The sequence below is a fragment of the Amphiura filiformis genome, unplaced genomic scaffold, assembly GCF_039555335.1.
Source record: "Amphiura filiformis unplaced genomic scaffold, Afil_fr2py scaffold_32, whole genome shotgun sequence".
NCBI lineage: Eukaryota > Metazoa > Echinodermata > Ophiuroidea > Amphilepidida > Amphiuridae > Amphiura > Amphiura filiformis.
In genome coordinates, this window is record NW_027305496.1 from 6,512 (window position 1) to 118,364 (window position 111,853).

At 37.4% G+C, this 111,853-nt stretch overlaps 4 protein-coding genes across 4 annotated transcripts; 3 read left to right on the plus strand and 1 right to left on the minus strand.

Annotated features, from left to right (window-relative positions):
- The first annotated feature begins 17,030 nt into the window (after nt 1-17,030).
- Nucleotides 17,031-23,286, plus strand: LOC140143902 (uncharacterized). Its single transcript, XM_072165730.1, has 3 exons — nt 17,031-17,132; nt 19,254-20,032; nt 21,853-23,286. Exons 2-3 carry the CDS (start codon nt 19,262-19,264, stop codon nt 22,771-22,773), a joined length of 1,692 nt encoding a protein of 563 aa, XP_072021831.1. The 5' UTR covers nt 17,031-17,132; nt 19,254-19,261; the 3' UTR covers nt 22,774-23,286.
- Nucleotides 23,287-29,772: 6,486 nt separating this feature from the next.
- Nucleotides 29,773-38,650, plus strand: LOC140143901 (mitogen-activated protein kinase kinase kinase 21-like). The gene is made up of 3 exons (XM_072165729.1): nt 29,773-29,877; nt 36,538-37,316; nt 37,909-38,650. Exons 1-3 carry the CDS (start codon nt 29,826-29,828, stop codon nt 38,587-38,589), a joined length of 1,512 nt encoding a protein of 503 aa, XP_072021830.1. The 5' UTR covers nt 29,773-29,825; the 3' UTR covers nt 38,590-38,650.
- Nucleotides 38,651-41,808: 3,158 nt separating this feature from the next.
- On the minus strand, nt 41,809-86,318 carry LOC140143905 (uncharacterized). The gene is made up of 17 exons (XM_072165733.1): nt 86,112-86,318; nt 79,370-79,490; nt 77,598-77,741; nt 76,743-76,817; nt 75,046-75,198; nt 73,814-73,952; nt 69,830-69,888; nt 68,052-68,117; nt 66,996-67,061; nt 65,444-65,551; nt 61,589-61,680; nt 61,035-61,100; nt 57,626-57,713; nt 51,642-51,710; nt 49,669-49,783; nt 46,493-46,571; nt 41,809-44,269 (listed from the first exon to the last, which is right to left on the minus strand). The coding sequence occupies exons 1-17, from the start codon at nt 86,249-86,251 to the stop codon at nt 44,212-44,214; spliced, it is 1,638 nt and encodes a 545-aa protein (XP_072021834.1). The 5' UTR covers nt 86,252-86,318; the 3' UTR covers nt 41,809-44,211.
- Nucleotides 86,319-86,326: 8 nt separating this feature from the next.
- LOC140143906 (uncharacterized) lies at nt 86,327-98,621 on the plus strand. Its single transcript, XM_072165734.1, has 5 exons — nt 86,327-86,552; nt 93,529-93,909; nt 95,085-95,199; nt 96,618-96,685; nt 97,778-98,621. Exons 1-5 carry the CDS (start codon nt 86,454-86,456, stop codon nt 97,907-97,909), a joined length of 795 nt encoding a protein of 264 aa, XP_072021835.1. The 5' UTR covers nt 86,327-86,453; the 3' UTR covers nt 97,910-98,621.
- The last annotated feature ends 13,232 nt before the right edge of the window (nt 98,622-111,853 follow it).

Below are 111,853 nucleotides of genomic sequence, written 5' to 3' on the forward strand. Positions count from 1 at the left end.
GGTGGGTATGCTCACCCGGAATTTTGAGGTGGTGGGTCTTTGGGAGCTGATGGCGTACCGGTAAAAGGGGGTCTTTCGGAGCTGCGAACCGGGCTGTGAACAAGTAAAATGGGGTCTTTTAGGAGCTGCGAAAAGTCAAAATCAAGGGTCTTTCTTGGCTTTTTGTTTGAAAATCGCCTGAAAAAACAAGAAATATGAGGAATGAGCAATTTTTGGGTCTTTTAGAGCTGAAATTATCAAAATCAAGGGTCTTTCGGAGCTTTATTTTGGTCAACTATAGGGGGTCTTTCGGAGCTGCGAAACCCAAAAAGGGGGGTCTTTCCGGGGGAGCATACCTGTATGGTCATTTGTGTTGAGTGCCCCCGGGCCATTACTGGCCCGTCTGCACCAAACTGGTGTTGTTACTGCCCAATTGGGTGGATTAAATCCGCTTAAAAATCGATGTTGAATTGTATTGTGTTGTAAACTTTCATCATTCTTTTGTCTACGTATAACACGGGTGATGGAATGCAGTTTAATATCCCCACCAAGGCCACACCAGGTGGGATAGACCTAAGGGGGGACCCAGCTATGGCTGCCATGGAGGTATAGGAATGCGTGAAATTGGATTAGTCTATAGCAGGGAATAAGACAATAAGACGCAATCATATCCTATTAGTTAGGGGGAAAAGTTCACTTTGGTGACCACTCTCTGGCTAGTAAGGTTTGACGATTGATTCGACTTCTATGGACCATTTAGTAGGGATAACCATCAAAATTTCATGTTGACCCTATTGCTACAAAAGATTGTTTTCTGAGTAGAACTAATCAACAGAAGTATTTTGGTGGTTAAATGGTCAAAATCGGTCAAAAACTTTTCGAATTATGAATTATCAAAGTTTCCCATTCTGACCGGTCATTGGAACGAAATAAAATGACAAGGTCCAAAAATAGCAGTTGGGAGCAAAATTGGCATAAGCATATATTTACCTTTATATATTTCTTTATTTTAACATATTTGCAAACATGAAACAAGCATATTGTGAAAGTATCAAAGGGTTTCTTATGAAATGGCACTTAACTAGTCACTGGCATAACTGATTTTTTCAAACCAAGGCATTGAAATCATGCATTTAGAGGACATTTGCCAAAAATCATCCAAGTAATGGATATATTCTGTAGATTTAGGTTTTGTCTGTGACTGCTAATGTGAGGCCGCCGTAGGTCGTACGGGGCTCAAACTCGGTGGGTGGGTGTAGCTCTGTCCTGGCAAGAAGAAGTTTATGTTCGTTAAGTCATCCGACCCCGGGGCCCCTCCCAGGGGTCATTTGAGGTCAAATGACTAAAACTGTCATATGGGCATGAAACTAGGTCGTACAGGACTCAAACTCGGTGGGTGGGTGTAGTTCTGTCCTGGCAAGAAGATGTTTATGTTCGTTAAGTCGTCCGACCCCAGGGCTCCCTCCCAGGGGTCATTTGAGGTCAAATGACTAAAACAGTCATATGGGCATGAAACTAGGTCCTACAGGGCTCAAACTCGGTGGGTGGGTGTAGTTCTGTCCTGGCAAGAAGATGTCTATGTTCGTTAAGTCATCCGACCACGGGGTCCCCTCCCAGGTGTCATCTAAGGTCAAATTACTAAAAAGTGTCGTATGGGCATGAAACTTGGTAGGTACAGTCAACATTTAAAGCAGCATTTTTGAAGGTCATTTTGGGGTCATCCAAGGTCACCACGGGTCATCTGAGGTCAAATTAGTAAAAGCTCATATATGGGCATGAAACTTGGTAGGTACAGTCAACATTTAGAGTTATAAGTTTAGGTCATTTTGGGGTCATCCAATGTCACCCTGGGGTCATCTGAGGTCAAATTAGTAAAAATTGCCATCTGGGCATGTCACCATCAGCCTGGTAATCGCGCCCAGCCGAGAACCGCCAAATATGGGTAACCGCCTAGTCTATTTTAAAACTGATGCATCAATGACTATGTTCATCATGTCATATAGAGGCCTTGCATGCGACGTATCATCCCGTAAATATGGCGGACTACTCAAATGCATTCAACAAAAGCATGATTGCAATCTACCGTGACAGTTCGTCTCACACACATAATCCTGCACTACGATCAAATAGGTTGATGACAACATTTGATTGAATGGACTGCACTCCGCCATAACTACGGTGAAGGACACCGGTTGAAAACCTTTGTTTGGAGCCAATCAATAATTTCATGCAGGGCCTCTATTGTATCATTCTCACATAGATATAGAAATACTAAATTCGTTCACTATCTATATTTTTACTTCTAGTAGAGCTCCAATCTAAGGGTTAAAGTTATGTTTTAGGTTAGGTTAGGATTTTTTAAAAGTACCCAGTACAGTGCGCGAAAATTTTAGCATAGGCCGATTGAAACTAAACTGGTGAAATATGGGACAAAAGTGGAATAAATTCGCGCAAAGCGCTAAAAATGGCATTCTGTGGCTATAAAATGGCCAAATATGAGGTTAATTTCGACACAAACCAATACACAGGCGTCAATATTGGGGGTGATTATATTGACCATCCCCTGGCAAAATATTGTGGCATTTATCCCCCCGATCTACGCCTATGTAATTTTAATTTAGAGCCCTGTGACTCCATCGGTCTCCCTCTCCCTCTCTCCTCCCCCCCCCCTCCTTCCTTTTTTTCTTCCTCCCCTTGGCGGAAACTCTAATAGGCACAAAGGACCAATATGCGATACGTAATCTATTTCCTCTTCTTTCTATATCTAACCTCCTTGGGCTAGTCCATACAGGACCAACGCAATATTTAGTACTATAATCAACGCCGTCAGGCGTTGGTCCTTATAGATCCGACATATCCTCCCTTGGAAAGTCAAGGGAAATATCAAACTGACTAACCACGCCTACTGACAGCTACTGACGATATTTAGCCAATCAGATTAGACTTGCCTTCCACCTGCCAACTACCAACTTCCAGCTTTGGATCTAACACCACTATTGCGTAACATTATCGATAATCATGTCCATTCATTCATTCAATTTATCTATGTCCTCTTCAATCGCGATCAATGTTCATCATCCAGGTGAATGAGCATTGATCTGATTTTACTTCTTCACAGGGTTAATAAACCCGCGAGGTGGTAGGCAATTTTGGGCAACTATTGAAGATTTTCCCCGGGACTTTTGATAATAGAGGTTATCCACTTCACTCATGTGTGACTTCTAACAAAAGGCACTGGTTCCCGTAGTATACCTCATTTAAACTAATTCAATGCACGACCTCGGAGTTACCTGTATGACTTTGGCGGGCTATTTTGAAACAGTCATGGTTGCACATGCAGGTACTTCTTTAGAATGTCCTAAACAAGGTATAGCAGTCGTTGATAGGACATGCAGCTTATAGAACATGGATAACCTCTATTCCTGTCCCATATAAATCAATGGTTAAGAAGATACTTGGCGATTATTTGACCCGTGATTCGGGCTGAAATGTTCTTTTTCAAGTTCTTCACTTTGTAGGTTGCGCAAATTATACAGGGGTTTTTTTTTGGGGGGGCATCGTTTCATTTTATCATTAGGCCTCAGTTATTATTATTTGTTTTACAATAATATAAAAATGGATGACGCCGCTATTTTGCATGCTTCGAATAACCTAGGAATTCAAGAAGTTACCCGCCAACAGACGAAGGGAGTTACAAGTTTTTTACATGGACATGGTTTTCCGACAGGATATGGGAAGAGATTTATTTTCCAGTCAGCGCCAATTTGTGTTAATTTTCTTTAAAATGTCGACATCGCCATAAAATGTAGTCATCTACTTGATTAGTCCTATTCACTTTCTTTACTTACACAATATTTCAAGAATTTGTTTCCAAAAGGCATTAGTTCAATAGCTGTCTTGTGTAACATTTTGCTGGAATATTTTTACATTCTAAAGTTTAAATGACATTTAACGATTTGAATGGATATGTTTGCACATCTGGCTTATTCTCTTTCGATAATAGATTTGTCCCCTAAAATTGTCAAATCCAAGGTTTTAAAATGGCTGCCATTGCACTTGATGCCTTTTTCTTCTTCGCACGTGGGAAGTTAAAGGGATTTGCAATTATTTGCCAAAATTGTTATAACTATATATTCTACTACGCCAATGTTATTAGAGTGGCAAGGTTACTGCTACTCAATTTTTTCAAATAAAAAATCCCACAAAACAGTCTTTGGACTTAATGCCTTTTGGAGCCAAACTCTTCATTTAATGATGTTCAAATTTTCTCCATTATTTTAGGACCCTGGAATAAGCAAAAAAAGACCATCGCTTAATTTAATACATTTAATTTATGGGTAAAAATGGCATTTTTTTGGTGATTTTTGTTCAGTTTTGACCAAAAGAATTTTTATATGGGAAATTTTTTGAAAATTGACATATGCATCTTGCAAAGTGTATCAGTTTACTAAGATGGATGTTTGGATCAAAAACGTCAATCATAACATTTCTCTGCGACCTATGGTTTTTGACCTATGACCCCTTGAAATTCATAAGTAGGCCTAAAACGGGTGTTTTTTAAAAAAAGGGATCCAAAAATTTTGAATCTATAAAAAAAAAAGTGGTTCTAAAAGTTTAACATATGTAGGAGGGTCAAAAAAGTTTTGACATACCGAAATCAAAATTTTCCAGCCCCCAAGTATTTATGAACGTTCCCTTACTAGCTCTTTTTAATACTGTATCTCTACCAAATATGGCAAATTAGGCCTATAAACATTTAGATTTTGCAGTGTTCCTCTTTTGGAGGCCTCATACAAACAGACGGATGCCAAAAATTGAAAAACGATGAAAGCAGTGCACTTTTTAAAATTTTGTCTTGTCTTGTCTTTTCTTGTTTGTAACTTTGAAATAAAACAAAGACCAGAAAAGTATTACTATCAACGGAGCGGAGAGCCGTTGCCTCAGCTCCGTCCGTGAATGACGTAGTTAAAAGTGATGAATCCCATTCCCCTCGGTTAAAACGAGAAGACCATGTTTTTTTTAAAGATTTGATATTAAAATAGCTTAAATCAAAACCCTAAATTCAAATAGTAATCACAGGCCCTTTCATGCCTTCGGGATTAAAGAAATATGCTGTGATTTTTCCGTTCCTTTTTTTTCACATGCATTTGAAATATCAACACATTCAACAGTAGGCCTACTTGCGAGTTGTATCGCCTTTTATTTTATTTTACTCACTCGGTTATTTCCAGTTAGGTGTTAAAGGCTTAATGTACGATTTCTTCACATTTTAAATTTGTCATTATATATTCAAAATGCTGAAATAATACCAGTAATAGGCCCTAATTATCGGGAATGGTTTCTGTCCATTTTGAACTGAAATAATGAGGTAAACACTGCTTCTGGCCGTTTAACACGCAGTTCTATAGAAGGACATAAAGTCATAATTCTTGAATTATGACTTTATGTCGAACTTTGCTCTGTTTACCTACAAACACAACAAATTTGGCTGATTCCATTTAGATTTGTTGTTACATGTGTATACATTACAAATATGCCATAAAATCAGGTTTGAAAAAAATTAACCAAATTCATATTATAAGATCGTACAATATGACTTTAATAAATCAAAGTTCAGTTCCAAATAAACGGTGTGTAGAATTGATGTTCTTTTAGCTTTTTTAATGGTATCACGGTTAGGCCTATCGACAAATGTGACAATATTAAATAAAAAAAGAACACAAACCTAGAATCATACAAATGACTTTTTGTTAACACTGATTAGGCCTACATTATCTCTGCACTGATATAGCAACAAAAAACTTAAATCATTTAATTCATACCAGCCCGATTTAAGCGCGCTTCAGACTCCGTATTGTACGTACAATATTGTATGTACAATACTTTTCGTGACGTCAAAAAGTATTACACGTGCAATAAATAGTATGAGAGGCTAGTATGTACCGGGAAAATATATATTTTGCTACAATCATTCGCCACTTGCACGGTTCCGCCATTATGCACTATGTGCGGGGAGAGCCTCGAACTGGCAGCATACATGAATGGGAATTGAACCAGTCATATACATTCTGTGTAAGGTTACGTAATTCTTCCTTTCATGTATGCTGCCAGTTCGAGGCTCTCCCCGCATATAGTGCATAATGGCGGAACCGTGCAAGTTGCGAATAGGTTGCTTAATTGATACGGAGTTGCCAAATTTCTAAGAGTTCTAAATTTAGTGAGTGCACGGAATGATGAACATCTTTTAATGTCTTCTTGTATTCAACCATGGTAGGTATCATAATACCTACCATGATTCAACTGTACTTGAATTATTATATAATCAATGGGCACCTTTTTAAAGTTAATAATACGTCGTATTAATACTAATATTAATAATATTAAAATTGTAATAATAATATAAATGGCACATTCAGATCTTATTTATTTATTTATAGATTTATCTATTTAGGCCTATTTATTTATTTATTTATTTATTTATTTATTTATTTATTTATTTATTTATTTATTTATTTATTTATTTATTTATTGATAACTGATTGATTAATTGATTTAGAGATTCATTTATACTGATATTTAGTCATATATTGATTTAGAAAGTTTAAAAGTATTATTTGTAGGCCTTTGTATTTATTCTGGTTCTGATTTTATTGATACTGATATTTTTGTTAATTTTTTAATTTTTGGCAGCATTCGTTACATTATAACACGCTGTGTTATGAATTTGCAACACCTTTTTACATATTGATATCGTTGAGGCATGTTATGATAGGCCTACTTATGATCATCACAATACATCCATAAACGTGTTAATGCAGTAACCGTAGCGTTAGGGGCACGAAAGCCCCCCCCCCCCATTGATCTGAAATATTAGAAAATCCCATAGGAAAACTGCCGAAAACGGCTTGTGCCCCTCCCCCCTCATCAGAACCGGATGCAACGCCTTCTATACTTTTTCATTCAATTAATTAATAGTAATGCGTTGAGTTTTTAAAAAGTAATATCCGCCTTTTTTCTGTCTTTTTGAAATGACATACGGTACTTGTTACAAAAACAAATCAGCATGAAAAACATTTTTTTTTCGTCAGAGGCAGATATTTGGCCTATTCAGTGTCATAAAGCTACAAAATAGACGATCTTTTAAAATCATTTTTAAATGGCTATTTATTTTTCAACCTTATTGTTTGTATTTGTAATGTTCACACAATCTGAACATGTGCTTGTAGGACAACGATTTTGAATTAAACATGTTAATTGTGATATTTTAATTCCCTAGAACACCACAGTTAAGCGTCCAAAATTGTAAGTGGGTTTTCTTTTATTTAACCTCATTATTTCGCTAAAATTACTCGAAAACCGTCCTAAGAGTTGTTTTTACTAATAAACATTTCATAATTTTGGGCAAAGGATAGCCAAATAGTTGACCGAAATCGTATATTTGCACCAATATTGGACTGAAATCGTATATTAACATTACCGCCCCTTCGTGGCTTTATTGCAAGCCAAAGTGTGGTACGAGATTACTTGAAATATATATTTCAGAGTTGAAAGAGTTTCAACCCTACGAATATATTTCTGAAATATGTCTCTCTGATTGGTTGATGGTCAAGAGGATTACGGCATCCTCAAAGTCCTTGCTGTAATTCTCTAATCGATATCTATTATAGGACCGATCTTCTGAAATCCATACAACCGTGTCAAATGAAATAGTCTCGAATCATAATTCGTGCACGATACAACGTTGATACGTCAGATTTCGGAATTTTATTAAAAATCGGCATAAATCACATTGAACAGGTTGAATGCTGGCAAAAGTAGATAAAATAACTATGGGTCGAATTTACATTAATCAGTGTCCTGGGGCCAGGATAACATTTAGGACTCCTTCGAATTCTAAAACAATACTTCCCCAAATGTCCTTGCTTTCATTTTCTCATTTAATTTGTTTTAATTTTAATTAATTTCTTTATCCACTGGCTCTCTGGTAAATCCGGTATAGCCAAATATTTCTTGTCCATTACCCGTGTTAATCTATTTATTTATTAAAATGAACCATCTATTAAATTCCTATAATACAATGTATAGGCCTAGTGTATTTGATAACAAATTTGTTTTTATTTTTGATTGGAATTTGGGTTCCATTACACGATTTCATAATAAGATATGTTTGGGCATGGCGGAATTAGTGTATGATTAAAAATAGACATACTCTTAGGCCCCCTTTTTTAATGTTTGTAGGCCTACATTATTGATATCAATATTTATGTACAAAATGCAAAAGAATGTATATATATTTGATTGTTTTGTAAACATTAAATTTGATGTTTACTCATAATTATGTCTGGAAAGTCAGGGAAAAACTAAGGAGTATCGGTATTTAGTTTCCTGGGAAAGTGGATCAGATGAGCAGTGAGTAAAACATTTGCCCTAAATCTTTATTTGATTTTTATTGTTTTATGAATTTATTAGGGCTACTGGTAAAGTGCAGAAAAAACCTCCAAACGCAGTCATTTTTCATCAGCAGCAGTAGAAATTTCTCTTGCATAGGTTTTCAACTGATTCAACTCGTCGTGGCACGTATATTTATTGCACGTGTAATACTTTTTGACGTCACGAAAAGTATTGTACATACAATATTGTACGTACAATACGGAGTCTGAAGCTAGCCTTACACTGGTCATGGAAATAGTAGATCTACTATTTCCATGCACTGGTAAGCGACCTCAAAATTGCTTTGATTGCATTATCAAAATCAATCGATTGGGATACCAAGTACTTGAGATGACTTGAGAGTCCCAGTTATGTAATAGATGCGGTTGAATGATGGCCCGAATGATGGGCGGGGCTATTTTCCATATTTGGATTCATGACGTAACTTATCGACTGGTTTGGTTTTGGTCACTGTTTATTATAATGAGGGTGCACTGCTGGGGGTAGCGACCGGATATGTAAGGACCAACGCCTGACGGCGTTGATTATGGTGCTAAATATTGCGTTGGTCCTGTATGGACTACCTTGGGCCTACATATTAGTACTGATATATCATACGCTGGCGAAATTACGTAATTAATCGGATTAATTAACATACTGAGCAATAGGTGAAAACAATTTTGACAAAAGGAGTTGTCCTTGTCAATTTGTAGACATGTACTTTTGATTATTTACATAGCTTCTTCTCCAATCACTGTGTAAAACATCCATCCAAAAATCTGATTGCTATTATTATATGGATGAATGGACATATCACAAAAGGATTGCTTATCTCAATAGGGCATGTACTTAAGCATTTTTTTTAACTGACCGGCGTTATTGCATAAAGGCGCAGGATTGGTCATTGCACAAATAGCCTTCAATTGCAAGAAAGTGTGCAATTTGTATAAATAGCACAAATTGCACAAATAGCCAGTTGCTTAAGCAATTTTCACAAATTGCATAAATAGCCACAGATAGTTGCAATTGATGCAATCTATGTCGGACAAATTGCATAAATAGCGACAGGTGTTGCAATTTGTGGAATTTATGTCAGTAAATTGCACGAATAGCCTACAGTTGCAGGAAAGTGTGCAATTTGTACAAATAGCACAAATAGCAACGTATGTAAGCAATTTTTACAAATTGCATAAATAGCCACAGGTGTTGCAATTTGTGCCATTTATGCCAGTTAATTGCACAAATTGCCTACCGTTGCAATAAAGTGTGCAATTTGTATAAATAGCACAAATAGCCATGTACGTAAGCAATTTTTACAAATTGTAGAAATAGCCACAGGTGTTGCAATTTATGCAATTTATAAAAGCAATGAGGACAATATCTGAGTTGCTTCCAGTAAGCGCTATTTGTGCAATTGGTGGAAAGAAAATTTAAGGAAGAATGATACGTACGAGGATGCTTATAAGCAAAAAGAAAAATCCGTCAACCACCCTAACTACGGTTACACTCAACTTTTCCGGGCTCGCGCTGCGCCATTTCTTTCAAGAACCGCTTTCATATCATCATCATCATCATCATCATCATCATCATCATCATCATCATCATCATCATTATAGTAGGGATAACCATCAAAATTTCATGTTGACCCTATTGCTACAAAAGATTGTTTTCTGAGTAGAACTAATCAACAGAAGTATTTTGGTGGTTAAATGGTCAAAATCGGTCAAAACCTTTTCGAATTATGAATTATCAAAGTTTCCCATTCTGACCGGTCATTGGAACGAAATAAAATGACAAGGTCCAAAAATAGCAGTTGGGAGCAAAATTGGCATAAGCATATATTTACCTTTATATATTTCTTTATTTTAACATATTTGCAAACATGAAACAAGCATATTGTGAAAGTATCAAAGGGTTTCTTATGAAATGGCACTTAACTAGTCACTGGCATAACTTATTTTTTCAAACCAAGGCATTGAAATCATGCATTTAGAGGACATTTGCCAAAAATCATCCAAGATAGCCGATATGGCACAAAATCAAAATTGCAAAGTAGGTGAACTTTTTTTTCACAACCAAGAATTTCAATGTTATTGGGTTTAATATGACCAATTAGTAGGTGTATGTAAACAAAATCTTAAGTTTTGAAGGTCATTGACTCATTCACAACAATAGAGATTATCCTCATCATGCTCATGTGTATTCCTGTAGTATTCCTCATTCAAACCAAAGTAGCACTCAATACATTATGAGTATCTTTGTTCAAACCAATTCAATGCTTGACCTCGGAGTTACCTGCATGACTATCGCGGGCTATTTTGAAACAGTTATGGTTGCACATTCAGGTACTTCTTTTGAAAGTCCTAAACAAGGTATAGCCAGCAGCAAGTTGTAGATATTATAGGCCTAAATATAAGAAAACGTTTAGGGTTAAGATCAGGTGAACAATACATCGAATGAGCACGAAACTTCACATTTATGTTCAGAAAGGTGTCTTCTTAACATGATTTGAAAGGAATATAAAAATTCCAAAGGGAAGCTGGTGATTTAATTTGTAACTCGAGATCTACTTGTTCAATTTTTTAACCTTTTTACAGAGGGTATGATAGAGGTATTACTGGCAACTCTGCCAAATTACAGCTCAGTAGGCCACGTTTTTCACCTGATCTTACTGATTTGAATATTTTGTGCCATTCTTGAGCAGTACTAAACTCAGCCACTGGCAATTAAGCGCACTGTGGCGATGGACCAATTTTGACTCGCACTTACAGAAAAACAAAATCAGTTATGTTGCTGTAATTTGCAAGATAGTTACAAAATATAATTGGCAGTAACTTCCCCAAATTTTACAGAAAAATATTGAAAAATAAAAGAATGAGATCAATTTAGAAATGTATGTGCAAGCAGTGCACAGTTGAGCTCCCTGCATGTCTATGGGAGTGTTCTAATCAAGTTGATGGTTCATTGGTCATCCCTAATTATAGTCAAAAGCTGCGTCGGCAGTGTGATGATATTATAATTATCCAATTCATCATCCGAGTCATACTGAATCTGAGGCATCGCCGTAGCGTTGTCCCATTGCTTTCGAGAACCGCCTTATTACAAACCGAGAAAATTTAAGGAAGAATGATACGTACGAGGATGTTTAGAAAGAAAAACAAGTCCGAAAACTCCCTAACACTAACACTAAACTTTTCGGGGCTGCCTTAATCATCATCATCCTCATTATCATTATCATCATCATCGTCGTCAACATCATCATCATCATCATCATCATCATCATCATCATCATCATCATCATCATCATCATCATCATCATCATCATCATCATATTCATATTCATCATCATCATCATATTCATCATTATCGGAGTCATCATCATCCTAGGCATCATCATTATAGTCAAAAGCTGCGTCGGCAGTATGATGATATTATATCCAATTCATCATCCGAGTCATACTGAATCTGAGGCATCGCCTTAGCGCTGTCCCATTGCTTTCGAGAACCGCCTTATTACAAACCGAGAAAATTTAAGGAAGAATGATACGTACGAGGATGTTTAGAAAGAAAAAACAAGTCCGAAAACCGCCCTAACACTAACACTAAACTTTTCGGGGCTGCCTTAATCATCATCATCATCATCATCATCATCATCATCATCATCATCATCATGAATCTGAGGCATCGCCGTCTTGTCATCCTCATCATCATGGTCATCATGATCATCCAAGTCTTCATCATGCGAGGCATCGTCATCAACAAAATTTCACGGTTGATTTAGCTATTATTCATGGGTAATTAGACTCCCAAAATAGCGCTGTCCCATTGCTGTCGAGAACCGCCTTATTACAAACCGAGAAAATTTAAAGAAGAATGATACGTACGAGGATGTTTAGAAAGAAACAACAAGTCCGAAAACCGCCCTAACTATCCCAGCAAACACAAAAACGTTTAAAAAACGTTTTAAATTATTTATATTTTGGCTTTTGGTTTAGGTAAAAACGTTTTAATAACATTAAAATGTCAGGTTGTATAAAGGTCAAGATAACGTTTTAAAACGTTTTGTATGAAAACACACTACAACAATATTTTTGTAATGTTTTCACAAAATGTTATTGTAAACTATTTTTGCCAAATATTTTGTCAATACTTAAATAACATTATGTTCAAATATTTGAACCCAGCAAACACAGAAATGTTCTTAGAATGTTTTTTTCAAAACATTTTAATAACATTTAAATGTCGGGATATATAAAGTTTGTGAAAACATCTTTAAAACGTTATTGCAAATATTTTGGGCAAACATTTTTCGCAAAATATTTTTTCAACTCCAAAATAACATTCTGTTTAGAATGTTTTGTATCAAGTGTTCAAGAATGTTTTTGGAATGTTATTAAAACGTTTTTATACCCTTTATATAACCCGACATTTAAACGTTTTCTGTAAAACATTTTTGTTTGCTGAGCAGTAGATTATCAAACAATGTTTTTTAAGGTTCTGAAAACGTTTTATACTCTTAATATACCCTTTATATAACCCGACATGTAAACGTGTTCGGACAACCTTTTATAACCTTTTGCGAATGATGTCGAAAACGTTTTGTGTTTGCTGGGATGGTAACAGTCCGAAAACCGCCCTAACTACGGTAACACTCAACTTCTCGGGGCTCCCCTAATTTCAATAACGCTAATACACCTTCATTCATTTTGTCATTATGCTTAGGCTTGGTTAGGGGAATGCTAATACATAAAATTTCCCGGTTGATTTAGCCCTTATTCCCGCTAATAGCCTAATCATCGTCGTCATCATCATCATCATTATCATCATCGTCGTCGTCAACATCATCATCATCATTATCATCATCATCATCATCATCATATTCATCATTATCGGAGTCATCGTCATCTAGGCATCATAACAGTGGACTTTTTTGCAAGGGGGGGGTAATTGCATAAATTGCACAAATTGCTGACGGCTGGAATGGACTTGGTGATCAATGTCATAATTTCTCATATAGTCGGCACGTTAAAGCCCTTTCCACCAATTGCACAAATACAAAATAGCGATCATTGGAAGCAACTAGGATATGAGAAAAATAATCTAAGTTCAAAATTGCATAAATTGCACAAATTGCTGACGGCTAGAAGGGAATTGGCGATCAATGTCATAATTGCTTATATAGTCGGCACCTTAAAGCCCTTTCCACCAATTGCACAAATTGCACAAACAGCGATCATTGGAAGCAACTAGGATATGAGAAAAATAATCTAAGTTCAAAATTGCATAAATTGCACAAATTGCTGACGGCTAGAAGGGAATTGGCGATCAATGTCATAATTGCTTATATAGTCGGCACCTTAAAGCCCTTTCCACCAATTGCACAAATAGCGATCATTGGAAGCAACTAGGATATGAGAAAAATAATTTAAGTTCAAAATTGCATAAATTGCACAAATTGCTGACGGCTAGAAGGGAATTGGCGATCAATGTCATAATTGCTTATATAGTCGGCACCTTAAAGCCCTTTCCACCAATTGCACAAATTGCACAAATAGCGATCATTGGAAGCAACTAGGATATGAGAAAAATAATCTAAGTTCAAAATTGCATAAATTGCACAAATTGCTGACGGCTAGAAGGGAATTGGCGATCAATGTCATAATTGCTTATATAGTCGGCACCTTAAAGCCCTTTCCACCAATTGCACAAATTGCACAAATAGCGATCATTGGAAGCAACAAGGATATGAGAAAAATAATCTAAGTTCAAAATTGCATAAATTGCACAAATTGCTGACGGCTAGAAGGGAATTGGCGATCAATGTCATAATTGCTTATATAGTCGGCACCTTAAAGCCCTTTCCACCAATTGCACAAATTGCACAAATAGCGATCATTGGAAGCAACTAGGATATGAGAAAATAATCTAAGTTCAAAATTGCATAAATTGCACAAATTGCTGACGGCTAGAAGGGAATTGGCGATCAATGTCATAATTGCTTATATAGTCGGCACCTTAAAGCCCTTTCCACCAATTGCACAAATTGCACAAATAGCGATCATTGGAAGCAACTAGGATATGAGAAAAATAATCTAAGTTCAAAATTGCATAAATTGCACAAATTGCTGACGGCTAGAAGGAATTGGCGATCAATGTCATAATTGCTTATATAGTCGGCACCTTAAAGCCCTTTCCACCAATTGCACAAATTGCACAAATAGCGATCATTGGAAGCAACTAGGATATGAGAAAAATAATCTAAGTTCAAAATTGCATAAATTGCACAAATTGCTGACGGCTAGAAGGGAATTGGCGATCAATGTCATAATTGCTTATATAGTCGGCACATTAAAGCCCTTTCCACCAATTGCACAAATTGCACAAATAGCGATCATTGGAAGCAACTAGGATATGAGAAAAATAATCTAAGTTCAAAATTGCATAAATTGCACAAATTGCTGACGGCTAGAAGGGAATTGGCGATCAATGTCATAATTGCTTATATAGTCGGCACCTTAAAGCCCTTTCCACCAATTGCACAAATTGCACAAATAGCGATCATTGGAAGCAACTAGGATATGAGAAAAATAATCTAAGTTCAAAATTGCATAAATTGCACAAATTGCTGACGGCTAGAAGGAATTGGCGATCAATGTCATAATTGCTTATATAGTCGGCACCTTAAAGCCCTTTCCACCAATTGCACAAATTGCACAAATAGCGATCATTGGAAGCAACTAGGATATGAGAAAAATAATCTAAGTTCAAAATTGCTTATGGCCAGTACGTTAAAGCCCTTTGAACCCTTGTCTTTGCATTTACTTCTAGCTATTTGTGCTATTTGTACAATTTATATATGTGGCGAAATGTAAAATTTCCCTATACCTTAAGTATAGGAAATTTACTAAAACAACCAATCCTGCGCCTTTCTCCGTTATTGGGCGTTTTATCGGAGGTCACCGAGTAATGCCGAAGATCAAAATCGATTTTATGTATTGTGTATGTATCATAGGACGCTCGTATTAATTGTCTCTATGCGCTTGAGAATTCAACAATATAAATAATGGTAGCTCTATTATAATACACATTAATGTTTTAAGCAGATAAAATTCCAAAATATAATACGTTTTCTGCCTTTGCTTGTCACGTGGTAGGCCTATGTTGAAGTTGCGATTATATTTTTAAATAAGTTTCAGCTGAATAACAAGAAGACAAGTGGCCTAGTGGTCTAAGGCGCTAGGCTCATAGAGTACTAAGCGTTGCGCCGTGAGTTCGAACCCCGCCTCTGCCAAACTTTAAAAGAAGTAAATTAAAATTTGACTTTTTTTAATTTCATATTTGGGAAATGTGACTGGGAGAATTTATGTATGGTGTGGAGTGGTGTGATAGGGCATGTACTTTAACTGGCTCTTTATTGGGCGTTTTATCGGCAGTCAACGAGTAATGAAATTCATCAGTGGGGTTTAGATGCCTTATCTTAGGTTTATGTTCCTCATTTAGGGTTAAAGCGCCTTATTTGGGGGTTGGACTGCTTTATCGGCGGTCTACGTCCCTTATCTGGGGTTACGGCGCATTATCTGGGGTTTAGATGCCTTATCTGGGTTTAGACTGCGATATGCTAAGGTTAAGGCATCTTAGCCACAGGTAAGGAACGTAAACCCAGGATAAGGCCGTCTAAACCACAGGTAAGGCGCCTTATCCCTAGATAAGGGATGTAAACCCAAGATAAGGCAGTTTAAACCCCATAGGCCTATAAGCTAGGGACATGAGCCCCAGATAAGGCGGAAATGACACATTTATGCTTCTGCTTTCATTCAAAAATCACATTAATTTTACGCTCTACCAAATGGGGGCCATCTTGGATTTCTGGGCAAAAATTATTTTGTAACGTCAAATTAATGTCAGATTCGGATTTCTTGGGGTCGACTTACCGGAAAAAGTGTCTTTGTACACGATTTTAGGTAATCTGGTTCAAAACTTATTTTTTTCAAGATGGCGCCGGCAGCCACCATCTTGGATTTCTGTGTAAATATGAGTTCGTAATGTCAAAGTAATGTCAAATTTGAAATCCTTGTGGTCGACTTATCCAAAAGTTGTCTTTGTACACGATTTAAGGTCCTCTTGTTCAAAACTAAATTTTTCAAGATGGTGCCGGCCACCATCTTGGATTTCTGGGTGAAAATGATGCCGTAATGTCAAACTAATGTCAGAATCGGAATCCTTGTACTCGACATATCCGAAAAAGTGTCTTTGTGCATGATTATAGGTGCTCTGGTTCAAAACTTAAATTTTCAAAATGGTGGTGGCGGCCATTTTGGATTTTGGCCTCTAGCGAAAAATGCCGGGATTTTCGCGAGGGACATGGTGGCTATTTTTTTTTCTAAATGGTCCATAGAAGTCGAATCAATCGTCAAACCTTACTAGCCAGAGAGTGGCCACCAAAGTGAACTTTTTCCCCTAACTATGACATTCTTTTATCAACGGAAAAAACAGAAAATAAAAATAAATATTACTGAGATTTAGACCACATACACTGTGACCTTCACTTATTGTAATTATATATCCTATAGACTTTCTGGTTCAGTTTAGACTTTAGACTTTATACTTCCTTGTTCAGTTGGCGTCGAACGAGTCTAGAGGCAAGTTCACAGTCATGGTGATACTTCCAGTTTGACGACTCAACAATAATATGGCCATTTATGTAGTGTGATCATTATTATTAAGTAAGTTGAAATAATTCTTGTTTCCGAGTGAAGTTTAAGGCACATTCAGATATATTTTGTACAAACTTGTAAACCCATCAGCAAATGTTTTTAAACCGTACGTTTTTAAAAGCACTTTAACAGTGATGAAGCCTAAACGTTTCCATAATTCCCGGATTTATACCAACCTTAAGTTAAAGGGCATGTATATTACCGATTCTTAAACACTTTAGAATGTTCTTGCAATCTTATTGGTTCTTACCCGTATGATATGACACGATATCACACACTAGCGCGTGCGTGTCGACCCCGGTGTCGACGCGATACTCGTACGCGCTATTTGAACCAATCGGAGGTGCATACCAACAACCAGACTGATCGATTCTAAGCTCTACAAAATGCTCTAGGTAATTCCTTGTAAAATGTAGGATTTAATTTGATTAAAATTTGGTATATTTATGATTAATTTGTTTATTTGAATTGAAGTGTTTAAGAATGAGAATAAAGGTATTGTTTTTAGCCGCTGTCGTGCATCTATCGTCTCATATAACACGCGACATCATTATTTTCGGTGAAAGACAACTCGGCTTTGCCTCGTTGTTTGACTTAAAATAATGATGTCGCCAGTGGCGTGCGCAGCACATTGAAAGTTGGGGGGAGGGGGCAGGTTGTTCAGTTCCCCCGAATGGAGTCTGATTAGGAGTGTAAGGTGCTGGCGAAATCAGTCATTTGGGGGGGGGGGGGAAGGACAATCCCTTTTTCTCTAAATGAAGTTTAACTCCATTGAAAGAAAATAATTATTACATATTACAAGTTGACACTTGTTGCAATTTTTTATTCGTATTTTTCCTGAAAAAAGACCAATTGTGTTGGTAAAATTCTGGCCAGGGCCGGATGGGTCCCCACAATGAAGATATTCTGTTCTCTTTTTCATTGTTAATATTGGAATGCTTCGTTATTAACAAATCATATTTGCCAAAAATATGTTGTATTTAATTGTAATTCCTATCACAGTAGGCATATGGGTCAAATTTTGCAACATTTCTTCATCTCTGTGGTGGCAATTTCAAATACTAGTATTGTTATTTTATGCAGTGACCCATCAAACACAAAATGATCGTTTTTGTAGTCAAACCTTTTCATATGAAGGTCTTATGATGAGTGTCACCCCCGGTGTGGAAATAATTTATAAATATTCTTGACACCACTCGGGTGGGGCATACCTTCATTGGATTTCGAAATATGTCCATTTTGGCATTTCGAGATATGAAAAGGACCCAAAATATGAATACTGACCCAGGTCTCATGAGGAGTATCACCTCCATGGGAAAATAATTTTTAATAAAAAATCATAATTCTTTACTTTCATTTGAAACCACTCGGGGGTCATACCTTCTTGGCATTTTGAGATATGAAAAGGACCCATATGAATATTGACCTGGGTCTTATGAATTTTTATGATGAGTGTCACCCCGGGTGGGAAAATATTTTTATTAAATTCTTTACTTTTTCCTCTTTCATTTAACACCACTCAGGGGGTCATACCTCCGTGGCATTTCAGTAAGTAAGCTAGTAAGTAAGTAACATACACTTGTATGGGTCTACCGTCTATATCATTTCATGGTTCAGCAAAAAACACGGGAATTGGCATCAAGGTCTTTACTTTCTCAGTCATCCTATTATTGAAGACCGAATTAAAAAGACTAGTTTGCGTCTGACGTCAGGGCAAATGCGCGACGTGATTGGTTACTGACCTGCGCAGTACAGCATTCTTGGTCTGGTTGAATAGGACGTCATACGCAAACTAGTCTTTTTAATTCGGTCTTCAATCCTATATACTTCTTGTTTGTGACAACTTTACTTCGAGATCCTGGTTTCGCTGTGACATCATCACCCAATTGTTCCGCAACCAGGAAACAATATACAACTATTGAATGTTTATAAGTTCAATGGTAAGAATATTTTCAGTAGGTGAAATATGGACTCGGCCTCGTTGAATAGAACAGTTCATATTTCACCGAATGAAAATATTCTTTCCATTGAATTAATAAAAACATTCAATATTTTCTTATATAACTCATTTAATATTTATTTATTTAATTAATTAATTTATTTATTTATTTATTTATTTATCACACATAGATACATCGATGATGGCTTATTTGAAAGTGAAACGATCTGCTCTGACTTTCGGACGTGAACTTGGTGAAGGTGGTTTCAGCACTGTCTACCAAGCAACTTGGAGGCAGTCAATATTGAAACGACAAGAGGTTGCTGTAAAGAGACTTCTTAAAGTTAATCCAAGTGAGGTTGAAATCATGTCCAAACTTTACCATCCAAATATAGTGAAGCTGTTAGCGGTTGTTGAAGAGAGTCCCGATTACTTTTTGATCATGGTGCTCTGCACAGGAGGTTCGCTGAGGTCCTATCTAAATCAGCGTCATGGTAAGCGACTGCCATTAGATAAACTCTGTGATTTAGCAAAGCAGGCTGCGTTACCGCTAAAGTATCTGAGAGAGATGGGGATATTGCACAAAGATGTGAAATCGCCCAACTACTTGATCGCCGATGGAAACGTCTTAAAGTTGACTGATTTTGGGATAGCGAAGAACCTTAAAGAAACTATGAGTGATGCAACACAATCAGCTTCCTACCCCTGGATGGCCCCTGAACTGATGAAAGATCTGAAGCTATCGCCTACATATGATATCCACTCCTATGGTGTAGTTGTATGGGAACTTTTGACACTTGAGGTGCCCTTTCAGGGTTTGGAACCACAAGTTGTTGTGATGAGAATCTGCGGGGACAATGAGCGTCCACCAATCCCTCCGGACTGCCCTCGGCCAATTGCTGATTTGTTGAGGAAATGTTGGGAAGTAGACTGGCGCAAGAGACCCAGTATTGATGAGGTCCTCCTTGCGGTAAGTGAACACCTATGTTGTATGTATGTGTAAGTACTTTCGGTACCCAGCAATCACAAAACGGTTTTTTTTACAGGAAACGGTATATTGTTGAGTTATATAAAGGGTATAAAATGTTTTAATAACGTTCCAAAAACATGTTTGAAAACGTATTACAGATTTTGCAAAAATGATTGCCGAAATATATTTTAAATAACATTTTGACATTATTTTTAAAATGTTGTTGTAGTGTTTTTTCATATAAAATGTTTAAAAATGTTTTCATGACCTTTATATATCCCGACATTTAAATGTTTATATTGAAACGTTTTGAATAAAACCAAACACGTTTATATCGTTTTAAAAAACATTCTTGTGTTTATTGGGATATGGGGTACATGTGGGTGTTATGTGTATATGTGAGTTTGTTACCTTTATTTACCTATACTTATGCTGCTATTTTAATAGTTTTAAGTGGAAGATATACACGGTAGCGTGCTACTCGAGAATCTAATTTTAATCATGAAAAAAATTCTGAGCACAAATTGTCCTCAATAAAATTGCCAGCCAAAGTCAGTGCAGTGCATGTTATGATGTGCCCTGAGTAATTTAATTTGATTATTTAAATTCTATTTACAATTTAAAGATTTTCATGAGAGAGATGAGAGATGGGAAACCCCTTTGCAAGAGTTGGTGTGTAATGACATTTTGGGAATCCCCTCTCATGCAACAAAGTTTAACAGAAAAACAAATCTAATTTTGGATCTTTGGAAATCCACAGTTCTCCAGAATGTTCATTGTATTGCACCATTAAGAAAATCCCTGAGCTGTTAATAGCTAGATAGGGAAATTCCAGTTTACCGCTTTGGTATATAAGGGAGAAGGGATAGTTTCTCTCTATTATGTTTTATCAAAATTTACTCAATTTAGGTAACATTTACGCAATTTGGGTAAATTGTAACCATTTTTTACCCCAATAGGAGACTAAAACACCCCCAAAATAGGCTGAATTGACCGCGTGTACATATAGAAGGAAGCATAATACCATATATTAATCTTCTGCTTTCCAGAAGAGCTGAAAATATACTTTTAAATTTTTACCCAATTTGGGTAATTATTTACACTTTTTGACGAATAAAAAAATTGCTCCACTTTAGAATTCCACATCCACCCGGGTGATGATCCATAGGCCTATCACCTAAAAGCAATGGCTTTTTTTCTCCTTGACTATGTGCCCCTGACGGGCCATTTTAGGTCTTAGCACCCCTACTATTCCTTTTATAATAAATCTTCTCTGATCCAAGGCAAAGGCAGTTAGACACAATTCTCGCTATTCGCAATAAGGGCGCCGCCAGCGGTTTGCGATGTAATCGTGATGTATCATGGGAAAAGGTCGACATCCAAGTCCGCGCAATACGAATATTACCATGCTATTACATAGGAACACGTGACAATATTTTTTAGTTTGTCAAAATAAAGGTGTTACACGCGAATCGATACTCAATAATACTTAATAATGTGATTTGAAATGTGCACAATTATTTTTTCTCTATAGATTTGCGTGTAATACCGTTATATTGACAAACTAAAAATATTGTCACGTGTTCCTATGTAATAGCATGGTAATAATCGTCTTGCGCGGCCTTGGATGTCGACCTTTTCCCATGATACATCACGATTTTCCCATGATACATCACGATTACATCGCAAACCGCTGGCGGCGCCCTTATTGCGAATAGCGAGAATTAAAAAAAAAGATAACATTAAATATACTAAATTATGTAAATCACTATATTATGTGGAAATCTCAACAATAATTTGATCACTGTTTCTGCACACAGATATCTGATACACTAGCTGCAGCAGCATCAGCCAAGGCAGCTAGACAACGACATATACTTAATGGTCCCTGGATGCTTGAGAGGAAGATTGGTGGGGATGGACCTGGTAAGCTGCAAATGTCACGGGGTATTGCAGTCAACCATCAAGGAGATGTATGTGTAGCAGATGCGAATGCAGCCAAGGTACAGGTGTACAATCAACAAGGCATGTACAAACTCAGCCTAGATTCCAAGCACATGCATTGGACATACTCCTCTCCTAGAGAAGTCATTGTAAGCTCAGATGGTAGTTTGCATATTTCTGATGAGACACAGTTCATTCAAGTCTATAGTCCCGATGGAGTGTATAGAGAAAAGTGGCCTGCAGTGTCACCTCAACACAAATCATCAGCTCATGAGGACACGAGTCTATGTGGTCTAACCATGGATGCTGAGGGTCAGTTACTGGTAGGAGAAATCAAGAAGAGATACGTCAGCAAACACAAGGGCGATGGTTCACATATTTCAAGCATCAGGGTAGGCATTGAACCAAAGTCACTCGCTGTGACATCAGATGATGCAATTATCATAAGTGACTGGCGCGATTTAAGTTCAGTGCATATTGTAGATAGTGCAGGACAATTGTTGCACACTGTCAACCATGCAGCTCATGTCCAAAGATGGATGCCTGCAGGAATTGCCTGCATTGAGGACATCATCTGTGTTTGTAACTTTTATAATAAGTACATCCATTGTTTCTCTGTATCTGGTGAATACCTGGGAGATATCGCCATCAGTGTGCCAGGTAAAGCCAGATGTCTTGCCTTCACAGCAGATGGGAAGCAATTGATGATATCATATTCTGGTACCCACTCTTGTGTAGCTGTGTATAAGCTGCAATCATATCATTTTAAAGGGCTGGTTTTGTCATTCAAAATATAATCTGATATTTTGGAAATTTATTTGTAATGGTGAAATAACTCTTAAAATGATTTCAAATTGTTTTTTCAGCACATATTACTTTGTTGCTTGATAAAAATCCATTTGTAATGACAAACTAACCCCATGAGCACTACCTGCCGATCTAACATTGCCTCTGATTGGTCAATTATATGGTATCTTTACTTTATTAATCACCAATCAGAATGGAGCTTTGCAAATAATTCACCCCAATTTTTGGCGTGGTGAAATTATTCTAACAATGTTGCTGATTGGTCCAATTGATAATGAAAACTTCTTTTTGGCCAATCGGCAGGTAGTTCTCATTTTGACAAATATTAATGCGTCTTTTAATTTGACATTCATTAATTTGTCATTACATATGGAATTTGTATTAATCAAGAAAATAACAAAGCTAATGACAAATCAGAACAATTATGGCATGATCAATTATAGTCATTTGTCCAATTTTAAATTTTAAGAGCTTTTTTTACAACTTTTTATTATATCGTTGCCCATTTGTCTATGCTGAACCATCTAATTTGACTCATTCATGTTGTATAGAACAATGCAAATGAAAGAAGTTTAACAGTTCATATTATCTTATATATTTATCATTTATAAAACTCTTCTTACTTTTAATTGTATTGACGAACTTGCTCCAGTATATCTACAAGAACTTTTAAAACTATATTAACCAACTCGAAATTTACATTAATCTTCACAATATATTCTGGTTTGTACAATATATTTTATTTATTTATTTATTTATTTATTTATTTATTTATTTATTTATTTATTTATTTATTTATTTATTTATTTATGTATTTTAAATTAAAATAACCGCCCTAGTGTTCGAGAAGGGACTAATACAAATATGTTTTTGCACATTGTATCATGTGCGATCTTTTCAAAAAAGAAGCATTTAAGACCAAATTGCTACAGAGACTGAACACCTCATGAAAGAAATCAGCTCAACACAAGGGAACACGTGTAACAAGATAATGACGACCTTCAGTTAACATGATGCGAGTGAATGCACTATACCGTAAAGATTCGCCTAATGGCGCTATGGGCTCCATTGACATAAATGAAATTTTAGGTACAAACTAAAAGTACCCTCCCATAAAAATCCTACAAACAAATAAAGGCACGGACCCTTAATTCTTGTTCAGTGGAAAGAGCTCTCTATTTGTACATGAAATTTTCCCCAAGGCAAAGGAGCCCATGTGCGCCATTAGGCGAATCTTTACGGTATGTGTTCTCAGCAAACACAATACGTTTTAAACATAATATATTTAGGGTTTTGGTTTTGATAAAAACGTTTAAAGAACATTAAATGTCGGGTTTTATAAAGGTCATGAAAACGTTTAAACGATTTGTATGAAAAGACACTGTAGCAACATTTTTAAAATGTTGTCAAAAGATATTGTAAAATAAGTTTTGCAAACATTTCAACACTTACATGTAGCTAGCTAACATCATGTTAGAACATTTTGCAGTAGGGAGTAGTTTTCAAACAAATGTTTTTGAATGTTTTGTAATACCCTTTATATACCATCACCCGACATTTAAACATTTAAATTTAATTCATATATGAATATTCTATAGAATTACAATCCCGGTTTTTATCCCTGTTCTTTGATATCTATGGTTCAATACAGAGGTACCGCATGAACGTACTAGTGCAGTGCGGTATATTCAAACATTGTTTAAACCTATTGCTACATGATCACTTCTATGGCAAATCCGTGCACCTCACATATAAATGACACAATTTAAAATCAGCTTACCTTGCCCATTCAAGACCTCCTCAGGTAAATCCAAACGTGGAACAGGTACTCTTTGGCCCGGGGGGGGGCACTCAACACAAATGACCATACGGATATGCTCCCCCGGAAAGACCCCCCTTTTGGGTTTCGCAGCTCCGAAAGACCCCCTATATTTGACCAAAATACAGCTCCGAAAGACCCTTGATTTTGATAATTTCAGCTCTAAAAGACCCAAAAATTGCTCATTCCTCATATTTCTTGTTTTTTCAGGCGATTTTCAACCAAAAAGCCAAGAAAGACCCTTGATTTTGACTTTTCGCAGCTCCAAAAGACCCCATTTTACTTGTTCACAGCCCGGTTCGCAGCTCCGAAAGACCCTTTTACCGGTACGCCATCAGCTCCCAAAGACCCACCACCTCAAAATTCCGGGGGAGCATACCCACCAAAATTGTTTGATGTGCCCCCCCCCGGGCTCTTTGGTCAAATTGTGGACTCCTGAACAATTCATTGACAGCATTTATACTAAAGCCAAGAAATCGCGGAATTCGGAGATAAAGCGGAAAACGCATTTCTGAGAAAAAAATAAAAAAATAAGCAAAAATGACCTGGAAAAAGGAAAAAAATACAATTGAAAAGAAATAAATAAAATACTAAATGAAATGGGTCTTCAAAATTCATCAAAATAAAGTAAAATCCGTCATAGATTTACCGTACAACGCCCCATTGCAGCCATGATACCCAATTACCCATCCCAACTTTGCAAATCGCAATGATCGTCACAAGATTCTTGTGAAATTTTATTATGTCAGAAATGTGCTAAAATTACAAAGCGGAGAAAAGCGGAATTTAGCATTTGTAAAGCAGAAAATTCTTGGCTTTACATTATACCCACTGATGAGTACTACATCAACACCAAATGGCAATGGCATGTTACACTCAGGCCCATCGGGAGGCCCATACGTCTCACACAGATGCGATTTTATATGATCGATGCTTTTTGCCTTAAAACACATAAACAAAAGTTGTGGTAAGCAGCCAATAAGAGGCCAGGCCATGGGCCCTGGTGGGAGATTTCTGACTTGGTTTCGATACATACTTACAATCCATGACAAAACAAGAAAAACAATCAACCCAAGGAGTATTTTATAGATATCCAAGCCTCTAGCCATGTAACTGAACAGAGTTTGCAAGTTCGCCATTTTGGTGACTTTAAACTGGACGTACTTAACCTTGGCTTTGACATATAATCAGTGTCCGAAATAAGGAAAATATGGAGGTTGTCCCGAGGACAACTAAAGCATAATTTCTGCTTGTCCTCAAAACATTTTGGTTGTCCCCAAAATGTGTCATATTTAAGAGGTAAAATATAGTGGTTGTCCAGAGGATAAGTACATATCTCAATATGGTTGTCCCCAGTGATTTTTGGACAAGAGGACAAGAGGATAAGTGCTTATTTCGAACACTGCATATAATTATTTTCTTTGCTATTCATGGCCAGATTTACATCGTTCATTTATTAAACTGACCAAGCATGTTAGAATATTTTCGGTGTACAAATGCCACAGTTTAGCGCATTTCTGCCTTTACAGAAAACCGCTAACCACTGACGTTAGCCCAACACACACCTTTTTATTTAGCATCACTCAGTGCTATTGACAGAGCCCGGGAGAGAGGTATGTAAGGCGCAGTACCATAATCTCGTTCTGCAAACATAATAAACAATGTTTATTAAACATCGCAGCCAGAATCCGCTTCCCAAGTTTCATACGGAGTTTCATACGGAGACCAAGACTATTTTGCATTTCAAGCTCGAATCTCTTTAGCGCCTTGCCGATTGAGATAACTGGAATACTATTAAAGTAATTTTATAAACGTAAATATAAATAATGTTAAAACGTATGTTATTTTCCCATAATTATTACAAATTCCAAAATGATTCAAATCAATGATAAATTTTATGTGAGATTGTGCATTTTGGGATATTTTCCACACCACAAACTATAAACATGATTTCCCACAGTCGTAATTTCATAAAAGCCAGACAGGCCGCGACTTTGTTTCCTTTTACGTTCCCCGCATGCAATCACTGAGTGAATTGTGAATAATTAGAGGTTAATAACTGCGCATCGGTTATTTGGAGGGCATTGTGAAAAATCTAAACATTTTGCCTTTGGAACCGAGGAATATCCCGAGGGTGTAGCCCCGAGGATATTCCGAGGTCCAAAGCAAATGTTTAGATTTTTAATGCCCGATATATCGATGCAAAGTTAAACCTCATTCATAACCGTCACTTTAATCTCTTCACCCTACAAAATAACACAAAATTTTGCTCAAAAGTTTATAAAAATAGATGATTTTTACATCTTCCCTTTCAAAAAATCGATCAGGCTAAAACATGACGACCAATAACAAAAGTGCGTATCACAATCTGTGCAAATATGGTAGCGCGCAATCCAAATACGGCAGCCAGCGCGCGCGCAGTTTGTTCGACGCACAACAACACGCGAACGCCGGTCAATTGTGTGCGACATTGGAACAATTACGCACTTTGCGGTCAATTGTGAGATATTAATGACCTCAATTTGCGTTCGCGTTTTCAAAAATAACTAAATGTAATTGGATCGCACACATCGCGTTTATTAATGAGGTTATGAATAATAATTCATAACCTCATTAATAAACGCGATGCGTGCGATCCAATCATATTTTATTATTTGTGAAAACGCGAACGCAAATCGAGGTCATTAATATCTCACAATTGACCGCAAAATGCGTAATTGTTCCAATGTCGCACACAATTGACTTCTGCGTGCGCCGTATTGTGCGTCCAACGAACTGCGCGCGCGCTGGCTGCCGTATTTGGATTGCGCGCTACCATATTTGCACAGATTCTGATACGCACTTTTGTTATTGGTCGTTTTGTTTTAGCCTGATCGATTTTGGGAAAGGGAAGATGTAAAAATTGTTTATTTTCACAAACTTTTGAGGAAAATTTTGTGTTATTTTGTCAAGTTAAAAGATCAAAGTGACGGTTATGAATGAGGTTAATAACTTTGCATCGGTTATATGTCGGGCATTGTGAAAAATCTAAACATTTTGCTTTGGACCTCGGAATATCCCTCGGGGCTGTGCCCCTCGGGATATTCCTCGGTTCCAAAGGCAAATGTAAAACCTCTAAATATTAGCTATGACACACTGTAGAAATGACTTACATTTCATTGAATTTATAGTTTTGACTTTAATTAACCACATTTTAAAACCAACCTGATTGAGAAGTTTATTTATGATATTGTATGACCATGGGGGGAGGGTATCACGGATCGGAGTGGGGACAAAGTGGCTCTGCTACCAGAGATAGTTGACATCATATAGGGTACACACAAATGCATGATATCAGGAGTAACATTTGGCAGGAAAAGTTAATCGAAGTTTACACTGCAGGGATAAATTCCAAACTTAGCTCAAATAGCGTTCGAAACTATATACCAATGTATTTTTCTAGTCATACGGACTCAGAAAATGTATAGTTTGATCTATCTAGGATGTAACGTTCTAGAGTTATTTCTAAAAGGTCAAAGGTCAAATGTTTGCTAAGGTTCTATAGGGGTCAAAATATAAAAATGCTCCGATTTTGACAAAAGAGGTGTCAAAATGGTCATAATAATTTAACAATTCAAATTACTTTTATAGGAGTTTTATTTTGTGATATTGTCCACACCACAAACTATAAACATGATATTCTATAGCCGTAATTTCATAAAAGCACATGCAATCACTGAGTTAATTTTGAATAATAATTAGATGTGACACACTTTAAAAATGACTTACATTTCATTGAATTTATTGTTTTATTAACCACATTTTACAACCTACTTGATTGAGGTAAAATGTATTTATAATAATGTATGAGCACGTCTCCCTCACTAACGATAGCAACATTTTGTGTTTGCTGGGATACGAGTATTTATAGTGGCATAAAAGTATTTAATACTTAGCTATCTACTGAAGATAGCAACATAGCTGTATTTAATACTTAGCTATCTACTGAAGATAGCAATTAACATAACAGTATCTAATACTTAGATATCTACTGAAGATAGCAACATAGTAGTATTTACGAGCGTAATACCAGTTATCTACTGAAGATATCGCGGCTGTTACAATATATATATTGGACATTTTACATGAAAATTTCTCTATTTCATGAAAATTTCTCTACCTAAGTAGATGTATTTAAAGGCTTAATGTACGATTTCCTTCAAATTTTAAATTTGTCATTATATACTCAAAATGCTGAAATAATACTAGTAATAATTATCGGGAATGGTTTCTGTTAATTTAGAGCTGAAATAACGAGGTAAAGTGAAAGAAACACTGCTTGTTATTTTGGCCGTTTAACACACAGTTCTATGGGAGGACATAAAGTCATAATTCTAAATTATGACTTTATGTCGAACTTTGCTCTGTTTACCTGCAAACACAAGAAATTTGGCTGAATCCATTTAGGTGCAAGTTTTGACATGTGTAAACATTACAAATATGCCAAAAAATCAGGTTTGAAAAAAATTAACCAAATTCATATTATAAGATCGTACATTATGACTTTAAAAGGGGCTTCAATTTTGTTAATACTGCTGGTTTCTTCGTTGTTGTTTATTTTTTTATTTTTTTTTTGGCCAAATATTCATTTCAAAAACAGTTAATGATAATTTTAATGACTAAACCTTCATGTAATTTATACACAATTTCAATTTGTAACACTTTTGCTGGCATCGCTGAATATATGCCTTTTATTGAACACATAGTTGTCTGGATTTTCCCAGCTCATGTCCTATCTATTTTTATCCACATACACACCCCACACACCCCACCCCACACACATAACACAACACCCCCCCCACCACCACCACCACCGTCACCAAAGCTCATGGTTATAATAATGGTTACAATGACTTGATATAGTACCCATTTTATTATTTATTATTTTATTAATTTATTATTGATTTTTTTAAAGTAAATTTAATGAAATATTTAAAATACTACTTCTATATATAAATTCAATAAAAACAAAATATATACTAAATAAAAAAGGAAGTTCAATTTGAAATCACTGGAGCATAAAAAAACAACACAAATATTGCCCGTTAAAATTTCCCAGCTGACTATACCCAATATTATGGGCTATATATAATATAATAGACTTCCTGGTTCAGTTGCCGATGAACAAGTGTAGCGACAAGTTCACAGTCATCATGGTGATAGTTCTATTGTGACGACTCAACGATGAAACCACAAGAATATGGCCATTTATGCAGTGTGATTATAATATTATTAAGTAAGTTGAAACAATGGGCTATTTCGGTTGAAATCCATACACCCTGTATGGAAGATATGACTTCAATTTCCCACACAGGGAGTGTGAATATCAAATGGGGTTACCTGAATAAAAAAATAATCTGTAAAAGTTTCTGAAGTTGTTTAAAAATGGTTCATTAAACCATTTTCATTTCAGATATACCAACAAAATGTATAGAAAACTGAAAGCTTATGTCCATCTTTGAGATCATGTCCCCTTGGATTTGCATGGGATTCCTTATGTAGCTTTATGTATGGGTATAATTCCTGGATCTCTTGACATGAACACACAGTGTTTGGCTTATTCATTGTATGGTTAGTTACAGGTAGCAGAATAGTATTCAAATACAACATGTTTTGAGGGGAAGTAGTCAAAACTACTGGTCCCGAGGTGTTGGATGATTTGACTACTTCCCCGAAATGAAACATGTTGTATTTGTTTTACTATACCTCATAAATATTTTCACTATCACGGTAACTTGAAATCGTAAACAAAAGTCAAAACACACATCCGTCAACGTAACGTGCCGGCCGGCATGGTAAAAAAAAGTTTATTATTTTGCTTACCTGATTTTCTTGGAGGATTTCTGTTCAATCAATATTTACATTTTGACATAATTATATTATTCTCATTTTCTTTTTAACTTTCCATAAATAACATTTTGTTTCATAAAACGTCAAATTCGCGTGTTATTATCCATCGGTAATCTCGACAAAATAACTGCAGCAGACGCCATTTTCACGATAAACGCATTTGCAGAACCGCCGTTGTGTAGCATATAAATGCTACGTCTGAAGGAACGGTGCCGCGCGGGTCGATATACCGTGTGGTTGTAGGGGTGCGGAAGTTTTTACTACTTCCCCGCATGCGAGTAATTACGCAGGCGCGGGGAAGTAGTCAAAATACTGTACTCGGACGCTGGCGTTATTAACCAATAAGATGTATGGATTACCTAATATTTATGAGGTATAGTAATATTCAAATGCAACATGTTTTGAGGGGAAGTAGTCAAAACTACTGGTCCCAAGGTGTTGGATGATTTGATCTGACACGTCGGGAAGTGAAACATGTTGTATTTGTTTTACTATACCCCACAAATATTTTCATTATTGGAGGATTTCTGTTCAAAATTACATTTAGGTCTATATTATTCCAGTTTTATTTTTTAACACTCTGTAAATAACATTTTGTTTCATAAAACGTCAAATTCGTTTGTTATTATCCATCGCCCGGCAAAATAATTGCAGCATTTTCACAATAAACGCATCTGAAGAATCGCCGTTGTGTAGCATAATGCAACGTCTGAAGAAACAGTGACACGCGGGGTGGAGACACCGTGTGGTAACAGGGGCTACTTGTTTGTCTGGGAGCAGGGGTGCAGTTTTTACTACTTCCCCGCGTGCAAGTAATTGCACACGCGCGGGGAAGTAGCCAAAATACCGTACTCGGACGCTGGCGTTATTAACCAATAAGATGTATGGATTACCTAATAAATATTTATGAGGTATAATAATAATAAATGTCCCTATACTTTGTGTACAAAATGGACTCTATTGATTCAAATGGCTCTACCTACCTAATGAAGCGACACAATTTTTCAAAATAAAGTTGGAAAGGCAAACAAATTAGCAAGTAAACAAACAACAAGAAATATATTGTTGACCATTGAATTTTTCAGCTACTGGACCGTGAAGACTATAAAGTTTATGTTCACCCCATCATTTTCAGAATAGCACCAATCATGATTTTACAAATAAGCAGGTGGTTTGAATCTGAATAAAAACCCAGAATATTTCTCAATCTTTGCAGATGGTTGCCATATCGAAAAAACACAACTTTGCGGATACCTATCCGCTACTCACCGGGTAAGCACCGGCTGAAATGACATGCAAATTAGGTAGATACCGGGTAAGCACCTGATACCTTTTAGTGGATGCCTCCATGGTATCTGGTCACTTGTGAATAGCCATCGGGTAAGTACCAGATAAGTATCGGGTGCCTATCGGGTGCCTACATGGTATTGTGAATAGCCATCGGGTAAGTACCGGATAAGTATCGGGTGCCTATCGGGTGCCTCCACGGTATTGTGAATAGCAATGGGATAAGTACCGGGTGCCTTTCGGGTGCCTTTTGTGGAAAACTTTTGAGAACCGTTAGTGTACGCTTACCGGATAACTATCCGATGGCTTTTTTGGAGACCACCGGATAAGTACCCGATGTCATTTGGCACATTTCAATTGGCATCAATGGTTTTCAACAAACCGCACTTGGTCGGCATATATTTAGGGGCTGTGCAATAATTATGAGCCCCCGAACGGCTCGCCAAAATCGCTTGCCCCCCTCTCGGTCCACTAAAATTCAGTTGCTCCCCCGTGCATGCCAAATTTTTGTGATCCCAATTTACAAACCTTAAATGGTCTAGATACATGTTGCGAGCACTGCGAGCGCTTTTCCCCCTCCCGGATGGCAAAAATTGCTTGTCCCCCCTTTTCGGCTCGCCAAAATTTCTTGGCCCCCACAATTTTACCCTCCCCAGGGGCTGAGGGCTCATAATTATTGCACAGCCCCTTAGGCAACATTCTTGTGGAAGTTCATGTAAATGAGGCAATACATTGATTGAGTATCACATGGATACAACAAACCGGCGAACATGTGAGCTTTATTATCGCGGTGCAGTTTTTACTGTAATACGTACGGTACATTGAAATTTAACACAAAATCTGTAAAACACAATGAATTCCTGAACACTAAATGATTTTGAGTCCCAAGCATAAATTGTAGGCCTACATAATGACATGATAACACAAAGTAAAATGCAAAACTAAAATCTAATTAGGCCTGGACAATTTTGTTTTAAAGGTTTCAGACTCCTATAAGTGCCAACCCGGGCCCAGAGCACACCGACACCGCCTGGCTAATAATTATTTGGTGCAGAAGGGACACTAAAATGAATACACGGGATCGATACACGTGAATTGCTATGCACGATTTTGATATCAGACGAAAATCTTCTGATACCGGGTTAGAAAATGATGAATATCTCCCGTCATGATTTTTTCTCAAGAAACCAGATTTGGTCTCATAAACTTGGAAATACGTGTTGAACAGATATGATAGTCGCTAGAATGCGCTTTGAAAATTGGCCGTGCGCTTTGAACTCAAAATTTGACCATTTTATATTGCGTTGGTCCTGTTATGGACTACAGCGTGCAGCGTGTAGTACAGCTGCACTCACTGTAGGCAGTATAAAAGTCGATGACCATTGACCTCAATGGGGTATACAAGCTTAATCACGCACAACCAAGATCGATTACCCGGCTTTTGTGAGTAGCCTTAGTTATGTCCCTCGACTAATTATTAGTTTAAAAGAGCTTTAAAGGTTTGAACCAAATGGCTAATCGTGGCTGTGGATTTAACCTACCATGGCGATTCCTGCCATGAAGATATAGGGTCGAAGACACTGTGCAGAGGTACACCACCCGGGGGGGGCACTCAACACAAATGACCATATGGGTATGCTCCCCCGGAAAGACCCCCCTTTTTGGGTTTCGCAGCTCCGAAAGACCCCCTATTATTTGACCAAAATAAAGCTCTGAAAGACCCTTGATTTTGATAATTTCAGCTCTAAAAGACCCAAAAATTGCTTATTCCTCATATTTCTTGTTTTTTCAAGCGATTTGCAACCAATAAGCCAAGAAATACCCTTGATTTTGACCTTTCGCAGCTCCAAAAGACCCCATTTTACTTGTTCACAGCCCGGTTCGCAGCTCCGAAAGACCCCCTTTTACAGGTACGCCGTCAGCTCCCAAAGACCCACCACCTCAAAATTCCGGGGGAGCATACCCACCAAAATTTTTGATGTGCCCCCCCGGTACACCACATGCTATACTCCGATCTCCAACCTTTTAGACAAGTATCAGTAATTGCCAATGATATGAATCCAATTTGCAGTGGCTACTGAAGCACAGAAAACTAATTTTGGATACTTGCAAGTGCATACTGCAAAATTCAGCAGCCTTTGCACACATTATGTACAAGCAGTTGATAAGCTTATAACATTTACTGCTTGAAATGCAACTCTGCAAATCTTTAATTTACCTGTGCATCTACATGTGCATATATATAGTCATTGTAGTCATCTGTAGTATAAAATTCTCCATAAAGAATGAATGATTTGTGTGAAGAGACCAAAACACCACCATCAAAGAACAGCTTGTTGCATGAATCCAACAGCAAATTTGAAATGGCAGTTGGTGATCATGTGACCTTAGTGGATACCTTTTGGATGCCTCCTTTTATTGACTAAGTTAGTGGATACCTTTTGGATGCCTCCTTTTATTGACTAAGTTAGTGGATACCTTTCGGATGCCTCCTTTTTCTTGACTAAGTTAGCGGGTGCCCTTTCGGATGCCTCCCTTTTATTGACTAAGTTAGCGGGTGCCTTTTTGGATAACTTGTTAAGGCACCGGATACCTACCCGGTAGCTCCCACCTCTGACTTTGAGGCATCCGAAAACTAATCCGCTAGCGGGTGCCATTGGATGTCTTTAAAATGACATCCACAAGGTATCGGATACCTTGTGGATCAGCACCGGGTAGGCACCCGCTACCTTATTTTTTTGAATTAGATTCAAGCCTACATTTAATACCAGGCACAAATGGTTTGTTTTGTTTTTAATATTGATTTATTGGCCTCAAGACATATTACTTGGTGATGTGAAATCTACTACAGCAGCAAATATTGTATGTGCAGTAAAATGACATATGAGGGGAATAGAACAAGTGTAGTTTGGGATAAATCACAGAATTAAAATTAAAAGGTTTTAATTCTGTGGGATAAACAGATCTCTGAGAATGTCACTTTAATTAATATTAAAAAATACTACACTTGGTAACAACAATTCATGTGTTAACATATCGGCTCTCTGCTATGTGTTTCTGGTTAATAAAAAGTGGTGACAGTATTGGTTTTAGATCGGAAGTGACCCCTTAATGCCCTCTGACCTCAAATGAAAAATGCCCTATATAGGACTTACTAACAATAATTTAGACCTATGTGAACATACTATGACTGTGATTTGTTTTTCTTGTTTGCAAAAAATATTTTACAATAACATTTTCATATTTTAAAAATGTTGTTGTAGTGTTGTAGTGTTCATATAAAACATTTTTCAAATGTTTTCATACATGTTATTAAAACGTCTTGATCCAAAACATTGTCAAAGAGATCATTTTGCAAAAGCAAGTGAGGCTGGTTATAGAAGTTCCTTCTTTGTCAAAATTCTCTTTTTTGTGTGCTTTTATTTATTAATACACTTCTAGTGCCCGTTTCTATTCATCGTTATGTATTCTTCTCCCGTGCATTATTTTCGCGAACTACCCTTCACAGCCCAAATTATATAAACCTGCACGCTAAACAATGCATTATCTAAAACCTGCACGCTAAACAATAGATTCTAGATAATACGTGCACGCTCAAATACTAGAAATACTACTTTCACATAACCATAAAGTAGAGTTAGGTGGCGCTTTAGACACAGAGATCACATAACTATATAATTGTCTGTTCGATATATATACCAACAAAAAAGTACGAATATACATTCTGTGGTGTTAAAATGGTATAGTTACAAACGGTGTTCTATAATAGTGTACAATTACCGAATAAGGTACAACTCGCTAGACTTGAGTCCAGTCCTCGTTTACGGAGTTTAGGATTAGGGTTTAGGGTTGGGATAGGGCAGTCTTGTAATAAGACTAGTAGAGTTGCACCCTTGCAAATATCATTGTCATAAATTATGATTAATAAAATAAACATCAAATGAGAATAATCGAGCTTCTATTAATTAAAAAGGGCCAAAAACAGGTGGATCATAATTATACAAGATGACACCATTGCAAAATGTTCAGCATTTTACAAATGAAATACATGTAGGCCTATATCTAAAATAACATAGCCGGGCCCTGGAAACACACACTAGCGCATAATATCATGATCATGCTTTATAATACCATAGGCCTTCAAACACATGTGTTTGAAGGCCTATGATAATACTGAACAAATTGTTAAATCCCAATGTCGTGTGTTTTAATATAAGTAGTTCAAATTATAGAGCTATAAAGTCCAGTTGATATTCACCGTAGTACTAGTCTGACATCTAAATCGATCGTTTCCAACTGGTTCAGTGCTCTCTGTGTTCGAAACCACGATATTAAATGGTCACAACATAAAGTCAAGTCAATTAAACCATGCGTGAATAAGTTACCTAAGTATGACGTATGGCGCAATCGATACCATTGATTACAGGGATTGATTTTCTTTACCAGTTAAATGCTACGTAGCTGGTCAATGTCCTGACGGTGTTTTTAAAATGTAAGATATTTTCCTAATATTAAAACTAATATAATGAATGCAGCAATTAATATTGCCTATTGTTTTAATAGGCCTACACTCAAAGTGTAGGACGGATAATGTACTCGTGCAAATGCATTCGTCAAGATAATTGCACTTGCCATGGAGTTATTGCATTTAGCTTTCGAGCCTATCGGCTCTCAAGCTAAATGCAATAACTCCACGGCGCGTGCGATTATCTTGACGAATGCATTGCACTCAGTTCATTATCCTTATCATAACTCACAGATACCTCGATGATGGCTTATTTGAAAGTGAAACGATCTGCTTTGACTTTTGGACGTGAACTTGGTGAAGGTGGTTTCAGCACTGTCTACCAAGCAACTTGGAAGCAGTCGCTATTGAAACGACAAGAGGTTGCTGTAAAGAGACTTCATAAAGTTAATCCAAGTGAGGTTGAAATCATGTCCAAACTTGACCATCCAAATATAGTGAAGCTGTTAGCAGTTCTTGACGAGAGTCCTGATTACTTTTTGATCATGGAGCTCTGCACAGGTGGTTCACTGAGGTCCTATCTAGATCAACGTCATGGTAACAGACTACCATTAGATCAACTCTGTCATTTGGCAAAGCAGGCTGCGCTACCGCTAAAATATCTTAGAGAGATGGAGATATTGCATAAAGATGTGAAATCGCCCAACTACTTGATCGCCAAGGGAAAGATCTTAAAGTTGACTGATTTTGGGATAGCAAAGAACCTTAAAGAAACAATGAGTAACGCAACACAGTCAGCTTCCTACCCCTGGATGGCCCCTGAACTGATGAAAGATCTGAAGCTATCGCCTACATATGATATCCACTCCTATGGTGTAGTTGTTTGGGAACTGTTGACACTTGAGGTGCCCTTTCAGGGTTTGGAACCACAAGTCATTGTAATGCGAATCTGCGGTGACAACGAGCGTCCACCAATCCCTCCAGACTGCCCTCGGCCAATTGCTGATTTGTTGAGGAAATGTTGGGAAGCAGACTGGCACAAGAGGCCCAGTATTGATGAAGTCCTCTCTGTGGTAAGTGAACATCTAGTCAAGGGACATAGAACCTGTTGTTCAAATACCGGTACCCTTGATAATAACATTTCTATTTTAGAGTGTAGAGATTTATATGTGTTGGTACTAGACATCAAAGAAAAGTTTAAAACTAGTCAACAACACTCACATTTTTTCAGAGTAACCATACTCTGTCATCAGCGGTGTGATACTGCTGAATGACTGCAAATTGCAATTGGAGAGCACCACAAGTGCACAGGACATGATGCTGACACTGACAACGTCGAAGTGCTCTGCAGACATGAAAAACTACTGCCAAAAGTGAGAGAAGCAATTTTCATCACGAAAGAGACCAGCCCCACCCTTAATAGAGATGGGGGTCGAGAACTTTCCAAAATCTATGACACTTTGCTTCCAGAAACACCTGACAGAAGGTCAAAAAAGGACATTGTCAACAGGAAGTAAAAGTCATACATCAGTTATTCACTAGTATAACACCGGCGTACACCGCTGATGACGGAGTATGGTTACCCTGAAATTATTCGGACAAAAATGTGAGTGTTAAACTTTTCTTTGATGAAATATATTTATTTTTTTAAATTTCTGCACACAGATATCTGACAGACAAGCAGTAGCTGTAGCAGCCAAGACAGATAGACAACGTCAGATTCTTGATGGTTCCTGGATGCTTGAGAGGAAAATTTGTGGATCTGCAGCATGTTTGCTGACAAAGCCATATGGCATTGCAGTCAACCATCAAGGAGATGTATGTGTAGCAAATTGGGATGCAGCAAAGGTACAGGTATACAGTCAACAAGGTATGCACAAATCCAGCATAGATACCAAGCTAGGACTGAAACCTGGGACACGCTCATGGCCTAGAGAAGTCCGAATAAGCTCAGATGGCAGTTTGTGTATTACCGATTATACGCAGTTCGTTAAAGTCTATAGTCCTGCTGGTTGGTATAGGGAAAAGTGGCCTGCAGTATCACCTCAAAACAAATCCTCAGCTGATGAAGACACTTGTCTAGTAGGTCTAACCATGGATGCCAAGGGTCAATTACTGGTAGGAGAAATCAAGAAGAGATATATCAGCAAACACAAGGGCGATGGTTCACATGTTGCAAGCATGAAGATAGGCATTGAACCTTGGTCACTGGCTGTGACATCAGAAGATACAATCATAATAAGTGACTGGGACATGTCAATGCATATTGTAGACAGTACAGGACAATCGGCCGCATCACATACTGACGAATTTGCAAAATACGCATTTCAAGAAAATCGAAGTTGAAAATTTAGAGATTTTCATTTGCTTCATAATCTTGATTAAAACATTATTGTCGATTAAAACCAGGTTAGCAGTAACGCTTGAATATACTATATTTTCAATATAATTCACTTATTTCTATCAGAGCATAATTTATTCTGCAAAAAACAATATTAAATAAAATACGTCACTATGTGAAAAGGACTACTGACAATTTCGCTGTTCAAATGACAAATACGTCGCGCCGTACGTCAGTATGTGAAACAGTTGCGCAAATCGTCAGTATGTGAAAAGGACAAAACAGCGATTTTATCGTGTAATGACAAAGTCGCGCAAATACGTCGCGCAAATACGACAGTATGTGAAACGGCAAATCCTTCAAATTGCAGATACGACATACTGGGCTTGCGCAGTATAGGTGATCGGCAAATACGTCGTTATGTGATACAGACATTTCAAGGTTTTGTAAATACGTCAAAATTAAATTAATTAATATCTTACTAATTACGCCACTTTGAGGCATGGTTTTTGGTGAATATATAGAGTAGAACATAACAAACTAATATACCAATTTTCTCAAAAATGTTAAAAATGTCGAATACGTCAGTATGTGATACGGCCGACGAATTGTTGCATATCAACCATCCAACTCATCTACAAAGTTGGGTGCCTGCATTGAGGACATCATCTGTATTTGCAACTACGATATTAACAGCATCCATTGCTTCTCTGCATCTGGACAATATCTGCAGGATATTTACATCATTGGCATCCCAGGTAAACCCAGATGTCTTACATTCACAGCAGATGGCAAGCAACTGATGATTTCATGTGACACTGGTCATGGTCTCAATGGTGTTGTGGCTATATACAAGCTGCAATCATAAAAATAAATGTAGATATTTATATAGCGCTTTATGCCGTAAACAGCCTCAAAACGCTTTACATTTATTCCGCCGTCATTAGAATATCCATCAGTACAACGCCTGTGACTACCCCTAACAGCTTCCCATTGCACCTGGATGGGGTGAGGCAAAGTGCCTTGCCCAAGGGCGCAACACGGTGGTGGGACAGGAAATCGAACCCACGCTCATCGAGCAAGCTCTCAGATTATGAGTCAAAGGCCATAACCACTGAGCCACCGTGCCCTCAAATATATAAGATATTCAATAAAATCATAACCAGCAAGGCTAAGCAAAACTTGCAATGGACCACATTTTTATCCAGCTAATGACAAATCTGAACAATTGTGACTTTTTTGATTTTAGAAAGCCTCTAATGATCCAAGCTTATTTCAACTGGTTGGAACAGATAACACCCTACTAATTTTGAAACTGAATGCAAGCTACAGGTATGTCTCTTCTGTACATGGGACCGACGGCTTAACATCACCTCCGACATACCGATTTCGGTTATGGATCATTTACCAAACTTTAAATGCACGTACTATGGGGAGCGGAAATTCGGAATTAATCTACAGAATGATGTTTCCAATTAAATCCAGAATTGTGCGTGTATTTGAAATTGGGAGAATGTATCTGGGTAAACTAATTACTTTTGATGGGCGGTAGTGTTTACAAAATATATACAAGTGACCATTTGCATTTAAATTTATATATTTTTATAAAATTTTATTTACACCTCTTCATATATCAAGGACGGAGTCAAATAATATATATTAATTACAAACATGTATATTATAATAAAGTGCATAAAAAAAAAACCCAAAATTAAAAACAGTATGTATGCTTGGTAACCATGCAAAATAATGATGATAATAACCAAATGTCCACAAATGCCTCACTCTTGTTTGTGCTGGTTGGAACAGATCACATATGTGACCATCCATCACAACTGAGCCCCGATGTTGCCAGTGCCACTATTGAGATATGCTCCATTGAACTTAACAATAAACAATAGGAAACAAAGGATTTATTGACTGTTTCATTGATTTTTTACTATTTAAATGTCAAGTACTATAGACATGATATACATCATTTTAAAGCTAATTTCAAGCAGAATATTTTGGTTGAATATCTCAAAAATGTGATGCGATCAAGCCAAATCAGTCGGAACTCGGAAATATTGATTTTGAGATATAGCCAAGCAAAGGAAATTTTTTCTTTTGTTTCCTGTTGTTTTGGAAACTCTTTAATTGCTCATATCTTTGGAACTGGTTGTTCAATTTCAATGGGGTTTTCTGCAAAATCCAGCTTTGTAAATGCTTTTTACAATCGCAAATTTCCAATTTGCGAGTGTTCTGTTTTTGGTCAGTTCTTCTTTCTTTCTTTCTTTCTTTCTTCTGTCAAACTTTTAACGAGCCATCGTAGCCATATGCTTTAAGCCAATGTGACCATATTTGGTCACAAGGACCATTGGGTGGGGGCACAAATGTTACATGACCAACTCGGGGTCAAAGGTCATCCAAAGGTCATTATGACCAAAATGTGATTTTCACTAAAAATGCTTCTTCTTCCACAAATTACATAACACAATGTCGTCACTTGCATACCTGCATCGCCTTTAGCCAGTGTCTAAAAGTTGTACAAAGAATTGGGGTCAAAGGTCATTAAGGGGGCAAAATCTTACAATTGCATTATCTCAACATCCGTAAGGGGTATGGGGCTCAAACTCAGTGACAACAAATCTCATGACCAGGGGAACATTTTGCAGGGGTCAGGTCAAAGGTCATGCAGAGGTCAAATTTAAGAAATGCATTTTCTGTACATCTGTAATGGGTACGGGACTCAAACTGTGACAACAAACTTAATGACCAGGGGAATATTTTGGAACACTTTGCAGGGGTCAGGTCAAAGGTTATCTTGGGTCAAATCTTACAATTTCCTTTTCTGGACATCTGTAAGGGATATGGGGCTCAAACTCAGTGACAACAAATCTCATGACCAGGGGAACATTTTGTAGGGGTCAGGTCAAAGGTCATATTTTAGAAATGCATTTTTTGGACATCTGTAAGGGGTACGAGGCTCAAACTCGGTGACAACAAACTTAATGACCAGGGGAATATGTTGGAACACTTTGCAGGGTCAGGTCAAAGGTTATCTGGGGTCAAATCTTATACCGTAATTTCATTGTCTGTAAGGGGTATGGGGGCTTAATTTCGGTGACAACAAACCTCGTGACCCGGGAAACATTAAGGTCAAAGGTCAGGTCAAACGGCCATTAAAGGGTTACATGCCTTGCGATTGGCTGCGCTCTGTGAGCGCAAATTATCTCTAGTTACTATTCTATAGAAAACTGAAAATTTATTATTGCCGAGTTCTGACTGATTTTGCTTGATCGCATCACAAATGATGATTGGTGGCTTCAGGGCTCAGTTGTGCTGGATGGTCACATATTGTTAAGGTTACAGTTAATAAAATAATACAAATCATACATCCTTGTCCAAGAATTCTTTCGAATTCTTTTACCTAGTGTGCTGTTACACAATTGGTGACTGCGCAGGGCTAACCATGTGCACAACACAGTGCAGAAATCACTTGGGGAAAAGTATGCGATGATGCCATTATATGCACTGCACACTTAAAATAGTATACTGGGCTATGAAAGACCTTATACACAGAGAGTGTAGATTTCAAATGGAGTCACCCATTCAGGTAACCCCATTTGAAATTCACACTCCTGTGTGGAAGATTAGATGCAGATAGGGTGTATACAGCGATCGAATTCGACGGTATCGCATCGCAAAATGCAATGAAATTTCCATCAACTGCTATTCACTTTTCCAAAATGCATAGCTAAAAGTGCTATACTGCTATGCAAACATGTGTTTTGCATAGCACAAACTGCGATGCAAAAAAATTGACTGAATTCGAACCCTGGGTGTATACTCTCATTTCACTCAGTCAGTGGCACTAGCTTTAAAGTTCAGCGTGTGCTGTATTATTTCTTGTGTGTACATATGCACACATGTAAAAGTATATAAATGCACCAAGTAACGCTAAGCAAACGAAGAACATGTTGAACTTCAAAGCTAGTGCCCCTGACTGGAGGTGAAATAGAGTGTAGCCAACTGCATCCCCAGGTGGCCACGGTCATGGCCAATGTTTTACAATGCGGCAAAAGCCACTCATTATCAGGAGAATGATACACTATATCTTAAGATATATCTTGGGATGTATTGATGAATCTAACCCCTGAAGTGCATCATCAGCAAGTGTGCAGTCCTATGGCACAATGTATTCATGACATACCGTATTGTTTGCAATAAATGCCCCGGAGCGTTGCATGTTTCCAAAGGGGGGCGTTTAATAGAAGTGAATTTTCAATGAAAAAAGCTTCAAAATGGGTGGTGATATGGCATGGAAATTTTTGTCAATTTTTCAATGGAGGGGGTATTTATTACAAACAATACAGTATTTCATACTTGCAGACTAGTATTCAAGATTGGTAATAACCTTCTGGCCTACCTAAGCACCAACAGGCACAACTATAGTGGGAATTCCAATTGAATGGGCGCAGCTTTCAATAGCGTGACAAACTTTTGCGTACACTGCGCAATGTACGCCAGCGTGTGCGACTGTGCGTGAGTAACGCGGAAGTGAATCTAACCATGCCAACGCACTCGTGATTGGTTAGCATTGTATCCAAGGTCGTGCGTTCGCGTTGTAGTTTCAAATACGCGATATGCGATCGCGGTTGGATCGAGTACAGCTGTTGAAAGCTACGTTCATTCAATTGGAATTCCCACTATAGGGTATTTATGTTGGTATATATAAACAACCCCGGGAACACAAAAACGTTTAGTGGATGTAGAATATTCGATGTAACATGTCTTTGTCCTCTAATCTACAATGTATTCCCATTCAATTTCCAGTAATGTTTAACTTCTAATGAATGTTTTGATAGCGTAAAATTGGTAATCTTCTTCTTAGTGTGTCCACGGCACAAGATTAAATGTGTTTCAGCCAGTGCTGCACACATTTTCAGCATTCTCATTGTAAACTGCTAAGTCAGCAGTTGTGCATGTTTGCTCCAGTTGAGGGCAACACAGTAGGTGATCCATTGTTTGTGGTTCTGTTCCACAATCGCAGGTTACATCTGTATTCTTTCGATATTGGTAATATATTTCCACTAGACATTCTACATACCATATCACTGATTTTACATCATCAAACATTCGTTAGATCTTAAACTTGATTAAATAACAAAGACATGTTAAATCGTACTGTATATATTCTATGTTGAGTGTGTAACCGTCATAGGCCTTAGTATTACTTTTTACATTTTTATCAAGTGATGTGATGAGTCCAGAATGACGACCTTGACTTGTATACTTGATGGTTTGCTCTCCTGGAATCAGTGCAAGACGTTGTGGGTAACTTTTGGTATGAGATGATTACGCTGCAGAGAAGATACCTTACCCTTCCCAGAATCCTTTGCAACATGATGCACCACTTTGTACATTACTTTATACAGATTCCCTTTGTTTTCATTTTGAGAATACACTGGGTCAATAGTCAAGAAATAAACATATTTTGCAAGATCTGTATGTGCTTTGTTTGTTGAGGTACATTTTGCCACTATCAACCCATATTGCACTGGATCATGTACATGTAGATAGCAAATCAGTACAGAAAATTGAAATGGGAGAAATGCATTATGGGAAGTGTAAGATATCTTCTCTGATTATGCCGTAGGGAGTACAATGACTTGACTTGTACTGGACGGTCTGCTATCCTGGAATCTGTGTGAGACGATAAATAAATAAAATAAAATGAACTGTTAGATAATGGTACATATCCCTTGATAAATTATAAAATGGGGCACTTCATAATCCACAGCCTCATCCTCCCAAGTTACTCCAAAAATTTGATCTTTTTATACCATGAGAAACCTATAGTATGACTACACAATGTTTGTGTACATAAACTTTCTTGCTGATTCCGTCGTTTGACAGACATCGTCCTATATGTATTTTCCGGTTGTCAACAGCCCATAATTATAACACAGTGCCCTGTGGGACACCATAATAATTATACGCAAATCACAACTTTAATGTCTGAATTAATTTTGGGAATGAGCTTTTTTCGTGGTTGTTTATTGAACCATACCCTAAAAAGAGGATGCTAGAATCATGAAATTACCCCTTTAAATATCATAACATAATTTGAAACATACACACATACACAAAAAACAACAATTTTTTGTTATGATTCACCAGAGCTCATCATTCACTATCACCCAACCAAGTTTTGAAGCTTATGACGACAGATCGTCAGACAGCCAACCATCAAGTACACCACACCAAAGCATTGTTGTGGGTAACAAATATTTACTAGAAACTTAATTAAAACTGGTTTTAAGATAGGAAACTCGGTTCCCACACGTCGACAAGGAAAAAATAATAAAAAATATTCTGCCTCCTAGTGTACACCTCTTGATTTTTATGAGCAAACTACACACCTCAATGCTTGAAACCACAAAATATTTGAGTTGCTAATTTGCATTAATTAATGAATATCAATTAATTAGTTCAATCTTAATTTTACGACTAATAATTATTGCTAGCAAAAACTTCAACTCTGATTCCAACTTTTACTATCGGAAAAATTGTAAATAAATATTATCTAAAATCTCTCGCCAGCTTTTTCGCCTAAGTCCATTAATTACGTAATAGCACATGTTTCTAGTCTGTGAAAATATTGATGTCAAAAATTTATTTTTGCTTATAGAAGCTGAAAAGTAACAAAAGCTGGTGAGAGAATTTAGGTAATCTTGTTGTGTTTAACTTTCAATTTAAAAAAAATGTCTACATTATGTCAATTTTTGTGAGAATCATTCTGAAAATCCCCTATTTTAGGCATTTTTTACAGAAAACACTTTTGCGTGTTGTGTAAGTGTCCAAATATTATGTAGCAGGTGGCAAATTTCATTCATTAAGAAAGATCTATTTACAACAATTAATCTTTGCTACTTCAAAAGTCTCTGACCAAACACTAATACTTTCACTGGGTGGGAAAACACTATTCAGATAAATCCTTCAAAGGTAAACAAAACTTTTTTCAACTAAACAGGGAGTCTTATTAAATATTGTCGTAATTTTGCTCGCTGCCGTCTTCTTTTTTGATTGCTCGCGAAAAAGCCACCATCATCTCTCAGACCACCCTCTAACTGGTCTATTTACCTGTTTACAAACTGCATTTTTAATGTATGACATACCGTCGTGTACTGTGTGCATCACAAGTTTTAATGAGCATGGAAGCTGGCATTTTTTCAAACAGTTAAGGAATCTGGAATGAACGTTTTGACAGTATTTTTTGTGGGACATGAGAGCACATCAGACATATCGAATTGCATTAAGGATTTTCTGATATCAAATAATTTTCATTTTTTGAAATTCACGATATAATACAAATTTTATGACAAATTATTAAAATTTGATATTTTCACATTTTTGATATATAACAGTCCTCAAGTAAAATATAATGATATATTCTTAAAGTGTATGTAGCTGGGAGGAAAAGCCGACGATCAATTGAAAATTTTGACATTTCATATTGAAGATATGGATTTTGTTCCCAAAAAGACCTAATTTTTTTTGGTGTTTTGGGAAAAAAATCCATATCTTTAATACGAAAGGTCAAAATTTTCAATTGATCGTCTGCTTTTCGTCCCACCTACATACACTCTAAGTATAAATCATCAGATTTATAAAGTTACAGAAATATTTAATCATTTGCCATAAAATGTGTATTACATTGCGAATTTAAAAAAATCAAATTTATTTGATATCAGAAGGACATTCTTCGTATTCAGAATGCAATTCGATATGTCTGATGTGCTCTAATGTCCCACAATAAATACTGTCCGAACGTTCATACCCCATCCCTTAAAACGGCATATGCTATATTCTCCTGGGTCCTATATATATCGCATCTACATTGTACTCATTTATTACATGACATACCTTGGTGGTGGTGGGGTTGGAAGTGGTAATATTTCTGTATCGGCATCAAAGTCTTCTGATGGATCAACAATTTGAGAAGCTATCAAAAGAAAAACACGCAATACAGAATTTTTAGAATAAGTTCATCACAACTGTTACTAGTGATAGGTATCAAACTTATTGGTAAGTTTGTTTACAAGTTCAATAATTTGCCATAACTGTAGAAAACCATACGTTGGGGAAACTCATCAGAATGAGGGTGAACATGTTATCAACCAGCGCCTTGATAGTTCTCCTGCAACATACTTCGTGGATGATCTCGCTGTTCCTTGCTCAACTTCTTTTAAGTCGTTCAGTGAAGTATCTGAAGATGACTTGTTAAAAGTCATCCGTTAAATCAACTGTTACATCTTGCAATCTAGATCCACTCCCGTGTGCATCTTCAAAGATTGTGTTGATACTTTATTACCTGTGCTGACACAGATTGTGAATAAGTCCATAACATCTGGTGACTTTCCGTCTGCTCTCAAGCATGCTAATGTGATTCCTCTTCTGAAGAAAGCGAAACTTGACCCTGAAACTCTTGCAAATTATCGCCCGATTTCCAACTTGCCTTATCTCGGTAAACTCATTGAGCGTGTGGTCATTAACCAAGTGCAGTCTTATCTGACCACCAACGGACTTCATACCAGAGCTCAGAGTGTGTATCGTCCCCACCACAGTACAGAAACCGCGTTGCTTTCTGTCATAAACGAAGTGTTATGTGCGTTAGACGAACGCAAAGAAGCTCTTCTGGTGTTGCTGGATTTTTCTAGTGCATTTGACACTATTGACCATGCTATTTTACATCGCCGCTTTGTCGCCTAGATATGGAATTACGGGCAAAGCCTTAGAGTGGTTTAAGTCAGTATTAACGGAACGCACTCAGTCTGTCGTCATCGGCGATTCTCCTTCAAATAGAGCCAATCTCAAGTGGGGAGTCCCCAGGGCTCTGTAGCCGGACCCATGTTGTTCTCACTCTACGGTGCCCCACTTCAGGATGTCATCACTAGTCATGGAGTTTGCACAATTGTGTATGCTGACGACACCCAGCTGTTCCTTACTTTTGATCCTAAAGATAGGGATGAAGCCTTACATCGTATTGAGAAATGCATCGAGGATGTTAAACGCTGGGCAGTGGAAAATAAACTTGTTCTTAATGACGCTAAAACAGAGCTTGTCCACTTTACCTCGCGTTTCTCTCGTCCTCCCTTCCACCTCCAGCGTATCACCATTGGTGACTCAGAGATTGTCGCTTCTTCATCCGCTAGGAATCTCGGTGTCAAAGTTGATCACAATCTGTCCATGAGTGACCACATCTCCAGCGTATGCCAGAGTGCTCATGCTGCTCTCCGCCCGAATTGGACAAATTCGCCTTTCTTGAACTCTGCAACTTGTGCTAGGCTTGTGCACGCCCTCGTAACGTCTCGCCTTGATTCTTGCAACTCCATCCTGTTTGGCTTACCATTGCACGAGATCAACAGGCTCCAGCGAGTGCAAAACACTGCCGCTAGACTTGTTGCCAGGATATCGCGTCATGAACACATCACTCCTGTTCTCAAAACACTCCATTGGCTCCCTATACATGAAAGAACAATATACAAACTGCTTCTCCTCACCTATAAGGCTGTTCACGGCATGTCGCCTGTTTACATCGCTGAAAACATCTTGCTTTACAAGCCTAGTTACAATACCCGGTCGTCATCCACACTGCTTCTTGATTATACTCGCAAGTCATCCACCAAATACTATGGTGATAGAGCCTTCGCTACTGCTGCTCCCACCCTTTGGAACAATCTGCCTTTCACTGTTCGCGGTTCACCAACTGTGACAGTCTTCAAGACGCGGCTAAAAACTCATTTATTTTCTGTGAAATACCTGCAAGTTTAATTCATGTGTTTTTTTGGGTGAAATTGTGTCGATGCTGGCCATCTTGACTCTGACTTTTTATCTGTTTTTAGCTTGTTTTTATTATGTTCTTACTTGCATGACTTATGTATATATTGGTCTTGCGTATTTTATCACTTTTGTCTAGGATAAATTTCTGTAGTGTAAGATTTTAAAATGCTCTCTGTGTATTTTATATATCTATTTTGCTGTTGTAGAGTAAGAGTTTACTGTAAAGCGCACTGAGACCTTGTTACTTGCGCTCTATAAATGCCTTTTTATTATTATTATTATTATTATCAACCGCAATGAAGGAACATATTCGCTAAATCATGTATACGATCAGCTACTGCAATGAACATAACACTCTGGGGATGAGAGTTAGAGTGTTGCTAGATATAATTAAAGACAGAGATAAAAAGAATTTATCGCAACTGACGTCATCTGTCAATCAAAATCGAGCACGGTTTGTTTACAAGTGTCCTGATGATGACTTGCTGAACGCGGCGTTACAACCGGCGCCTTATTGTTAATTTTACACCATTAAACATGCAAACCATCTCAAAAGTTAGGTCTTGATAGTAGGAAACTTTCTTTGGCGAAGGCACCATGTCAACAACGCCTAGAAAAGCTGCTTTTTGCCTTGTGAAAGTACGGAATTTTTCGCCATTTGCTGCTGTTCCTTTTCTCCGATCAGCACCAGATAGATCGGTCTTCCTTTTACGCGCTTATTAACCTGTGTTAACCAATTAAGGATCGTAATTGACAGTGACATCAGATGCGATAAATTCTTTTTATCTCTGTCTTTAATTATAGATAGGGGAATTACTAATGAAGTCTAATGAATCGTCTAAAATGGTATCTACCATGTCATTAGGCGATAGATACTGGGGGCTGGGTGTCAAAACAATACTTTTTATTCTCTAAATATTATCCATTCATTGGATGAAACAGAAATGGCCTATTCCAGTTGAAATCCATACACCCCTATAAAAGATGTAGCCTTAATCTCCCACATAAGGGGTGTGAATTTCAAATGGGGTTATCTGAATGGGTGACTCCATTTGAAATCTACACCCCATGTGTGGGAGAACATGTCTTCCATAGGGGGTGTACCAATTTCAACTGCACTAGTCCAATATGGTACCATTCAAGAAATTTCAGATGATACATGAAGCTGCAATGCAGGGTTTGTAGTGCCCTTGATATTTGAATCAAACAAAGCATAAATTACAAGAGGTCCAAGGATTGACCCTTGAGGTACAACTTACGTTCTGTGGAGAAGAGCTCCACACCCCTTCCAGGTGGGGGTGACATTGTAAATGGTGATATGAGGTCCCTTGGATCACGACCTGTTTTCATCATTGGTGCATGACCTATACCAGGCTGTACAATAAAAATAAATAGAATTTATATGCTAAGGAGTATTGTAATTTTAATGGGGACAAATTCTACACTGTTGCAGGTCTGGTTTTGTGGCACAAACTTCCTCATTATATAAGAGAGGCCTCATCTGTGGCGGTTTTTCAAACACATTCTAAAATCTCATTATTATCCACCTTAAGGGATCCAAAATGAGCGTTTATTGCGTTTCGACAGAATTTTTTGTGGGACATGAGAGCACCTCAGACCTATCGAATTGCATTCTGAATACAAAGCATGTCTTTCTGATATCAAATAATTTTCATTTTTTTAAAATCACAATATAATGCAAATTTTATGACAAATTATAAAAATTTGATATTTTTCAAATTTTTGATATATAACAGTCCTCGAAGTAAATTATATAAATCTAATGATATATTCTTAAAGTGTATATATGTAGCAGGGAGGAAAAGTTTAAGGTCAATTGAAAATTTTGACCTTTCATATTGAAGATATGGATTTTTTTCCCAAAAGACCTAATTTTTTGGTGATTTGGGAAAAAAAATCCATATCTTCAATACAAAAGGTCAACATTTTCAATTGATCGTGGGCTTTTCATCCCACCTACATACACTTTAAGTATAAATCATCAGATTTATAAAGTTTACTTCAAGTACTGTTAAATATCAAAAATATTAATTTTAATGATTTGCCATAAAATGTGTATTAAATTGCGAATTTCAAAAATCAAAATTATTTGATATCAGAATGACATTCTTCGTATTCAGAATGCAATTCGATATGTCTGATGTGCTCCAATGTCCCAAAATAAATCCTGTCCAAACGTTCATACCCCAGCCCTTAATGCTGTTGTTTCATATCTTAATTTTGTCCTATATTTTGTTGTTGTGCCTTCTTCATTTAGTCATTTAGTAAATTGCATTACCAGTGGGGTAGCCCAGGGGGTAGTTGGTGGCGCTGTTTGAACGCCCATATCTCACAAAGTAATCGGAATTGAATTAAAGTATGTTGAAATATATATTAAATTTGTATGTAGTATTTTTGTATTCACTTTGTTGCCAAAAAGTTGACTAGTACGTTTCTATGGGATGCTTAATGGTAGGACTGTTGTCGATAAGTCTGTTGTCGACAATATTGTCGATAAAGCAATTTTCCCAATTGTCGACAAGCATGGAGCAATTGTCCACAAAAAATAATCATTAACAAAATTAGAGAAAAGCGTATTTAAAAAAATAACATGCATAACATGGTCTCTGAACTTAATATTTTGACTTTATTGATGATGTATTGCTTTGTTGAAGTTGTAGACATCGGATCTTGAAATTTATTGATTGTCAACAATGTAAATTGTACTAGACAACAGCCCTTATTGAGTGAATGACAGATTGAGAAGAGATCTTTCAAATGCATTTACTGTATTTGTACGAGTATAGTCCCACGTTCGAGTACAGTCCCACCCCCAATTTTTCGAATAATTCCAGAAATTTTTTTTAAAGTTATTTATTTTTTCGGTTTTGGAGTGTCCCTGGACCTTGACCTAAATGCTAGGATCATTCATGGTTGACCTAAAAAAATTGCATGATGCTTTGTGTTTTTAATATGAAAATTGATAATTTGTATTCATGTCATACTCTATTAATGATTTCAAAATGCATTGAATTTGTATGCATTTTGAAATCATTAATAAAGTATGACATGAATACAAATTATCAATCTTCATATTAAAAACACAAAACATGCAATTTTTTTTTTTATTTTGAGTATAATTCCACCCCCCAATTTTGAAAAATTTTCACCTAAAAACGGGTGGGACTGTACTCGGACGAATATGGTAATTATTATTGCAAATGGTACTTACAAGAGGTGGTTTCTTTGGTGCACTTCCAGCCACCTGACTGGTAGGCAGAATACCAACAGGTACATCAGACTGCAGGGAAAAGAAACCAAAATGAAATAGAAAATATAATGCATTCATTCATTCATTCTACATCCAAATATTTCTACTAAGGCCAAAAAAAAAAAAAAGTTTGTTTGTCCATAGAGGCTTATGAGACAGTTGGGTCGGTAGGTCGGATTTTTATTTTTTTATTATTTGTTTTTTACAGATATTGCACTTGGAACTGACAATTTGAAGACTGGTAAATAAGTCAAAACACACAGCACTTTACTGGTTTAACTCTTGAGATGGTTCTGCATGTTATACTGTTCATTTTCTTTACATTTTCTTTCTTTAAATTGAAAAAAAAAGACACGGTCGGGACCAGAGTACACGGTCGGTCGGACGTGGACAAACAAACAATTTTTTTTGCCTAATAGAGGACACTAGAGATATATTTTATGCGCTTCCAATTCCAGACCAGCATGAAAGGGCCATACCATGAACATATATGTGAACTGCTACCATTAAATCAGCCTAAAGTCGCAAGGAGTTAGTCACTTAAAACGCCCTGGCTACTGCGTTTGTTCACTCACCTGTTAAAGCCACTCAGTATGTCTGTATGTCTTTTGTGAATGGGGGCACAATGGGCCATGCATGAAGGATATTACTACTGGATTTTTCAGGTGGCAGCTTAGTCAGACCAAATATCTCGAAACTACCAACTCAACAAAATGAGTATAAAGTCGCGTAAAGTAGTCGCGTAGACTTTACGCTGATTCCGTGGTAGCAGGTCACATATTTCGTTACATGTACGTCGTACCGCATGAAAACAATAATGCACTTTTCAGCTGGCACACATAGGGCATCTCAATGCGGGAGCAAGATATGTATCAACATGCACAACCATGATCTGCATCAATAGCAACTGTCTACATGGCACTCGTGTACATGTAGGAGGCTCAAGGCGTGATGTCATGTGTGTGAACATATTACTAGGGCACTCATGTCACAATGCCGTCTGCATGCACAAGTTCACATTGAAAAAAATTAGTTCAAAGTTTTATTAAACTAGCCCAATAAATTTCTTTCACATGCCAGTTTAGGGCAGTTGTCTATAAATCAACACATATTTTACAAATCTGCCCATTGAGAGAAAATCAATGAGCAATTTTGTCAACATCAGCTGTATACAGTGGCGGCACCATGAATTTTTTTTGGGGGGGGGGGGCATTTGGGGGGCAAAGTGAATTTCAGGGGGGGCAAAATTGGCAAATGTGCAAAAAGTGGAAATTTATGTTTTTTCTTCAAAAGTGGGGGGGGGGGCAAGATAAATATTTGGAGTGCACACCCCACCCCCCAGCGCTGCCACTGGCTGTATATAATACAGATCAACACTTTTTACACAGAATGTCGGAATGAATGCTTACTGTATGTGCAATTTATTGGACTGGCTTGATAAAAATTTCAATTCTATTAAGAAATTACATGTAGGCGTGATAAATATCTCAAGAAGGAAAGTGACTAACAGGGTATGCAAGAAACTTCACACTGCTCATGCCATAGATATGATACATAAAAATGCAACAACAGCTAGTATTTAAGCAGCTTTTAAAAATCACGACTGCAGTCCTGTACAACTCTAACGTCCACGGACCCGTTGGTTGTCAGACACATGCACACATACAGCTTGCCACAGGGGTCCACCATGGGCGGACAAGCTTTCTGTGTGTTCGCATGATTATGCAATTGCATCACGTGGGGTTTGGTTAGGTTTAAGCGAAGAAGTGTACAAAGATAAACTATAGTTTCCAGCACAGTATTTCAGCGGTCTGCCAATTTGGCGCAGTTTATTGCACATACAGATGTGTGGTTCTGAATGGTTAATTGAATCACGTCGATGATCATCACATCGGCATCTCATTCGCTATTCAAGCTGCATAGCCTCGTGTGACCAAATTAGAGGACACACCGTCTGGAAAAACTTTTTTATGATCAGATGGAGGATTATATTGACTGGTAACTAGTGTATGCAAAAAGGTCGATAATAAATATCTCAAGAAAAGTAACTAACCCCCTTAATCATGCGGCGTATTTTGGGGGGCTTTGAGCGCCATAGCCCGGGTCAAAGTAGAGGCGGCAAAAATGAAGGGCGGGGAAGAAGAAGGCGGCAAAAACAGGGGCGGCAAAAACGAAGAGGCGGCAAAGCAAGTAGCAAAGAAAAAAGGGCGCCAAAAATTGAAAAAGCATTAAAAAAATGTGAAAAAAGGTTGCTTAGCGCCTAAAATCCTTATTTTTTTTTTTTTTTTTTTTTTTTTTGCTCTTCACTTTTCAAACGACCGTGAAAAAAATTGAATGAATAAAAAAGAAAAGAAAGGGAAGACAAAAAAGATACGGGTATTATACAGGTTACTAAATGAAACGGGAGCAAAATAAAGAAGGAAAGAAAGAAACTAATCAGGAAACGTAAGAAAAAAAGCTAAAATTAAAAAATCAGAAAATATAAGAAAAATGAAGCCAAAATAATGAAAACAGAATTAAATATATTAACATAAATAACGGGAAATCACAAGCTAAGCAGCATAAAAAAGAAGCTAAAAAGCTATTCAAGCTGCATAGCCTTGTGTGACCTAGTTCTTTTTACGCAGTAATCAGATAGAGCAGGCGGACGTCGCTAAAGTAATTTGAAAGATGAAGAGGATACATGAAGACTGGATGAATGACATGTGAGGTTGAATGAAAATGAGAGTTTAAGTATCAAAGAAAAAACCTGGAACTTTTCAACATGGGGAGATGGAAGAGGGGACCAAATTAGAGGACACACCGTCTGGAAAAAGTTTTTTATGATCAGATGGAGGATTATATTGACTGGTAGTGTATGCAAAAAGGTCGATAATAAATAACTCAAGAAAAGTAACTAACCCCCCTTAATAATGGCCATTATTCTTAAACTGGCTATTGTATTACAAATCTGTAAAATGCATTGGAAGCAGAATTTATTTATGCACATTTTGACACCTCATTTGATACGATAGCTCAGAAAACAATAAAACACCGGTCAATTTAATGTAGTGAGGTCCAGATTTGAAAGTTGCACTTACAACAATACAAAAACACTCAAATATTATTACACAGATTTCCTTCCATTACACTGAATACAAATCAATAGAATACTGCAACTTTCAAATCTTGGGTTACATTTTAATGTACGCTGTGACGTCAATATTTAGTCCATTCCTACAAATGAGGTGTCAAAATGTTGAGAAATAAATTCTGCTTCCAACGCATTTTACAGATCTTAATACTAATTATGGCGTGTCCGTCCGTCCGTCCGTCCGTCCTCTCTGTCCGCTGCTATCGCGTCTTGCGGCTCACTAACGCGTGCTCATGGTGCGCATCGCAAAGGCGTCCGGCAGCGTGCGCTATCACGTAGTTCGCAGAGTACCAGCGGGCGCGGTGCGAGCATCAGAAAGCATTACAGTGTAGCTAATCGTGCAGGTGCATCTGATCGGATCAATAGGCCTATTTTCAACACACACGTGCAGAGGCCTATTACTCAGAACATGGACTATTTCCAGGGTATTCTTTTGGGGGGGGGGGCTCATATGTGGTAGCAGGACAGGGCTTGGAAGAGGCGAACGATGGGTTTCCAGATTACGGCCAAGTAAACGTCCCAGCTACAAAACTACTAAGTTGATTATTGTGTCAAATTGAGTCTTCATCATTGAGAGACGTATATCATAGTTAGTTTAAAAGGTCAGGGCAGGTAGGCCTATGGGTAACGGGTGTTGCGTAATTAGAGAAAGTCCTATCACGAGAACCACCCAACCCGAGAACCACCCAATCCGAGAACCGCGAAATCTAGTTTGTAATACAATCGCCCATTTTTTAATAATGGCCATTATTCAAGGGGGGTTAGTTTAATTTTTTTGAGATGTTTATAATAAGCTGAAGGATAAAGCACAGAGGATCACAATCACCACGAGACCAGAGTTGCATGTGAGCGAAACAAAACAGTGGGTACAATGTCTTTATAATGAGATGGGGGGATGATGGTGACTGGGTTGATGGGTATTGTATGCAAAATGGTCAATAATATAATAATAAGATGAAGGATAAAACACAGAGGATCACAATCACCACAAGCATGTGAGCCAAATAAAATGTCTGGAAAAGAGTTTTCATGATTAGATGGGGGGGGGATGATGGTGACTGGATTGATGGGCACTGTATGCAAAAAGGTCTGTAATATGATGATAAGCTGATGATAAAGCGCAGAGGATCACACCACCACAAAGATACCTGATCAGTGAGAAAATGATGTAACACGTCAGGCGAAACAGATGAAGAACGAGACTGAAATAGCAATTGTTAGTTAGAGGAATTAGTAAATAGAGCGACTTTTAGAAACTGTTTCACATGAGGAGGAGATAACAGAGTTTAAAATAGTGCATATTCTCAGTCATCCAGTCGTTAAAATCACAAGGTTTTGAATTAAATCAAATACTGGAACTTACATTTTTTGCAACTTGCTACATTGCGCCTGAAACCATCAGACTTCATCAGTGATTCTCGATAAGGAGGAACAGTGGCATAGGAGAGGCATCAAGGAAGCCATCTGGGAGAGAGTAGAGCAGCCGTCACTTAACAAGAAAGGGGGACTGAGACACAACTTATCTCATGCATGGGACCGGGCCATCAAGACAATCCCTAGCCGTCTCAAAGTGTCACATGACCAGCCCAGCGGGTCAGTTGCCTGATGAAGTCTGATGGTTTCAGACGCAACGTAAAAAGTTGCAAAAATGTAAGTTCCAGTATTTGATTTAATTCCAAACCTTGTGATAACAGAGTTTAGTTTTCTGTTTACATGTGGCAGCTGTGAATAGTGACCAGGGTTATAGCTAGGCAAATTTTAGTGCCGCGTAAAATTTATATGAAATGTTAAAAAATTGAAATTTTGATAAGAATTGCTAGTTTTTATACTGATTGTTTATTGATTTTGAAACATTTGAGACTGTGGAGTGCTGGGTATTTGGGCTCAAAATTAACTTGAGTGCCGGGTGGAAATTAAGAGTGCCAAGCGGAGTCGCCCACCACCGCCCAGCGTAGCTACATCCCTGATAGTGACTTAATAGTGCAAATTATCATGGATTTTTTTTGTAAGGAAGTGGAGTTCAATTTTAGTTCTACTCATTTACGTGAAATGTTTAGTCTTTCCTAATCCAGAAGTCCGTTTCCAAAACAAAAGTTGAAAGTTGTGGTTGCTCAAGTAAATATAGCAGTTCTCCTCAGACTTCTAACTGCAGTTACAGAGTAACTTTTATTTAGTTATATAATGAATTCACTGCAGCACAATCTTAATTCCAAAACAGAGAGCGGTAAAGTGCAGTGGTGCAACAGGTCTAGATTTTAAATGCATATTGAAAAGCACACTGTAATTCAACTAAATATGACGTTGTAGATTCAGTTACACAAAGTATTTTACTTTCATTGAATCATGCAGAAAGTGAAGCGATTTGGTTGGTTTTTGATTCTTGCAATCTAGCACGAAATTGACGCCCTGTATCTTTTCTTGATTAATCAAAGACATTAATAGAGTACCGAAGTGATGACGTCACAGAAAACTTTTTTTTTTTTTTCAGCGTTTTGAATACCATGTATCGGTGGAGCATGATGAAAAATATCCACATTGAAATCAGTGTAAATTGGCCTGGTTCCAAACAGTCATGAACCAGGCCAATTTACACTGATTTCAATGGGGCTAATTAGGTATTCATGCGGCCATATCTCAGGCCCGCATGATCCGATTCCCACCAAATTTGGACTGTGAATGTTTTTCATCATGTTCTACTGAAATATGGTCATGAAAATGCTGAAATGCAAAAAAGAAAATTTTATGACGTCACACTTCGGTACTCTATAGAACTGACAGTGACATGTAACAATTACTGCAGTTGTCAACTTACTGAATATGACACTGATGCATGGTGCAATGCTGCTGCCTGCTTCTGTAATGTCTGTCTCACATAACTCTCATCTTTGAGGGCATACATACTGAAATATAAAACATTTCAAGAATGTGACAAAAGAATGATAAAATTTGTGGGATTATAATATTAAAGGTGTATGACCCGATCGAAAGCCTCATCCCCACTTTTCATCATTCAAAATTCCCGATTTTGATATCAGAAGAAAGGATATATTTGTCTCATTACCCCAGTAAAATTTAACGCCTGATACATGATTAGTTCAGGTGCTGTGAACAAAAATGTGGTGAATTGTGGTAACCATAAACCAAGTATGTAGGCCTACTATATATGGGGCATTGTTATACATGTTTTTGCATCTCAAATCCAAATCACTAGAGCAATGCAACTCAAAATTTGAAAACATTGGGTTAATGGTAGCCCTCAATGCATGATAGAAAACAGAACATGAAAAAAAAAATCAAACTATGCCCCTTTAATAGTACCAGGTCCAGCCACTGGGGTGCTAGCACTCCTTAATATGTTATTTCAGTTGAAATCCACACCCCAAAGGAAGACATGACCTTAATCTCCCACACAGGGGGTGTGAACTTGAATTTCAAATGGAGTCACTCAGTCAAGTAACCCCATTAGAAAGTCGATCACACTCCCTATGTTGAACATTAAGGCCATGTCATCCATAGGGGGTACATAGATTAGCTTGAATTACTCTTGAAACAGGGTCTTAGCGAGGATTTCACATGTGCCCGTCATTTTCACCAAAACTGCCTGTCCAGGATTTCACATGTGCCTGTCATTGGACACCAAAACAGCAAACCTGTAGACCCCTCTAACATATGTGGATGTATTGAAACAGGATACTGGACTGGATGTTATGGATATGGGAACGGCCATGCAGGACAGAAGGACTTGGCGTGCTGTTGTAGTTGGAGGACACCGCTCATCTTAAGCAAAGGTAAGCCTGTCCAAAATTTGACCCTGAAAACAAAAACCAGACCACTCCCCCTTCAAATAGCTAATTGCTGATCCTGTGTCATATACTGGGGTACCCAAAAAGGTGGCTTTGTTACATTTTGATGTTCAGCTTGGATTTCAAAACACTGTCTCTTGAGTATTCCTTCACTTAGAAGATTCAATTAGGTCTTAAATTGAGGCTAATTTATTCTAGATTACTCATGTTTTTATCCTGTTAAAAATATGTTTTAATTATTTTCTTATGACGTTTGCCATGAAATGTGCCAAGGGTGGCTGAGGATTAGGGGGAGGAGGATTAGGGGGAGGGATTCATATCGTAAATTTGATTTAAAACCCCCATTAAGGGCGCACACCACCAATACAGCGTCCCATTGAAACACTCGTGAAAACACGCCTTTTCTCTGCGCGATTTCAGACCTTTTCGGCAACAAATTGACCATAAAAATACTACCAATCGATTGCAAATCGATGAAATTTTAATATATGTTTCAATGTACGGGTAGTCTTGTGATTAATTTTCGAGACATAGGCGCTCAAACAGCACCATGACCATTTTCGACCCTTCTATACCCTGAAAACCCGTTTCTGGCCATTTTTTTTTTTTTTTTCCTACTTTATTTAAAAATTGTGTTTTGCAACTTTTTGAGCGATCCAAGTTCATGTATAGGTCTTAATCTTTTATTTAAACTATAACATGCTTCTCTTTTTGATTACAAATCCACAGAAAGGCTCAAACTACCTCAAAAATTATTCTGTTTTTACGGAACTCATTAGGGTTACACAAATGGCGCATTGATTTGGTGGTGTGCGCCCTTATAATGCACGAAGTTTCAAAGTCGATTCTTCTTTTCACAGATTTAGAAACTTTCTTAACTTTTGAGTTAAATCCTCAAGTTTTATTACTCTAGGATATATAAATTTAGAAAAAATGACTTTTGAAGACATGCGTCCAATACAGAAAATGTACAGTTATGGTGATTTTGACCATTCTAGCCATCGTGCCATTTTCTTCAAAAATATCACGCGACTTTTAAATGGTATATTTGCACTTTTATGTCTTTAAACGTAATAAAAGTAAGTTTATACATTTTCTACACATTCATATTTTTATATTAAGTTTCGTTTTGCCCCCCCCCCCCGAAAAAAAAATTACATTTGAGTCGTTTTAAGGACACGTGCCAAAAGTTAAACATGATATTAAATTAATCAAAACTCTCTAAAAGCCGAATTTGTTAACTTTTTCGTCACTTTCATGAACTTTAACAATCCGAATTAAGAAAATTAAATCTTACTTTCACTTTAAAGAGCTTTAAAATTATTAAGTGATTTCTTAAGAATTAATTCAGACCATAAAATCGGAATTTTACACATATCTATCCTGTTTTTTACCCGATTTCTATGACAGGCCTAAGTCCGCCCAATATGCCTTATAAGGGCGCACACCACCAATACAGCGTCCCATTGAAACACACGTGAAAACACGCCTTTTCTCTGCGCGATTTCAGACCTTTTTAAACAAATTGACCATAAAAAATACTACCAATCGATTGCAAATCGATGAAATTTTAATATATGTTTCAATGTACGGGTAGTCTTGTGATTAATTTTTTAGAGATATGGGCGCTCAAACAGCACCATGACCATTTTCGACCCCTTCTATACCCTGAAAACCCGTTTCTGGCCATTTTTCAATCCGCGGGCCTACTTTATTTAAAAATTGTGTTTTGCAACTTTTTGAGCGATCCAAGTTCATGTGTAGGTCTTAATCTTTTATTTAAACTATAACATGCTTCTCTTTTTGAATACAAATCCACAGAGAGGCTCAAACTACCTCAAAAATTATTCTGTTTTTTCCGGAACTCATTAGGGTTACACAAATGGCGCATTGATTTGGTGGTGTGCGCCCTTAAAAATTTGAATCTAGTAAAAAAATGTCTAAATGGACTCCCAGACATCTAAACCAAGTAAATAAATACAGAAGTTCATTTAAAAGACCAATACTTGCTCAAAATGATTGTAAATGTGGAAAAAAGATGTGGGGTTACATCCTCCCTACTTTGTGGTTGTTTTTGCCCTCACTCTCTCATTTTTTAACCGATTTCCATAAAAAAGGTGTCAAAATGCTCAGCAGGATGAACCACTTCAAATGAGATGTGTACGTAAAATGTTTGAACCATTTAATTTTTTTACTATGTAACACAAAGGTACCCCAGGTTGTGACACAAGACCTGCTATCCTTGGTTTATTAGTCTGGTCTTCTTCTGAGTTCACAGAACTTATTCTAGCAAAATTATTTTTAGTGTTTATGTCACAGGGATTCTTTTCCCTGTCCCAGGAGGAAACTGCCCATCCAAAATGATGGGTGGACAGGTGGCTAGCTAACACCCCATCTTGAAAGCACTCTCAAAATTACCTTTTCTGCATAATAGAAAATTTCTTCTCCCACATTTTAGTAGATCTTGTGATTTCTCTTTTTAATCTGTAAAGAAACATGACAAAATAATTAATTATATGGAATGTCGAGAGGGACAACAAAGATAAATAAGTTGGTTGTCCTCCACCGCCCACACTAAATTTTTGAAAACTAGAATTTTTTTTTTTTTGTCTTTACTGCACTATCTTTGATAGTCCCTTTTCCCAGAGAAGATATTTTACCCTTCCCAGAATCCTTTGCAACATGATACATCACCTCATTCCATCAATGACACTTCTATGTACTTTGTACATGTTCCATTTGTTTTCAAGTTGAGTATAGACACTGGCTAAACATGGGTTGACTTCATGAAATAAACATAATTTGCAAGATCCGGATGTGCTCTGTTACTTCTTGTCACTATCAACCCATGTTGCACAGGATAGCAAATCAGTACAGAAAGTTGATATGGAAGCAGTGCATTGTGGGAAGTGTATGGTATCTATCTGCCCTTTTCTCAGCATCAGATCAATAAACTTATCCTCCTGGCTTACCTTAGGACCTCATTCCTGAAATGTCTTTCTAGTTTACGTAATCTGGCAAGCTCGTCCCCCGACTTTGCTTCTGATTCTGCATTGGATGCTTCCTGCATGGAAACCAACAAAATCAATTAGAGGTGTAACCAAAGTTGTGAGGGCGGTAGACTGCCCCCTCAGAAAAATATTTTCAGGTAAAATCAGGATGAAAAAAAAAATGAAAATTCTGTTAATTTTGGATGTTCTTTCCTCTTCAGCCAGGACAATTTTCTCAATGACAGGGCTTCGCCCTCATGTTGGTTAACCCCTGGACACTACTGGTCATCTAACATCATTTCTGATTGGATGATAACTTAAATGCTTATTTCAATTGCCAATTATAACTAGTTTTTCAACTATTTATGGTCAAACTTGCATTTGCAGATGATCTTATTAATACCCTCCTTGATTGGTTTAAAATTGGATACAATATTCATTTTGGCCAATCAGCAGCTACTTCTCATGGGGTTAAAAGGGCCAGTATGGTTACACTTGAAAATGTTGCCATGTTTTAAAAACCAAAATGGGATTGAGCAAATTAATAAATTCACTGAATGCAGCATTTATACACAATTTTGACACCTCATTTGTTGCTCTGCCATCTCATTGAAAAAAGTTACACCTATTTACAGGCACGAGAATAGATTTCAATGACAAAAGTGCGTAACAAAAATTCTCCAAAACAGGCTAAAAATAAATAAAAATGTGCAAATCTGAACAACAAAAAGTCAGGAATTCCTGTTTGGGCAAGAAAATTCTTATGCCTGCATTTAAATTGGCTAAGGATCGGATTTCAGTATAGTGAATCCAGCATCTTTTGGCAACAGAATAAATTTATGATACAATCATTTTTGCTATATTGAAACTAAAATTGAGAAGGGTCCCTATGGTGCAAAAGTAGAACAAAATTGTGTGAAGAGCGCATAAATTGGCAAATTTTAGGCTAACTTGCCATAGTGACCTATGGGCGGCAAAATGCCATACGCCAGTTGGGTGTGTACTTTAAAAAGTTACACGCCCATCAGCAAAAGTACACGCCATTGGCGTGTGTAAAAGTCCAGCCATGATAGTAATTGACTAATCAAATGATTTAGAAACTTTGTACGAGTTATATATCTGTTACTGGTCTTACCTCTTTCTGTTAATATGGATGAAACACACGTATAAACGGAACGGATGTACCCCAAACATGCACATATATCAGATAGAAAGGAAAGGATGACATGCAACACAAGGTGAATACAAACAAATTGTTATAACAGTGATTAAGTGATTATTAATACATAGATGAATATATGTTATTAGAGTGGACATTCAATGGTGTGTGTATAATTAAAGCCATAATGTATATACCGTACTGACGCGAGTATAGTCCCACCTTCGAGTAAAGTCCCACCCCCAAATTTTCGAAAAATTTCAGAAAAAAAAAAAAAAAAATGCATTGAATTTGTATGCATTTTGAAATCATTAATAGAGTATGACATGAGTACAAATTTATTCAAAATACATAGGCCTACAATATATATATATATATATTTTAAATCAACCATGAATGATCCTAGTCTTTAGGTCTAGGTCCAGGGACACTCCAAAGCCGAAAAAATAACTAACTTAAAAAAAAAAAAAAAAAATTCGAGTATAGTCCCACCCCCAATGTTGCAAAATGTTCACCCTAAAACGGGGTGGGACTATACTCGCGTCAGTACGGTACTTTTAAAATAAAATTTGGTTAATTTTTTTTTCAAACCTGAATTTTTGGCATACATGTATTTGTCATGTTTACATGTCCCAACTTACACTTAACTGGAAGTGGCCAAAATTATTTTGCTTGTAAGACAATAGAGCTATGTTGAATTAATGTTGTATTTGTGATATTCAATCCCCCATAGAGCTACAGTCATGCGCCCAAGGGAGTAAGTGGTTTTTTTATCCGTTCATTTACCTCATTATTTCGGCTTAAAATGGACAGAAAACTGTCCTTCTTGTCAAAGAATTAATAACAAAATTAAAATGTGACCATTTATATTATTATGGCTTTAATGTTGACACTCAAATATACCATAGAATAAGGCTATAGTTTGATCAGCTCGTAATCGGCAGGACTTGTAACATCGCAGATTAATATCAATATATTTTATTTAGAGAATTGTCCTGTGACATCTCACCAGAAACATCACAAATAATTCATTCCAGTCCTACACTTTGTCTGCATTCTTTAACATTCACGTTTAGACCAGAGTGGCCAACTTTCTCACTATTAACATGGATCTACTTTTCGGCGTAATGATAATAGCCTAACAATTGGATACATGAATACAAAAGCCACCTAAGTCCATGCGAAGTTATTTTGAGAGAAAAACCTGTGTATCATTTTAATTCCTTCAGTTAGATTTACCTGGTCAATATGGTAAGTTTTACGTGCAAATGAGTGGATTAACCTGTATTAGGTATGACGATTAGCATTTCAGGGACTTCGTGGGGTTCATTTTAAATTTTGGACTTAGGTGGTTTTTGAATCATATACAAAATTTGGCTTTGCCCCCTCGCACTAAAAAAGCTGGCAAAGATGTAGTCATGATTTGGTGAAAAGAAGGCAAAATAATGTTGTTAATTTTGTTAAATTTAATTGGAGGAGGATAGTCTAACCAGCCACCGATGATTTACTGATTTGGTTAAAGTTAGTTATCTAATTGGTTACATGATATAATCATCTGAGTAACCAATCAAAAGCTTAAGGGGGTACTACACTTATTGATTTATTGATCAAATATTGGTTTTCCCTCATTTTTGGCTGTAACTCCACAACTGTTGTCTGTGCTGAAATAAAATTTCCAGTGCAGTAGTTGTAGTCCTTGCCCCTACAATATACATATCTTACTTGTTACCAATGCGCTTAAACTTTTGAGAAAAATGCAAAAATAGGCCCAAAATTTAGCAGGGGTGTAGTACCCCCTTAATGTATCCCATTTTAGCCCTACTGGGCATTCTTACAATATCGCTGATTAGCTCAATACCGTAAAAGCTCGATAGTTAGCATATGTGCTTACTATCAAGCTCTTTTGAAAACATGAAATTATACCAAAGTCCGGCGCTTTACCAACTGAGCTAATAGGGTTGAGACACACATTGGCAGGTTCGTATATAACTATGTATATTATAAGTAGGTTCCAAGTCGAGTTTCTTCCACTGATTCGGAGACATGCCGCAAAATAAGGCCATAGGCCTAAATATAATGCTGTGTCGGACATACTCCTTGAACACGGCAAAAGTTCCAAGTCAACAAAAACATCTGCATCCAGCGATGCTGATGAGGTCTTCATCAGTGCTCGGGCTCCAGTTCTATAAAGCAGAAATACTCGAAGACTCGTTTCTGACTAGCGTCTAACTATGTATATTGATGATTTGCTCAAAACACTTTTGTGGATGGGGCTCTTCATGTTTGCATGTTTTAAAATGCTTAATAGTAAGCACATTATGCTAACTATCAAGTTTTTATGGTATATAGTATAGACCTCTTTGTAACCAATCAATTGTAACCTGCAGCTAATGCCCAGGCAGTTGGAATGATATTATCAATCGCACGTCACTGGTAAACTACCCACTGAATCGTTAAACCCATGTCAGGGTGTATGAAAATCAACTGGAATAGCCCAAATACATAAAGTATTTGGTTAAATCACAAAGGGATGGCTTCAAAATGAAACCTCCAGTCCACTGCCGGCACCCCGGCAGATCCGGCGGTTTAACCATATTCCATTGTTCCAAACAACAGAAACCAGACCCAATCGCCGGCTCTGCCAGTGCCGGTCTTTGACTGAGCACAACAATCTTTACCTTTGCATTAAGAGCCGCTTCCGTCTTCTTCTTCTCTTGTAATATCCTCAGTTTTTCCTCCTCCTGCTTCTGTTGTTCCGCTGCATGTTTCTTAGCGATCCCTAACATCTGAAAGGATCCAATAATATTCAGTGATTTTAAGGGATCTGGAATGAGCATTTTGAGCGTTTCGACAGTATTTTTTGTGGGACATGAGAGCACATCAGACATATCGAATTGCATTCTGAACACAAAGAATGTCTTTCTGGTATCAAATAATTTTCATTTTTTGAAATTCACGATATAATACAAATTTTATGACAAATTATTAAAATTTGATATATTTTACATTTTTGATATATAACAGTCCTCGAATTAAATTTTATAAATCTAATGATATATTCTTAAAGTGTATGTAGCTGGGAGGAAAAGCCGACAATCAATTGAAAATGTTGACCTTTCATATTCAAGATATGGATTTTTTCCCCCAAAAGACCTAATTTTTGTTGGTGTTTTGGGAAAAAAATCCATACCTTCAATACGAAAGGTCAAAATTTTCACAATTGATCGTCGGCTTTTCATCCCACCTACATACACTTTAAGTATAAATCATCAGATTTATAAAGTTTACTTCGAGTCCTGTTAAATATCAAAAATATCAATTTTTAATCATTTGCCATAAAATGTGTATTACATTGCAAATTTCAAAAAATCAAAATTATTTGATATCAGAAGGATATTCTTCGTATTCAGAATGCAATTCGATATGTCTGATGTGCTCTAATGTCCCACAATAAATACTGTCCAAACGTTCATACCCCATCCCTTAAGGGTAAAAATATTTTAAGCAAACTTTGTCTTCATACGTTTCTTTGAAACAGGCCTTGCCATCTAGATTTTAAAGGCAAGTGGTTAAACACTCATAGTAGCATGATGCTAGGCGAGTTGTCAAATTTTCAAAAACATCACTCATTTGGGTATAATCAAGTAGAGCTTAGGTCTTAAAACGATATTTATGTATTTACGACTTTCTCCGCTTGGAGGGGGCACAGAATTGATTAAATGCTGAATTAGCTGATTTGATGGCTGATTTTGGGAGATTCGCAGCGAGTGATAGTGTCTATGGTGAGTAGAAAATCGCTCACTAGAAATCGAGTTTGGGTGAGCGGTGGCTAGCAAGAGAAATCGCTCGCCTCAAACGGCAAGGCCTGTTGAAATAAGTTTTGCGATTAAAATTTACATGTTCCATCAGATAGCCAGGTTTAGTGGTTTATTTAGCTGACCTGGAATCAGATAGCCAGGTTTAGTGGTTTATTTGGCTGACATGGTAACAGATAGCCAGGTTTAGAGGTTTATTTTGATGTCCATATAGGAAATTCTCTGCCTCCTTGTGTTCCTTCTATCTCTTAATGCAATTTTCATATTTTTTCAGGTTGCTCTGCTCACCAGTCATTTGAGATTGGTTGTGTGTTCCTCAGATCCAAACAGTTGACCCCTGGGTAAGGGGTTAGTGTTATGGTGCATGCAGAGGGTATTATACTTTTGGTATATACCAGTTTCATAGTAAGCTTACCTCATCTTTTGCTTTAGACACTTTAGTCTGCATCTCACGCTCCAGGGCTAATCTCTGCTTTTCAGCCTGCAAGAAAAGATAACAGAAAGAAAGAGTATTATAAATTGAGAAGGGTTCTCATCAAAAAGTATGCTCTCAACTACAGTCTGTCCACATAGAAGTACAAACCAAATCTGTGGCATCGGGGTCGATACTTTGCTTGTGTCATGATCACACACACTGCTTGTTAAAAATGTGATGCGTAAAGAGCGACTTAGAGCATGGTGCACTCGGCAAGTACAAATCGCGCAGCAGTTGGCGCCCCAAAGAAGCATTTACACACGCATATTGCACTGAAATAATTATTCTCATACCTCCAGTTTCAGAGGTCTATTTACTTTGTTGTACTTCTATGTGGACAAACTGTAATTAAACAGCCCAACAATGCATTATTAATAGCCTTTAAGAACACCCAAAGAAATTGAGAAGTAAGAAGCATTGCAAATGAATGACCTTTGATCAGTGGCAATACAAGCGGGGGGGATTTCCCACCCCTCAACTTTTTCTTTGTTTTGCCCCCCCCCCCTGCAAACAGTCCAACGACAAATAATTAATAGCCATTAGCAACACTAAAAAATGCATCAAGTTTGGTGCAAGGGAGAAGCATTGTAAATGACTTACTCTGATCTGTAGAATTAGCGATAATTATTTATTTATTTATTTCTTATTCAACCTGAGGTGACCAATCAATGTACTGTCACTGTTTTCCCTTGGTTCCCAGTTGATGCTGATAATATTCACAAAGTTTCATGAAAATCCAACAATCTTTACTTTGTTCATTTCATTTGACACACCTGATAACCTTGAAATGACCTTGCAAAATGCTGGCTCTTAATGCTTAATTATTTCTACTAAATTTCCTCAAATCCAACACCCTTCATCCTTTGGGAGGAACAAGATATTTAGGCACAAAAAAGCACCAAAATTTTCAAATTTGGGTGCATATTGGAAAATACTCCTAAAATCACACAATGTGGGTGTTTTTTGCAACCAAAAATGGTCATACTCAGTACTCACGTTTCTTTTCATACTCGCCATCTCGTGTGTAGCACTAGCCTTAGCTTGCTCCAACTCTTTCAAAAGCTGTTGAAAAAAACATGGATTTATTATAGAACAGGAATGTCAGCATTATAAGAATAAGAATTATTCGGCACCAGACTCAAAGAACACAAAACTGAAGCTCAATTGTCATGGAAAAACCTTAAAGTGGAATAATAAAAACCTGAAAAAGCATGTGAAATTGGGCGAAAAAACCCAAAACAGGCTAAAAATAAATAAAAACACAAACATTTTGACACAAAAGAGACCTGAATTCAGGTTTAAACCTGAATATTCTCATGCCAGGAAAAGGAATCAAACAAAGCATTCACCCGAGCTCAGAGACAGGCCTCCAGTTGCAGGGATAAGGTAAAGGTAAAGGAGTTGAACCTGCATTTTTACAGGACACAGTGCCCTCTTTCGTTAAGTGATTAGGCCAGACTCCACTGTGAAATGTTGCCGTGGGGGATCGCCACAACTCCTCCACAGCAAGTCTGTTACCTTCCCAGCATTTAAGAATGCCGCTATCTAATTATACATCTGGGTGGAGAGGACACAGTGTCAACAGCCAGTGTTATAAATATAAACTTGAGGCCTACCGTATCTGATTGGCTAGAAATCGATCGCTTTGTCGCTCAGAGGTGTAGTACAAACTCAAAATGGAGACATGTATTCAATTCGATTGTATCGATATTCTATTATTGACGCAGATAAAGAAAGTCGATAAATGTACATTGTATTATAAATACAGCACCTGGGTTTTACACAGGTTTCTTTGTATAATTCATTTCTCAAACAGTTGAAAATATCACAATTTTTACTTTGGATTTCAGAATCTTTACTTATAAAATAACAGTTAAAGATATCCACAGCAAACAGCAAGGCCCCGCTAATTAGTGTATTGCTTTTCGAGTTAGTGTACTGGAAACAAAAGCTGCGTTTTTCCTGAAAACAAATCAAATTTTCTATAATAGTAACACTATATGTGATACTGATCATGCGCAAATCGTAGAATAGAAACTAAGCGGCAGGCTCTATGGCAGGGCTATGGTATCTCATATCATGTAAATGGTATGCTTAGCCTGAGTCGCTCGGCCTATCTCGAACAAAATCGCCATGCGTAGCTTTTAAAAAATGAGAGGATTCATGGTACTATCACAGCAATTTTTGACACGAAGATATAGGGATGATGACGCAGTGGAGGAGTAATCGAGATAAAGTGCCTTACTCAATGACACAACACAATGGCGTCACCAGGGCTTGAACCTGCAACCTTTAGATTATGAGTCGGAGCCCGTTCCGCTTGACCGGGGAGGATAATACATCTGTAATTAACTGATGGCAAATTCCTTTTGAGGGCAAAATTGGCATTAGTTTTATTTAGGGGGTATTTTCACCAAAATGTGACACGATCAAGGGGAATGAGTCGGATGTCGCTAACATTGATTTTGAGATATTGGCAAAGAAAGTGTTAAAATTCTTTTGTTCTCTATTGTTTTCAGCGATTGATAAAGTGACGTAACTTCACACAAAGAAAAGTCGAATCAACTTGGAGTTTTCAGTTTCTGAAAGCTCTAAATGTCCTCTTTGAAAATATATGTAAAACTCATTTTCGACCAGGGTCGACATGTGACTCATTCCCCTTGATCATGTCACAAATTGGTCCCATATGGCAAGCTACCATACCCTCCGAAACTCCCCATACCAGATGTGAGATGAAGATTTCTTCTTAGTTTCTTTGCTAATAACCACCTTACCTGTTTAATTTGGATTCGTTCTTTCTCCAAATCTTTGTTGACTCTTTCCAAGTCTCTGTCTACAGGAAAATAAATAAATCATGAATATATTTTAGAATCAATTTAGAGCAAAAAAGAATTACTATATTTTGTTTGCAAGGTTCACATTTATCTTCTTGATCAATTTGCCTTTTAATTTCTCAGATTGGCCTAAACAGGACCACAAATTGTCCAGACATTTTTGGACACATTCCTTATTATTTCTTTTTACTTTGTATTTTCTTTTTGCATTTTTTTCATACCTAAAACACATACTCCACGATGGAAAAAGATACTCCTTTTTGTCCTTTTTGAATCAAATGAGTGTATCGAGTACATTAACCTGATAATGAACACTATCTTTCTTACTTTTTTTTAAAACATGCATGATATCCACCTCAAAATACAAGTAGGCCAGTAAAATCAGCTGAAAAGGTCAAAAAAATTGCAACATGGAATTTTTTTGCGGAAAACATTTCTATTAGGTGCCCTTATCAATATACTAAAAGTCTACCAAAATCAACCTCTGCGAAATATGGATAAATCGATTTTTTTTCAAAATGGCCTCGAAAATGATTAAAATGGTGGACAAAATATAGAAAACAGACTCACTATGTCACTTATTAGTAATAGTAACACGATTCGTATGTTTCAAGCCATGCTTCGAGGGTCTGAAATAAGATTAATCACTTTTTCTCACTTTAAGTTTTCAAAATGGCCGCCAAAATAGCTAGAACGGTCATTATTCCATCACTAAATATGGAATTAAATAATTAGCACTTGTAAACACAAACTGATAGTTTGGGACCACAAGAAAAAGGTTTTGATACCCCTAGAAGAACAGGGATGCCCGGTCTCACCAAACCCTAACGACATATCGCCCCACCAACGCACGTTTCTTGTGACCCTCTACGTATGAATGTATGGCAATCTTGAGGGGTGAAACGCCTAAAACGCGGGGCAGTCTCAGTTCATGAGAGGTAAGTATTATGCGCTTGCGTATCTCCCTCTCACTTCTAAGTGGGGTAAACACTGAGCAACTCTACTTACCTCCCACGATCTCTTTGATACGCGCAATGTACCCTCTCAGAGCCCTGACTGGGCGTGACGGTTTTATCGCATATACCCCGCAATGAGAACCAGATCAGGGAGGCACATCGGGTAACGAGTAAAGGACAGGGCATGGTCTGGTTCTTGTCCAGGAACCCAGCCTGGGGAAGGATAGAGACTACCCCAGTGGTGAAGCGTAGGTAGTGCTCGTCTATAGACAGAACATGTACATAACTGAACAATGTCGACCGCAGGCCACTGCCATCAAGAACACAGTCTTCAGTGTCACATCTTGCAACGAGAGAGGTCCTCCGTGGGTTCGAAGGCCTTGGGTAGATACTTTAACACCAACATGAAGTCCCATTCCGGAACCAGGGAGCGAACTGGAGGTCTTTCTGTCACCATGATCTTAATGAGGTACGCAAGTGCTGGACTCGATAAGACCGTCATATACCTCCCCAAGTCATGATGAATCACTAAAATGGCAGTATTGTATTAAAGCTTAAGCGGTGCGAGGCATACGGTGCCCGTGGTAAGGAAATCTGTGACTTGTAGAATCGGCGAAGTCGCGAATCGTAATTCTGTCTAGTTGACTGTTGCCTTGCCTTTCAGCAAGCGCAGCAACCGAATATTAATGGGCCGCTGTCTGGACGGACTGGCGGAAGTACGCCAAACAGTCAGGTGGAGGTTGTTAATCACCTCCATCTGTACCTGGTGCCGGTGGCGTGGCGGAACTGTGAGAAGATCTACGCGGCATAGACGACTGACTGGCTCTCCACGAGAAGATCCAGGAGGCGGGAGAACAATCCACTGCTTGGGCCAGAGAAAGCGGCTAAAAGGAGTAATCAGTTCCAAGAATTGGCTACCTTCAGCAGAACCAGAAGGATCATGGCAATAGGAGGGAAGGCATTATACCGAATATGCCCTCCCAACTCTCCTGCATGGTGTCCCGGCCTACCGCCCTTAATCCCGGGTGAAGTAAGGCGGAAGCTAATGGTTCTGATGGGACGATCTAACCTCTGGAAGATGGACCGATACATGCATACTACTGAGTGAGGTGCCACTCAATTAGACAAGAGAGATGAGGACTGACCCACCCCGACAAGCAATCGGCGAGTCAACCCCGTCCTAAGCTCCGTACCACCTGCACTGACACTACAGAAGAAGGGACACTGTCTCCCTGCAAATGCTGATAGCTGGGACTTTTTGTGCCCCCTCCCTGTTGATGTAAAACGCAATGGTCATGCTGTCAGTTGATTTATCCACCAGGAGAGGCAGGAGTGGAGCTGCCGAGGGACCGGAATTATGAGGCTCTGAGGATGCCGCCACGCTTGGAACTGCCCGAGGAAGTATAGCTGTATCTCCCTCGACGCAAGTGGCAGCTCGAACTTTGGCCACCAGCCCTAATAGGCGAAAGCCACACCCGAGCCTGAACCGATGTCGCCTGCCTGATAATCAGAGCGCATAATCAAACATCAGCGATCCTCAAGCCTATGGGAGAGACCGGACCCTGGCGATGTATATCGTCGCCCAGAATTATTCAAGTGGAACAGTAAAAATAAGTTAGTCATATTGCAGTCATGACAATTAAATCACCTTTTCGAATCACCCCTGATTTATAGGTCTTTAGAATCGACCCTGTAGCTCTTTGTGGCAGAAATGTTTGACGACGCTGTATTGAATGTTATATTAGGACCGTCCATCCAATTACCATTCAAATATTTACTCTAAAGTATCCGATACACATAATATGTGGATCATAACTTACATGTACTATTTTAATAGTGATTCAGCTTCTATGGTGAAATTTTGATTGCCCTGTCTGTATTCACAACTCATAATGAACGTATTTGGTGGCCATTTTGAAATTTTGAACAAAAACTACGCAGACAAATTAATATTTATGAAACGGTAAGGGCATAAGAGCATTTGTAGGTCAAAATGTCACCCAATTCCCACATGGACACTCATATAATATTGATATCACAACTGTCTATTTTTTACGACATTTTGGCTGCCATTTTGAAAAAGTCAATTTTACACGTCTTTCGCAGAAGTTGATTTTGGTAGACTTTGAGTATGTTAAAATAGAGACTTAAGAGCAACATTTTCATAACTAACATGTACTATTTTAATACTGATTCAGCTTCTATGGTGAAAAGTTGATTGCCCTGTCTGTATTCACAACCCATAATGAACCTATTTGGCGGCCATTTTGAAATTTTGAACAAAAACTACGCAGACAAATAAATATTTATGAAACGGTTAGGGCATAAGAGCATTTATAGGTCAAAATGTCACCCAATTTCCACATGGACACTCAGATAATATTGAAATCACAACTCTCTATTTTTTATGACATTTTGGCTGCCATTTTGAAAAAGTCAACTTTACACATCTTTCGCAGAGGTTGATTATGGTAGACTTTGAGTATGTTAAAATAGAGACTTAAGAGCAACATTTACCGAAAATAGAATTCATGTTGCAATTATTTTGACCTTTGGAGATTTTGGGGCTGATTTTTACTGGCCTAAAGAGGGTACTTAACTTATGAAGTGAAAATGCACACTTTGTATCGGACAGCAGTAACATAACATTAACCCTAACACCCAAAAATCTTACAAAATCTTACAATGAAAAAATATGCGCATGCATGAATCCCAGGGTCTCGCGATACGCAATCACCCCGAGTGTTATATCGCCGCGAATTGCTGGCGGGCAGCAATAACCCGATGTAGCTACCGGTCCGTGATCGTGTGCTTGGCATGCGAGGGGTCAAAGGTTCAATCCCGGGGTGCCAAGTCAAAATTCTTCTTCTCCTTGACTTTTTCGGATCTTCTTTGACTTCCGATCCCAAAAAGCAGGGTCCAGTGTTAGGGTTAAAGTAAATAAGACATTTTCATGTTCTATTCTTACTCAATTCTTCTGTGATCTCATCTTTAGTATCAAGAGCTTCTTCCAGATTGTCAATTTTATTTTGCAGCTCACTCAACTCTTCTCTGAGATGCTCTGCTTCGTACACAGCGCTAGGAGTGGACGGCTCACTTCTTGGTGCCTACAGGAAAAATAAATTGGTACAATTAATCTTTGGATACCGGGGTAGAAAATGATGAATATATTCCGTAAATGCTTTCGTATAAAGAAACCAGATATGGTTCCTTGCACTTGAATATATATATATTTTGAACAGATATGATAGTCGTTAGCTTGCGTCTTGAGAAAGAAGCTTGCGTCTTGAGTCAAAAACTGACAATAATTCTGATTTATATGTGCCGAATTATATAGCACAGTGTATAGGCCAATCATGGAGGTATGTCTAAAACCATATGACCTATTGCGTACCATGCATGACTCACACACAGCGAGGTCAGTAACCGAGCTAATCCGGGCTATTGTCAGTAGCCTTAGTCAGATGTCCATCGGCCCATTATGCGACTCAAAACTATTAAACAGGTCGATACAAAATGGCCATGCGTGGCGGTGGATTCAACCTACCATGGCGATTTCTGCCATGAAGATATCGGGGCGATGACACTGTGCCCCATACACCTTCCAAATTTGATTTATATGTGCCGAATTATATAGAGCAGTGTATAGGCCAATCATGGAGGTATGTCTAAAACCATATGACCTATTGCGTACCATGCATGACTCACACACAGCGAGGTCAGTAACCGAGCTAATCCGGGCTATTGTCAGTAGCCTTAGTCAGATGTCCATCGGCCCATTATGCGACTCAAAACTATTAAACAGGTCGATACAAAATGGCCATGCGTGGCGGTGGATTCAACCTACCATGGCGATTTCTGCCATGAAGATATCGGGGCGATGACACTGTGCCCCATACACCTTCCAAATTTGAGCTTATAGACCTACAATTGTCAGAATTTGAGGCTCAAAGAACTGGAGCAGATCCAAATATGGGGCTGAAGGACAGCCTGAAAAGAGGACTCTTGACTGCCGCACATATCCGTACCACCATTACATGTGAGTGCCCCCCAGCTCTAACCTCTATTTGAATGAGAGCTCACTGAAAATTAGCAGTCTAATAAATATGGGTAAAATAAGGGTTCTTTATTATGCACCATCAAATACACACATAAAATAGATGGAGGAGTCCTCAATATTAGATCACCTTGCTAACTTACCAATGCGAGCTGTTCTAGTTGCATGCGTAACATCTGAATGACGCCCTCTTGCTGCGTAACTTGTTGCTGCATCTGTCGTACTGACTCTTCTGATTGTTGACTGCGTCCGGCCTGCGCACTCAGCTCGGCTTGCATCTTTCTTCCTGCATGTTTCTGAATATTTTAAAACAAAATTTATATAAACTTTTAAACAATAGTTAAAAAGCTTGGTATGAAATCATACATGCTTTCAGTTTTATAAAGAAATTTGTCAACAACTTACTAACCCTAACACCAGTAAAAACCACAAAATACCACGATGAAAAATTAGGCGCATGCATGCGTCCCAGGGTCTGCGATGACGCAATCACCCTAAGTGTGATATGCTCACGGAATTGCTGCTCGGGCAGCAATAACCCGTGCAGCTACCGGTCCGCGATCGTGTGCTTGGCATGCGGGGGGTCAAAGGTTCAAATCCCTGGGGTGCCAAGTTAAAAATTCTTCTTCTTCTTGAAAAATTCGGATCTTCTTTGACTTCCGATATCAAAAAGCTTGGGTCAGTGTTAGGGTTAGGTAAGATGTATTTTTCTAACAACCACAAAATACTACGATGAAAAATTAGGCGCATGCATGCGTCCCAGGGTCTGTGTGATATGCTCACGGAATTGCTGGCCGGGCAGCAATAACCCGTGCAGCTAACGGTCCGCGATCGCATGCGGGGGGTCAAAGGTTCGAATCCCGGGGGTGCCAAGTCAAAATTTCTTCTTCTTGAAAAATTTGGATCTTCTTTGACTTCCGATATCAAAAAGCATGGGTCAGTGTTAGGGTTAATATAAACACAATACAAAAAGAAACTCCTCACTTATAAAACCTGTCATAAATCTAAACCTGCTCATGTTACGAAAATTTGATTGACACCGTCATATGCAGTGTCTTGTTAGCTCTAACGTGATACCGCATTTGCTACCAAAAGCTAGACGTTCGCTTTTCGTATCTCTTTCCTTGTTGGAAAGGTATAACGTTGACGAGATAGGAACATCTACCGCACATCCAGGACCTACTCTGCCGTGTTTGGCTGAGTAACAGTACATGAACACGGTCTTTTGTGCCTATGTAAATTAGTCATTGTGTAAAGCTGTGTTTATACCTATACGTTACTCATCATCAGACTGAATCATTGTTGTTAACTGCACAAGTTATGTGTGCAATTCATGAGAACGTTGACCGACAGAGGGTGTCAATATAGGCCTACATGTCGCTTTTGAAAAACAGCGATTCATGCGCATGCTCAGCAGGCAAATAGGGCGGCGATTTAGTACACTGATCATGCGTGCGATTCAGATTTCTGCAAAAGCGATTGAGTATAAATGCATCTTTAGAAATGACTGGCGATTGTGTGTTCTCAAGTGGGTTTTATCATGTTAATTAGTGACCTGACACACATTTGTATTGGTTCGACCAAGCATAGATTTTTTGTACTGGATCGTTCAAGCATCTCCAACAAATTTTTCAATGTAAGTGCCTCTGGCCCTAGTGGAAGTAAAAACGGATACTATGGCCAGAGTTCTAGGGCTACCAAAAGCTCTAATTTGATACCGCATTTGCTACCAGTATATGAAATTTGGTGCATTTTGAAAAGTGACTTTATCGACTCGCGTAGTAACAAAAACCGAATAATTATCGCCTATAACGAGCTTATCATAGTAATTAGTACAAACCTTCCAATCATTGTTTAGTTTACTGATTGAGTCTGCAAGCTGCTGCCGGAAACTTCTCCTGACAATCTCCACCCTCTATACAAGAAGAAAAAGAAGGAAATGTTCAAATAGTTGTCAAGGTAAGTTAATTGATAAAGGGGACAGGTACATTATGCGCTTGTCTTCACCTACAAACATGGACTTTGAGTCCACACTTATGTTGTGAAAAACCAGAAACTTCGAAACGTGGACGTCCACGGTCGTAGGACAGTGGCAGAGGGTGCTATACAGCATAACTTTGCATATGGGGTAGGGTCCTCTATGGTATAGGTCCACGGTTAGCGGTGAACTATCAAAGAAGTCCACGTTTGGATTATGATATGTCTGTGTGTGGGTCCACAGTTTCACTGTTAACAACCACACACACAAAAAGGGTCCACAGTTGTCGGTGAAGGCGAGTAGGTGTGTGTGTGGCAATGGAAATTCAACTTCGAGCCCTTGTAGTCACTTCAGCTTATTCTTGTTGTACAAGAACGCTAACTTTTCAAGACAGCAGCAGTATCTCACCTACACATGAGATGATTGGGTCCGTGTAGCTGTGTGTAAGGAGGAATGCCGCTAATGAGCGTGGTTCCAATATGACGGTCGGCTCATGGTTGGCTTGTTGGTTGCCATGGGGGCTGGTCGATCAATCAGGGATCAGCGACAAATTTAGCTTTTAAGATTAACCCTTAGATACTCTCATATCTCCTACTCTGCTTCCATGACTTGTTTGTGTGTGGATGGGGGTGTGTAGGGCATAACATGTGTGGGGGGGGGGGTGTAAGGCATAACATGTGGGTGTGTGCAGAGGGGGTTATAATACTCAATACATACCTCAGCATGTCTTTTCTGTAGTTCATCAACTCTTTCATTAATTCTACAGTACATGTCCAGTGCTTTCTCCTGTAGCTTGTTCTCATACTCCGCTTCCATGACTTGTTTTGTGACAACCAGCTCACGCTTCAGACTTTTAGATTCCTGTGATAAAGGGCAAGGTTAATCAGAGGCTTTGTTAGGCTATCCCACTTGAAATAAGTCCAAATACTTGTTTTGGCTGGCACCTACTCATTTTTTGGTATGTCAAAATGCATACTGCATCAAATAAGCAATAAGAAATTTGAAGCATCACCATTCTTTAAGGGAAGGGGTATGAACGTTTGGACAGTATTTATTGTGGGACATTAGAGCACATCAGACATATCGAATTGCATTCGGAATACGAAGAATGTCCTTCTGATATCATATAATTTTGGGTTTTTTTGAAATTCACATTGTAATACACATTTGATGGCAAATCATTAAAAATTGATATTTTTGATATTTAACAGTAATCGAGGTAAACTTTATAAATCTGATGATTTATACTTAACGTGTATGTAGGTGGGATGAAAAGCCGACGAACAATTGAACATTTTGACCTTTCGTATTGAAGATATGGATTTTTTTTTCCCAAAACACCAAAAAAAAATAGGTCTTTTTGGGAAAAAAATCAATATCTTCAATATGAAAGGTCAAAATTTCAATTGATCGTCGGCTTTTCCTCCCAGCTACATACACTTTAAAATACATCATTAGATTTATAAAATTTACTTCGAGGACTGTTATATATCAAAATTTGAAAAATATCAAATTTTTATAATTTGTCATAAAATTTGTATTATATCGTGATTTTCAATAAATGAAAATTATTTGATATCAGAAAGACATGCTTCAGTATTCAGAATGGAATTGATACGTCTGAGGTGCTCTCATATCCCATAAAAAATACTGTCAAAACGCTCAAAACGCTCATTCCAGATCCCTTAACCCACCACTAATTGAATAGGCACAAATAATGTGCCAGGAATCAGGTCACAAGTTGCCAGTAAAGTCGTTGTGATCAGTATCACGCGTCATCGAAAGACAAGCTAATTTTTGAAGGAACTATGATTTGTTGCATTTTGAAGTGTTTTTTAAGATAATGATTACTTCTTTTTCCATTTCTCCTCCATTTTCTCTGTGTTAATAAAACTAATTCATAACCTCATTAATAAACGCGATGCGTGCGATCCAATAATATCTTATTATTTGCGAAAACGCGAACGCAAATCGAGGTCATTAATATCTCACAATTGACCGCAAAATGCGTAATTGTTCCAATATCGCACACAATTGACTTCTGCGTGCGCTGTATTGTGCGTCCAACAAATTGCGCGCGCGCTGGCTACCGTATTTGGATTGCGCGCTACCATATTTGTACAGATTCTGATACGCACTTTTGTTATTGGTCGTCTTGTTTTTAGCCTGATCGATTTTGGGAAAGGGAAGATGTAAAAATAGTTTATTTTTATAAACATTTGAGGAACATTTTGTGTTATTTTGTAAAGTTAAGAGATCAAAGTGACGATTATGAATGAGGTTAATAACTTTGCATCGGTAATATATAAGCCATTGTGAAAAATCTAAACATTTTGCTTTGGACCTCGGAATATCCCTCGGCTCGCCCCTCGGGATATTCCTCGGTTCAAAGGCAAAATGTTTAGATTTTTCACAATGCCTCCAAATAACCGATCGAGTTATTAACCTCTAATTAATACACATAAAAAACCCATCACCTACCAACTCACCTTGAGTAATGTTTGTAATACATCAGTCATCTCCTTCAAGTTGACTATCTCTGATTCTATAGTTTGTGTAGCCCTATCCTGGCTGAAGAACCCCACTTTCTGTTGATCAGCAATGGATGGTCTAAAGAACAATAATTTAAAAAAAAAGTAGATTAGCTACCGGTATCTTATTTAAGTTTACACAAGAACTCTAGCCTCAAATTTGCACAAAGCCTTTAAAAAATAATGTTCTGTTTCCTATAGGTATAAACATATAAAACACACATCACATAGCGCGATACAGGAGAAAGCATACACCCGCCTTGCATTGCGTATATATAGTATGCTACATTGACGCAATGAGCCTGTTCCAATTTGGCCAAGAAAATACTTAATTTACCTGTAGTACCCCCCGGTACTTAGATGTCAATAGCCATGGACTCCATGACTCTAGCCTCAAATGTGAAGCTATCGGTGAGAAAATTGTCCACGGAACTCCCTAATACTATACTTTTCTATTAAAATCAAAACAATGTCTTGGAAGTTGCAGTGACGGTACAATTACCGAATAGGGTGCAACTTGCTAGACTTGAGTCCAGTCCTCATTTACGCAGTTTAGGGTTAGGGTTTATGGATGGGGTAGGGCAGTCTTATAATAAGACTAGTAGACTTACACCCTATTAGGCAATCGCTACGCAGTGATAGTGCCAATACCGTGCTAAAAACAATTGAGACAATTGTTTATTTTGTGTGATCGCCGTATTGCGACAGGTTTGGCTGAGTGAATTCAGTATCGAAGTTACGTAATGTTACTATGTCAACGGGATCACGCGCTAGAGTAATGAACCACGATCGAAATGATCACCACATAAAGTATATGGCACTCGAAGGCATACCAAAGTAGCGTGATCCGGTAACCAAGAGAATTACGTAACCACTTCGATGCTGAATATGCCAGTGCAGTGAATATTTACTGATTGTAAAGATTATGAATAATTGATGTAAATTTCAAGCACCACACCCTATAAAGCAGAATTTAAGAAGATGTGTAATAAATATTATGACTATTTAAATAGGCATGACCAGGCCGTCATTTCTGAAAATAGCAGGAGCTCAGTTAGTCACTCTCCTATGTGTACTCAGGAGCTTGACAAGGAGCTCAATTATACAATATTAAACCATAGGATTTTCAAGAAGTGGATACTGTTCAGGAGTAAAGCACGAAATACAAAATAAAACTGACAATTACATGCACAACTCTGATTTTTTCCTAAAAATGGGCTGATGATCGATTTTCACAAAATTTTAAATGAGCCTATATATGGTCCAGGGTACACATAAAATTCCACTTTTCTCATAAATACCACTTCCTACATGTACCATTCCTCACATGAAGATGAGACTTAAACAAAACATATTTGGTGCATGTTCGTGAATTTTGAGCACATTTGAGGATGTAAAAGACCAGACTTGTGACTGTTATCGTCGCCGTGTTTTGAATTTCTCCTATAAATAGATGCCGTTAGTGTGACGCCATCACCGCGACGTGAGTTCCAAGTGCCCCGTTTCTACGTACGTACGGCATTCATGGCCCTACATGTACATTGTATGGTGAGGAAGGAACAATAAGGGCCATGATGTTTCGGGCTATGTATGCATGTGGTATTTCGAGCACTGCCAATAATAAATCATTGTATAGATCCCTGTACTACATGGTCATGATTGAAGTTAAGTTCCGTGAGTTCCATGGAGCTACGACTACGTGTATGTGTCGCCGCGATTTAGCGTGCATTCATCACCATATTCAAGTACATAGTCATGGAGTGGACTTTTTGCTGCTCATAAAAATCACTCAAAAAACATCTTTTTAAATATTTCTTTGCCGGACAAAAGCTGATGCGTAGCATACATTTATGTAAAGTTGATCAATCACAGATGACATCGGTGACACAGGTTTCCAAAGTGAGTATTTTACTAGATAACTAATATGCAAACTTACCAAAATAAAACCCTGGAAGCACCCTACTACATGTACTACGGGAGTACATGTATACAACTTGAGAACAAGTCCACAAACATTCGAAATTTGTAGTATACTACAACTAATGAACTACATCAAAAATGTAGGTATGCCAGGTAAACCTTAATTAACACATTTGCTAGTCAGCCAAATTTGCCTAGAACACAATACATATATTTACATAGAAATATTTAAAAGAACTGGCCGGTCAAGGAAACCTACATATGATTGTCTATACTTCACTTAAGGGCTGGGGTATGAACGTTTGGACAGTATTTATTTTGGGACATTAGAGCACATCAGACATATCGAATTGCATTCTGAATACGAAGAATGTCATTCTGATATCAAATAATTTTGAATTTTTGAAATTACAATTGAATACACATTTTATGGCAAATCATTAAAATTGATATTTTGATATTTAACAGTACTTGAAGTAAACTTTATAAATCTGATGATTTATACTTAAAGTGTATGTAGGTGGGTTGAAATGCCGACGATCAATTGAAAATTTTGACCTTTTCAGTATTGAAGATATGGATTTTTTTCCCAAAACACCAAAAAAATTAGGTCTTTTTGGGAAAAAATCCATATCTTCAATATGAAAGGTCAAAATTTTCAATTGACCGTCGGCTTTTCCTCCCTGCTACATACACTTTAAGAATATATCATTAGATTTATATAATTTACTTCGAGGACTGTTAAATATCAAAAATTCAAAAATATCATTTTTTTATAATTTGTCATAAAATTTGTATTATATTGTGATTTTCAAAAAATGAAAATTATTTGATATAAGAAAGACATACTTCGTATTTAGAATACAATTCGATAGGTCTGAGGTGCTCTCATGTGCCACAAAAAATACTGTCGAAACGCATTAAACCCTAGATCCCTTAACCCAAATATATGATTTTTTATGGTGATATATAAAGTCACTCGCACATAGAATTTTAGAGGGATTTTGATAGCAGTTCCATTAAAAAAAGCTGCTATCAACATGAGACTAATGCTGGTTTCATACTGCTATATATGCCGCTTGCCGCTGAGCTGAGCGGCGTAGCGCACACGCATTAGGCCCTACAGACAAACGGACACAATCAAGGCTTGTCATCTACTTGTCATTGCATTGGTTAATACGTCCTGCCACACACCGACACCGCCTGGCTAATAATTATTTGGTGTAGCAGAGACACTAAAATGAATACACGGGATCGATACACATGAATTGCTATGCACGATTTTGATATCAGACGAAAATCTTCGGATACCGGGTTAGAAAATGATGAATATCTCCCGTAAATGAATTTTTCTCAAGAAACCAGATGTGGTCTCATACACTTGAAAATATGTGTTGAACAGATATGATGGTCGCTAGAATGCGCTTTGAAAATTGGCCGTGCGCTTTGAACTCAAAATCGGACCAAAACTCTAATTTTATATTGCGTTGGTCCTGTATGGACTACATCGTGTAGTACAGCTGCACTCACTACTACATGTAGGCAGTATAAAAGTCGATGACCATTGACTTCAATGGGGTATACAAGCTTATTCACGCACAACCAAGATCAATTACATGGCTATTGTGAGTAGCCTTAGTCATGTCCCTCGACTAATTATTCGTCTCAAAGAGCTTCAAAGGTCTGAACCAAATGGCCAATCGTGGCTGTGGATTCAACCTACCAGGGTCGATGACACTGTGTGCCATAAAGTCTGACAGGGTCATATTAGATCTAATCCAGAAACACCACCGAAATGCTTATTTTGGGAATTTTGCTAGCTGAATCTTTTTGATGTTCAATCTTTGACAAGATGTAACTTTGCTACGGAAAGTGCTATGACAAAAAGGTTTTCAGTTTTGGCTTTCTTTACTCAAAGGGCTTTAATTTGATATCTATACTAATAAAATAATAAGCGGTCTCTATCTATCTGTCTATCTATCTGTCTGTCTGTCCGGCTATGCGTTTCGCCGCATCGTGCTGAAATTTGGGATATAGATAGGTATTGGGAAAAGCATGTTGGCCATGTGGTTTTGAAGGTCATCAGAGGTCAAGGTCAAAGGTCAAAATTTCAAACTTTGTCCGATCGGGCCCAAACTTGGTGGGTGGAATCCTTGATAGGAGGGGAATATAATGCGTGAAATAAAATTGAGGTCAACCGAGGTCAAAGGTCATTACGGAGGGGTCAAATTTCAAACTTTGCCCGATCGGGCTCAAACTTGGTGGGTCGAAACCTTCGTATGAGGGGGAGCATGAATAACATTATATGGAGGTCATCCGAGGTCAAAGGTCAAAGGTCATGGATTTCAAACTTTGTCCTATCGGGCTCAAACTTGGTGGGTGGAATCCTTGATACAAGGGGAATATATGCGCAAAACAAAATTGAGGCCAACCGAGGTCAAAGGTCATGATGGGGCTATATTTAAACTTTGCCCTATTGGGCTTAAACTTGATAAGTGGAATCCTTCGTATGAGGGGAGCATGAAAAAAATTACACCGAGGTCAAAGGTCATCTGGGGTCAAACAGTATCGCTATCATGCCAGTGCTCTCACAGCATCAGGGCTCTCACAGCTGCAGGTGCACTAGTATAAATATAAAATGATGCAGTTTGATGGCAACCCGGGGGGGCCACTGGTCATTGACAAGGGGGTATCATGCGTGGCCACGAAGTTTCAAATAGCACGCTAAACAAGTATTTACGAGGTCTGAAAATGCACCCCTAAACAAGTATGACAAGTGCAATTTCATACCCTAAATAAGTATTAACATTATTTTTGCCCCCATTAGAAGCAAGTAAATCAGTCATATTTTGACTCTAAAACCCTTCATGATAACTGGGAAAACACAAATTCAAAAGTTCATAATTTTTAACCTTTATTACATACTACATTTGTCTCAAAGGACCCTAAACACTGATTTATTGTACAAGGTATACCCTTTTTCTCAAATTTCCTTGTTTTAGATACCCTATTCGCGATACGTAAGTACAGTGCCTGATCATGAAAAAAGACCCTTTTTACTTGAATTTTTGGCCACGCATGATACCCCTGGTCAATGACCAGTGGCCCCCCTGGGGATGGCAAATTTGAATTCACCTGGCATACCTACAATGTAAAGCTGAATTTATACTCAATCGCCAAGCGATTGCGATTAAACGCTTTTGAAAAGCGATGGGCAATCGCCGAATTTTGCGATGCATCGCTCGTCGCTTTTGCATTTATATTTATCACGGTGATAGCGATTGCAGACGACAATTAAAATATTCTAAATGCCACATTTGAAATACATTTTTAAAACATCAGTTGCTGTCAATAATTATTGCTTTGAATTAAGAGCCAGTCTCCCTTATATATAGGTCACTCACTACACCACACCACACACCACTCTCCCTATACTCTCCCACCCTACCAAACCCCACCCACCAAACCCCACCCCCGTGCACCTCACACAGTTGACATTTCAAGGACTCAACCCAAGTCAACCAACCAGCCATACACACAATGGTACATGTAACTCCTGAAGGTAAAATCTACATAGTATCAGATCATCAGATCACCTGTATCAGACAGGGATATTTGTGTGTGTGGCACACTATGTAAACACTTGCACCCAGAGACTAGAGAAGCATACAAGTCATGTAAATGAAAATGAATTGCAATGTATTCAAATACATTACATAAAAATAACATCATCATCATCGTCATCATCATCATCACCTTCGTCATCATCGTCAACATCGTTATCATCATCGTCATAATAATAATAATACAAGCAGAAATTCACCATTAAAGGAGTATTTCGTGATCCTAGCATCCTCTTTTTATGACATTTTTCAGTACATATCCACAAAAAAGCCTATTCCCAAAATTTCAGTTGATTCCGATTTTATGCGTTTGCGAGTTATGCATGATTATGTGTATTACACTGCTCCATAGACAATGCGTTGTAATTTCGTTCTGGTGCACCAGAACGAAATTCAAATTTCACGATATCTTTGGCATTGCAAAACTAATTAATCTGCAAGAAATATTTTGTACATAAACATTATGTAGCCAGAGGTATCCAGTGGTGTAAAAATCTCAACTTTTTTGAGAAAAGTGGGGGGATGAGGCTGTGGATCACGAAATGCCCTTTAATTCTAAACATCTTTTCAAAATTGTCCCACACAAATGTGCAGCAGTGAGTAGTGAGCACACACAAACTACAGCACCCTACGCCCTATGTTTGAGATTGAGTACCAATTTACTGAGTGGGAACTGAGATGTAGGGTCCAGTGTGCATGTTTCTCTCTTTCAAGAGTTTTAATGGATTGGAAAGTTCCATGAAAGAACTCTTTGATATTTTTTATAGTGCAAATAGTCCGGACTCGAACGATACATCACTGAGCATTTGTGAAGTGTTTCATGATGGCAGAGGCTCTGGCGGGGGTTGACATCTCAAAACAACAAAATAAAAAGAGCCTCTTCGACTTCCATGACTTCATGTTTTTCAGCTTCTAATAATCAAGTTCACGCTATAAAAAGGAAAAGCGTCTAAATAAAATTGGGCAATTTAGGGCATTTTTTCAATAAAAAATAAAAAACCCTTCTTCCTCCTATTTTTCAAAAACCTGGACGAGAAACATGTTTTATTTTTTACTTTGCCTGGCCCTTGAAATTGAAGTAAGGTAAGCTTACAATTTTAATGTAATATATTAGCTCTACCATCTATAAAAGAAATAAAAGTTATTTAATTACTCACTTGATTTCATCGTCAGTGTCATCAGAATCCTCTGTACTGGAATAGCCAGCAATTGCATTTTCTTCTAAGGCTGACATGGTAAAATTTGATGCATTTGTACCCAGCAAAGTTGATTTCACTGCAACTTCAGCGGACGCCATTTTCAATCGTTGCCAGGGCTACGACCGCATAGCAGAATACACGGTTCTCCTTTCTCACGCAGTTATTTACGTGACCTTACTTTTGGAGATGAGACTGTTTGTGACCTTTCAAACTCATCCAGGTACATTGTTTCGTTCATTTCAATCAGCAGAGGACTTAGCCTTGCTACAAACGGGATGAGATTATCAGCAGACAACAAAAATGGCGACCCCCATAAGGAAATCCATGCGAACTCGAAAAAGTAAAAGGCCTGCTAGCCCTTCAGATGACGAAGAAAGACGAAAGAAAAAGGCATCTTTGGTAAGTTTAAAATAAAGATACCTCTGGCGTGACATATTGGTTCGTCAAGACTCAGGATGGCCAAGTTATTGGGCTTCTTAATCTTAGACTTAGCTTAAAATCTTAATTCACATTGACATTGTAATGTATTGTACATTGCCACTGCACTGACTGGCCCTGGCCCCAGTTTTCGAAATAAGCACTTAAAGGGCATTTCGTGATCCACAGCCTCATCCCCCACTTTTCTTTTAAAAAAAGTTGAGATTTTTATATACCACTGGAAACCTCTGCTGGCTACATAATGTTTATGTACCAAACATTTTTGCAAATTAAGACTTATTAATCAATGTACGATCTTTTTAATTTTTAGATTTTTCTTTTTTTCTTCCAAAATGATAATATGCAATCATGATGAAAGTTCCCAATACATTTGGACGCAAAAAACATTGGGAATTTGCAAAGAAACAACATCATTATAAACTTCACCTCTATCACTCGAAACATCTCGCACTATTTGGATTAGGACAGCGAAAAGCGGCCTCAGAGTTAGTCTCCCACGCAGCCAGTTTGGTTACGCTCCTCCACATGCCAAACTAGTTTTTTAGGAGACTACGGTTTATGATCGTGGCCGACATAAAATCATAATCTAAAAAATTATGATTTTATGTCGGACCAACAGAAAATCATCCCGTTTTACTACAAATTGGGCGAATTTGACAGTTTGCTCACGTATATTTAAGTTAGAACATGTGTAAGTATTACAAATATGCCAAAAAATCGGGTTTGAAAAAAATAAAGGTAAATTCTGAAAAAAGATCGTACATTAAGGCTTTAAGGGGGTACTACACCCCTGGCCAATTTTGTGCCTATTTTTGCATTTTTCTGAAAAATTATAGCGCATTGGTGACAAGTAAGATATGTATATTATAGGGGCAAGGACTACAACTACTGCACTGAAAATTCAGCAACTCAAGGCAAGTAGTTATTGATTTATTTATCAAATATTGTTTTTTCCTCATTTTTGACTGTAACTCCACAACTGTTGTCTGTGTTGTAATAAAATTTCCAGTGCAGTAGTTGTAGTTCTTGCCCCTATAATATAAATATCTTACTTGTCACCAATGCGCTATAATTTTTGAGAAAAATGCAAAAATAGGCACAAAATTGGCCAGGGGTGTAGTACCCCCTTAATTCGTTTTGCAAAAATATTGTGAAATTTGAATTTATAAGTCTATGGAGCACCCGGGATGGAGCAGTGTCACATAATCATGCATAACTTGCAAACGCAAAATCGGAATCAACTGAAATTTTGGGAATAAGCTTTTTTCGTGGATACAATGTACTGAAAAGTGTCATAAAAAGAGGCTGCTAGGAAGGATCACAAAATACTCCTTTAATTTTGTGATTTTTTCCTTTTCTTTTAGACCACCGTGCTTGCTATATACATTGTACTGGGGACTAAATTATTACTTTTGCATCAAGGTTCACTTTTGCATCAAATGATCAAGATTAAACAGTTGAGTTGCCAAACACTTTGAAGTCACGGTTTAATGACATGTATTGTTATGTGTGCAGGCTTCGATACATGAGGGAAATTATGGGGTAAAAAACAGGGTTAAAACAACTTTTTGAAAACAAAACTTTTTGAAAACTGAAAATGCCTTTTCTGCTAGGGAAGTTTTTGTCTCAAAAACAATCAAAAATATCGGAAAAGCAAGGAAGAAACATACCTTCATAAAATCAGCATCACTTCTCTGTCACATAAAATGGTGACTAGATGAGGGGTGGTGCTATAATTATGTGTACCCCCGGGGTTAGGGGTGGTGAGTTACAGGGGGAAAAGATTTTTGGCAGGCAAAAGGGGGAGCAAGCATTTTTGGCAGGTCGACAGGGGGGGTCAAGCAATTTTGGCAGGCCGTTTCTATACATGTACGCCCTAAAAAGGTGTAGGAAAACGTTAGGAATACGTTCAAATATGCAAAATTTCTTGCTCGCTGCTATCACATTATATGATAAGACAATTTAGCGCTCGCATTATATGATAGACAATTTAAGGTTTTAAATTCGGGTTCCCCAAAATCTTGCATTGTGTAAAGGGGGGGGGGGCAAAGATTTTTTGGCACGTCAGAAGTGGGGGCAAAGATTTTTGGCACGGCCAAAGGGGGGGGCAAACAATTTTGGCAGACCATTTTGAAAATTCACCACCCCGGGGTACACATATTGACATATATCGCAATCGGATCGCAAACAGCTGTTTGAAGCTGTGTTCATTATATAGTAAAATATTTATTGACTACAGTTTGTGGCAGAGAGAGAAGAACGGCGTTCTTTACATTTTTAGAGCGTGCACAGCATAAACACAGAAGTGGAGTTCTGTTCGGCTGATCATATCGTCTGACAATCATAACAACAGTGATCTGATTGGCTGATTAAATTGGTCGGTGCAGATCGGCACTCTTGAAGGGAACACAAAGCTCCACATATGTCTCTCATTAACAAGGCACTTGCGTCAATCTGAACAAGGGACTGCTGTTCTTCTCTGAAACCATGTGTAGGGCCACTTAAGTTTTACAGTGTGCACATGCATGACCAGAGATTTTCAAAACATACCCAAAGCAGGATTTGCCCTTTTTTAAGCAAAAAACACCACAGAAATATTTATGTTTGGGTGATGTTCCTGATGCAAACCAGAAGACACAAATTATTTTTTTTTTTTTTTAAGTGAACTTATAAAGATAATTAGAAACAGCCCTTTTCTTGAAAACAGGCTTTTTTTACCCCTAAACAGGATTCATTTGAAATTCACACTCCCTGTGTGGAAGATTTAATTAAGGTTGTGTCTTCCAAAAGGTGTATGGATTTTATCTTACACAGTTACACATGTACAGGCATCTGCACCACCACCATCAGACCCACCAGTTTGTCACAATAAGGTCTAGCAACACTCCTTAGGCCAAGAAAAAAAATTGTTTGCTTGCCCTCAAATGAATTTTAACAATTGGGTCAGTCGGTCGGGATTTCTTTTTTTTTCTTTTTTTTTTTTTAATTACTAGCAAACTCTACTGTTTGTATTAATTAAGGCTCAACATATGAAAAATCAGCCAATTTTGGTGTCAAAATGAATCAACTAACATTACAACATAACTAGAATGTTGAACACAAGCTCTAAAATACATTTTGTTTTATATCTTCAGAATGCAAAAATATGACCAGAAAAAAACTTTTTCAGGAATTTCAAAATAGGGTCGGTATTCTTTTGTACAGTAAATAGAAAAAAACAACTTTTTTCTGATTTCAAAAATTAGGGTCGTTCGGTTGAGGGCAAGCAAACATCTTCTTTTTGTAGAAGAGGTCTTGTAATTAGTTTTGGTCAATGTGAAAGGCATTTTTAGGATCACGCTTACATCTACATGACAGTCCACCAAACCATCAACGATGAGAACATGCACACTGAAACAGCAGAAAACATTAATTCCTAATCTCATGTCAACTCTTTTAATTCATTACATGTACTCCAAATTGTTCTGGTCTGTTTGTTTTGTTGTTGTTGTTGTTGTTGTTGTTGTCGTTGGGTTTTTTGTCTTTTCAGCTTTTTACCCACGATATCTCAATTTCCAATTTTGTAATACCAGAACTTACGAACTCAATATCTTCGCTTAGGAATGTCCGATTTCACTGCTTTCGATATATACACTGCCGGTTTGAGTTAACTTACATGTACATTTTATTTTAAAATAACTTAATTAATTCGCAATGTATAGTTTAAGCCTACTATATTATAATAGATAGTGGCCAGCACATTTATAAAGGACTGGTTACTCACTACAATCTTCACTCTTAAACTGTGTTTTTCTGAATGTGCTGATCATGTTGATTGCTAGTCGGAAACTCCTCATGGCTATGGACATGGCATCTTACATACTCCATTCTATAACAGTCTGCCTAGTGCCTTGTGTGTTTTCTCTTCAATCATTTTGTTGAATGTAATTTTATGAATCAAATAGTTATGTGTCATTTTATTTATAATAAAGAAGTTATTAAATTAATAAAGTAAGACAATTTATTTATCTATAAGTGCATGTCAAATGGGGTACATTGTTCAATACTATGCATAAATTATGCCCATATTATAGCTAGGCCCTAAAAACTTTATTTTGCATCGGATTTTTCCCGTTGAAAAGACAAAACTGATGTTTATGATAGCAACCATTTCATCAATAACATTTTGAGTCATTTTTATCCATAAAACGACACAGGATATGATAGATAACTACTTTCACATCAATATGGTCCATATGATCACAGATTGTTGAGAATCTGTGATATGATCCGGGGGATATGATGAAGATTTTGATTCTATAGATCTGTTATCAACATGATATCACGCTGTTCAGTGGTCAAGGAGTAAGGACCCCGGTCAAGGACACTGAAGTGGAGTTCTGTTCGGCTGATCATATCGTCTGACAATCATAACAACAGTGATCTGATTGGCTGATTAAATTGGTCGGTGCAGATCGGCACTCTTGAAGGGAACACAAAGCTCCACATATGTCTCTCATTAACAAGGCACTTGCGTCAATCTGAACAAGGGACTGCTGTTCTTCTCTGAAACCATGTGTAGGGCCACTTAAGTTTTACAGTGTGCACATGCATGACCAGAGATTTTCAAAACATACCCAAAGCAGGATTTGCCCTTTTTTAAGCAAAAAACACCACAGAAATATTTATGTTTGGGTGATGTTCCTGATGCAAACCAGAAGACACAAATTAATTTTTTTTTTTAAGTGAACTTATAAAGATAATTAGAAACAGCCCTTTTTCTTGAAAACAGGCTTTTTTTTACCCCCTAAACAGGATTCATTTGAAATTCACACTCCCTGTGTGGAAGATTTAATTAAGGTTGTGTCTTCCAAAAGGTGTATGGATTTTATCTTACACAGTTACACATGTACAGGCATCTGCACCACCACCATCAGACCCACCAGTTTGTCACAATAAGGTCTAGCAACACTCCTTAGGCCAAGAAAAAAAATTGTTTGCTTGCCCTCAAATGAATTTTAACAATTGGGTCAGTCGGTCGGGATTTCTTTTTTTTTCTTTTTTTTTTTTAATTACTAGCAAACTCTACTGTTTGTATTAATTAAGGCTCAACATATGAAAAATCAGCCAATTTTGGTGTCAAAATGAATCAACTAACATTACAACATACTAGAATGTTGAACACAAGCTCTAAAATACATTTTGTTTTATATCTTCAGAATGCAAAAATATGACCAGAAAAAAAACTTTTTCAGGAATTTCCAAAAATAGGGTCGGTATTCTTTTGTACAGTAAATAGAAAAAAACAACTTTTTTCTGATTTCCAAAATTAGGGTCGTTCGGTTGAGGGCAAGCAAACATCTTCTTTTTGTAGAAGAGGTCTTGTAATTAGTTTTGGTCAATGTGAAAGGCATTTTTAGGATCACGCTTACATCTACATGACAGTCCACCAAACCATCAACGATGAGAACATGCACACTGAAACAGCAGAAAACATTAATTCCTAATCTCATGTCAACTCTTTTAATTCATTACATGTACTCCAAATTGTTCTGGTCTGTTTGTTTTGTTGTTGTTGTTGTTGTTGTTGTTGTCGTAGGTTTTTTTTGTCTTTTCAGCTTTTTACCCACGATATCTCAATTTCCAATTTTGTAATACCAGAACTTACGAACTCAATATCTTTTTTTAGGAATGTCCGATTTCACTGCTTTCGATATATACACTGCCGGTTTGAGTTAACTTACATGTACATTTTATTTTAAAATAACTTAATTAATTCGCAATGTATAGTTTAAGCCTACTATATTATAATAGATAGTGGCCAGCACATTTATAAAGGACTGGTTACTCACTACAATCTTCACTCTTAAACTGTGTTTTTCTGAATGTGCTGATCATGTTGATTGCTAGTCGGAAACTCCTGCTGAAGCTATGGACATGGCATCTTACATACTCCATTCTATAACAGTCTGCCTAGTGCCTTGTGTGTTTTCTCTTCAATCATTTTGTTGAATGTAATTTTATGAATCAAATAGTTATGTGTCATTTTATTTATAATAAAGAAGTTATTAAATTAATAAAGTAAGACAATTTATTTATCTATAAGTGCATGTCAAATGGGGTACATTGTTCAATACTATGCATAAATTATGCCCATATTATAGCTAGGCCCTAAAAACTTTATTTTGCATCGGATTTTTCCCGTTGAAAAGACAAAACTGATGTTTATGATAGCAACCATTTCATCAATAACATTTTGAGTCATTTTTATCCATAAAACGACACAGGATATGATAGATAACTACTTTCACATCAATATGGTCCATATGATCACAGATTGTTGAGAATCTGTGATATGATCCGGGATATGATGAAGATTTTGATTCTATAGATCTGTTATCAACATGATATCACGCTGTTCAGTGGTCAAGGAGTAAGGACCCCGGTCAAGGACACTGATATGACATCATAGGTGATGTCAGATTTTCTTCTGCTGACCATATGATGCTATATATATTAACTATTATTGTTACATTTAGGCCTTTAAACTTTTAAAGTCATAATTAATTAGTTCAAACATAACTTTGGTAATACTCACTGCTTTTAGTTCGTTGAAACGGCAAAACATACTTACTTTTCCTAACAAATCAATTAAAATATTTAAAAAAATTTAACCACAAAAAGTTAAAAAAATCATTCCAATACCACTAAAATATAATCTCTTGAGTAAACTGACCCCAAACCTGAAACAGGTACCAGCCCCGAATGGGCTGGCGAAAAAAAACTTTTTCAGGAATTTCCAAAAATAGGGTCGGTATTCTTTTGTACAGTAAATAGAAAAAAACAACTTTTTTCTGATTTCCAAAATTAGGGTCGTTCGGTTGAGGGCAAGCAAACATCTTCTTTTTTTTTGCCTTATCATAAGTTGTAACCATATTTTATCTTTGTACTATTACAGGCAGCTGCAGCAGTAGCACCACCACCACCAGACCCACCAGTACTAGTAGATGTTGTCACGGTTACCCCAAATGTTGCCACCAAACCCTTGGTAGTAAAACCAAAACCAACGGTGACAAGGCAACCACCGCCAACTATTCAGAAATCATCAAAGGTTACACCACCTGTCCGAGTGGCTCAGGCGAAATCATTGGTTCAGGAGAAATCAGTGACGGTTACTCCGCCAGCTCCAGCAGAAACTGTTGCAACCATTGCAGCACAGAAACCTGTCTTTGAGCCTGCTACAGTACCTACCACAGTACCTACCACACCTGTGGAACAGACATTGGTTGCTGAGCAACCAGAGTATAAGGGTCACTGCTTCAAAGATCCAAATTTTGTGGTAGGTTATTTAAAAGAAGATACAATTTTGGGTTGAGCAAAAATATATAGAGTTATAACAAGTCACCACCAACAACAAAAATGTCAGGCCCAATTTTTTTTACCTCACAAACATATAAGTGTACACTGAACAGTCATTTTAGACACCGTACAAATTCAGCGGGGTCGACCGGTAAATTCAGATGCATTATTTATCAACTCAAGTCATGCGCCTTGATCCGCCTTGGTACAACCCTGAACAATGAGAAGTTTATAATAATTAGGCCTACATGTACCATGCAGCTTGGTTATTCCAGTTCAAATCCATTCACCTTAATTTTCCACACAAGGAGTGTGAATTTCAAATCAGTTACAGGTCTGGGTGACTCCATTTGAAATCTACACTCCCTGTGTGAGAGATTTAAGTAATGTCTACCATATAGGAAGTGTGTGGATTTCAACTGTACTGAAATAGCCCATTCCACTATCAATCCCAAAATTCAGCTTGTGACATAATTTGCCCATCAAGTTACTTGTTTTAAGGTGTAAAAAAAGTAATTTTCTATATTTATCAATGATATACAAAAGAGTCTAAGTAAATGTCAAAGTAATAGTCCCTGGGGTAATAACATGAAATTGATCAATGGGCTATTTCCAGTTGAAATCCATATGCCCCGTATGGAAGATATATGACCTTAATATTCCACACAGGGAGTGTGAATTTCAGATGGATGTTACCTGAAGGGGAGATTCCATTTGAAATCTACACCCCCTGTGTGGGAGATTAAGGTCATGTCTTCTGTGGGGTATATGGATTTCAAATTATAGCCCAATGGGCACTCACATGATAATGTGAGCCTTCAAATCAAACTATAGGATGATGAGTTATGATTTCACCCAGACGGTTTGGCCCGCTGTAATACATTGTAGTGCTTCTTTTGACAAAGTTTAGGCTATGGGGTGAATTCAACCATCGGAATGGGGCATTTCAGGGGATCAGGGGTCCAGACCGAGCATATCTGGGGTTTGGCAGACTTTTTTTGTGAATTTCAAACCTTATGGGTAAAATGTAGTGAAATCTCACGGGACAGGCTCTGGGTCTATTATTAGACTAGAATTATTAGCATTCATTGTTTCCAGTAATCTAAAGTAGTTCCCAGATTTTGACAAATGAGTGTGGTTTCTCAATCTTTGCAGCATTCCAGTAAAGGCGGCGGTGTATTATCAAACCGCAAATCAAGAGTCTGGAAAACGTTAAAACAAATTGCAGCAGCAGAGAGGTCATTACCATGGAAACCAAGTGACCCCACATGTAAGTTGACCAATCACTGTTTCAAGTAGATTAAAGGGGCATTTCGTGATCCACAGCCTCGTCCCCCCACTTTTCTCAAAAAAAGTTGAGATTTTTATATCGCTGGAAACCTCTGGCTACATAATGTTTATGTACAAAATATCTCTTGCAGATTGATTCGTTTAGCTAAGATATCGTGAAATTAGAATTTCGCTTCTGGTGCACCAGAACGAAATTACAACGCATTGTCTATGGAGCAGTGTAATACACATAATCATGCATAACTCGCAAACGCAAAATCGGAATCAACTGAAATTTTGGGAATAGGCTTTTTTCGTGGATGTGTACTGAAACATGTCATAAAAAGAGGATGCTAGGATCACGAAATCCTCCTTTAAATAAGATGGTCAAATCAAGGAGGTAGAAATGAATTGGATGGATGAGGGGGTGGTCAGTCATGAATTAGCTAATGTTTGACCTATTTTCCGCATTTCAGACAGATTCAACTCTACGAGTAGGTCTGACATGTATTCTTCTTCAATAGAAGTCAAATGACATTTTGTGGGTATACAAATCGATTTGTGGGTCCATGTATTGGACACTACATGTATGTTTAGACCTCAGTGCATCACACAACTTTATCATGCTTTGGTGCTGTGCATTAATTTGAAGGATCGAATGCAAAAGGCACCCAAAAAAGGCCTGTGCCTACAAGATGTGATGTCACACTGATTACCGCTATATACAGTGGAATCGTGTTGTCAGGGCCTCAGATTTTATTTGCATTAACCCCCTGGACACTACCGGTCATCTAACAGCATTTCTGATTGGTTGATAACTTGAAATGCTCATGTCAATTGCCAATTATGACTAGGCTTTAAACTATTTATGGTCAGACTTGCATTTGCAGATGATCTTATTAATACCCTCCTTGATTGGTTCAAAATTGAACACTATATTCATTTTGGCCAATCAGCAGGTAGTTCTCATACGGTTTAACAGGAATTTGTGTGATCAGGTCATTCTGTAAATCTTAATACATTATGGTTGGAACTTAAAATACATTTTATATTATCAGGAGTATTTGAGATTCTGTTTCCCAAAGTGTTTTTTTATAAGTGGTGAAAACCGGATAAGTCGCATCCAGCATTGTGGTTTGAAACCCCCCTCCGACAGGGACACATACTGCTGTATACGCCAATATTTTTGCGTACAGATATTTTCGCGGCTTCAAGTATCACTGACAATTTTGTGAGGTGTTAAATTCACGGTTTTTAGCAACTTATATAATAAAATACATAAGAAATGTCTTCATTTCAACATATTCGCGGGTTATTATTTTCGCGGGCATATATAAATTCGCGAAAATAAAACCACCTCGAAAATTTCAGCGTATACAGTAATGTACTTGTTTTTTGTGTTGCTTTTCTGTATTACAGATAGTAGTCTTGAAGCTCCACCATCTTTTAAACCTGCAAAGAAATACTCGGACATCTCAGGTTTCCAGGTAAGGATACCACCTGCAATGGCCTATTCCAGCTCAGCAATGGCAAAAGTTATAATAGCAATTTTCACTCTAGAATTCAGTGCTTCAAAAGAATTATAGTTTTTAAAAGGTACCAGTTATGTTCACCCCCTGTATATCCTAAACAAAGACAGATATGTCATAATTGGAACCAGCAGCCAATATCTGCATCTTTTAGCTCGAATTTAAGACCTTATGGTTGAAATCGTTCAACGACGATCTAAAAATTTAAAATAGATGCAAATTCAAAAGTGGCAGTTTGCTCCATTGCATGCCCTATTGATTTGTACACAAAGTATTCTCGAACAAGAGAACTACATTTTTGTAGCGCCATGTAGATTAGCATGTAAAAACTAGCGCCATACTTTCATTTAATTAGAACACAAGAGTAACTTTCGATTTTGTTTCTTCATTAGGTTTTAGATCACCATTTCTTTAATTCTTAACCAATTTCAACAAATGAGGTCTGAAATCAGAACTAAAGAGTACATGTATTGGCTGCTTGTTTTAATTTTGTCATATTTGCCTTTGTTTATGATATACAGGGGTGAACATAACTGGTACCTTAATTCTTTTGCGTACTGTATGCCCTACTAGTCCAATAGAATGCCCTAACCATCGTGCAAATCATGTTAAATTTGCCATATTTGGCAGAGATACATTACTTACAGAGCTAATCATTATAGGTTATGGAGCCATAGGTGTAGGTCATAGATAGGTCAAGGTATATTTTTCTGAATCCTTATGACTAGAGGATGATAATGATGTGAATTTTGAGCACGTTTGAACTTTGAACTTGACTTCCTGTGCAAAGTTCAGTGACCTTTTCCACTAAAAGAGGGGTGTTGTTGAAATGGCTCTATAGCCTACATAGTCACTTCTATAAGTACTATTACCCTACCAAATATGGCAACTTTAACACGATTTGCACGATTGTCGTGCCTATGAACCGAAATATCTTAAACTACACCCTACATATATTAGTAAAATGAAAATAAAAAGCATTCCAAGTATAATAACTTTACAAGGGTTGAATGCCCTTTTGATATTTTGTTTTGTCTTGCCTATTTGCAGGCCAAGTATACCGATCCACACACCAAGTTACGATACGCAACAACAGAGGAATTCTCTCGGCTGAGGATGTTGCCGCAAGACATTGTGACTGGGTTATTAGCGCTGAGGAAAGCTAATACAGAAGTACCATGAGCGAATGACTTCTTGATGCTCATATCATGGTATACTGTGTCTTGTCTCAAGTTGACAGTGATGTCAGTGTGCTGTATAAAATGCGGTTGTGGGGCAAGTGCAGTGTATTATTTCTAGCTAAAACCCTGGGAAACTGTAAAGACAAGCCGCACTTCTAGTTCTACATGTGTGCAACTGTTCATACGCCATGGGACTCACTGTTTATGTGCGTGATATCGATGCAAACCTGCCCACTGCAAAATACCCACATGGCATTACTCCCAACTTGAAACGAAACGCATTATATAGCAATCACAACTAGTGATAGAAAATTATCAGTAATATCAGCAGCGATTGTACAAAGCTACCAGCGTTCATTCATGGCTAGGGACTGTCTAGATAGTTGTTTTTAAGAGACACTGGTAAGGATTTGACGCTGTGGCAAGCTAGTGACTTCTGATCAACATATTGGCAATCACTTTTCCGATCAAACGCACGAATGTAGACACTAATAACGTTTATAAAAACACTATGTTCTTTGTGACTGCTTCTAGTTTGATACATGTCAGGCATTAGTAGTACATGATTGGCCATTCTTAGTCAGTGGGAGTGGTCTATTACGTAGACACATAATCTGATTGGACAATCGCATGATTTTGGGTGTCGTCTATCAGGCTGTAGACAACCCCAAGTCATCATGAGTGTTGATAACGCTGTAACACACTCATAGAGGTGTGCGATGTATCACGCTAGTATGCGTAGACGCAAAGTGAAATACTCGCACGCCGCTAACAGTACGCCGCAACAAAAGATGTGAAGTTGTAAACAAGTTTCGTTCATTTTAGAAAAAGGGGAGTTTTTATGATGGTAAATTAATTTTTGCTTTAAAAAATAGTTTACAGTTATTGAAATAATATTTAACTGACTAAGAATGAGAATAAAAGATAGGATTTTTTATTTTGACTATCCTCTACCTATGATAGACGACAGGCAGGCCCAATATTTTTAGCTGCGCCGGCATCCACTACTCAAAATATTGGACCTGCCTGTCGTCTATCACATGGTAGAGGATAGTCAAAATAAAAATTCCTATTGTTTATTCTCTAAGTAGTTGTCAGGAATCCGGAAACCAAATACATGGTATATTATATTGTGCCATTCCAGCTGAAATCCATACACCCCTTTATGGAATACTTGACCTTAATCTTCCACACAGGGAGGTGTAGATTTCAAATGGAGTTACCCATTCAGGTAACCCCATTTGAAATTCATACTCCATATGTGGAAGGTTAATGTCATGCATGTCTTCCAAAGGGGTGGATGTACTTTTACTGGAATAGCCAGAATTTCATAGAGAGTGACAAGGTTTAGACTCCTGTAACTGATTGGACACTGGCATAGCCAAGAGCTCCTACTGCCTCCCTCCCCCCGCATTTTTTACAATGTTTCCCTTTGAAAGTCACTATAAGCACAGAACTAGTTTGAGTCTATAGAATCTTGAACCAAGTCTTATCTCTTTCTGTTTATCATGGAAAAATGGTATATATAAGGGGAGACACATCTGTGATGCGATCAAGCAAAATCAGTCGGAACTCAGAAATATTGATTTTGAGATATAGCCAAACAAAGGAAATATTTCTTTTTGTTTCCTATTGTTTTGGAAACTCTTTAATTGCTCATATTTTTGGAACTGGTTGTTCGAGTTCAATGGGGTGTTTGGCAAAATACAGCTTTGTAAATGTTTTTTAGTATCTTATAAGAAACTGTAAATTTAATATTTCCGAGTTCCGACTGATTTTGCTTGATCGCATCACATTTGTCCACTCCCAAATTTGAGATTCCTTGATACTTATGAACAGTAAGATGTATTCTTTCACTCGAAACTGATAATATACAACTTGTTAATATTTCCTCATATTTTTGCTTGATTTATTTCACTCTTTTCAACTCTAAAAAGTCACATGGCTCAAGACAGCTTAGTAAATTGGCGGGAAATAATGAGTTAGGAATTCAATTGATAAACTACCTGACGGGAATAAATGTAAAGCGCTTTGAGGCAGTTTACGGCATAAAGCGCTTTATAAATAGCTACATCTATTTTTACATTTTATATAAACTACTTGCTATCAGCAGTAGATATGAACTTTGATAAACTACTGTAAAAGTCAATATTTTCACGAGAAGATATTTTCGAGAGATATATTGCGCGAGAATTAAATTTCACGGTTTTGATATTGATACAATAGAAACCTAATGCAAAAGGTTATTTTTATTTTCGCGATTTTATGTCCACTCGCGAAATTCGTGAAAATAAAAACCTCGCGAAAATTTCTACTTTTACAGTACCTGATATCATTAGTAGATGTGAGCATTGATAAACTACCTGATATCAACAGTAGATGTGAGCATTGATAAACTACCTGATATCAGCAGTAGATGTGGGCATTGAAAAACTACCTGATATCATCAGTAGATGTGGGCATTGATAAACTATCTGATATCAGCAGTAGATGTGAGCATTGATAAACTACCTGATATCAGCAGTAGATGTAGGAATTGAAAAACTACCTGATATCATCAGTAGATGTGGGCATTGATAAACTACATGATATCAACAGTAGATGTGAGCATTGATAAACTACCTGATATCAGCAGTAGATGTGGGCATTGATAAACTACATGATATCAAGAGTAGATGTGAGCATTGATAAACTACCTGATATCAGCAGTAGATGTGGGCATTGATAAACTACCTGATATCATCAGTAGATGTGGGCATTGATAAACTATCTGATATCAGCAGTAGATGTGAGCATTGAAAAACTACCTGATATCATCAGTAGATGTGGGCATTGATAAACTATCTGATATCAGCAGTAGATGTGAGCATTGATAAACTACCTGATATCATCAGTTGATGTGGGCATTGAAAAACTACCTGATATCATCAGTTGATGTGGGCATTGATAAACTACCTGATATCAAGAGTAGATGTGAGCATTGATAAACTACCTGATATCAGCAGTAGATGTGGGCATTGAAAAACTACCTGATATCATCAGTAGATGTGAGCATTGATAAACTACCTGATATCATCAGTAGATGTGGGCATTGATAAACTATCTGATATCAGCAGTAGATGTGAGCATTGAAAAACTACCTGATATCAGCAGTAGATGTGAACATTGAAAAACTACCTGATATCATCAGTAGATGTGGGCATTGATAAACTATCTGATATCAGCAATAGATGTGAGCATTGATAAACTACCTGATATCATCAGTAGATGTGGGCATTGATAAACTACATGATATCAACAGTAGATGTGAGCATTGATAAACTACCTGATATCAGCAGTAGATGTGGGCATTGATAAATACCTGATATCAGCAGTAGATGTGAACATTGAAAAACTACCTGATATCATCAGTAGATGTGGGCATTGATAAACTACATGATATCAACAGTAGATGTGAGCATTGATAAACTACCTGATATCAGCAGTAGATGTGGGCATTGATAAATACCTGATATCAGCAGTAGATGTGAACATTGAAAAACTACCTGATATCATCAGTAGATGTGGGCATTGATAACTACCTGATATCAACAGTAGATGTGAGCATTGATAAACTACCTGATATCAGCAGTACATGTGAGCTTTGAAAACTACCTGATATCAGCAGTAGATGTGAACATTGAAAAACTACCTGATATCATCAGTAGATGTGGGCATTGATAAACTATCTGATATCAGCAGTAGGTGTGGGCATTGATAAACTACATGATATCAACAGTAGATGTGAGCATTGATAAACTACATGATATCAACAGTAGATGTGGGCATTGATAAACTACCTGATATCAGCAGTAGATGTGAGCATTGATAAACTACCTGATATCAACAGTAGATGTGAGCATTGATAAACTACCTGATATCAACAGTAGATGTGAGCATTGATACACTACCTGATATCATCAGTAGATGTGGGCATTGATAAACTACCTGATATCAACAGTAGATGTGAGCATTGATAAACTACCTGATATCAGCAGTAGATGTGGGCATTGAAAAACTACCTGACATCAGTAGTAGATGTGAGCATTGAAAAACTACCTGATATCAGCAGTAGATGTGAGCATTGATAAACTACCTGATATCAGCAGTAGATGTGAGTATTGAAAAACTACCCAATATCAGCAGTAGATGTGAGCATTGATAAACTACCTGCCATCAGCAGTAGATGTGAAAATTGATAAACTACCTGATATCATCAGTAGATGTGGGCATTGATAAATTACCTGATATCAGCAGTAGATGTGGGCATTAAAAAACTACCTGATATCATCAGTAGATGTGAGCATAGATAAACTACCTGATATCAGCAGTAGATGTGAGCATTGATAAACTACCTGATATCAGCAGTAGATGGGAGCATTGATAAACTACCTGATATCAGCAGTAGATGGGAGCATTGATAAACTACCTGATATCAGCAGTAGATATGAGCATTGATAAACTACCTGATATCAGCAGTAGATGGGAGCATTGATAAACTACCTGATATCAGCAGTAGATGTGAGCATTGATAAACTACCTGATATCAGCAGTAGGTGGGAGCATTGATAAACTACCTGATATTAGCAGTAGATGTGAGCATTGAAAAACTACCTGATATCAGCAGTAGATGTGAGCATTGATAAACTACCTGATATCAGCAGTAGATGTGAGTATTCATAAACTACCTGATATCAGCAGTAGATGTGAACATTGATAAACTACCTGATATCAGCAGTAGATGTGAGCATTGATAAACTACCTGATATCAGCAGTAGATGTGAACATTGATAAACTACCTGATATCAGCAGTAGATGTGAGCATTGATAAACTACCTGATATCAGCAGTAGATGTGAGCATTGATAAACTACCTGATAGCATCAGTAGATGTGAGCATTGGTAAACTACCTGATATCAGCAGTAGATGTGGGCATAGATAAACTACCTGATATCATCAGTAGATGTGAGCATTGATAAACTACCTGATATCAGCAGTAGATGTGAGCATTGAAAAACTACCTGATATCAGCAGTAGATGTGAACATTGATAAACTACCTGATATCAGCAGTAGATGTTGAGCATTGATAAACTACCTGATATCAGCAATTGATGTGAGCATTGATAAACTACCTGATATCAGCAGTAGATGTGAGCATTGATAAACTACCTGATATCAGCTGTAGATGTGAGCATTGATAAACTACCTGATATCAGCAGTAGATGTGAGCATTGATAAACTACCTGATATCAGCAGTAGATGTGAGCATTGATAAACTACCTGATATCATCAGTAGATGTGGGCATTGATAAAATACATGATATCAACAGTAGATGTGAGCATTGATAAACTACCTGATATCATCAGTAGATGTGAGCATTGATTAATTACCTGATATCAGCAGTAGATGTGAGCATTGAAAAACTACCTGATATCAGCAGTAGATGTGAGCTTTGATAAACTACCTGATATCAGCAGTAGATGTGAGCATTGATAAACTACCTGATATCAGCAGTAGATGTGAGCATTGAAAAACTACCTGATATCAGCAGTAGATGTGAGCATTGAAAAACTACCTGATATCATCAGTAGATGTGAGCATTGAAAAACTACCTGATATCACCAGTAGATGTGAGCATTGATAAACTACCTGATATCAGCAGTAGATGTGAGCATTGATAAACTACCTGATCAGCAGTAGATGTGAACATTGATAAACTACCTGATATCAGCAGTAGATGTGAACATTGATAAACTACCTGATATCAGCAGTAGATGCGAGCATTGAAAAACTACCTGATATCACCAGTAGATGTGAGCATTGATAAACTACCTGATATCAGCAGTAGATGAGCATTGATAAACTACCTGATATCAGCAGTAGATGTGAGCATTGATAAACTACCTGATATCATCAGTAGATGTGGGCATTGATAAAATACATGATATCAACAGTAGATGTGAGCATTGATAAACTACCTGATATCATCAGTAGATGTGAGCATTGATTAATTACCTGATATCAGCAGTTTTGATTTGATTTGATTTGAGTTTATTAAGCATATCATCGTAAGAGTCAAATAACATATTGCACAGAACATAAATACAAGAACATAGTTATTATAAAATACAAATTAAAACATAAAAATTGACACGATAATACGCCAAGGATATCCCTTAAAGTCAGAGACTTATTTCCAAAGGGTCCTTATAAATAACAATGAAAATATATATATATTACAACTATTTAAAACATGAAACACCTAAGTTACAATATTAAAAACTATATAACCATGTGGTCTAAGAGGATAATTTTAGCATCTTTTTTAAACCTTGATTTTATATTGCACAATTTGACATTTTCGGGAAGTTTGTTCCAATCATGGATTGCATTGTAAAAAAGGAAGCAGAATCTGCTGTTTTGATTTTTGGAACTTGGAAGTTAAAATTGCTACCCCTAGTGTTATAACGATGAAGATGAGATAATTTGACAAAGTTTTCTTTCATATAGCTTGGGCAAACATCATGAAAAATATTAAAACATGGTTCAAACGGAGCTGCTCAGCCCTTGTTCTGATATTCGTGATACCTAAATCCTGAAAGTCAGCTTGGTCAATATGATACATGTGATCTTTTCCCAGGATAAATCTGATAACTTTGTTCTGAGCTCGCTGCAATCTGATTGAATGATATTTAGAAATGGCACAATACCAGGAGGAAATAGAATAATCAAACAGGCACAAAACAAGAGCTGAGCAGACCATTTTTTCACTTTTTGATTAAAAAATTTGCTTGTCTGTAGAGGAATTTCAAACGAGAATTAACTTGTTTCACAATTTTGGTTGCAATTTCCTCACCATCAAGAAACTGATTAAGTTCTAGACCAAGATAAACAACAGTATGCTTAGACTTAATTATTTGACCATTGTTAAGAATGATAGAAAAATCAGAAACATTATTGACCTTACGCTCGATCCAAAGAGAATCAGTTCAGTTTTACCTGTGTGCAGAGAGAGATTATTTTCTATAAGCCATTTATTGCAGCTCTCCAAGTTATCACGAAGAACATGACTGATTCTCTCTGGATCTTTGTCGGAATATATCAAAGCACTGTCATCAGCATACTGCAACATAATACAATTAATAGAAGTGGACATGTCATTAACATAGCATAGGAATAAAAGAGGACCTAAAATACTGCCTTGGGGAACTCCGCATGTTATGACAAGAGGATCCGACTCAACCCCACCAATTTGAACAATTTGTTTACGATCACAAAGATAAGATTCAAACCAGGCTGTGGACTTAACACCCATGGCAGACAGTTTGTTACACAAGATTTTATGGTCAACACTGTCAAAAGCCTTCTGGATATCTAATAAAATCATCCCAGTAGATGTGAGCATTGAAAAACTACCTGATATCAGCAGTAGATGTGAGCTTTGATAAACTACCTGATATCAGCAGTAGATGTGAGCATTGATAAACTACCTGATATCAGCAGTAGATGTGAGCATTGAAAAACTACCTGATATCAGCAGTAGATGTGAACATTGATAAACTACCTGATATCAGCAGTAGATGCTGAGCATTGATAAACTACCTGATATCAGCAATTGATGTGAACATTGATAAACTACCTGATATCAGCAGTAGATGTGAGCATTGATAAACTACCTGATATCAGCTGTAGATGTGAGCATTGATAAACTACCTGATATCAGCAGTAGATGTGAGCATTGATAAACTACCTGATATCAGCAGTAGATGTGAGCATTGATAAACTACCTGATATCATCAGTAGATGTGGGCATTGATAAAATACATGATATCAACAGTAGATGTGAGCATTGATAAACTACCTGATATCATCAGTAGATGTGAGCATTGATTAATTACCTGATATCAGCAGTAGATGTGAGCATTGAAAAACTACCTGATATCAGCAGTAGATGTGAGCTTTGATAAACTACCTGATATCAGCAGTAGATGTGAGCATTGATAAACTACCTGATATCAGCAGTAGATGTGAGCATTGAAAAACTACCTGATATCAGCAGTAGATGTGAGCATTGAAAAACTACCTGATATCATCAGTAGATGTGAGCATTGAAAAACTACCTGATATCACCAGTAGATGTGAGCATTGATAAACTACCTGATATCAGCAGTAGATGTGAGCATTGATAAACTACCTGATCAGCAGTAGATGTGAACATTGATAAACTACCTGATATCAGCAGTAGATGTGAACATTGATAAACTACCTGATATCAGCAGTAGATGCGAGCATTGAAAAACTACCTGATATCACCAGTAGATGTGAGCATTGATAAACTACCTGATATCAGCAGTAGATGTGAGCATTGATAATCTACCTGATCAGCAGTAGATGTGAACATTGATAAACTACCTGATATCAGCAGTAGATGTGAACATTGATAAACTACCTGATATCAGCAGTAGATGTGAGCATTGATAAACTACCTGATATCAGCAGTAGATGTGAGCATTGATAAACTGAGATACTAGTCGGTCTGATATTTACAATTTTTAGGCCTTTTTGTACCTTTTTTGACAATTTTTGTCAAAGTTTCCCCCATTGAAAGTTGCCTTGTCTTGTTGCTGTTGCATTCATTTGCCCTCGAAAAGGTCCTGGCTACGCCACTGCATGCTTACTTGATTTTCATTTTTGTTTGTTTCATAATAATATTATTATGAGTATTATAATAATAATATTATGACAAGATAATCATCTCTGATTATACAAACTTGTACTTTGACCCATTGGGCTATTCTAGTTGAAATCCACACACCCCCTATGGAAGACATGACCTGTATCCCCCACACAGGAAGTGTGAATTTCAAATGGCATCACATGAAATGGTGGCTCTATTTGACATCTACATCCCCTGTGTGGGAGATTAAGGTCATGTCAATTTCATAGGTGTATAGATATCAACTGGAATAGCCCATTTGGCTTTGTACTGTAAAAGTGGAATTTTTTGCGTGATTGATTTTTTCGCACTTTGCCCATTTTTAACTGTTTTCCTTGTTTTTAAATTCGCGATACTCCGTTTCCTTACATTGACATAAAACACAAAAGGAATATATTCGCATGTTGTTATTTTCACGGTAGCAGCTTGGAACGCAAAAAGCATGAAAATAAATGTAGCATGAAAATTTCTGCTTTTACAGTGAGATACTGCGACATAATGCTTGATCAACAATTCATAACCTCATTAATAAACGCGATGCGTGCGATCCAATCATATTTTATTATTTGTGAAAACGCAAACGCAAATCGAGGTCATTAATATCTCACAATTGACCGCAAAATGCGTAATTGTTCCAATGTCGCACACAATTGACTTCTGCGTATGCGTCCAACAAACTGCGCTGCTGGCTGCCAGATTTGGATTGCGCGCTACCATATTTGCACAGATTCTGATACGCACTTTTGTTATTGGTCGTTTTGTTTTAGCCTGATCGATTTGGGGAAAGGGAAGATGTAAAAATTTTTTATTTTTACAAACTTTTGAGGAAAATTTTGTGTTATTTTGTAAATTTAAAAGATCAAAGTGACGGTTATGAATGAGGTTAATAATTTTGCATCGGTTATATGTCGGGCATTGTGAAAAATCTAAACATTTTTCTTTGGACCTCAGAATATCCCTCGGTTCCAAAGGCAAAATGTTTAGATTTTTCACAATGCCCTCCAAATAACCGATGCGCAGTTATTAACCTCTAAGTAGTATATCGCTCATTCTACAAAATCCGGTGCCAATAGCCTTTTTTCCATTCTTTGGTCCACAAAAACTTTGTCGAGCATTTAGGGCATCAAATATGTTGTTTTTCTGGTAGAACTCAACGAGATCTACACGGACATATATAGTTTTCCATACTTTAAATGCTTTCTTCAGCCTGATTAACCCTTGCAAAGGCTCAAAAAACGCTAAAAATGCTTTCCACAGCTCAAGTGTCACATCTAACCCTGAATATTTTCTTTGAATAAATGCGATTTCTTTACATATTTGTTGTTTTTAATTAGATAACGCACCATCATATTGTTTATCAACATTATTTTTTAGTGATTAAAATGTCTTTGTGTAATTCTAAAATAAATTGCACTTTCCACCAAAACGCTGTCAGCTACAGTACCCCTTTTTAACACACGTTATTGGAAAGAAGTAAAACAGAGGTATCAATGTAATTTGCGTTTTTTGAAAGGAAACACTCACAGGTTTTTAAAACTCACAGTAAAAATCGTGATGCTGTAGCATTTTTGGCATATAAATGTTGTAAACATTGAAATTTCGACCGACCATGTTAAGATTGGTGAGCTACGTTACCAGGATTCTATAGTATGCACTTGTATTACATGTACTTCCTAATAATATGTGAAAGCTACCAGTGGTCGAACCCCATTTATATTAGAATTAACCGGCATAACATTCTAACGTCGCAAATCACATTAAAAACATTAAAAACCAGTGAACTACGTTACTGTGAGCTACGTTACACACTCATTTAAGCATCTTCAAAACTTCTATGAAATGGTGAAATCTGTTTTACATTTCACTCAAGTGATCTTTAATTTGCTTTTTATGACCTTGGATTGAGTAAAACCAGCCCATTTTATAGTCGGTAACGTAGCTCACATTACATTGAGTTTTAGTGTTAAAAAACATACTTCCTGAAAGAAAAATATGCAAGTGGTGTTGGCAATTTTTTACATCTGAAAGTAGTGATACATTTACTTTTAAAAAACACAAAAAGCAGATCTTTTTGAACAACTTTTATTTTTTCAATTTTTTTAGTGGATTGGCACCGGATTTTGTAGAATGAGCGATATGCAAATATAGGCCTGTTGTTCCTGTTCTGCCAAATTAACTAACCAATAATGGGCAACACTAAATCTTCACTGGATCTAACTAAATGCAGTATATGTGAAGACATCATCACTGATCCACGAAGCCTGCCATGTTTGCACACATTTTGTTTAACTTGTCTACAAGAATGGACGTCTAATTCCAAACATGCTGTAGACAGCATTGATTGTCCACATCCAGAGTGCAGAAAGACGATTCAAATACCAGTGGAAGGAGTTGACGGGTTTCCAGTTAACTTCCTTATTTTAAGCTTGATCAACAGAAGGTACAATGATATTGATTATTCTCAGTCATCGTTAAAATCACAAAGTTTTGAATTTAATAAATCTTTTTAATACTGGAATTTACTACTTTTACAACCTGCTTACATTGCGTCTGATATCATCAGATTTCACCAGGCAACGGAACCGCTGGGCTGGTCACCCCAGCGGGTCAGTTGCCTGATGAAGTCTGATGGTATCAGACGCAACGTAGCAAGTTGTAAAAGTAATTTTACCAGTAAAGTTCCAGTAAAAGATTTAATTCAAAACTTTGAGAAGGTACAATGCTTTCTTTATAAATCTTTTATAAATCCTCACACTTGACAAATGAAAAATTGTAATCAACTGAAATTTTAAGAATAAGCTTTTTACTACAGAAATCATGAAATACTCCTTTAAATGGGCTATTCAAGTTGAAATCCATCCACCCCTATGGAAGACATGACATCAATCTTCCACAAAGAGATTATGAATTGGGGTAACCTGATTGGGCGACTCCATTTGAAATCTACACCCCTTTTGTGTGCGAATAAGATCATGTCTTCCATAGGGGGTGTTGGATTCAGATTTAATAGCTCAATAAAAAGGTCAAGCAATATTGTACGCTTGTTTCTTTATACTCAATTCACCTTTTCGGTAAATCCCATAAGCCTTTACGAGTACACCTGAGATGTCATTTGACGTCACGCCGACTTGCAATGCACAGTAACAATGTTTGATAAACGATGTGTGCATCAATCAGTGTGACGTCAAATGACGACTTCTCAGGTGTAGTCGCAAAGGCTTATGGGATTTACCGAAAAGGTGAATAAACCGTCCTCCTAATTTTTAGTTTATGTATTTGTTAATTTTAGCCCACCTTCATCAACAAAGAAACAAAAGTGCGCTTGCTGCTTGAAAATGAATGACCTAACCAGTAGATGTTTCGACTGCAATGGATTTCTTTGCCAGGCAGGTGCAGACGCCCATCGAACCTTCGCGATGATGAGGAGCCATAATGTCGTTTCCATTCCGGATCTGGAATCTGGAAAAGTCGATGTGCGCAAATTTCTGAAACCTCCTATCTGCATTAAACACAAAAACCAAAGGCTTTGGTTGTTTTGTGAAACTTGCAGTGTCTTAATTTGCCAAATGTGCACTGTACTGGATCATTGCAAGCCCGATCACAAATATGTTGATCTTCATGATGTCATCCAGGAACAGAAAGACAAAATAGGAAACATTGATATTGAATGTAAGAAAGCCATCAGTCAGACTCAGGAAGAGATTGAAAAAGTTCTCAGCATCCAAAAAGATATGCATGCATCAGTCCAGAAGACTGAAAAAGAGATTGACAAAACGGCACAAAAGTTCAAAAAGTACATCAACCAAATTTGTCAAGAACAGAAGGAAACGCTGAAGAATTGGGAGAAAGAAGCAACCGAAGATATAGCAAAAGTCAAAGCAACTTAGAAAGCCACAAGTTTAGGCTACAAACAGCGCAGGATATGGTGAAGCTGGCTACATCATCAGGATCCGATCATGACATCGCTGGGATGTTCTCGCAACTTACAACATCAGCGGAAGTACTTAGTCGAGAGCTGCCCGTGATGGAGAAAACTGAAGTGGATTACCGTGTTCAGTTTGATGCGGACACCAATTTTGGTGGCACCAAACCATTGCTGGGAACATTGACATTTGGCACTGTGGAGTAACTATGCAATCATGGTGATCAAACAGAACTGGGGTGGGTGGGGCAGGTGGGTTGGGGTAGACTTCTCCGTAGTCCATTTGCCCACTGTGCATACTCTGACTAATAATTTTATATAAACCCAGATTGGTATATTGGTAATTTGTGCACACAAACAAATTACTATTACTAGATATGGACAAATGCATTTTGGATTTAAAACATGGAATTTACATGATTTTTGTTTTGAGGGCTGGGGTGGAGGAGGGGAACAAAAGCCCAAGGCTGGTTGGAATCATGTTCAGGGGCCAATGACATGGAGGTTTTTCCTACCCAACAACAATTTATTTCTACTTTGAAAAGAAATCAAAAGAAACAATCACATTCTAGTTTCTGTATTTATTATTGAAGTAAAGTTACAATACATATATATATGATAAGTACTTATTATATACCATTAAAGCTTTAGTATCAATTATAAAACAGTACTGACATTTTCATATTTTAAAATCAAGAGTGTAGCATAAAAAAAGATGATATTTGTCTCATAATCCTAGTGATAATTTCTAAACTATCACTAGGATTATGAGACCAATATCATCTTTTTTATGCTACACTCTCGATTTTGATAGGAAAAAGTGGTGATGACGAGGCTGTCTACATGACCACACATCATTTTTGGTAGAAACTACCCCTAAATTAGTCAAATTTGTTTGTAATTTGCAATAGATCTGTGTGTCTTTAATACTATGTCTGTTTTGCTCTGTGTATACATTATGGTACTGTGTATTTGATATTAAACAGTATAAAGAGTAAGTACTAGGTTTCTTTGGATATAAGGACGAGTACTTCTTACTTATTACACAGGTTATTATAAATGGTAAATATATATCTTTCCCCAGAGAGATGGCAATTTAAAGTCTCATTCAGTGATCCCAGAGTAAGTGTAAAAAAAATTAAAATTCTTTATAAATTCCTTAAAAGTGAAGGATATAAGTCATTCAAATTGTCATTTGGTATTTATGAAATTAAATATTTGGTCCAAAAACGAAGAAAACAACAATATTAACAATGTTGGAACCCC

Excerpts from the sequence above, each read along its gene's own strand:
- LOC140143901 (XM_072165729.1), top strand. The coding sequence starts at position 29,826 with ATGAAACCACAAGAATATGGCCATTTATGCAGTGTGATTATAATATTA. Across the intron at positions 29,878-36,537 it reads TGTGATTATAATATTATTAA|ATACCTCGATGATGGCTTAT; the intron begins GTAAGTTGAAAC and ends CATAACTCACAG. Across the intron at positions 37,317-37,908 it reads TTGATGAAGTCCTCTCTGTG|ATATCTGACAGACAAGCAGT; the intron begins GTAAGTGAACAT and ends TTCTGCACACAG.
- LOC140143902 (XM_072165730.1), top strand. The coding sequence starts at position 19,262 with ATGATGGCTTATTTGAAAGTGAAACGATCTGCTCTGACTTTCGGACGT. Across the intron at positions 20,033-21,852 it reads TTGATGAGGTCCTCCTTGCG|ATATCTGATACACTAGCTGC; the intron begins GTAAGTGAACAC and ends TTCTGCACACAG.
- LOC140143905 (XM_072165733.1), bottom strand. The coding sequence starts at position 86,251 with ATGGCGTCCGCTGAAGTTGCAGTGAAATCAACTTTGCTGGGTACAAAT. Across the intron at positions 65,552-66,995 it reads TGTCTAAAGCAAAAGATGAG|ATGTTAGGGATCGCTAAGAA; the intron begins GTAAGCTTACTA and ends GGATCCTTTCAG. Across the intron at positions 44,270-46,492 it reads CCAACCCCACCACCACCAAG|ATTCCAGGATAGCAGACCGT; the intron begins GTATGTCATGTA and ends CGTCTCACACAG.
- LOC140143906 (XM_072165734.1), top strand. The coding sequence starts at position 86,454 with ATGGCGACCCCCATAAGGAAATCCATGCGAACTCGAAAAAGTAAAAGG. Across the intron at positions 93,910-95,084 it reads TCAAAGATCCAAATTTTGTG|CATTCCAGTAAAGGCGGCGG; the intron begins GTAGGTTATTTA and ends CAATCTTTGCAG. Across the intron at positions 96,686-97,777 it reads CGGACATCTCAGGTTTCCAG|GCCAAGTATACCGATCCACA; the intron begins GTAAGGATACCA and ends GCCTATTTGCAG.